This window comes from Oryx dammah, unplaced genomic scaffold (assembly GCF_014754425.2).
Source record: "Oryx dammah isolate SB20612 unplaced genomic scaffold, SCBI_Odam_1.1 HiC_scaffold_10, whole genome shotgun sequence".
In the NCBI taxonomy this organism is placed as follows: domain Eukaryota; kingdom Metazoa; phylum Chordata; class Mammalia; order Artiodactyla; family Bovidae; genus Oryx; species Oryx dammah.
Window position 1 is genome coordinate 53,609,135 of NW_024070194.1, and position 121,896 is coordinate 53,731,030.

The 121,896-nt window shown below is 42.8% G+C and overlaps 3 protein-coding genes and 1 long non-coding RNA gene across 9 annotated transcripts; 2 read left to right on the top strand and 2 right to left on the bottom strand.

Moving 5' to 3' along the window:
* Positions 1-32,740: 32,740 nt before the first annotated feature.
* Positions 32,741-55,873, bottom strand: LOC120869581. The gene is made up of 4 exons (XR_005722559.1): positions 55,862-55,873; positions 46,150-46,155; positions 38,773-38,777; positions 32,741-32,819 (listed from the first exon to the last, which is right to left on the bottom strand). It is a non-coding gene; the product is annotated as an uncharacterized LOC120869581 (long non-coding RNA).
* On the top strand, positions 36,084-93,826 carry NMT2 (N-myristoyltransferase 2). Of its 2 annotated transcripts, XR_005722558.1 has the most exons (13): positions 36,160-36,324; positions 63,428-63,563; positions 68,296-68,440; positions 71,195-71,313; positions 71,410-71,501; positions 71,625-71,741; positions 74,208-74,378; positions 75,931-76,039; positions 83,860-84,030; positions 88,477-88,644; positions 90,652-90,789; positions 91,152-92,320; positions 93,814-93,826. XR_005722558.1 is itself a non-coding variant. In XM_040248980.1 (12 exons), the coding sequence occupies exons 1-12, from the start codon at positions 36,215-36,217 to the stop codon at positions 91,170-91,172; spliced, it is 1,497 nt and encodes a 498-aa protein (XP_040104914.1). In that variant the 5' UTR covers positions 36,084-36,214; the 3' UTR covers positions 91,173-92,611. The 2 variants fall into 2 exon arrangements, 1 of the variants encoding a protein (XP_040104914.1); XM_040248980.1 differs by lacking the exon at positions 93,814-93,826 and having other exon boundaries at positions 36,084-36,324; positions 91,152-92,611.
* Positions 93,827-94,346: 520 nt separating this feature from the next.
* Positions 94,347-100,289, bottom strand: RPP38 (ribonuclease P/MRP subunit p38). Of its 5 annotated transcripts, XM_040248983.1 has the most exons (5): positions 100,040-100,273; positions 99,417-99,560; positions 98,554-98,594; positions 96,944-96,989; positions 94,347-95,297 (listed from the first exon to the last, which is right to left on the bottom strand). In XM_040248983.1, the coding sequence occupies exon 5, from the start codon at positions 95,284-95,286 to the stop codon at positions 94,438-94,440; it is 849 nt and encodes a 282-aa protein (XP_040104917.1). In that variant the 5' UTR covers positions 95,287-95,297; positions 96,944-96,989; positions 98,554-98,594; positions 99,417-99,560; positions 100,040-100,273; the 3' UTR covers positions 94,347-94,437. The 5 variants fall into 5 exon arrangements, with proteins under 5 accessions (XP_040104917.1, XP_040104918.1, XP_040104916.1 ...); XM_040248984.1 differs by lacking the exon at positions 99,417-99,560; XM_040248982.1 differs by lacking the exon at positions 96,944-96,989 and having other exon boundaries at positions 100,040-100,272.
* A 13,648-nt stretch (positions 100,290-113,937) lies between these two features.
* Positions 113,938-120,488, top strand: ACBD7 (acyl-CoA binding domain containing 7). The gene is made up of 4 exons (XM_040248986.1): positions 113,938-114,304; positions 118,713-118,830; positions 118,935-118,997; positions 119,077-120,488. The coding sequence occupies exons 1-4, from the start codon at positions 114,293-114,295 to the stop codon at positions 119,148-119,150; spliced, it is 267 nt and encodes an 88-aa protein (XP_040104920.1). The 5' UTR covers positions 113,938-114,292; the 3' UTR covers positions 119,151-120,488.
* The last annotated feature ends 1,408 nt before the right edge of the window (positions 120,489-121,896 follow it).

Here is a 121,896-nt window from a genome sequence, read left to right on the forward strand (position 1 = left end):
AAGGAGTATACATTTGGTCTTCTTCTAAATACATTCTCTTCTTCTAAAATCCTTGGAAGTTCCTAAGTGATGAGATTAATAAAGATGTCTTATTATTCATAACAAACTCCTTTCAACCACACCTGAGTTTGTGTTAATGAAGTGACTTTTGGGCCACAGCTAAGGATGGGAACTAGTTGCCTGAGGAGCCAACCCTGTGATTGGAGGGTTGGAACTTGCACTCCCAAACCCTTGACCCTGGAAGAGGGGAGCAGTGCTGGAGATTGAATTGATTGCCAACAGCCAATGACTTAATCAATCATGCCTATGTCATAAAATCCCAAAAGGATGGGGTTGAGAGAATTTCCGGGTTGGTGAACACCTGGAGATCTGGGTAGAGTGGTACACCCAGAGGGCCTGGAAATTCCTTACCTCCTTCCCCATCACTTGCCTTGTGCATCTCTTCCGTCTGGCTGTCCCTGAGTTACAACCTTTTATGATAAACCAGTAATCTAGGAAGTAAAATATTTCTCTAAGTTCTGTGATCCACTCTTCTTCTGCTGTTGCTGCTGCTAAGTCACTTCAGTTGTGTGCAACTCTGTGCGACACCATAGACGGCAGCCCTCCAGGCTCCTCTGTCCCTGGGATTCTCCAGGCAAGAATACTGGAGTGGGTTGCCATTTCCCTCTCCAGTGACCCACTCTAGTCAATTCATGGGACCCAAAGACAGGGTAGTGGTGTGATTTATAGCCATTTGATCAGAAGCACAGGAAGCCACCTGGACTGAGACACATGTGAAGTGTGGGATTGAGTCCTTAACCGGGGGAGATCTGATGCTATTTCCAGGTAGGTAGTGTCAGAACTGAGCTAAACTGTAGGACACCCAGCTGATGTTGGAGAGTTGCTTAGTGGTGTTGGAAAATTATACGTGGGAACCAAACCACAAAAGACAAAGTATAAGAATGGTCCCCCAAACTGGATTCACCTCTTGGTAGGTATTGAGCCAAAAGACACAACCAACCCAAAGAGCAGGAGGAGGGATTTATTACTTGCAACAAGTAAGACAATGGGAGTATTGTTTAGTCACTAAGCAAGGTCTGACTCTTTGTGACCTCATGGACTGAAGCCCACCAGGTTCTTCTGTCCATGGGATTTCCCAATCAAGAACACTGGAGTGGGCTGCCATTTCCTTCTCCAGGGAATCTTCCTGACCCAGAGATTGAACCTGTGTCTCCTGCATTAGCAGGCAGATTCTTCACACTGAGCCACCAGGGAAGCCCAAGAGAATGAAATATGCATACATTCAAAAAATAAGTAACAAACTTGTGTAAAAAAAAAAAAAAATTTTAAGTAAGGGGAACACCAGGGATATTTCCTAAAGCTGTGTCTCCCCAAACTGCAAAATGGGGGACATTTTAAGCTAAGGGTGCATGCATCTTCATGAAGGGTCTTAGGCAGAGAAGAATTCAGCTTTGAACTGGGGCAGACATTGAGTCCAGATTCTAGTAGACTGAAGCTGCAAGAGTGAGCAAAGGTCGGCATCATCGATCCTTAGGCTCTGGTTAATCTGGTGGTTGATTGCTCAAGGTGGAGGTTGGGTCCTGCAAAACAGTTCAACAATGTCCTTCAGGCTAGTCTTCACCTTTGAAATAGAACTGGGAGTTTCTACAGCTAATTTATTGTCCCCAGTACAGTTCTTTCCCTGGCCTGATAATAACTGTATGTTCTTACATTCTTTTGTTCCCCTAAAATCATTAACTACTGAGACCTATTCTTCTGCAAGTCAGGCACTGTGGCCAGGTTTAGGTCACAGAATGGCATAAGCCTACAATGGCTTCTCTTATGCCTAGAAAGCCATGCCCAGATCTCTTCCTGCTGGGACCCATTACCCTATCTGCGTACAGTCATAGCCCCATGAAGGGTTTCTTGTGTATAGACTGTTTTCATTATGCGGGATGGTGAAGGACAGGGAAGCCTGGCGTGCTGCAATCCATAGGGTCACAAAGAGTAGACATGACTGAGTGAACAACAACAACAATCTTATTTTATCACAACATCCCTGTCATCTGGCTAAAGCAGCTGGTGTGAATCCACTCTGGCATTCAAAGACACAAAAAGGAAGTGTTTTGCCCCAACAGTGAAGACCCAGGATTTCAGCAGAAACTGAGATGCTTCACCCCTCTGCACCCAGATACTTCACAGAGGTGAATTCCAGGGCTGGTCACAGAACTGACACTGGGTACCAAATGTGTTCAAGCAGGGTTCTAAGCACTGCCTTGTGGATCCCTGAATCCTCCCCAGAACCTGTGAGATCAGCTCTTCTGTCATTTCACAGAGAGGAAACTAGAGAAGCAGAGAAACTTATCTTATGGACCTGTCAACTGGAAAAAAAAATTAATAATACATGACTTCAAAGCTGAGAATTGCATTTTATTTGGCAAACATGCTGAGGACTTAAGCCCCAAGGCAGCCTCTTACATCACTCTGAGAGATCCCTCCAAAGAGGTAAGGAAGGAGTCAAAAGACAACTAGCAGTTTTTGCCAAAAAAAAAAAAAAAAAAAACACAAAAACCAGGTAAACAGACCATCAAAAGATTACTGTTAACTGAAGAAAAACAGACATCTCAAGTTAATGAATTTAGCGCTGGTTTCATTGAAGTCATTCCTTTGATAAGCACCTTAACACAGATGACACCACCCTTATGGCAGAAAGCAAAGAAGAACTAAAGAGCCTCTTGATGAAAGTGAAAGAGGAGAGTGAAAAAGTTAGTGTAAAACTCAACCTTCAAAAAACTAAGATCATGGCATCTGGTCCTATCACTTGATGGCAAATAGATGGGGAAACAGTGAGAGACTTTATTTTCTTGGGTTCCAAAATCACCGCAGATGGTGATTGCAGTCATGAAATTAAAAGACGCCTTCTCCTTGGAAGAAAAGCTATGAGCAACCTAGACAGCATACTAAAAAGAAGAGACATTACTTTGCTAACAAAGCTCTGTCTAGTCAAAGCTATAGTTTTTCCAGTAGTCATGTATGGATGTGAGAGCTGGACTATAAAGAAAGCTGAGTGATGAAGAACTGATGCTTTGAACTGTGGTTTGGAGAAGACTCTTGAGAGTCCCTTGGACTGCAAGGAGATCAACCAGTCAATCCTAAAGGAAATCAGTCCTGAATATTCATTGAAAGGACATGCTGAAGCTGAAACTCCAATACTTTGGCCACCTGATGCAAAGAACTGACTCATTGGAAAAGACCCTGATGCTGGGAAAGATTGAAGGTGGGAGGAGAAGGGGACGACAGAGGATGATGTGGTTGGATGGCATCACTGACTCGATGAACATGAGTCTGAGTAAGCTCCAGGAGTTGGTGATGGACAGGGAAGCCTCGGGTGCTGCAGTCCATGGGGTCGCAAAGAGTCAGACATGACTGAGCGACTGAACTGAACTGAACTCTCTAGGGCCAGCGTCCTGCTTTTCTCAATCCTGAATCCCCTCAGGGTGCACATTTAGGGGTGACTGCAGTGGCTAATGGCTTGAGGGCTGCAACACCCTTTGTTTATTGATATAGCAGGTGATATTTTTTCACCCACAGACCTATGCTCTCTGCCTTTCTGCAATGCTTATGAAGTATTGTTATTATCTCATGGGAACATAAAAATGTTGTTTCCTGGGACTTCCCTGGTGGTCCAGTGATTAAGACTTCACATTCCAGTGCAGGAGGTGCAAGTTTGATCCCTAGTCTGGGAACTAAGATTCCCCCATGCCATGTGGCATGGCCAGAAATTTTAAAAATTAAAATGTTGTTTCCCAGAATGTCAACAATTTGATAAAGATTATAACATAATTACAATTTTTTTTTCAAGAAATATGGTGGTGGTCACTGAAGTCCTAAGGAATCCTATGAGCCTTAGAAAGATAACTTGGTACTTACTCCCCAAGTGGGAAGTTTTGGGGTCCTGTGATATGTCACCCCTGGAGGTCAGACAAGATGGGAAAGTAGGTTAAAATGAGATCAAATGCCCAGAAAAAAAAAAAATCCATGTTTGATATCAGGAGACACACAGAAGGTGTCTCATACTGATGAATATAGAACTACTTGGAAATAGAGAACAACTCAAATCGCATTGGACGATCAATTACATTTTTCCTTCAAAGGGCTGGAGAGACAGATTTTCAGTTTCTTGAGTGAGAGAAAAAGGAGGTAGACCATTTCTCAAGAAGCTTTGCCTTTTTCTAGATTGGAAAGTAAAAGAAAGCTGGAGACAGGCATCTTCAGAGAAGGAGTTTCATGGAGTAAAGGTGATTCCTGGCCAGAGTGCATGTGGTGAGTCTCATATGAAAGAGAGTTGTCTATTAAGTGGTTATCTTATGATATTACAGTTAGCTTATCTCAAGTGGGTACTGGAATGAGACAGTGTATCAACAAATAAATATCCAAATAGGCATTGTGAACTGCAATGCAACTTTAATTTATGTGAGCATCAGCTGTCATTTCATATAAGCTAGAACTACACTTGGGGGTATTCCCTGGTAATCCATTGGTTAAGACTTTACCTTCTAATGCAGGAGGTTTGACCCCTTATTGGGGAGCTAAGATCCTGCATCCCACATGCCTGGTGGCCAAAAAACAAAAATATAAACAATATTGTAACCAATTCAATAAGGACTTTTTAAATGGTCCACATCAAAAAAAAAAAAATCTTTAGAACTACAGTTGGTCCTTCTATTAAGAATGCAACACACTATTTAAACTTAACTTTTTCACTGGGCAAATAGAATAAAATGTAGACTTTCAGAAAAATCTTGTGGTTGGAAAGCTGATATACTTCCAGAGGCACATGTACTGAATTAGAGATATGGGCTCAGTTGAGTTCAGTCACTCAGTCGTGTCTGACTCTTTGTGACCCCATGGACTGCAGCACGCCAGGCTTCCCTGTCCATCACAAACTCCCAGAGCTTACTCAAACTCAGGTACATTGAGTCGGTGATGCCATCCAACCATCTCATCCTCTGACATCCTCTTCTCTTCCTGCCTTCAATTTCTCCCAGCATCAGGGTCTTTTCCAGTGAGTCAGTTCTGCATATCAGATAGCCTAATTATTGGAGCTTCAGTTTCAGCATCAGTTCTTCCAATGAATATTCAGGACTGATTTCATTTAGGATTGACTGGTTGGATCTCCTTGCAGTCCAAGGGACTCTCAAGAGTCTTCTCCAAACCACAATTCAAAAGCATCAATTCTTTATCACTCAGCTTTCTTTATAGTCCAGCTCTCACATCCATACATGACTACTGGAAAAACCATAACTTTGACTAGACAGAGCTTTGTTAGCAAAGTAATGTCTCTTCTTTTTAGTATGCTGTCTAGGTTGGTCATAGCTTTTCTTCCAAGGAGCAAGCATCTTTTAATTTCATGGCTGCAATCACCATCTGCAGTGATTTTGGAGACCAAGAAAACAAAGTTTCTCACTCTTTCCATTGTTTACCCATGTATTTGCCATCACGTGATGGGACCGGATGCCATCACAGCAGTGGCCACAGGACCGGAAAAGGTCAATTTTCTTTCCAATCCCAAAGAAAGGTAATGCCAAAGAATGCTTAAACTATCGCACAATTGCACTCATCTCACACACTAGCACAGTAATGCTCAAAATTCTCCAAGCCAGGCTTCAACAGTACATGAATTGTGAACTTCCAGATGTTCAAGGTGGATTTAGAAAAGGCAGAGGAACCAGGGATCAAATTGCCAACATCTGTTGGATGATCAAAAAAGTAAGAGAGTTCCAGAAAAACATCTACTTCTAATCTACTTCTACTTTATTGACTATGCCATAGCTTTTGACTGTGTGGATCACAACAAACTCTGGAAAATTCTGAAAGAGATGGGAATATCAGACCACCTCACCTGCCTCCTGAGAAATCTGTATGCAGGTCAAGAAGGAAACAGTTAGAACTGGATATGGAACTACAGATTGGTTCCAAATCGGCTAATCAACTAAAATTTAAGTATGCTGAATGTAAAAGAGGCATAGAGGAAATGTAATTTTTTAAGGAACAGAAACCTCATCTTTGATTCACTTTGTATCCTCAGACTTGCACAGTAGTGTGTGTGCGTATAAAGGAGAAGAATATAAGAGCTCAAAAAAACACTGGCCGATAAATTATAAAAACAAAGTTACTGAACCATGTAGTGACTCTTGGTGTTTCCTCTACTTATAAAACAGGTTATTTGGCAGATAAAAAGCTGTTTGCTCAGTTTTCTCAAACATTCTTTTCTTTACACCCTTAGACATAAGACCAAAATGACGTTTCTTCTCATGTATTTGAACAGATGTCTTCTATGCCATTTTCTGGCTGATAATTCCTTCTCTGAAAATGATGCCCAATAGACAAGGTGGAGCCCAACGGCCGAATCTCCATAATGGGAGTAGATTGACTGGTCACATTCACAGTGATTGATCCAGATAGGAGCCAATCAGAGTTCTTCTCTAGCTTTTTTTTTTTTTTAAACCTGAACTGGGAAAGGTAACACTAGTGGTGGAATTGCATATATGAAATTGCAATGTTGCTATAAGTCATATTCCTTCGATTACCTGAGGCACCCCACTAGCTTTCCAATAAAGTTCCCATTTTGCCTAAGGCAGCCAGTCCACAATGAGAGAGAATAATCCTGACTCACACAAGGAAGAGGTGAGTGAGAGGAGATTCCTGGCTGCCAGAGCTCACCAATATCACTGTCCTTCTCATAATGTAATTATTCACCCCCTTCTTTCCATTGGTTAAAATGTTCCAATACCCTTCCTGGAAATTCCCCCTTTGTTGTCAACCAGTTTGAGTTTGTTTGCCACCACTATGTCACAGAGGCCAGAAATAAAGCCTCCTACTAGCCAGATATAGCACTTGGCTAAAACACTACATGGAATTTTTCAGGTCCAACCATAGGCAGTTACAAAGCTTTGCTGTGTAGGGAAGCTGCTCTCCTGCACCAGGGTGTGCACACACACAGAGACACACACAGACACACACACACACACACACACTCCAGGGGGAAGACGGGACACTACAGGGACTGGTGCGTTTTCCCATTTAGCCTCTTGGCTTATCCTAGAGCTATGATTAAAGACTTGATCTGATTCCTTTCAGCATTTTGTGTTAATTGAATACTTCAACACCAGGCAGCTCAGCTCTTGAAACAAACTAGTCAGTGAAAATGGGTTATCGATTTGCGTTACATGATACAAATACATTACATACAATTTAGACACTTGAAGACTTGCTTTGCTTTGGAAATCAGCTGGAATGTACACTTCTAGAAGTTTTTAGCCTTTTATAGAAAGATATGAACATTTTTATCAGAAAGTCCTAGATCACTCATGTCCACCCAACCATTACAACCCTAAGCACCACTGTACTGATCACCAGTAACCATGACAAAACAAAGTCTTGTTTTGCTGCATTTTAGATGCTCTCCATTCTATTAATACAAATGAGAATAAAAGATCATTCCTGACTTCCTCTGCTTCAGAACTATAGTGCTTTCCCATTATAGAAACATAGAAGGCACATAAGAATCATGAATTTTGTGAATGACAATCAAAATCATTTTCTAATTTGGTTCACAGAACATAGTCTCCACCCTTGATATTAAGCAGGGAGTGAGAACAAAGACTCACCAAAGTTAAGATGCAGAAACTGTTTGATTAACAGAATGAGTTTTTAAATTGATTTATTTGTGAAAGTGCTGCACTCAATATGCCAGCAAATATGGAAAACTCAGCAGTGGCCACAGGACTGGAAAAGGTCAGTTTTCATCCCAATCCCAAAGAAAGGCAATGCCAAAGAATGCTCAAACTACCACACAATTGCACTCATCTTACACGCTAGCAAAGTAATGCTCAAAATTCTCCAAGCCAGGCTTCTGCAATACGTGAACTGTGAACTTCTAGATGTTCAAGCTGGTTTTAGAAAAGGCAGAGGAACCAGAGATCAAATTGTCAACATTCGCTGGATCATGGAAAAAGCAAGAGAGTTCCAGAAAAACATCTATTTCTGCTTTATTGACTGTGCCAAAGCCTTTGACTGTGTGGATCACAATAAACTGTGGAAAATTCTTCAAGAGATGGGAATACCAGAGCTCCTGACCTGCCTCTTGAGAAACCTATATGCAGGCCAGGAAGCAACAGTTAGAACTGGACATGGAACAACAGACTGGTTCCAAATAGGAAAAGGAGTACATCAAGGCTGTATATTGTCACCCTGCTTATTTAACTTATATGCAGAGTACATCATGAGAAACGCTGGGCTGGAGGAAGCACAAGCTGGAATCAAGATTGCCGGGAGAAATATCAATAACCTGAGATGTGCAGATGACACCACCCTTATGGCAGAAAGTGAAGAGGAAGTAAAGAGCCTCTTGATGAAAGTGAAAGAGGAGAGTGAAAAGTTGGCCTAAAGCTCAACATTCAGAAAACTAAGATCATGACATCTGGTCCCATCACTTCCTGGCAAATAGATGTGGAAACAATGTCAGACTTTATTTTTTGGGGGGCTCCAAAATCACTGCAGATGGTGATTGCAGCCATGAAATTAAAAGATTTCCTCCTTGAAGGAAAGTTATGACCAACCTAGACAACATATTAAAAAGCAGAGACATTACTTTGCCAACAAAGGTCCGTTTAGTCAAGGCTATGGTTTTTCCTGTGGTCATGTATGGATGTTGAGAGTTGGACTGTGAAGAAAGCTGAGTGCCAAAGAATTGATGCTTTTGAACTGTGGTGTTGGAGAAGACTCTTGAGAGTCCCTTGGACTGCAAGGAGATCCAACCAGTCCATTCTGAAGGAGATCAGCCCTGGGATTTCTTTGGAAGGAATGATGCTAAAGCTGAAACTCCAGTACTTTGGCCACCTCATGCGAAGAGTTGACTCATTGGAAAAGACCCTGATGCTCGGAGGGACTGAGGGCAGGAGGAGGAGGAGACGACAGAGGATGAGATGGCTGGATGGCATCACCGACTAGATAGACGTGAGTCTGAGTGAACTCCGGGAGTTGGTGATGGACAGGGAGGCCTGGCGTGCTGCAGTTCATGGGGTCGCAGAGAGTTGGACATGACGGAGCGACTGAACTGAACTGAAGTGATCTGTCTTTTAAATCTTACGTTTCTGGTTTGTTTGTTTGTTTGAAGTATAATTGATTTATAATCATGTGTGAGTTTCAGGTATACAGCAAAGTATTTCAGATATATATGTGTGTCTGTGTGTTCTTTTTCAAATTCTTTTCCCTTGTAGGTTATTACAAAACATTGAGTATAATACCCTGTGTTATACTGTAGGTCTTTGCTGGTTGTCTATTTTATATATAAGACAATATATCTGTTAATCCCAAACTCCTAATTTTTCCTATTCCCTGTCCCCCTTTGGTAATCTTAAGTTCGTTTTCTACGTCCATGGGTGCATTTCAGTTTTGTATATGAGTTTAATGGTGTCATTTGTGTATATTCCACATGTGATATGGTATGGTATTTGTCTTTCTCTTTCTGACTTAATTCAGTTAGCATGATCATCTCTAGGTCCATCCATGTTGCCGCAAATGCATTATTTCATTCTTTTTGTGGCTGAGTAGTATTCCATTATATATACATACCACATCTTCTTTATCCATCCATCTGTTGATGGACATTTAGGTGGCTTTCATGTCTAGGTTATTGTGAATAGTGCTGCAATAAACACTGGGGTATGTGTATCTTTTTGAATTATAATTTCGTCCAGATATATGCCCAGGAGTAGGATTACATAATAATATGGTAGCTCTATTTTTAGTTTTTAAGGCACCTCCACAGTGTTCTCTATAGTGGCTGCACCAATTTACATTCCCACCAACAGTGTAAGAGGGTATTTTTTCTCTCTTGTGTTTGATTTGTTTTGGATTAATTTTAAAAATCTCCTCTTCTTCCCTTTTTTCTTAACTAAGTTTATTTGTTTCTCTTAAGCTCTACATTCGACCTTGTATACACCTTGGCAGGTGTACCTATGAATTTGCATAGGGACAAATCCACTTGTGGCTGCCTTCATGATGACATGTTGCCTTAACACGCACCCACACTATAAACCCAAAGCACAGTAAGTGAAAAGAAAGAAAGAAGTTGCTCAATTGTGTTCAACTCTTTGCAGCCCCATGGACTCTAGCCTACCAGGCTCCTCCCTCCATGGGATTCTCCAGGCAAGAGTACTGGAGTGAGTTGCAATTTCCTTCTCCAGGGGATCTTCCTGACCCAGGGATTGAACCCAGGTCTCCCACATTCCAGGCAGACACTTTAACCTCTGAGCCACCAGGGAACATCCAGCCAACTCATCTGACCAATCACAATGTCAATCACAGCTGTCAGTTTAGGAACAGGTGCCTTTTCTGCTGAGACAAAGCCCAGATTGACTTAGCTACAATTCACAGATAAAATAGATCAGGGCTAACATGATAAGGAGAGCCCAGGGAGGTCCAAGAAAGAGTGAGATTTATACTCCATTTACAAAGTCGAGGGAGAGAGTTTTTTGGGAAAAGAGAAGTGGAGACAACAAGAACCAAGTGCTTGTCTGTTTACAATCTTATTTATAGAACTCAGTTCTACAGAACTCGGAAATATTTCTCTAAATGTTTATTCTTTGTGCATAAGACTCCAGATAGATATACCTGGAAGATAGAAAGCTGAACTTACTACCACATTAACATCTTGAATTTTTCAGCAGTACCTTAATCATTTGTTTTAATCAAATAAAAAACTTAATCCTGCCATGTGCAATGACATGGATGGACCTGGAGAACATTATGCTAAATAAGCAAGACAGACACAGAAGAGTCCTGCGTGATATCGCTTACATGTGGAGTCTAAAAAAATAAAATCAATCTCATAGAAACAGAAGGTAGAAGAGCAGTTGCCAGGGCTGGAGGTTGGGAAAATTAGAAGAGCTTGGTAAAAGGGTACAAGTTTTCCATTATAAGATGAAAACCTTGGTGACTATGTTGATAATGCTGTGTATAGTAATTAGAATTTGCTGAGAGAGTAAAATGTAAACATTCTCACCAAAAAAAAAAAAAGAGAGAGAGATAAATAGGTGAGGTGATGCATGTGTTAATTAAAAGGTGGGAACCCTTTCACACACAGGAGGTGTCCTTAACTTTACCCTTGGGGACATTAGCTGTCAGACGATAACAGCTCTCATGACTTAGAATCTCTCTGATTTTAGGAATACCGTAAGAACAATGACTTCTTTTTTCATTTGAGAATAACCTTTGGAATAATTATAAAAATGCTATGGTATGACTCAGAGTTTTTTCTGCCTCTGTCTTCTGAAGCCTGTAACACAGATCCTGCCCTAGGAATTCAGGATTTCAGAAACCCTTGGTGGATTAAGTCACCACATTCTCAATGAGATTACTCACCCAATACGATTATCGGCTATCTGCTTGCTTTGATAAAGTCACTCCCGATTGTTTCAATGTATGGATCTACTGACAAAATCCTTTCATGGCCCTTCTGCCATCTGCCTGTTCATACCCTCTGCTTTTGATCGAGACGGAAATACGATGACGGCTCTGTCTGACTCCCTCCTTCCAAATGTCACCAGCCCCAGTACAAAAAGCTTCTGAGTTGTTTAACATTGTTGTGAATAGAAAATTCCCATTCTTGCTTCAGGTTGTAGAACTCCTAACCAGTCCACAGAGCCCCAGGTCATATAGCCCCAGCATTTGCTTCTGTGGAAGATGCTCCAAGCACTTTACTTGTAAAACTGCTGTGGTCCAAGAGGAGCAGATCCTGCCCCTGGCATGCCAGGCTGTCACCCTTGATTCTCCTGATACAGTTTTGCTGAAGAAACATATATTTGAGACACTAACCATGCAAGTAGACAAGATATAAGATTCTGATGTCTGTATATGAAACTCTCCCACCACAAGGATGGTTGACTTTAGGTTAATTCACACAGAAAAACTAAACAGAAAAAGTAGTATAGATTTCATGCTGAATTGAAGCCTCGGAGCCTCAGAAGTCCACACACACACACACACACACATATATATATATATTAGTCACTTATTCATGTCCAACTCTTGTGCGACCCTGTGGACTGTAGCCCACCAAGCTCCTCTGTCCATAGGATTCTCCAGGCAAGAATACTGGAGTGGTTTGCCATTTCCTTCTCCAGGGAATCTTCCCGACCCAAGGATCAAACCCGGGTCTCCCGCATCGCGGGCAGATTCTTTACAGGCTGAGCCACCAGGGATCCTCAGAAGACCCTGGAGATAGTTAATAGATTAAGTGGTACAGCCAGCATGCCTCTCCAAGATTGTAAAGTTGTGAACAGAGTGAGCATCTTTGAAAGATAAATTCTGATCGATGGAGAAAACCATGCCATGGAATAATCGGGAGTGGCTCATCTCTATGTGGAAGCACACAGGAGAGATGCCTCTTGCTAAATAATGTCACAGCTACATGTGGTTCAGAGTTCAGAGACCTTAGAGAGGCCAGGCCAGATTCATCTACAAACTTCAGCCTTTACTCTCTTAAGAATGAGTTAGTCTTACAGAAAACAAAGGGGAAACTGAGGGGGGAGGGATAATTAGGAGTATGGGATTAAGAGACACAGACTGCTATATATAAATTAGACAGGGACTTCCCTGGTGGTGCGGTTTCCCTTGTGGCTCAGACGTTAAAGCATCTGCCTCTAATGCAGGAGACCTGGGTTCGATCCCTGAGTTGGGAAGACCCCCCTGGAGAAGGAAATGGCAACCCACTCCAATATTCTTGCCTGGAGAATCCCATGGACAGAGGAGCCTGGTGGGCTACAGTCCACGGGGTCACAAAGAGTTGGACACAACTGAGCGACTTAACTTTCACTTTCACTGACTTTCCCTGGTGGTCCAGTGGTTGAGACCCCCAGCTTCTACTTCATCAGGCATGGGTTTGGTCCCCAGTGAAGAACCAAGATACTAAATGCTGTGCAGCACAGCCAATAAATAAATAAATAAAAGATAAGCAACTAAGAATTTACTATATGACCCAGGGAACTATACTCAGTATCTTGTAACAGTCTCTAATGGAAAATAATCTGGGGAAAAAAATATGTATATATAAAACAAAATCACTCCAAACACCTGAAACTGACAAAATTTTGTAGATCAACTATTGCTGTTGTTCAGTCACTACATCGTGTCCGACTCTCTGAGGCCCCATGGACTGCAGCATGCCAGGTTTCCCTGTCCTTCACTATCTCCTGGAGTTTGCTGAAACTCATGTCCATTGAGTCACTGATGCCATCCAACCATCTCGTCCTCTGTCGTCCCCCTCTCCTGCCTTCAATCTTTCCCAGCATCAGAGTCTTTTGCAATGAGTCAGCTCTTCTCATCAGGTGGCCAAAGTATTGGAGCTTCAGTTTTAGCATCAGTCCTTCCAATGAGTATTCAGGGTTGATTTCCTTTACGACTGACTGGTTTGACCTCCTTGCTGTCTACTAGACTTCAATTTAAAAAGAAAAAGAATGAGTTAGTCTTGCAAAGAATGCTCTGAATGACTCAGAAAGGGAAAGAGCTTTGCCAGAAGCTGCTTCTGGTGTTGCAGAGTACAGGTGTGCAGACCTCACAAAGAAAATGTCTAGGAACTTTCCCACTCTCTTAGCCCACTTACAAAAGAGTCGTGAGAGTGGGAGCATTTGGAGGCTTTCTTTAAACAAAACAGTGCTGTGAACTCCAGTCCTCTGCCCCTAAACCCAGGGCCAGACGCTGAGGAGGGAGAAGAAACCTCTAAGAGCAAGGAGACTGGAGTGGCAGGAGGAGGGCCACAAACCACAGCCGTCCGGTCTGATCCTGTGTTCTCCATCATGGTGACCCCACCCGGGAAGAAAAGTCCAATGGCAAAACTAGCAGAAGTTTTGACTGTTCACAGGACTGAGTTTTCTGATTAATAAATTGAAACTCATTTTGTCACCTAAAAGTTTGTATGCCTTCCCAAGTGGCTCAATTGGTAAAGAATCTGCCTGCAATGCAGGAAACTCAGGTTCAGTCCCTGGGTTGAGAAGATCCCTGGAGAAGGAAATGGCAGCCCACTCCAGTACTTGCCTGGAGAATTCCATTGACAGAGGAGCAGGGCAGGCTACAGTCCGAAGAGTTCGACTGACTTTCGACTAAATTTCACTTTCACTTTCAGTGGTCTGTAAGACTGGTGTTCATTGAGAGTGACCAGAAGTGTCACCAACCTGACAGTTTCTGCTTTTTATTATTTACTACTAAGCATTTTTAATCATTGATTTTAGATGGTAGCATGTGAGCCTGGCTTGAGGGTAAGAAAGAAAATTTGCCATTTCATTCAAACAACTGGTTAATTTGAAAGCTAGTGCTTAGAAATGGTTGTAGGACTTAAATCAACCAATTCTTCTAAAGTAAAAATTTTTGGCAAAATTAAACTATTTATCCTCCTTTCCCCTTCCCCTTCCATTAACTTTAGAATACAGACACAACTTTTTTTTTTAATCTCCTGCCGCATCCCACCCCTCTAGATTCATACAGAGCCCCTGTTTGAGTTTCCTGAGCCATACAGCAAATTCCCATTAGCTATCTAGTTTACCCACGGTAATGTAAGTTTCCATGTTACTCTTTCCATACATCTCACCCTCTCCTTTTAGAACCAGGTTCTGTTATTTCTGTTTGTGTGCCCTACCAGCCCTGCTATGTGGCCTTGTTAATACACTGGTGTGATTACCAATGGACATTTATAGATACTCAACTCTGATGCTCTGTTATAAAAGTTACTGCTTGAAAAATACCTGCAGATGGACTAGTGGAGGCAAATGGGCCTGGGTCCCTCTTGTTCAGGCTGAAATGCTCCTCTTCCTTCTTCCCAAAGGAGGAGGATCACAATCTGACAGTTTTTAACAGGTGGATGTAGTTGGAAAAGCCAAACTCTCTACGTCAAATCAATAGAAGAAAAGTTTGTAGGAAAGATGAGTAGGGCTCAAGGGAGGCATGATTCCCCTGCTAAACACAGGGACACTGACCCTACCTGCACAGATGCTGGGTTGCAGCGTAGAGGCAGGCGACAGAGGAACCGGCATCCCCATCCTAAATCATTATTTTGAATTTTCCCGGGGCAGAAGCCTGGACAAACACATGACCGTTAAACTAAGGGGGGCTGCTGCTGCTGCTGCTGCTGCATCGCTCAGTCGTGTTCAACTCTGTGCCACCCCATAGACGGCAGCCCATCATGCTCCCCCGTCCCTGGGATTCTCCAGGCAAGAACACTGGAGTGGGGTGCCATTTCCTAGGCCTAGATGAAGCGCAACTAAGAGGCTGAAGGAGTATGCTAGACACGCTCTCTGGCTTCATTACAAGCCCATGAAGTTGATTCTATTCTTTCTATACTTACGTAGAACTTGTTTCTTTAACTCTAACCTCATGTGATATTGGACATTTCCTGTTCATCATTCTTTTTGTTGGATCTGATCCTGATAAAGAGATAGTTCTGTATGACTCACTGTCTTTGACTTCCTACTCCAATTTTTTTTTTAATTTGGTTCACCTAGGTCATAATGCCTCTATCACTATGAATGGGGAAAATGAAAGAACCCAAAGAAAGCTCTCTCATAAGTGAGCCCAAGGAAATTCCCTGGCGGTCCAGTGGTGAAGACATGGACTCTCACTGCTCTGGGCCTGGGTCCCTGGCCAAGCAACTAAGATCCCACAAGCTGAGTGGTGCAGCCAATAAATAAATAAGCACACACACACATACACAATAAAAAATAAAGTGTGCAAGTTAATGGTTTAAAAAAAAACCAAACAGCCCCAGTTGGTCTTATTTCCTTATACCATACATTTGTAACAGCTAAGGGAACAGGCGGAGTGTTTTTACTGATTTTTTTTCCCCAGTAATTTCTCTTTCTTCAGTATCCTAAGCAATTGGTTTTCAAATTATTCTAAAATATAACAGGGTTCTGTGAGCTCAAAAGCCGAGACAGAATCTCCTAATCTTTCCTGATTTATGTATTCCGGACGTCGTGTAATGACTTTTTCTAAAATGATTTCAGTTTAAAAAACAAAAACAAAAAACAGCATTTTAAACTGCTTGTGCTAGGCTGTGGCAAGAAGGACTTGTTCTTAGCTTGCAGTCCTGCTGTTTCATTTTTTAAAAAGTATCAGAAGGAGAGAAGCAGTAGAAGGAGGCAGTAGAGGACGGCAGCGGAAGCCCTAGGGCAGAGAGAGGAGGGCGCTTCTCAGCATGGAGGGTGGGGGGCTCACATCCAGAAAAGAAACAAAGCGGGGACCTGACTCCACTCGGCATCCCCTGGAGCAGCGTGGCATCTCCACGCTGGCTCTCAAGGGGAGGACTAGGGAGGACAGGAGCTTCCAAAATTGAGCCATTTAAGGGATTTAGAAAATTAACCTCACACCTGCCCTCACAGCTGTAATTCAGAGGAATAAGGGGGGAAACGTGCAGAGAGAGAAGCTCACTGCTTCCAGATCTACTCTGATGGTTACATGTCATCCCAGAATGAGGGGCCAAAAGGCCCTTAGAGGCCCCAGTTCAGTCTCCTTATCTGAAGATTTAATAAAGGGTTAGATTGAGGCTGGTTTCACTGACCACAGGTAGATGACCTACAGCTGTGAACAGCAAGAGTGGCTAACCAGCCCAAGTGAAGCCCTTGAAAAATGGATATTCTCCTCTAAAGAGAATCATTTGAGGAACTTCAAAGACAGTACATCAGGAACTTGATAGAACTGGTGAATTTTTCCACATGCTATTTGCCCTACATATGGATCCCCTGACATCATTTATCCAAAGTATTCAACCCTGAAGCTATTTGGAGGAGGGATGGCTGAAAAATATCTATGCATAAATTACATGTTGCTATTTTTAACTTGAATTTGCATTAACTATTCCCTGTTCCTTCTGTATCAGAGATGGTGGGTGACTTCTGCTAAGTAATAATTTCCTCTTGAGTAAGAATCAGATTTTAGTCCCTTTTTATCTTTCCACTTTTTCTAATGACTCCTCTTGCACTTACCGAGGTCCTTAACGGCTGAAATAAGAAGATAAATTCTCTTAAAATAGTGTATGTTGTTTTAGTTCATGCAAGATCATTCAGCATTAATCAGTTACTTCTCAAGTAGTAATCAGCAGGAATCACTAAACAAAGTGCTGGGATACAGAAACAAATGTGAGAGGGGTGCATGTGTCTTTTGGAATGATGGTTTTCTCTGGGTATATGCCAGTAGTGGAACTGCTGAGTCATATGGTAATCTATTTTTAGTTTTTTAAGAACCACCCCCCTACTGTTCTCCATAGTGGATGTATCAATTTACACTCCCAACAAGAGTTTAGGAGAGTTTCCTTTTTCTCCACTCTCTCTCCAACATACATTGTTTGTAGATTTTTTTAGTAAGGGCCATTCAGACCAGGGTGAGTTGATATCTCATTATATGAGACTCTACTGTCTAGCTCAGTGGTGTGCTCAGCTGCTCAGTTCACTTCAGTCGCTCAGTCGTGTCCAACTCTTTGCAAACCCATGAATTGCAGCACGCCAGGCCTCCCTGTCCATCACCAACTCCCGGAGTTCACCCAGACTCACGTCCATCGAGTCAGTGATGCCATCCAGCCATCCCATGTCATGTCCAACTCTTTTCAACCCCATGGACTGCAGCCCAACAGGCTCTCCTGTCCATGGAATTTTCCAGGCAAGAACACTGGAGTGGGTTGCCATTTCCTACTCCAGGAAATCTTCCCAACCCAGGGATCAAACCCACGTTTCCTGCATTCTCAGGCAGATTCTTTACCATTGAAACACCTGGGAAGCCCCAGAGAACTCTACTCAATGCTCTGTAGTGACCTAAATGGGAAAGAAATCCAAGAAGAGATATGTATATACACACATATATAAATGTATACACACACGCACAGATGGGCTTCCCGGTGGCTAGTGGTAAAAAACCTGCCGACCATTGCAGGTTAGAAATAAGAGACACAGTTTCGATCCCTGAGTCGGGAAGATCCTCTGGAGGAGCACACGGCAACCCACTCCAGTATTCTTGCCTGGAGAATCCCATGGATTCTCTTGCCAGAGAAGCCTGATGGGAGGCAATCCATCGGGTCACACAGAGTCGAACATGACTGAAGTCACTTAGCATGCACTTATACGTGTAGCTGATTCGCTTTTCTGTACAGCAGAAACCAACACAACATTGTAAAGCAACTATACACCAATAAAATTTTAGAAAAAAAATGTAACAGGGTTCTGCTTTCAAAGCTCACTCATGTAACCAGTCCTGCATTAAGCTTAACCAATCATTTTTAAAGCTGTTTGTGATGATCTCACCCTGTTAGAACCACGAAAGGTAAAGCAGTGCTCCTGAGTGTTGGGGCTTCTCCTATTATAAATTGTTATAGCCATGCTGATGTTTGGCGTTCAGAAATGCTTTAGGACATGCCATAGAATGTACTGGTCTACACAAGATGTAGAGAAATGGATTGAGGTCTGGTATGGATCAGTATCGTTCTCCCACGTAAAAATAAATGGAGCAAGAAAAGATCGGCCATTCCCATCTGCTATAATAGCTCTAGTGATGAAGGACCAGTGGGATCTCAAGGATCCTGGCTGGGAGAAGAGTTCTGAGAAGGGCTGAGCTCCATGCAGGGGCTGCTGCAGTGACACCTTGCTTATTCAGATGATATGTTTTTTATTCATTTTTACTGTGGAAACATTCAGAAAACAAAGATTATGGCATCTGGTCTCATCACTCCATGGGAAATAGATGGGGAAACAGTAGAAACAGTGTCAGACTTTATTTTGGGGGGCTCCAAAATCACTGCAGATGGTGACTGCAGCCATGAAATTAAAAGACACTTATTCCTTGGAAGAAAAGTTATGACCAACCTAGATAGCATATTCAAAAGCAGAGACATTGCTTTGCCGACGAAGGTCCGTCTAGTCAAGGCTATAGTTTTTCCTGTGGTCATGTATGGATGTGAGAGTTGGACTGTGAAGAAGGCTGGGTGCTGAAGAATTGATGCTTTTGAACTGTGGTGTCGGAGAAGACTCTTGAGATTCCCTTAGACTGCAAGGAGATCCAACCAGTCCATTCTGAAGGAGATCAACCCTGGGATTTCTTTGGAAGGAATGATGCTAAAGCTGAAAGTCCAGTACTTTGGCCACCTCATGCGAAGAGTTGACTCATTGGAAAAGACTCTGATGCTGGGAGGGATTGGGGGCAGGAGGAGAAGGGGACGACCGAGGATGAGATGGCTGGATGGCATCACCGACTCGATGGACGTGAGTCTGAGTGAACTCCAGGAGTTGGTGATGGACAGGGAGGCTTGGCATGCTGTGATTCATGGGGTTGCAAAGAGTTGGACACAACTGAGCGACTGAACTGAACTGAACTGTGGAAAATTTTTAAAGAGACGAGAATACCAGATCACCTGACCTGCCTCTTGAGAAATCTGTATGCAGGTCAGGAAGCAACAGTTAGAACTGGACATGGAACAACAGACTGTTCCAAATAGGAAAAGGAGTATGTCAAGGCTGTATTTTGTCACCCTGCTTATTTAACTTATATGCAGAATACATCATGAGAAATGCTGGGCTGCAGGAAGCACAAGCTGGAATCAAGATTGCCAGGAGAAATATCAATAACCTCAGATATGCAGATGACACCACCCTTATGGCAGAAAGTCAAGAAGAACTAAAGAGCCTCTTGATGAAAGTGAAAGAGGAGAGTGAAAAAGTTGTCTTAAAGCTCAACATTCAGAAAACTAAGATCATGGCATCTGGTCCCATCTCTTCATGGGAAATAGATGGGGAAACAGTGGAAACAGTGGCAGACTTTATTTTTTAGGGCTCTAAAATCACTGCAGAAGGTGACTGCAGCCATGAAATTAAAAAACGCTTACTCCTTGGAAGAAAAGTTATGACCAACCTAGACAGCATATTAAAAAGTAGAGATGTTACTTTGCCAACAAAAGTCCGTCTAGTCAAGGCTATGGTTCCTCCAGTGGTCATGTATGGATGTGAGAGTTGGACTGTGAAGAAGGCTGAGTGCCGAAGAATTGAAGCTTTTGAACTGTGGTGTTGGAGAAGACCCTTGAGAGCCCCTTGGACTGTAAGCAGATCCAACCAGTCCATCCTGAAGGAGATCAGTCTTGGGTGTTCATTGGAAGGACTGATGTTGAAGCTGAAACTCCAATACTTTGGCCACCTCATGTGAAGAACTGACTCATTGGAAAAGACCCTGATGCTGGGAAAGATTGAGGGCAGGAGGAGAAGGGGACGACAGAGGATGAGATGGTTGGATGGCATCACCGACTCAATGGACATGGGTTTGGGTGGACTCTGGGAGTTGGTGATGGACAGGGAGGCCTGGCGTGCTGTGGTTCATGGGGTCACAAAGAGTTGGACATGACTGAGCAACTGAACTCCACTGATTGGAGTATAGTTGATTTACAATATTGTCTTAGTTTCTGTTGTACAGCACAGTGTTATACGTACACATATATCCATTCATTTTTAGATTCTTTTCCCATATAGGCCATTACAGGGTATTGAGTAGAGTTCCTGTACTATACAGTAGGTTCTTATGGGTTATCTATTTTGTATATAGTACTGTATATATGTCTGTTCCAATTTCCCAATTTACCCCTCCCCCTCTTTCCCCCTTGGTAACCATAAGTTTGTTTTCTACATTCAGATGATATCCTTTTTCAAACATAGAAATATGTATTTTTTATGAAATCTTGCTTTCCTTTCATTTTCTTTCTACTAAGAATTGTTTACAATACACTTTGTGAGTTGTTTACAGAATCTCTGATTACTAAGAATATTACACAAGAGATAGTTACATGCACTGCTTCTAGTTAAAAGCAGAATAAATATACCAAGATCAGTGTGTTATGTCATTCTAACAAATAACCAAAATTTAGTCTTGCTTTAAGATAATATTTGATAGTAAAGCATTTCTTTAAATAAGCATATCAAACATTTACTGTGCAAATGTTGTCAAAACTTTAATACACATCAGTGCTTCAATTCAGCTCATTATTTGAAATTTTATATATGTATATATAATTGTATAATATATATATCCAAAGCAAATAGAATTTGCTTCCTGAAAACCATCTATAGCTTTCTATAGCCACTCGGTTTTAAGTACACATTAACAATACCTTCTTTATATTGAAAACAGTGTGCATTATTTGGGAAAGAAAAATCATGCCTTGATTAATGTAATTTTAATATACCAAACTCTGATAAAGCAAATTATACATTTTATTCTCAGTATCTATACTTAATATTCTTTAATACTAAAAAAGATTACATGCCAGACGATATCTTAAGAGCCAACTTGACCCTTCCCAACCTTCCATAGGAACAAAAATGTCACTGGGATTAGAAACCCAGAGGCAGCCAAGGCTTGGCTGGAGAAAGTCATCAACATTACTGCATCTTTCTCCCATCAAATCCTGCATAAGAAAGCAACGTCTAGCCTTTGAGACCATTCTAACTGTAGGGTCAGGGGAAGTTGGGCCAATGAATCCGCCTGCAACATGGGAGACCTGGGTTTTAATCCCTAGGTTGGGAAGATCCCCTGGAGGAGGGAACGGCTACCCACTCCAGTATTCTGACCTGGAGACTCCCATGAACTGTATAGTCCATGGGGTCACAAAAAGTTGGACGTGACTGAGCGACTTTCACTTTCACTGCTATTCATTTGCAATTTTTATCATTTCTTATTGTTCACCTCCTCATAAATAGGCTTTTTGTTTTTCAGAAGACTGGTGTCAAAGAATGCTTCATGGGATTCAGTCACTCAGTGTGTGACAACTGAAATTGAATGACTGTAGATTACTCACATGAACTCCTAGAAGTCACCCCGACCGCATTACAAATTGGAGAAATGCCACCACAGAGGTATGCAGTTGTGCTAAGTGATAGCTCACACTGTCACAGTTATCTCAAAAGAAAGTCAGGTGTGACTTGAGCTATCAGTACAACAGCTAATTTAAAAAATGTTGATGAAAGCAAACCTTTCTTCATCTCTAATTACCCACAGTACAAAGAATTTGTTCTGCTCACAGTCATGAAGAACACTCTACCTAGTTGTTGTTTTTTTTTTTTTTAAAGAGGATTTGAAAATAAGACATAGAAGTTCTAGAACTCAGAGATGCTGGCAGCAAGGCAAACTGCACCCCCACAGTCATGTCCAATACCTGACGCACAGAGCAGAGGACTGGGTGCTCCCCGAGGACCCAGTTCTGCTTCCCAGCCTCAACATGTCAGAAACCAAGGTTGAGAATCCAAAACAGCAGGGGGAATAAATCTATGCTAGACAATCAGGAGGAAAACAGCAGTATCAGGTTCTGAAATCCAGGATAAAAATCAGACACAGGTAAGCTGAGAAGCAGGCTGTTCAGAGTGAAATGAACCCGAGTTAACAGTCCAGATTCAATGTTCAAGTCAGAGCTGGGATCTGGCTAGGAAACATGACGCTCAGGAAGAAGGCAGGAGGTATCTGGGAGGAACATCTTTGCCTACCCTTGGCTACTCTGTATCCTCTCTCTCACTTATCCAAGAGGATGACTCACCAAAAGTTTGAAAGGCAGCTAGAAATTCAGCTTCCCTGAAACCCAAGCATGCTCTTCCTGTCCCCACCTGTGATGAAAGCAGCTACAGGATTAGAAAGTATCAGACTGTTCTTGCTCTGCACAATCAGAGGTTCCAGGCTCCAGCAGAGGAACACACAGAACAGCCAAACAAAAGCCTGTGCTTCACAACAGGCAACTTGACCTTTACTTTCTATTGTGGTGTTTCTGCCCTCCAGAGAGGCCTGGTTCCTGAAGAATCTCCAGGAAGCAAAATGACACCTCTCTTCATTTCTTTCTGCCTTATCCAAAGGGAAAGAAAGAAAGAGGGAGAAGGATAAGGGAAGAGGATGCCAGAGCAGCCATAGGCTGATTTCAGTGAGGAAGAAGAAGGAGTTTCATGTGAAATAATGGGATGTAGAACATTCAATTAAAATTTGATTTTTTTTTGTTTTGTTTTTTAATTTTTATTGGAGTATAGTTGATTTACAGTGTTGTGTTAGTTTCAGATGTTTTTTTGTTTTATTTTTTTAGTTTTTTCTGTGCATAAAACAGTTTCTTCATAGCTGTGCATCAGCTTTCTCTAGTTGCTGCAAGCAGGGACTACTCTTCATATCTGAGCACAGGCTCTAGAGCACACACACACACACACTCTAGAGCACACAGGCTTAGTTGGTCTGGGGCATGTGGGATCTTCCCGGACCAGGGATCAATCCTGTGTTTCCTGCATTAGCAAGCAGATTCTTAACCAATGGGCCACCAGGGAAGTCCTTGTTTTAATTTATATTGGAATATAGTTGATTTACAATGTTGTGTTAGTTTCAGGTGTCAAAACTGACTATTAAAATCAACACTAAGGAGGGATTTAGCTTGATTCTTACAACCTCAATAGTTACTCTTCTATTCCCCAAATATCCTCAAACAAGTTGGGGTAATAGTATGCATTTCCATGTTGAAAGAATGAATAGAAGAATGAACGGACCAATCGAGCCACTAAATATGGAAAGATATGTGACATCTTTCAGAAGGATCATCATAAAGTCATGTGAAAATTTAAAAACTGACTTCTCTTAAGGTTATGCCATGAAATGAGTCACAGACTTGCCATGAAAAGAGCACACAGGAAAGAGTGCTCTTAAATACCCACCTTTGTTAGTGAGAGAGAGGTTCAAGAGAGAGGGGAACCCGGTTCTATTCCTAGGTAGGGAATTTCCATTCCCCTGGAGAAGGGATAGGCTATCCACTCTATTATTCTTGGGCGTCCCTGGTGGCTAAGACGGTAAAGAATCTGCCTGCAATGCGGGAGACCTGGGTTCAATCACTGGGTTGGGAAGATCCCCTGGCGGAGGGCATGGCAACCTAGTCCAGTATTCTTGCCTGGAGAATCCCCATGGACAGAGGAGCCTGGGGGGCTACAGTCCATAGAGTTGCAAAGAGTCAGACACAACTGAAGCAACCAAGCACAGCACACATATATACAGCTGATTAATTTTGTTGTACAGCAGAAACCAACACAACACTGTAAAGCAATTCAACTCCAATAATAAATTTTTTTAAAGATCCATACTTCTTAAAAGCTTCTGGTTACTTGCATTTGTATTGAGAAACTCGAAATGTCCCATAATAATTTTCAAACACAACTGACTCCATGGGTGGACCCATGGAGGGTGCTGGGGAGATGGATATGATGACACTGCAGGTAGCAGAGGATAGGGGTGTGATGCTTGAATTTCTTAACATTTACAGAGCAGGTCATAATATCACACTATTGGAATATTTTCCCAGCAGTAGATATGGATTTTAATAGTTTTGCTAAGGAGATTCTTTTTCAAAAAGTGCAGTATTTGCATTTTCTTCTGAAATATATATATATATATATGAAAATTCTGAAGTCAGGCTTGATCTCAGAAAGATACTTCTGTAAGTTCATTTGTCCCAAATAACAAATAATTTTAGAAAAAAGAAGTACAAGTTAAAGCATAAAGCATGATGGCAGGTGTTATACAATCCATTATCTGGGTTGAAAAAAAAATGTGAAAAGATAGCTGTATAAAGAAATCACTTAAAATTTCATCATGAATATTGGATGCACTTCTAACTTTAAAATTGTGGTGTCTTCTGCACAACTATGTCAACAGTCCATATGACGAAAAAAAACCTTTCCTAAGCTATTCACTATTAATTATCATAGGCATGAAATAATTCCTTTTACTAAAGACAGGATTACATTTTCTAGTAATGTTTATATGGTTGGTGAAAATGTCAGAACTATTTTTCTGAGTGGAAAGTTTACTTTACACCTTAAGATGCCATCCTCTCAGGACTTCCCTGGTGGTCCAGTGCTTGGGACTCCACGCTTCCACTGCAAGAGTGCCAGTTCAATCCCTGGTTGGGGAGCTAAGATCTCACATGGATTGTGGCCAAAAAACCAAAATATAAAAAACAAAAACAGAAGCAATATTGTAACAAATTCAGTGAAGACTTTTGAAATTGTCCACATAAAAAATATATTTTAAAAAACTATAAATGGAGTATAACCTTTAAAAACTGTGAATCAATATATATATTGTGTGTGTATGTATGTGCTAAGTCACTTCAGTCGTATCTGACTCTTTGTGACCCTATGGGCTGTAGCCTGACAGGCTCTCTGTCCATGCGATTCTCCAAGCAAGAATTCTGGGGTGGGTTGCCGTGCCCTCCTCCAGGGGATCTTCCTGACCCAGGGATCTAACCCAAGTGTCTTACATCTCCTGCACTGGCAGGCAGGTTCTTTACCACTACTGCCACCTGGGAAGCCCAATATATTGTATACCTGTAACTTATATTATTGTACAGAAAGTATATGTCAATAGAAAAAAGAAAAAAAGAAAGTACTGGTCTAGTTGGAGGATTTGGCAAGGAAACAGCATGGTCCTGACGTTGGAGAGAAAGGCCTAGGCTGCTCTGAGTCCCCTGGATTCTGTCCTGGGGGTGCCCTGGCCTCTGCGTCCATCAGATCTCAGGGGATTTCCTAGAATCCAGAGCCTGTTGGGAGGCTCTGAGAGGAAGGCCTGCTTTCCTAAGCTCCTAGATGCTTAAGGAGCAAACAACAGGCTCATCTCAGCCTGGGCTGTCTTAGCTCCCCCTCCCTTCTCAGCCAATTTTCCCTAGAAACTAAAAATGAAATTGAGAAGAGGATCATTAAACAGCAGCATTCAGCTGAGACTGGAGCTGAGGCCTCAGGAGAATAACTGGTCCACACCGTGATCTCCACCTCTGGTCATCTCATCCTCTGGGCGTCAGGAGGTGACAGGTGGTAATTGCTGGAGCACACTTCACCATCTTGATATGACTCCGCTTTTCTCATAGCTTCTGTTTTGCTCATTTTGTCTTGTTTCGTTTATCTATGGCTGCACTGGGCCTTCGCTGCTGCAAGAGGGTTTTCCGTAGTTGCGGCAAGCAGAGGCTCCTCTTTGTTGCGGTGTGTGGGCTTCTCACCGCAGTGACTTCTCTTGTGGAGCATGGGCTGTAGGTGCACAGGCTCAGTAGTTGTGGAGTACAGGCTTAGTTGCCCCGAAATCTCCCTGAACCAGGGATCGAACCTGTGGCCCTTGCATCGGCAGGTGAATTCTTAACCACTGGACCACTAGGAAGTTCTCATTTTTGTTTTTACTTCTCCCTCCTCTGTTAAATAACCATTTCCCTACATCTCCAGTTAAAATTCCTAAAAGAGAGAATCCAGCTTGGCCTTCAAATCCTTTGGCAGCGGATGTTTTCAGACAGGGTGATTTGATGGTTCTGCCTGCCCTAGGCAGGCTGCCCTGTCTCCCTGCAGTGACTTGCTGGCAGGGCGCTCCCCCTCGAAGTGGGTGGTGAGAATTCGGGTCTACAGAGGCGAGCCTGGCCTGTCTGTGTTGGTAGAATTCTCTCAGCTCCAAATATGACAATATCCAAATCCCAGAAACCTGAACACTAGGAGGTTATTTTTCTCCCCTAATGAAAGCCTGCAGGTGGTGGTCCTAGAGCTCAAGACTCTGTGACACACTGAGGACCAAGCTCTTATCTTTCCCATCTAACAGGTGGCTGGACAATAGTTGCATCTGCTCACTGAATGCATCACACCATGAACTTCCCCCGATGGCCTCCAGGAATAGTCTTTATGTCTCATCAACACGACGGGGTTGTAGTGCCACCTCTAGTTGAGAGAGAAGCTGCCAAAGTGAGTATCTGGCATTTGCGGTGTCTGTCTACAGGGGCAAGTGGATTCTGATGACAGAGTAGGGTAGCACATTGTGTAGACCGGCGTCTGCTCTAACAAGAAAGCAGGCACTTGCAACACAGCACTGTGAGTGTTGTAAGAATTTGCTAAGATACTATTTTGGATAAGTTACATAACCTCGTTGAGGCTCAGATTCCCAAATGGAAAATGAGAATAATGCCTACATCACAGAGCTGGTGTAGAGTTAATATGAAAGAATATATTAAAAAGTCTCACTCAGCTATAAAAAGGAATGAAATAACGACAGCTGGAGCAACATGGATGGATCTAGAGATTGTCACACTGAGTGAATAAGTCAGAGGAAGACAAATATCATATGCTATCACTTAGATGTGGAATCTAAAAAAGATACAAATGAATTCATTTACAAAACAGAAACAGACTTGCAGACACAAAAAACGGATTTATGGTTACCAAAGGGAAAAGGTAGTGGGGCGGGATAAATTGGGAGGTTCAGTTCAGTTTAGTCGCTCAGTTATGTCCGACTGTTTTTGACCCCATGGACTGCAGCACGCGAGGCTTCCTTGTCCATCACCAACTCCCGGAGCTTGCTCAAACTCATGTCCATCGAGTAGGTGATGCCATCGCCAACCATCTTATTCTCTGTTGTTCCCTTCTCCTCCTGCCTTCATTTAGTACATACGACTATATACAGGGACCTACTGTATAGCACAGGAAACTCTACTCAATACTCTAATAACCTATATGAGAAAAGAATCTGAAAAAGAATAGATGTATGTATACGTATAAGTGAATCACTGCTATAAACCTGAAACTAACACAACTTTGTAAATCAGCTATACATCAAGATAAAATGATTTTTTTAATGTCTCTGCTCTAATACCTGATGTAACGAATACACCTCTGTTTCATCCTTTCTATCACCTACAGAGAAAATATACAATAAATACATGTTGACGAAATAAAACAGTGTTCACCTGGAACACGATCCTCTTGAATTTTGTTGATGTTTTTAAAAAATCAATTTGACATGCAAAATAGTTCAATTTAGTCACTCAGTCACGTCCGACTCTTTGGGACCCTATGGACTGCAACACACCAGGCCTCCTTGTCCATCACCAACTCCTGGAGTTTACTCAGGCTCATGTCCATTGAGTTGGTGATGTCATCCAACCATCTCATCCTCTGTCGTCCCCTTTTCCTCCTGCCCCCAATCCCTCCCAGCATCAGAGTCTTTTCCAATGAGTCAACTTTTCGCATGAGGTGGCCAAAGTACTGGAGTTTCAGCTTTAGCATCATTCCTTCCAAAGAAATCCCAGGGCTGATCTCCTTCAGAATGGACTGGTTGGATCTCCTTGCAGTCCAAGGGGACTCTCAAGAGTCTTCTCCAACACCACAGTTCAAAAGCATCAATTCTTCGGTGCTCAGCTTTCTTTATAGTCCAACTCTCACATCCATACATGACTACTGGAAAAACCATAGCTTTGACTAGACAGGCCTTTGTTGGCAAAATAGAAGTAAATGTAAACAATTCAAAGGCTGGCCTGGTAGGAATTGACTTCAAATGTAATCATACTTCATTCTATTTACAAGAAAGCTCTGTAACTACTCTTAAGCATCTAACATATTTCCTTTAGACCACCTGAGTATCCATCGTCCTTGTCCCTTGGGTGTGGAGGCTCATCAACCATTCCTTCCTGCAACTAGCTTGTTGCTAAAGCAATGTGGGATTTTTGTTGTTGTTGTTGAATTTGTGTGTGTGTTTGGCTGGTTTTCTTCCTCCACTGTAGAGTCTCTGGGACCATCTGGGGTCATTTCTTATCTGAGATAAATCACACTAACTGGCAGTTTTGCCTCCAGACTCTGGTCCTTGCAAGAGGTTCAAACACTGCAGTGACATCCATTTTTCCCACCGCATCTTTGACAACATAATTGGTGGATGCTTCTGAGTGGATTCAACTTATTCACATTTGATTTCAAGACTCTTTATCAAATTATCCTAATTATACCACTTACCAGGTCCATTCGCGAGCTCTTTCCCTGCCAACTATGCAAAAGACATTGGTTTTCTTCTCCCTGCTCCAAGTTGTCATCAAAGGCTCCTGCTCTGTCCACCTAAGATCCAAAAATTCTTATTTTTATGCACAATTCATCTCTAAGCCCACATCCTCCAGGAAACTCATGCCAGCAATGATGTGAAGTCATATGTGTCCAACTAAAGAGGACCATTTGAACATTTGGTCTTTAACAAGGCAGAAAAACCAATGGACAGTGATAAATCATTAGTTTTCTCCACTGGAACTGTAAGTGCTGCCATACTCTGTGGGAGGCCTAGCCTCGTGGTAATGTTATACATATATGTAGTGCTTGAACATCTCTGAAATACTTTCTCTGGCACCACTTTCTACTGTTTCATTTAATGTAATGCCCTCCAGATCCATCTGTTTTGCTGCAAATGGCAAATTTTAGTTCTTTCTATAGCTGAGTAAGACTCCATTGTGTATATATGCCACATCTTCTTCATCCATTCATCTGCTGATGGACTCTTCATTTGCTTCCATATCTTGGCAACTGTAACTAATGCTACTATGAACATTGGGGTGCATGTATCTTTGCAAATTAGTGTTTTTACTGAAGTCCGGTTGATTTATAATATTATGTCAGTTTCAGGTGTACATTCAGGATCCAATGTTTTTATAGATTATACTCCATTTAAAGTTATTACAAAATAATGGCCATATTTCCCTGTGCTGTATAATATGTCCTTTTAGCTTGTTTATTTTAAACACAGTAGTCTGAGTGTCTTAATCCTCTACCCCATCTCACCTTTTCCCCCTTCCTCCTGCCCACTGGTAACCACTAGTTTGCCCTCGATATCTGCGAGTCTGTTTCTGTTCTTTTTGTATAAGTTAGGCTATGAGTTAGGCTGTAACATCAAGCATTGACTTCTCTCAATGATCAAATCAGTTTCCTCTGTTTATGGTCACACAATGTACCACCAATAGGCAAGACTCTGGTGTTAAAGGGGCAAGTTGAGGTCAATGAGGATGAAAGAACATATTAATAGTTGGAGACTCCCCTGGTGGTCCAGCAGCTAAGATCTGAGCTCCCAGTGCGGGGGGTAGGCTGGGTTCCATCCCCGCTCAGGGAACTAGATCCCACATACTGCAACTAAGAGTTCACATGCTGCCAGGTCCCATGCGTCACATCTGAGACTTGGTGCTGCCAAATAAATTCAGAAAAACAATTGGTACCAACTCATTTCAATGCTGAGTAAACAGCTAAAGTGTCCCTCCTGAGTGCATGAGAAGGATAACCTAAGAAATCTCTGTGGGTGAATGGTTGTATTTAAGGAAAAAGGATGACTTTAATCACTTTGTACAAATTTCTGTAAAAGCATTCTCCAATTCAGAATTTTTACAAATTCAACCAGGCTATAACCGTCAACAAACTTTAACAATGAGGTTTTACTGTATGCAAATCTTTCAGATGAGCCTCTTCCCTGGCTATAAACACAAAGAGGGATTTGAATCTAACTATAGTTTCTTCTTCAAAGGATGGAACTGTTTTTGCTAGGAGACACTATTTACAAATAAATAAAATGATACATAGGCGGAGGATTTGGCTCTGTTTTTATTTTTATAAAATCAAATGGGTATGCTTTTTCTTTAGTCACTGCTTTCACCCATGCTTTCAAATCTCCCTTTCCCACCCTTAGTGATATCTTGGGCAGACTCCAGGGTTTTCAGTGACTTCAGGTATTAAAAACTCACTCCAGTCACATGCAGTATGAATCTTTAATCTTTGGTCCAGGGCCAAGTCCACCCCCACCTTTTGATTCTGGTGTTTGCCAGTGGCTCAGAGGATCTCCCCACATGCCCATCTTCTGGCTCCTCTAGAGCCCATGTGGTAGGGAAGAGGGATTAGAGAAAGACAGTGTAACCTGTTCGACTTAATTGGTACAAATATAATCTCCTCTCGGTGATCAACGCCCACTGACATGCTGCAACATCTCTGGCAGGTTCCTCGGCACCCACTCAGGCCCTACCTTGTTCCACAGGGAACAAGCGAGACTCACCCACAGTGAAGTTTCATATGTAGCTGGTCTGCAGTTCTCAGGGTGACATCACCCAGCTGGTTTGAACAAGTAGGAAAGCCTTTCAGCAGAATCATAAGCAGCAGGAGGTGAAAACCACACTCACACTGATCCCAAGAAGTGCTGCTCAAATGCACAATTGCAAAAGGTAAGGCGCAGTCATAGCTTCCTTCACAATTAGAAATGGAGTCACTTTTTAAAATATATATAATTTAATTAATTTATTTATTTAGGGCTGTGCTGGGTCTTTGCTGCTGTGCAGGCTTTCTCTAGTTGCAGAGCGGGAATACTCCTTGTGGTACGTGGAATTCTCATTGTGGTGGCTTCTCTTGTTGCAGAGCACGGGCTCTAGGGCGCTCAGGCTTCAGTAGGTGTGGTGCCTGAACTTAGTCACTCCTCAGCATGTGGGATCTTCCCAGACCAGGGATCAAACCCATGTCTCCCACACTGTCAGGTGGATTTTAGTACTGAGCCACCAGGGAAGCCCAGAAATGGGGTCACTTTAAAAAAAATAAGGTCACGTCAACCTGAGTGTAAAGCAGACCAGCTATTAGGAAGAGTTAACACAATGCCAAAGTGACAGACATTGTTTTTGTGAGCACAGAGTGGAATGTGCAGATCATCAACCTGGCAGGAGTCTTTTTCCGACAGACTTGATATATAGACAGTTATCACGGCTGATGATAAAGAATGTGTCCACCTTTAAGATTTTCTTTCAGTCTTTGCTTTCCTGTAGCTTATCACTTAGTTATTGATGCAGAAAAAAACCACACTCCACAACTTAATGGCTTTAAACAATAGCCATGGATTCTTTCTCACACATCTATGGGTCAGCTAGGCAGTTATGCTGATCTCAGTGGGGCTTGCATATGTGTCCGTGGTCAGTTGGTGGACTGACCGAGAAGGGGAGAGCCCAGGAGGGAAAGCGTTCCACTGGGCAGAGCAGGTCATGCAAACCCTCTCAAGCCTAGATCCCTTTAACATTCCCTTTGGCCAAAATTTATTAGTTCTCTTATTAATAAAGATGATGTATGCCAGACACATGGGGCTTCCCAGGTGGTACTAGTGGTAAAGAACACACCTGCCAATGCAGGAGACGTAAGAGACGCTGGTTCAATCCCTGGGTCAGGAAGATCCCTTGGAGGAGGGCATGGCAACCCACTCCAGTGTTCTTGCTGGGAAATCCCAAAGACAGAGGAACCTGGCAGGCCACAGTCCATGGGGTTGCAAAGTCAGACACGACTGAAGTGACTTAGCATGCATGCATTCTAGATACACACTCTGTATCATCAGAATTTTTTTTTTTTTTTTGCTGGAATGAGATAGAGGAAGCAGAAGGGTATATTCTATGTGCCAAAACTGCCACACCATCACTTCTGCTGCATTTTGTTGGTCATCCTAAAATCAAACAGTGGGAACATTGGTTCCATCTCTTGATGGAAGGAGCTGCAATGACAAGGATGGAGATTTGAATTCATACCTTTGCAGTGAATTTATCAATTTGCCTTCCGGCCAGTTAGTCACATCTTTCTTCTTTTTAAAAAATATTTGTTTGTTTATTTTACTTGGCTTCTTCGGGTCTTAGTGGTAGCACTCAGGATCTTTCACTGTGGTGCACAGACTCTCTAGTTTGTGGCACATGGGCTCAGTAGTTGTGGCACAAAGAGCTTAGTTACTCCACAGCATGTGAGATCTCAGTTCCCTGACCAGGGATCAACCCCCAACAAAACTCCCCAACATCTCATCCAAATTATAGCATCAACCTCAAAGTTCAGGATCTTATGATTTGCAATACAGTGCAATATTATTCATACAGTGGAATATCATTCAGCCTTAGAAAGGAAGAAAATTCTGATCCGTGGTACAACACAGAAGAACCTTGAGGACATTCTGCTAAGGGAAATAAGCTGGTCACAAAAAGACTGCATAATTCCATTTATACAAGGAATCTAGACTGGTCAAATTCATAGGGATAGAAAGTAGTCAGATTCATAGGTGGGTGTCAGGGGCTGGGCAGAGGGGTGAATGGGGAGTTGTTTAATGGTTATAGTTGCAGTTTTGCAAGATGTGAAAGTTCTGGAGATGGGCTTGCACAACAATGTCAATGTACTTAATGCTACTGAATTGTACACTTAGAAACAGTTAAGATGGTAAATTTTATGTTGCATGTATTAGAGCACAGTTTTTTAAAGCAAAAAGTTACAGCAGTTTAAATAAAACAAGACTAATTATACAACTATGATCTTACATCTATAATAAGAGATGAGTCAAGTAGGATAGGAAATTTCCAAGAGCCTCTTTTAACACACTAGTAACCACTGTGCAGTAGTCTCTTCCTCCCCCAAAAATCTTGGATCTGAGGTTCTAAGGATACCATCTGGTTCCAGTCCCCCAAACGCTGGGATTAAAATAGGGAAAAGAAGCCATAATTTTTAGAAATATAGTGAGTTTCTATGCATTGTTGTTGTTCAGTCACTCGGTCGTGTCCGACTCTTTGAGACTCCATGGACAGCAGTGTGCCAGGCATACTGTTAAATCCTATTGTTTCTATGTATAACAATAGCATTTAAGAACGCCAGGGTCATCTGCAAACTCTGTCCTGCTTCAAATGATTAATGATGACACACATTCGTATTATGTAATACCTCCATCCACCACTGATGTTGATGATCACCTATGCCAACTTCTTTCCATTCTGGGGAACATATTCCCTATTTATCATTGCTTTGCAGTGTTCAACTGGTTTTTGATACTCTCATTTTATTTCTCCAGAATTATTTGTTTTCTTACTCTTTTTTGAGAGGTTCTTAGGTGACATTTCTTGAGAATTCAGATAAATATGTGTCTGCTGAGTTTCCTTTGGTCTTTTTTTAATTGGAGTATAACTGTTTCACAATGTTGTGTTAGTTTCTATTGTACAACAAAGTGAATCAGCTATATGTATACGTATATCCCCTCCTTCTTGGACCTCCTCCCACCCCCCACCCCCCCACCATCCTTCTAGGTCATCACAGAGCACCGAGCTGAGCTCCCTATGCTACATCGTACGTTCCCACTATTTTACACATGGTATATATACATCAATCCTAATCTGCCATTTCAACCTCCCCTCTCCATCCCTGTCCACATGTCCATTTTCTACACCTATGTCTCTTTTCCTGCCCTGCAAGTAGGTTCATCTGTGCCATTTTTCTAGATTCCACATATATGCATCAATATACAATATTTTTGCATGACTTACTTCACTCTGTTTGACAGACTCTAGGTCCATCCACATCTCCACAAATGACCCAGTCTTGTTCCTTTTTATGGCTGAGTAATATTCTATTGTGTATATGCACGACATCTTTATCCATTCATCTGTTAATGGACATTTAGGTTGCTTCCATGTCCTGTCTATTGTAAATAGGGCTGCAATGAATATTGGGGTAAATGTGTTTCTTTCCATCATGGTTTTCTCAGGATAAATGCCCCGTAGTGGGATTGCTGGGTCATATGGTAGTTCTATTTTTAGGTTTTTAAGGAACCTCCATACTTTTGTCCATATGGCTGCATCAATTTGCATTCCCATCAACAGTGCAAGAGGGTTCCCTTTTCTCCATACCCTCTCCAGCATTTATTGTTTGTAGAGGTTTTCTTTCTGACTGGTGTGAGGTAGTTTTGATTTGCATTTCTCTTTTCTAGAGAACCCTTCCAGTAGCTTATAGCAACTGATCTGATTTGCTCTTGGTCAGGATTCTGCTAGTTACCCAACCAGGTTACCATTATCCAACCTTCATGTCCAGAGGGAGGAACCAAAGGAAATTCACTGATCTATATTTGCCTAAAGTTTGAAGCCAGAGCTCACATGTGACTTTTGGTTTCAGGAATCATTGCAATTGTGAAAGAAAGCCTGTATTTCCTTCGTGGTTTGGCCCCACTTTCCACTTCTTTCAGAACCTTTGCAGGCTCAACCTCAGGCAGTCATAAAAGTCTGGTGAACTTTGAAATCACTCTACAATTTTTGTTTTTAGGTACTTCTATAATTTTAAGGGCATGGTCTTGCTTGTGGGGAAAAAATAGAAGCCACAAAATGTTCTCAATACCTTTTGCAAAAAAAAAAAAAAGGACCCACACCAAAAATTACAGGTAGCTTTTTAAAGTCTCTTTTCCCTCACTGGGCATTTCTGATAACTATCTTTCCACTGCCTTTGTAAAACCATGGGTCGGCTTCCCATAACCTAGTGGGACCCTGAACTCTGTCCATGAACAGAGAACAAACGGAAGGACCGGGGGGTGTACAGAGCGAAACAGCAAACAAGACTTTGGACTTGATGTGCCTTTTCTTTGGCAATCCATGGAGTGCCTCCTTACCCTCCTGCCTTCACCGGGAGAGACACAGAACCATTTCAGCCTAGAAGGCCACCCATTTCTGGTTGGAGGTTTAGGTCATAACCTTCACTTGAAGATGCCAGAATGGCGCTCCTGACACTCTTCAAGCCCCATTTCCCCCAAGATGGCTGTTGTGGGATAAACGGTCCAGCAAAAAAAGGGGCAGCTCTACACTGTTCTCTGTCGAGCTTTAGGGCCACGAGTCCAGTTGGAATGGACAGGTGGGAAGGCTGGAAGCACTCTGTTTAGACTTTGACTTTATAGTACACTGGACAGAGACATATGAAAGGAAATCTTTACAAAGATTTCAAATCTTTACAAAGATTACAAAGATTTCTTTACAAATCTTTACAAAATGAAATCTTTACAAAGACGTATGAAATGAAATCCGTTTACAAAGGGATGGGGTTTGGGTTCTGGAAATCAGTGGTCTGAGCACGGCCTACCCCTGAATATGAATTTCCTGCAGAGTTGAAAGCTCTTCTTAATATGAACAGATGTAAAATCGCGCTGTCTATTCTCCAAAAACGAAGACTCAGGATTTGGGGTCAGCGGGTTGCGGCGTTCAGAAGACTGAGGCGTGTTCCAGGGTTACGCCCCTGCGCACAGTGCGTGTCGCTGTCCCGCGCGCCCCCAACTCCGGACGGCGGGGGCGCGCACCGCCCCCAAACCAGGCACAGAGGAGCTGGGCGGAGCGAGGCTGGGTGGGGCGGGGCGAGGCGGGATTGGGCGGGGCTGGGCGCGGCGCGGCGGGGCGGGGCGGGGCGAGGCGGGACCGAACGGGGCGAGGCGGGGCGGAACGAAGGTGAGGCGGGGCAGAGTGGGCGGGCGCGCCCGGAGGAGACGGCGAGCTGCGCTAGAGGGAGCTTCTCCCGCTACCGCCTTCGCCGCGCCCGCCCCCCGCGCTCGCGCCCTCCAGCGCCGCCTCCCAGCCCGCGCCGCCGAGATGGCGGAGGACAGCGAGTCCGCGGCCAGCCAACAGAGCCTGGAGCTGGACGACCAGGACACGTGCGGGATCGACGGGGACAATGAGGAAGAGACGGAGCACACCAAAGGGTAGGCGCGCCCGGGCTCCGCGCGGACGTCGGCTCCGGGGCGGCCGGGCCCCCGCGTGGCTTTCGCGCGGCTCCGGGGCGGCTGGAGGTCCGGGGGTGCGGCTCGCGAGGGGAGCTGGGCGGAGGGGGCGAGGCGGCGGGTGGGCGAAGGGGCGCCGTGACCAGCCACGCCGCTGTCACCCGCTGGCCTCGCGCGTCCGAGTCCCAGCCGGCGTGTGACTTGGTGGCACCGAGGGGAACGCGACGCCCTTCCCTTTGTGGCGGCCCGGCCGGTGGGAAGTGGTTCTCCTCTCTCCTCTCCTTGTCATCCTCCTCCGAAGTCCTCCCAGACCCTCCCACCCCTCCCCCAGCCGCCACCACCACCGGGAGAACTAGCCTCCGATGGCGGGGAGCAGTTTGAGATTTGCCCTTAACACTGGTTTCCGCGGCTCTGGCGGGGGAGCTGCGGAAAGTTGTGCTGCCCTGGCTGCCTTGCCCCGCGCGGACCCGTGCAGGGGGCGCCGGGGGTCCCGGCCGGGTTCCTGGGGTCGCGCAGGTCCGCCACCGCCGAGCGAGTCCGCATCTCTGGAGCGGTCCCGACCCAAATTTCAACTCAGTCTTGGGGGGTCGCTCCCGCCGACCCGACCAGATCCTGTTTGCTGTTTGATGTCCAAAGACACGCTTTTTAACACCTGATCAGGTTTCTTCTTCCTTTAACTGGCTCCCATTCTCCCCCGCTGCAGACTTAATTCATTCTCCTTTGGGGGGAAAAGATTGCTTCCGGTGAAGGGGGGTATTGAAGTTCTGTTTTTATAGATAGGGGGGTCATTTTAAATCCCAGCTTGTGTTTACATTAATTACCCTTTTACCCAGTTGGATTCGAACTATGCTCTGGCGCCTAGCACTCATCCCTTTAGAAGTGAGATTTTGCAAACCATGGTGACTGGGGAAGAAGTGGGTCAGCTTAAAAACATGATAGGGAGGCCTTAGTCACAGATGGCTTATTTATTCAGTTCATGGAGAGGATTCTTTAAATGATTGATGATTTAAAGTGTGGAGTATTTACATTCTATTTAACGTCTGCTTGGAGATTTATTTAAGACAGGAACTTTGAGTTTTAAGTGTTATAAAATATTAAAAGAGATCAAGAAAGAGAAAAGCTGACTGAATGTATCTTTTATTGGCATGAATATTTTTCAGTGGCAGCTGCAAGTACAGAATGTTAGAATTCTAGTCTGAATTTTTTTTTTTTAAGAGAGGAAAGGAAATTCTGCAGACATCTGAGCTCCAGTTCTGTTTATGCAGTGATAGAAATTTGTCTATGACAGATAGCTAAATATAGATATGTTATTGAAACAATGGTACTAGTGCCAGAAATGGGCACAGATGCAAATGTGCTGAGTTACGCCCTAAACTTTAGCACCTGTCTTTCTAGCAAGATCCTTGACAGTCTGTCTTCTCCCCTGTATTGTCTGTTTGTTGTTCTTCATCCTTTTGAAGGTTTGATTATGTACTTTTTTGCTTATATAGTCAAGAATGTCACATGGTACAGAAAATTACTCACCTGTGTAGCGGGTGATGGGGAAGCTGCCCCCAGGAACCTTGCAGTTCCCATGTTCACACCGAGAAGCACATCCATGGCTTCTTCCATGGTTTTCAATTTAGTGCTTTGGCACATTAATTATATGTTAGCACAGTTAGTCAAAATTAAAGCTGCTCAATGGACTGAAATATTTTACCCAAGAACAGATAACATGATTTAAGCTTTTAGAAGGAAGAAATTGTTGTAATGGGTTTATTGTAGTCTATTAAAATGTAAGGAGATTAGTAAAAATCCAAGTGGCTGTGCTAGTTGGACCACTTTTTTGGATTTGAATTCAGATGGCATGTGCCAAATATGGGGGAGTAATTGTGTTTTATTTGGCTAGGGTACTGATGGTATAGCTCAGTGGAAACCTAGATTTTTTTTTTTTTCTTAAGTAGCTCAAGTTTATAAATGTTAAAATTTGAAAGACACTTCTTTTCTACACCTGGTCTCTTCATTCTCCACCAGTTGAAATCAGGTGACAAATAATGAGGCTTTGAAGGAATGGATGTTTTAAAGGTGAATGATCACTGTGAGGCCACTAGGTATGGGTCAGTACACAGAGCAGTCATTCACTAAACAGTATACTTGTGGCCTGAAAGAATTAATTTACTCTACTGTTGAGTATAATGTATTTACTTATCGTCTTACACATATTAAAACTAGAGCCTCAGGAGAAACGTGTGCTCAGTCTTGTCCAGCTCTGTGCACCTTAATGGACTGTAGCCCACCAGGCTCCTCTGTCCATGGGATTTTCCAGGCAAGAACACTGGAGTGGGGTGCCATTTCTTCTTTCAGGGGATGTCCCCAAACCAGGGATCGAACCGGTGACTCCTGCATCGCAGGTGGATTCTTTTAAATTAGCATGTAAGTTGGCAGCAGAACCAAATCTCTCTCCTTGCTTTACAAACACTGACTTTGAAAGTGCATATTTCCTGGACAAATTGATGTGTCTTATCCCCTTTTCACTCAGAGAACTTTCCCCTCATTATTCACTGTGGTGAATAGTTACCAAGAATATTTACATAGGGGATAAAATAAGCATATATGACAATGTCTTTGTTGGCAGATAAGTGACTGAACTATCCCCTAGGGTAGATCTGAAATAGTTTTTGTATTTGAGGGTTATTCTCAGACATTTTAAATATATTATTTTTCTTGCAGAAATTAAAGATCTGGCATTTGGGAAAGTTTAAAATTTTGAAATTCTTTTAACAGAGACCCTAACCTCTCTTTTCTTACCTCCAATTTAAGGGGGGAATATTGGAAGCTACTCTGTGTACCGTGTCATTAGTTCTGACTTTGTTGTTGATCTTCTCTTTAGTCAACTGTAGGGTCTGTGGGAAGATGCAGAAAATTACTAGAATTCTCAATATATTTTTCTTATCATGGAAAACTTAAGGGATAATTCAAAACTGCTCTTTCTGAAATGTGATCTGTTATCCTCGGCGCTAGTGGTAAAGAACCGGCTTGCCAATGCAGGAGACAGGAGAGACGCAGGTTTGATCCAGAGTCGGGAAGATCCCCTGAAAGAGGGCATGGCAAGCCACTCTAGTATTCTTGCCTGGAAAATCCCATGTACAGAGGAACCTGGTGGGCTGCAGTCCGTGGAGTAGCAAAGAGTTGGACACAATCAAAGAGACTCAACACACACATACATTAATACTGTAAATCTAAATGGAAAGGTGAGCTAACAGCTTTTGCTCAAGCAACCTCCTGATTTGGAAAATAACATTTAAAATGATCAAAGATTTCCATCTGAAAGGATGCTATCACTCTGGGGCTCAGAACAAACTTCTTGCAGGGCTTGGCCAAACTCAAGAAAGTCTCTAAGTATATTGGACACATGCTGTGCTATCTTCAAATTATTTATTAACCCAAGTGTACATAGTAGATATATACAAGTTGAAGTCAGTTACTGGGTTAACCCAGGGTTTGTAACCAAGTTCAAGAAAGAGATTGGTTGGTTGGTCTACGGTTACTCCCATTGAAAATATATTAATGACTTTTACTTATTGTAAGAGTAGTATGCTTAATGAAAATATAAACAGTAAGATATATGGAGAAAGAAAGCCCCTTAGTCATCTTACTTCTTAGAGATACCACTATTAACCATGTAATTTCTTCTTATATATATTTATATGTATATATACACACACACATATATTTACATAAGTAAGATCATACATTATATAGATGCTTTTGTTATTTTTTATTTTTCACGGACTCAGTCAGTGTTTCTATATTTCTGTGCATGTGTGCACAGTCATGTCTGACTCTTTGGGACCCTGTGTACTGTAACCCACTAGGCTCCTATGTCTATGGGATTCTCTCCAAGCAAGAATACTGGAGTGGGTTGCCATGCCCTCCTCCAGGGGATCTTCCTGACCCAGGGGTTGAATCCGAGTACCCTGTGTCTCCTGTGTTGGCAGGTGGATTCTCTACCACTGAGCCACCTGGGTACCCCTTTGTATATTTATATGTGTATGTAAATGTATGTTTAACATAAATAGGATCATACTTTATATAGACTCATATTATTACCTTGTATTTTGCACTGGCTGTGAGTGTTGTCTGCTAGACTGTTCTGCTATGATGAAAATGTCTGATACAGAGATCACTGGCCACTTGAAATGGGACAGTGTGACTGAGGCACTGAATTTTAAATTTTATTCCATTTTAATTTGAAACTATTAGAATTTAATAGCCACATGTCGGTCCTGGCTATTGTGTTAAACAGCTCAGATCATATCTGCCTTTGAATTTTGTAAGCCTTCTTGGTATTCAGAATACTTCCTCATTCTTTTCTTGTGTTTTACAGAATATGTCAAGTTTCCATACATCCTTTATTTTTTTCTCCTCTAATGATTGAGGAGCTCTATATCCTATTTTCCTTCTTCTGGTAATTACTATTAAATTTCTAACAAGGATGCTTTTTTCCTGTATTTCTCTATCAGTGTAAAAACTTAACCAATGTTTAAAATATTCTACCACCAAACAAGACGAACTATATAGGATATTTGGATTTCTCCTTCCTTTACATATCCTAGGTTTTGTTGAAATAATCTGGGATTTTAATTCCATCTGGCTTCTTTTCTTTTTGCCCTTGTATTATAGTAAAGCTTTTTTCTTAACTATTGTGTTATATTCACATCCATAGTTTAAAAAATGTCTTAAACCATCTTGACAGCTTTACTGTTTTTATTGCTAACCACTATTTCTTATAAACTGCACCCTCTCCTTTCTTATTTGAGTATTTTCTCATTTAATTTTTTTATTAGAGTGTGTGGATGATATATTTTCTAACCTCCTATATGTCTGAAGATGCTTTTTTGGCATGAGCCAGAGTCTGGATGCAAGCATAATTCTGTGATGATCGTTTTCCTTCAAGCTCCGTAAACATTATTTTATTATCTTTTTATATCTTTCAGCATTTAGTGGAACAGATGTTTCTCTGCCTGTCTGCTTCTCTTTCTTTTATAGGCAACCATATTCATTTTCTTTGTTTTGCCTTGTTTTCAGTCTAGAAGCTGCTGGGATTTTTGTCCTCATTTTTCTAAAAACCAAGGGTTTCCGTATCATTTTACCTTCCAGGATCACTCTTTTCTTTACTATCTAACAAAATGGCTCAAGCTCATACATATTCCTGGGGGTCTTGTGGCTGCTGAGGTTCTCATGGTCCTCCAGCACATCCTTGTGGCCCTTGTCTCCCCCATCACTAGCTCTGAATGCTTTGGTTCCTGTAGCATTTCTCCCTAGACTTTTTTTTTTTTTCACATAATGAGAACCAAAGATGGTATTTAATTGGAATGAAAAGAGAAAACAGATTATAAATTTAAAAATCTGAGAAATACTACAAGTATAATTATATCCAGAGAAACATCATATTTTGAATTATAACTGTCTGATACATCTTTATAATACAATTTTATTTACATTTTGGCTGATTAGTTTCTGATTGCTTTTTCATGTGAGATGATTTTGTAATATTTTCTTTGGAGGGGTTATGCAGATAATCCAATGTTTCTTTTAACATGGTTGATTAAAATTTGTTTGACAGTTTGATAGTTGGAATTCTTAAGTATTGTTGTTTAGTCACTATGTTGTGTCTGACTCTTTGTGACCCCATGGGCTGTAGCCCTCCAGTCTCCTCTGTCCATGGAATTCTCAGGCAAGAATACTAGAGTGGGTTGTCATTTCCTTCTCCACTCCCTAGACCTTTGACCCTGAGTGGAATATATTAATTCTCTTTCCTCCCACCTCCCCCACCAAGAACCACTAAATAGCATTAGATAAAGGTTTTGTGACTCTAGAGGGTAGAGTTTGACTATTTGTTGTTCAGTTGCTTAGTCGTGTCAGACTCTGCGACCCCATGGACTGCATCACCTCAGGTTTCCCTGACCTTCACCGTCTCCTGGAGCTTGCTCAAACTCACGTCCATTGAATCGGTGATGCCATCCAACCGTCTCGTCCTCTGTTGTCCCCTTCTTCTGCCTTCAGTCTTTCCCAGCATCAGGGTCTTTGCAGTGAATCAGGTTTGACTATACCCTAAGGCAGAAAACAAGTTCAAATTCAGTGTCAGTCATCATTGCTCACCTAAGGGATTCAGTGGCATCCTTTCCACCCCACCTCCAGTAGGTCGCCGCCTCCTGCAGCGCGCCTCTGAGAGGGGTCTCTGAATCCGCCCACTTCCGCCTCTTCTCCAAGTTCAAAGTCCAGCTCCATCACCCTTTCTTTCATGACACTTTCCCCAGTCATTGTAACTGAGGGCGACAACGCCTGGCGAAGGCCCTGTGGCCCTTACCCAGTGCATCCTTCACCCAGTGCCTCTGCACCCGTCACACCCCCACCCATCTTCTCAGGTAGACCCTTGTTTTACCGGAAGGAAGCTCTGGCTCACAGGTAAGTGACTTGCCACAGGGCCACATGGTGCAGCGTAGGCAGGAGAGCAGACCTTCCCCATTGAGGGAACTACAACTTCCCCATTGAGGGAACTTTCCCATTGAGGGAAGCTACAGCTCTCCTGGGAGAGAGACGTAAGTCCTGTGCTGCTGTTATTTCGGGACTTGCCCCGCACAGCTCGACCTGCACTATAACGAATAGGACTTCTGTATGTCACCCTTGACTTTGCAGGGATCTTTGTCTTTTATAATTAGTAGTATGAGCGTATGGTACAAACTTCAAAAAGCACAAGAAGGGTATCCTGTGAGGAGGAATTCTCATTCTGCCAGCCTTGAGTTTCCCTCCCCGTGAACATCTCCTGACGCCAGTTCTTGACATGTCCTCCTGGTGGCATCCTACACGTGTACAAGGCTGCAGGGTGTGTGCATGTGTGCACAGGCGTGCTTATGTGGAACAGGCATTCACCACCAGTGGCAGCATGCCCCTTCATTCCTGCACCTTGAATTGTCACTTAACAGTGTATCTTGGAAATCCATATACATATTTTTGTGAAAGTGAAAGCTGCTCAGTTGTGTCTGACTCTTTGCGACCTCATGGACTGTACAGTCCTTGGAATTCTGCATGTCAGAATACTGGAGTGGGTAGCCTTTCCCTTCTCCAGGGGATCTTCCCGATCCAGGAATCAAGGCGGGGTCTCCTGCATTGCAGGCAGATGGATTCTTTACCAACTATCAGGGAAGGCTATTATATATAAAAACCCATAGACCAATCTCATTTTTTATTTGGCTGCACTGATCTTAGCTCCCCAACAGAGGATTAAACCTGGGCCTTTGACAGTGAAATCATCGACTCCTAACCAACCACTTAACTGCGAGGGAATTCCCTCAACCTCATTTTTCCAAAAATATTTTATTTATTTAGTTAGTTATTTTTATTTTTGGCTGGGCTAGATCTTTGTGGCAGAATTGGCTTTTCTCTAGTTTTGGGTGAACGGGGGCTACTCTCTAGTTGCGATGCACTGGCTTCTCATTTCAGTGGCTTGCTTCTCTTTCTGTAGGGCACAGGCTCTAGGGTGAATGGGCTCAGTAGCTGCGGCTTTTGGGCTCTAGAGCACAGGCTCAATAGTTGTGGCACACGGGCTTAACTGCTGCAAGGCATGTGGGATCTTCCAGGATCAGGGATCAAACCTATGTCTCCTGCTTTGGCAGGTGGATTCTTCACCACTGAGCCCACCAGAGAAACCCTGAACCTAATTTTTTGAAAGACTTGTACCATCATTGCATGGATGTCCCATTACTCATTTAATCTGTCCCCTGTTCTTAGATCATGAGGCTGTTTTCAGTCATTTGTGCTAATGAAACAACGCTGAAACAAGTATCCTTGGATGTATAGCACTTCTTCAAAATATTTCTTCATGAATAATTTAAAAGCTGTTCCCAATAACAAGTTTTAGGCAGGCGGTATGGTGTGTGGAAATGAGTATTAAACCAGGAATCAAAAAACTCCCCTTTAGTCAGATGTCGAAATAGAGGTCAATGAATCTCTCTGGGTATAAGTGTCTTGACTGGGAAATTGAAGAATTTGGCTCTCAAATTCGTAGGATTTAACAAGTATGCACTTTGTCCTGAGCCCTGTCCCATCCCTCAGGTTTAAGAACCAGAGACCTTGTGCCTCGGGTACTGTGAGGCCCCCAGAGCTCCTTGGATTAACCTTCTGGTTTTCACAGCCCAAAGGTCGGGGGCCATATAAACAGTGGCAAAAGAGAGAGGCCTGTCCTGCCTGACTCCTGACTTGTCCCCACCTTTAAGCTGTCATCCTAGGCATTGCCAGCTATTCCTTCTCTTTCAGACACGCTTTCTGAGCTCTGGTGTTTCTGTGCTTTTTTACATTTTTATTTTTTAATTTTGTTTTTAAAACATTTATTGAAGTATAGTTGGTTTACAATGTTGTGTTCATTCCTGCTCTATGACAGTTCTACATGTGTATTTTTTTCATATGCTTTTCCATTCTGGTTTGTCATACAGGGCATTGAATATAGTTCCCTGTGCTATATGGTAGGATGTTGCTTTTTTATCCATCCTCTGTGTACTAGTCTGCATCTGCTTTTGCTTTTTTTAAAAAAATGTCCTTGTCTCTTTCCTCTACCATCCCAAAGTTGGACCATGACCTCTGGCTCCCTTTTGGATCTGGGAGGTCCTGTCCTTTATGTTTGAGAACTCAAAGTTCATTTTTGTGATTCCCGGGGAAGAAGGCCACCTGCACAACCTCCACTCGGCCTCTGAACCTTGACTGCCCCCTGAAATCATGTTTTCTCTGCATCTCGTTTCTGGCCTTTGCACTTGGTCTCATATCACAGACTCATCACTCAGCTCTTCTACTCGAGGTCAAGCAAGAACAGAAACTCTGTTCCAGTGTTTCTACCTACCCCTTCGGAGGCATCAGTCCTTGGAATCCCTGTAGCCTAGATGAGATCTGGCTATTACCTTCCTGCTGTTGGAGCCTCCTTGCCCCTCCTCACATATTTAACTGCCTGAGATGATGATTTTCCTTCCCCGCTAGGCACATCTTGTCCCTCGCTTCTGCATCAGATTTTTCTGGGAGTGTGGCGGGGCAGGGAGAGCCTAATGTTTTTGTTACACACTGTAACCATAAGGATTTCATCAAAACACAGAACATTCCTATAATGAGAGAATTGGTTAGGTCCATGAGCATCATTGGAATTATTCAAAAGAGGAAGTATTATTAAAAATGAAAATTGGATCTAGCAAGAGAATTCAGAAATAGGAATATCATTTGAAAAGCACATCAAATTGTGAACTTTGTTGGCACATTAATCTTATTAAATTTAACAGTGGTAATGAAATATTGAAATGAATCACAGCCAGAAAAAAAATTTTTTGTGACTTGTTAATCATCTTCCTTTACTCTGAAAGATCCGGAAATGAGAAGAGTCATAGAAGTGGGAGCTACTGTGTAACTGTGTATGGGCTGATCTTCTGTCATAAAAACATTTGTGAGCATGAATGAGAAAGGCTGCAGGAAATAGGGTAGTTCTGAGCCACCAGGGAAGTCATCTTGAAGACTATGCTCTACCAACACCCTCGATCCTTTTTGAAAAACTTGATTTTTCTACTTGTTTTGTTCACCATTTCATCTTGGAACAGTGTTAAGTGCAATGCAAGCAAATACGCTTTTAAGAAATTTGTTTGTGAAATAACTGAACAGTTTATATTTAGTTTTTAGTTATGTGTAATGATCTTAAAGATATACAGTTTTTAGGAGCATTTAAAATATTTCTTCCTTCATTCTGATCTTGGATAATCTGCAAAGACAAGTCTTACTTCACAGACTAAACTTCACACTGGACTGTTTGTGGCCAGTGCGTATTGATGAAATTTTATGATGAGTTAGCAGCAGACTCAAGTTCAATCCCTGGGTAGGGAAGTTCCCCTGGAGAAGGAAATGGCAACCCACGCCAGTATTCTTGCCTGTGAAATCCCCATGGACAGAAGAGCCTGGCAGGCTACATTCCATGGGGTCGCAAAGAGTCGGACACGACTGAGCATGTTTTCACAGCCTTATTAGAATTGGATTTTTGTTTGCTTGTCTGTTTAATGATTTATTTTTTTATTGAAGGACAATTGCTTTACAGAATTTTGTTGTTTTCTGTCAAACCTCAACATGAAAGAATTGGATTTTTATGGGAAGCAAGCCTCAAACGTGTTGGATAATAATGAAATAATCATGAAAAAAGAAGGCTACTGAGATAGAACCTGTTTTCCCACATTTAGATTATGTTGAAAGCTGAAAGAACTAGACACTTGGGAACAACCCAATATCTAAAAGAGGGAATTGGTTAACTAACTGTAGACTAGAAACTAGCAAAGGGAATCGTCCAGGGTCCCACTCTGGCCGGGCCAGGATTGCCCAGGGCTTATTGGTGAGCCACTGCCGGAGACAGCCACCCTCCACTGCTGCCATGGAAACACTGGGGTTGTTGGCTGGTCCTGCTGCGGCCTCTGCCCCATGCTCCAGCTTCAGTAGCTACCGCTGCCTGTCTCCTTGGCTGACCTTTATGATGATAGAGGTCATTGTCAGTTTCTGCTCCTCACTGGTCACAAAATGCTAGGGTAGCTTTGATCTTGGAGCTCTTCAAGGTCTTCTCTGTGACTTTCTGCTTTGACCAGAGATGATGTGGTTCTAAGGAACCTCGGGGCAGGAAGTTGCTGAGCTAGGATGAAGCTCCCTAATTGATGAGGTGGCTGAAATCCTGTTGAAGGTCATGCTGTGAGGAAGCCAGGTGCTGAGAGCGGCAAGGTTGGCTTCTTGCTCTGGACTGTGCATCACACTTGGGGAGGAAGCAGATGAAGAAGTCGTGACTGGAATCGCACAGATTGGCCGCTGAGAAAACAGCCTCACTCAGAACTTCCTTGTCAGTCCCGTGATTAAGGCTCTGCTCCCAATGCAGGGGCATGGGTTCGATTTCTGATTGGAGAATATCCCGAATAATGAATGGTGTGGGCAAAAACAAACAAACAAAAAACCAGACTCACTCATGGCGCTTCTATTAAGAGAACCTGAACTGTCAATAAAACCAGTTCTCGAGTGGGGCAGCCACATGATCAGCCTGTATCAGATGGGTGCCCTGATGGAGTATGGGAACAGCCTATGGCCAGTACTCTGGAGAGTTTGAGTTGACCTCAGCCCAACTCCCCTGCAGCTGGGGCTGTGAGTTTTCTTCCATCAACTGGGCACTGTGATGCTCCTTGGGTTACCCCTACATTTTTCTTAAACTGTGCCAAAATCAACTCATATAAAATTTTCCTGGGTAGTGCATTTCCCTCTCAGTAAAGTGACTTGAGATCCCAAAGAGAATACACAAACACACCTATACACAAACATACAGATCTGTTGCTGCTGCTGCTGCTGCTGAGTCGCTTCAGTCGTGTCCGACTCTGTGCGACCCCATAGACGGCAGCCCACCAGGCTCCCCCGTCCCTGGGATTCTCCAGGCAAGAACACTGAAGTGGGTTGCCATTTCCCTCTCCAATGCATGAAAGTTAGTATTCAATAAAAGACTACCCGTTTAATTTTTTTTTAATGTTCACAAAAGAAGAAGTCATTTCCCAAAGAAGACCATGAGATTGCCAATAAATATCTAAACAGAAACTCAGCAGTGCATAAATAGGAGGTGATATAGCATAGTAATTAACTGGATCCTGGAGCCTGAGTGACGGATTTGAGTCCTTGGCTCTGCTGCTATTTAGCTGTGATGTTCAGCAAGGTACTTAACTTGTACATATTGTGGTTTCCTCTTCTGTAAATTGGGAGCAACTATAGTCAGAGGACTTAACCTCACATAGTTGTGATAGTTTACATGGTAGATATGTAAGGTGCTTGCCCCGTGAGTGCACTAAAGTGTTAACTGTTATGCCGACAACCATAATGGTGATGAGAACGGTAGTAGGATGGTGGTGATTGTGATGTTGATTGTAGTGATGGTGGTTATGGTGATGTTGCTGGTGGCGATGATGGTAGTGCTTATGGTGACATTGGTGGTAATGATAATGGTGATGATGATGTTGATTGTGGTTATGGTGATGGTGGTGGTGGTGATGATGGTGATATTGCTGGTGGTGATAATGATGGTGGTTATGGTGATGTTGCTGGTGGTGATGATGGTGGTGGATATGGTGATGGTGGTAATGATGATAATGTTGATCGTGGTGATAGGGTTGATGGTGATGTTGCTGGGGTGGTGGTGATGGTGGTGGTGGTGAGGATGATGCTGATGATAGTGGTTATGGTGATGGTGGTGGTAATGATGATAATGGTGGTGGTGATGTTGCTGGTGGTGGTGATGATGATGGTGGCGGTGATGAGGATAATCGTGATGATGATGTTGATGATAGTTATGGTGGGGGTGCCAGCTTATTGCCAAAATGCTTGTACCAGCATTATATATGTGTTCCCTTTCCTCACATTTTTCCGGTATTATTAGACTTGAAAATGTTTGGCAAATCAAGGAGAAAAAGTAGAATCTGAGGTGGTTTCATTTTCAGCTTCCTTATTGCTGGTGAGGTTGAGCATCTTTTCATAAATTTATTGACTATTAGGATTTCCTCTTTTGCAAATGATTTATTCATATCCTCAGCCCATTCTTCTCTTGGTCTTTTATCTTCCTAATGATTTTTACATTGATTGCTCATTCATCCAGCAAATATTTATTTTATACCTCAGACACTGTTAAGGTGCTAAGAATACAATGGAAGAGGTTGTCTTATAGATTTTAGGTTCTAGTCAGAAGAAGACAAATAAATATTCTTAGCTCTCAAGAAGTTATGTGAAGAAAAATAAAGCAGGATAATCATAATAATAGCTATCATGGACTGAGTGATTTCTCTGTGTCAACTACTAACATATTAACTCATTTTATCCTCACAATTTTGGGAACACCATCTTTTGAAAACGTCGTCTTTTGCAGGCAAGGAAACCGAAGGACAGAGAGGTTAAGTAATATATTCCAAGTCACACAGCTGGGAAGTAGTGGAGGCAGGTTTCAAAATCAGGTGGTCCGACTCTAGCTAAGGCCTGCAGTCCTAACCAGGAGAGTTTGTTGCCTGTCTATACTATGCTGGAGATAGAATGTAAACAGGAAAAGAGCTTTCTATTACTACTTTATCATGTGTTTTATAAATACCTCACATCCTTCCTCACCTCCTCTGTAGTTTTAAAATTTTGTTTATAATCATTTTGCCACAAAATATTTAACTTAGATGTAGTCAACTTTTATCTTATAGTGTGTACTTTTGGGTCCTTATTTAAGAAATTATTTCTTTCACTGATATGAATTTACTGTCATTCTTTTTAATTGGATTTTTAAAAAAATTTTTATTTGGAGGTGTTCTGGTCAGGCCAGATGACTCGTGGGATCTTAGATCTTAGTTCTCCCACCAGGGATTGAACCTTGGAGGTGCGGAACCTTAACCACTGGACCACCAGGAAAGTCCCTATTGTCATTCTTTTGCTTATTCATTCTACAGATATTTACTTGAGCATCTATCATATGCCAGATGCTATTCTAGGTATGGATAGATGTTGGCAAAGCCAACACAAATCATTTCACTACTGATTTATGATGTAATCATCATATATCAAGTTCTTGTATGTAATGAGTATTACTGGCCTGCCTACTCCACTTCTTTGATCTATTTATTCTTGAGCTTTGTTGTATCTTAATAATGTTTTAGTTGTCAAGGCATTGTGGTTGTTATAGACAGTTTAGAAAATGCATGAAAATACAGAAATGATTAAAATCACTTATAATCTTACCATTTTCTATGCAGGAAATTGAAAATCAAAGGGGGACTTTTTGTAAAATAATTATAATATCAAGCTATTAATGGTCATTATGGGGAGGGGGTAAGTGATCTCTCTGGTGGAATCCTCTGAAATCTAAAATTGTTTCTTGGGACTTCCCTGGTGGTTCAGTGTTAAGACTCCACCTTCCAATGCAGGGGGCTCAAGTTCCATGTGGCACAGCCAAGAAAATTTTTTAAAATTTAAGAATTGTTTATCTTTGGCATTCTGTACCATATATCAAGCTCTTAAAATTGACCTGTTAGTTATGACAGGCTATTCAGAAAACTAAGATCATGGCATCTGGTCCCATCACTTCATGGGAAATAGATGGGGAAACAGTGGCTGACTTTATTTTTCTGGGCTCCAAAATCACTGCAGATGGTGATTGCAGCCACGAAATTAAAAGACGCTTACTCCTTGGAAAGAAAGTTATGACTAACCTAGACAGCATATTAAAAAGCAGAGATGTTACTTTGCCAACAAAGGTCCATCTAGTCAAGGCTATGGTTTTTCCAGTAGTCATGTATGGATGTGTGAGTTGGGCTATAAAGAAAGCTGAGTGCCGAAGAATTGATGCTTCTGAACTGTGGTGTTGGAGAAGACTCTTGAGAGTCCTTTGGACTGCAAGGAGATCTAACCAGTCCATTCTAAAGGAGATCAGTCCTGGGTGTTCATTGGAAGGACTGATGTTGAAGCTGAAGCTCCAATACTTTGGCCACTTGATGTGAAGAGCTGACTCGTTGGAAAAGACCCTGATGCTGGGAAAGATTGAGGGCAGGAGGAGAAGGGGACGACAGAAGTTGAGATGGTTGGATGGCATCACTGACTCAATGGACATGGGTTTGGGTAGACTCCAGCAGTTGGTGATGGACAGGGAGGCCTGGCGTGCTGTGGTTCATGGGGTCACAAAGAGTCAGACACGACTGAGTGACTGAACTGAAACTGCTATAATGACTAAACCCTACAGTGTAACTGTTCAACATGATAAAATTTTTTCCTTATTGATGGGACAGCCCTGGACAGGTATCCAGATGGATGATAAGGGGACTTCCCTTCATCTTGTCAATCAGGGTTTGGCCCCCTTCCATCACATGACTTTGCCATCCTCTACTGTCTCATCTGACACCTGCCTCCAACCAGCCCAGGGGAGGGAGAGCATCAAGGAGCACCCCCAGGCTCCTCTCTAGGCCAGCAGAAAGTGGGGCTCATGTCTATTCTCATGCCAGTGACTGGTACCCAGTCGCATGACTGTACCTGACCTGCCAGCAACAGGGAAGCATAGTCTGGCTGTGAGCTCCCAGACCAAGCGGGAATGGGTCTTTGTGAGCAGCTGACAGTCTCTCTCTCTCTCTGTCACTTGTTTCTCCTGGAGCAACTGTAAAACGTTTACAGTTTCCTATAAAATGTGTTCCTTTGCTCATTCTATTAAGTCCTAGTCTGCAGAATCTCTGACTACATCAAAGAGATTTGCAGGATGTGCTTATTAAATGTTTGACATTTCCATGGCTGAGAAATAGTCCATTGGTTTACCCTTGGGGTTTGAAACGTGCCAAAGATTCTCTTTAGGCAGAAATGCAACTATCTGGCCTTCCTGGGGTAGCAAAACGGGGAGGTTTTTCCTTATGGATTTTTCATATGAATTGTGGGGGAGGTGGAAAATGGAACTTCTCTTCTTAAAAATCCAAGAGATCTTTGTAAAAGGGCTGCATGATTTCTGTGGCTAAAGGTATGGGATTCAGTAATCAACTTCAGGCAGCGACTCTGAACCCTTTTCTCCATCGGCTTTCCCAGAAGAATCTTCTCAGGCAGGGATTTTCCTCTTATCCTGAGGGGTTCTCAGTATCTCCATCCCCATGGAAGAAATTTCATCTGCCACATTTTCAGCAGCTTTGTTGAGATACTATCCATGTACCTGTGATTCACTCATTTAAAGTGTACAGTCCCATGGCTTTCATTGTATTCACAGAGTTGTATAGCTGTGACCAAAATCAGTTTTAGAATGTTTTCATCAAACCAGACTGAAACCGTGAATCCCTTAGCTGTCACCCCCTGACACCCCCTGTCCTCCCAGCCACTCACAACCACTGATCCATTTTCTTTCTCTTTAGAATTGCCTTTTCTGGCCATTTCATATAAATGGGATTATACAGTGTGTGGCCCTTTGTGACTCTTTGATTTGGTATAGTGTTTTCACAGTTTATCCATATTGTTGCATGAATTAATACTTCATTTTTTAATTGCTGAATAATATTCCATTGTATGGATATACCACATTTTCTTTATTTACCAGGTGATGGGTATTTGGGTGGTTTCTTCTACTTTTGGGGTATTATGAAAAATGCTGCTATGGATATTTGTGTACAAGTGTCTGTGGGCACAGATATTTTCATTTCTCTTAGTCATCTACCTAGGAGTCGAATTGCTGAGAGATGTGGTAAATCTGTAGCATTTTGAGGAACTGCCAGACTGTTTCCCAGAGTGCCTATGCCATTTTACATTCCCACCAGCAGTGTATGAGGGTTCCAGTTTTTCCACGTCCTCGGCAACACTTGTCATTATCTTTTTTGGTTCCAGTTGTCCTAGGGAAGGTAAACTTTTCAGCTCTGATTCCCAAATTCTAGTCTCTTTAACGCTAGACCCCTGCCACCCTTCCCCTGCATGCAGTGCAGCGCGGCGCACATAGTAGACAGCTCGGTGAATACAGGGTAATGGGCTGCGATCGGCTTCACCAGGCAGATAGGGAGAACTGTAACTTTCAGAGATCTTCTTCCTCCTGGCAGTGTGTGATTGGAACTGTCCCCAAAACCGGAATTATTCACGCATCCAGTAAAGAAGTACTTGTTATAAAAATCTACTAGTATTGGGCAGTAAAGCATTGGCGACCTCAGGGGCACAAATAGGAACAGCTGTGCCCTTCACATCCTGACACAAATGCACACATAAATCACACAACCACTGTGCAGCCAGTTTACCACTGAACAAGGCACCGGCCATGGGAGCCCTGAGGCAGGAAAGCCCGAATCAGAGAATGCACAGAACCTGCTACCCACGGCACGTTTCTAGCTCCGGCGTCTGGCTGCGATGTGCATTTAAACCCGATCGCTAGTCGGATATTTCTGGAAGTCCTTAACTACTAGATGATTTTTTTTTTCCCTACTAGATGATTTTAAACATAAACATCACAACGGTGCAGATTTGATTCTACCGATGAAAACAAACTGCTCATTTTGGGGATGGGAACGCATTACTATTTTTAGACCAACAGGGTGTCATTTGGCGGGGTCTTCATGTATTGCAGAAAACGAGCACTTCTTTCTATTCCAGGATTAGGGAGAACAGGGAAACACACATCTATAGCTCATCCACTTACCCTTTTCTAAAAAAAAAAATAATAATTGTTAGTGTCTTTTATATATTTTATTTTTTGACAGAACCATGTGGCATGTGGGATCTTAGTTTCCTGACCAGGGATCGAACCTAAGCCCCTTGCAGTGGAAGCACAGAGTCTTAGCCACTGGACCACTGAGGAAATCCCTCATGTGCTTGTCTTTTAAACACTTTTTCTCACTGTTGAATATGCCTTTCATGCTTTGACTCTGGAGAGAAGTGAATTAGTCACTATAACTCAAGAAGTTTGTGGTTTTAATACATAAATAACCACCAGAAAGAAGAGTTCCTCTGTGACCTAGATATGGGGTGATGAGACTGCCACCTGGGGTCCTCTTAGTGGTAAAGACCAAGCCCACAGCTCTGTTGGGTTAAATCAGCACAACTTGTTCTCCCTGGCACTATATGCGGCGGGTGGGGGTCTCTATCCTCAGGGGACCTCTAGCCTCGGCTGTCGGAGGCCCATCGCCTTTCAGTGCAGCATCTCGCCGCGGCTGCCAGGCTGGCTGGGAGGGGAAGTCAGCAAAGAGAAGGCACAGCACCTCACATGCTCCCCCCCTGGGAGCTCCACCTGTTCCATCTCCTCGTCTTCCATTGGCTCAGCAAACAGCCTGCTTGAGCCCACCTTTCTCACTTCAGGTGGGGGAGTGTATGGGTCATCCCCTGGAACATCCACAGGACGGGGGTCAGAAGTACTGGTGAGTACCAGTAGCGTTTATCTGAGTAGGAAAAACCCAGTTCTCCTCCTGTGTTCTCCTGACTCTGACCACTGTCTCCCCCAGCTCTTCTGACACCAAGCACGTCTGCAGTGCCAGCAGGGATCCTGCGTTGACTCTGACATAGTCCACCTGGAAACAGCGTTAGATCCCACAGGTGGAGGGCCCGGTCCCACCAGACTGCACCCTCCCTCCTGGGGACACAGTCCTGAGTCCAGGCTGTCCCCTGTGCCTCTGACCAACCAGCTACAAACTTGAAGTTCTTCCCAAGAACCCCTCCTTATAGTGGTTAATTTGAATTCACAGTCCTTAAGAAAACACTTTTTAGGGAATTTCTTGGTGGTCCAGTGGTTAGCACTCCATGCTTTCAATGCTGAGGGCCTGGGTTCAGTCCCTGGTTGGGGAAGTAAGATTCCGCATACCACACAGCTTGGCCAAAAAAAGGAAAAGAAAACACTTTTTACTGCTTACCAGTTGATTTTAAAAGGATGTGATAAAGGATACATGCAGATGAACACCCAGGTGGAAGGGGTGTGGGGGGCAAGGGCTGAGGGCTGAGACATGGAGCTCCCAAACCCTCTCCAGGGTCCACGCTCCCAGCCTCTCCCCAGGTTCACCAGCCGGGAAGGTTGCTGCTCCTGAAGGCTTATGACTAAGAATTAACTCTCTTTCCTGCCCCCTCACATCTCTGGAGAACTGCAGATGGGGGAAGAAAATCTCAAGCTTCTGATCTTTATGACCATCCAGGAGCCCACCCAGAGGCACCTCATGAGAACAGAAGACACTGCTACCACCACCTGGGAAATTCCAGCAGTCTAGGAGCTCTGTGCCAGGGACTGCGGTCTTATATTGTCTCTATTATTTCACATGTATTTTTAAAGAGAGAGATGAGAGACTTTCTGTTCTAAGGGAGCCTACACTCTAGTGGGAAAAGCAGGTAAGAACAACCAGGTTTTGTGTGCTAGACGGGAGGATATTGTGTGAGTAGCTCAGAAGGTAAAGAATTTGCCCGCTATACAAGAGACCTAGGTTCAGTCCCTGAGTCAGGAAGATGCCCTGGAGAAGGGCATGGCAACCCACTCCAGTATTCCTGCCTGGAGAGTCCCACGGACAGAGCAGCCTGGCGGGCTCCAGTCCACGGGGTCGCAAAGTTGAACCCAGCTGAGCGACTAACACTTCCACTACAGAGGGCAGGAGGAGCATTGAGTTAGGCGCACCTACTTCAGGTTAGAAAGGAACGAAAAGGATTCTTGAAAGAGGTGATTCTTGGCTTAACTCTTTGCTTTTTTTTTTTTAATTGAAGTATAGTTGATTGTTGTGTTAAGTGGTTCAGTTACACATACATATATTTTTATGTATTCTTTTCCATGATGGTTTGTTATAGGATATTGCATATAGTTTGTTTACCCATTCTGTATATAAAAGCTTACATCTGTTAATCCCAGCTTCCTGTTCCTCCTCTCCTTCAACCCCCTCGCCTTTGGCAACCGCCAGTCTGTTCTCTATGTTCATGAGTCCGTTTCTGTTTTGTAGATAGGTTCATTAGTGTCATATTTTAGGTTCTAAATATAAGTGGTATCTTAGGTATTTTTCTTTATCTTTCTGACTTATTTCACTTAGTATGATAATCTTTAAATCCATCCATGTTGCTGGAAATGGCATTATTTTATTCTTTTTATGGCTGAGTAGTATTCCATTCTATACATTCTTTATTCATCTGTTAGGGGCTTGCCAGGTGGCTCAGTGGTAAAAAGAATCCACCTAGCAGTCCAGGAGTTACAGGAGAAATGGGTTCAGTCCCTGAGTCAGGAGGATCCCCTGGAGGAGGAAATGGAAACCTACTTTAGTATTCTTGCCTGGAGAATACCATAGACAGAGGAGTCTGGTGACTAATTCCTCAACCAGAGATTGAACCCACGATCCCTACATTTGAAGTGTGAGTCTTAACCACTAGACCACCTGGTAAGTCCCCTGAGGCCACATCTTAATATGTAAAGCTTTCATCTCCTGGGCTAAAGAGACTCTTGATGAAAGTAAAAGAGGAGAGTGAAAAAGTTGACTTTAAACTCAACATTCAGAAAACTAAGATCATGGCATCCGATCCCATCACTTCATGGCAAATAGATGGGGAAACAGTGGAAACAGTGACAGACTTTATTTTGGGGGGCTCCAAAATCACAGCAGATGGTGACTGTGGCCATGAAATTAAAAGACACTTGCTCCTTGGAAGAAACGTTATGACCAAGCTAGATAGCATATTAAAAGGCAGAGACATTACTTTACCAACAAAGGTCCGTCTAGTCAAAGCTAGTTTTTCCAGTAGTCACGTATGGATGTGAGAGTTGAACCATAAGGAACGCTGAGTGCCGAAAAATGCTTTAGAACTGTGGTGTTGGAGAAGACTCTTGAGAGTCCCTTGGACTGCAAGGAGATCCACCAAGTCAGTCCTAAAGGAAATCAGTCCTGAATGTGATGGTTGGATGGCATCACCAACTCAATGTACATGAGTTTGAGTAAGCTTCAGGAGTTGGTGATGGATAGGGAAGCCTTGCATGCTGCAGTCCATGGGGCCACAAAGAGTCGGACACGACTGAGCAACTGAACTGAACTGAACTTCACCTTCTGGAGATGTTGGGGATGCTGAACAGTTTAATTCATAGTCTGGCAAGTACTGCCTCAATGCTCAGTCGTGTCCAACTCTGTGACCCCACAAAGTGTAGCCTGCCAAGCTACATGGCAGGCTATGTAGTCATGGGATTCTCCAGACAAGAATACTGGAGTGGGTTGCCATTTCCTCCTCCAGGGAATCTTCCCAATCCCGGGACTGAATCCACATTTCTGTGCCTCTTGCACTAGGAGGCAGATTCTTTACCACTGAGCCACTCTGGGAAACCCAAATACTGCCTGGGTTTTTGTATTCTCTAAAGTGTAAGTCGCTCAGTTGTGTCTGACTCTTTGCAACCCCATGGACTATACAGTCCATGGAATTCTCTAACTTCCATTCAAATGCTGAGAATCTCATTCTTGAGTTAATCTCTCTGTGTTCTCATTTTCTTATAGACAGCTGGGAAAAGCCAGCATGCTTTCAGCCTTCTGCCCAGAAAGGGAATGGCAGCCCACTCCAGTACTCTTGCCTGGAAAATCCCATGGATGGAGGAGACTGGAAGGCTGCAGTCCATGGGATCGCTGAGGGTCAGACACGACTGAGCGACTTCACTTTCACTTTTCACTTTCATGCATTGGAGAAGGAAATGGCAACCCACTCCAGTGTTCTTGCCTGGAGAATCCCAGGGACGGGGGAGCCTGGTGGGTTGCCTTCCATGGGACAGGGTCGTGTCCAACTCTGTCAGACTGAGTCGGACACGATGTAGCAGCATGCTCATTAGGTCCATTTTCTATTTTCTAGCTTCGCTCCTGGTTAAATAAAAAAACATTTAAATCTACAGTGAGACTTTTTTTCTACCTATCAGATTGTCAGAGATGAAAAATATGGTTATATTTCAGTGCTAGCAGAGATGTAGGCAAACTGATGTTCTTGTTTACTGTTCTGTCCTTTGTTCCTTTGTGTGTGTGCACGTGTGCTAAGTCGCTTCAGTTGTGTCCAGCTCTTTGCAATCCTATGGACTGTAGCTTGTCAGGCTCCTCTGTCCATGGGATTCTCCAGGCAAGAATACTGCAGTGGGTTGCCATGCCCTTCTCTAGGGGATCTTCCCAATCCAGGGATTGAACCCAGGTCTCCCACATTGCAGGCGGATTCTTTTCCCTCTGAGCCACCCAGGAAGCCCAAGAATACTGGAGTGGGTAGCCTATCCCTTCTCCAGCAGATCTGCCCAACCCAGGAATTGAACCAGGGTCTCCTGCATTGCAGGTGGGTTTTTTACCAGCTAAGCTACTAGGGAAGCCTCCTATAGGTAAGGTAATTTTTCCTCTCTGGCTCTGTTCATCTTTGATTTTCTGTAGTTTAAAAATGATTTGCCAAGATACTGTTCGGGTGGCATTTATCCTGCTTGGTATTCTCTGAGCTGCTTGGATCTGCGGGTTAGCTCCTGCTATTGATTTGGGGAAATGCTCAGTCATTATTGTTTCAAATATTTCTTCTGTTTCTCTCTCCTCCTTCTGGTGCTCCCATCAGAGGTATGTTACACTCTGTGGTTTCCTCACAGTCCTCGGATACTCTATTCTTCTTTTTTCCATCTTCTCTTTGCTTTTCAAGTTTGGGGGGTGGTGGTGGGGTGGGTTCTGAGGTTTTCACTGCTATGTCCTCAGGCTCAGAGATTCTTTCCTCAGCCACATCCGGTCTGCCAATAAGTACATCAAAAGACATTCTTCATTTCTGTCAGTGTTTTGATTCTTCTCGGTTCTGTCGGGATTTCCACCTCTCTGCTCATATCACCCATCTGTTCTCGTGTGCTTTCTGTTTTGTCCATTTGCACCCTTAACATATTAATCATAGTTGTTTCCAATCCCAGGTCTGATCATCCCACCATCCCTGCCTTGATGCTTGCTGTATCTTTTCCAACTGTGTATTTGGAATGCCTTGTCATTTTTTCATCTTTATGGCCAGCCATGATGTACTAGGTAAAAGGAACTGCTATAAATAGGCCTGTGGTCATGCCGTGGTGAGGTGTGGGGGGACGGGAAGCATTCTACGGTCCTATGACCAGGTCTCAGTCTTCTGGTGAGCCTGTGCCTCTAGACTGTGACCTCACAGACATGGGATAGGATGGCTTACAGGGGCTGGAGTTGGGTATTTCCCTTCCTCAGATCAGTTAGGCTCTGATCATAACCCTGCTGGTTAGGTTCTGATTGCCTAGTTTCTGCTGAGAACAGGCCTTGTTAAGAAGCACAGAAAGTCTGGCGTATTTCTAAAATGATTCCTCTGCCAGAAGTACGAGGGGATTCTTCTCCAGTATCTACCATGGGAACCTGATTGGGCTCCAGGGGTAAAACTCACGAAAGTATGGGAGACCCCTGTGACTGGGCTGGTAGTCTCAGGCTTGTCCACACACGGCCTCCAGGACTATGTGAATTACAGTCCCGGGGTTCCTCCCTGAGCACTGGCTCCCATGGAGGTTGCCACTTGTGAGTCTCTGCTCCCGGAAACTGTTGCTCCAATCTTGGGGGCAGCAGTTTGTCCTGTGTCCCTCCCTCCCTTAGGGATCTCAGAGGAATTGTTGGTTTTTCAGTCTGCTGGGGTGGAGTGGCGAAGAAGGCAATGGCACCCCACTCCACTGTTCTTGCCTGGAGAATCCCAGGGACGGCAGGGGAGCCTGGTGGGCTGCTGTCTATGGGGTTGCACAGAATCGGACACGACTGAAGCGACTTAGCAACAGCAGCAGCAGCAGCAGGGTGGAGTGATGACTTCCAAGCTGCTTACATGCAGAACCAGAAACTGACTTACTGTCGGTGGGGTGGAAACTGGTAACTGCTTTACTAAATACCATATTTAGTAAAAATAAAAATTGTGCCCTTTGACCTAGCATTTCCACCTATGGACAAACTAGCATGAATGGACAAAGACGTAAGTACCAGAAGATTTTTTTGCAGCAGCATATTTAATATAGGAATGTTGCATAAAATATGCTATACTTACACAAGGGAATGCTACCCAGTTGCTAAAAAGAAATGAAGTAGCTCAATATATCCTGACATGGAAAGAAAGAAATCCAAGACACATTTGTTCAGTGGAAGGAGAAAAAAAGCCAGATTTCAAAATAGTGTGTTTAAGATTCAATTTTTGTTTAAAATTTACTCATAGTAAAAACAGAGGCATGCTTAGAGACGAAAGACTATTTTTAAAAAATTTATGCCAGAAAAACTATTGGTTTCCTTTGAGGGACCCTTTTATAATGCTGTTGATGTATATATAAGGCTGTTGCTTAATGATGTTTGTCTTATAATGAACATGAACTTCATAATTAGTTAAAAATTCAAGTAAGAAAATAGGAACAGATAGAGCTAGTTAAGAACAATGGAAGAGACGTCCCTAGTGGTCCAGCAGTTAGGACTCCACACTCCCGATGCAGAGGGCCTGGGTTCAATCCTTGGTAAGGTAACTAGAACCCACATGCCACAACTAAGACCCGGCACAGCCAAATTTAGAGTAAATGAATACGTAAATTTCAAAAAAAGAGTGATAGAACAGAACTGGTATTTCAGTCATTTTTCCTTGCATCAGGTGATAATGCAATAATAATCTCTGACTCTAAATTTGAATTTATCTCTGGGGATACTGTGGGAGAGTAGGCTCAAAGAAATGGGAATTTGAAATCTCCTTGTGTCTCTTTTGGTCATTCAGAAGATGACAGCTCTAAGATGACAAGGGTTCCAAACAGAAATATTTTACCAGTGATTGTTTTTTGTTTTTTTCATGTAGAGTTTTTAATTGTTAATTCATCTAATAAAAATCTTTATCAGGAGACATTTCCCCCTCTGCAGAGAAGCACTTTCTTTGTTTCTGTTATGTCAAGATTAGTGGTTTGTGTACCCAAGAGACATTTATAATGACATATTTTACAACATGCATCTCTCCCTGACTAAAGAGTACATTAGCGGATTAGATACCTGTGAAAGCTATTTGCCTTCCATGATAAAATAGCATTTATTTCTGTGATTTTCCTGCTCAAATGACATCTAAGCACCCTGCAGGGTCACTGAGTGTAGACTAATAATCTTCTGAGTTCCTGCACCCAGTTCCAGTGGGGAGGGAGGAACTTCCCACATAACACAAGGTGCTTCTCAGACTCCAGCTGGGTATCCCACAATTCAACTCAGTTCTGACACTGTCTTCTCAAAGACAGCATCAGATTCCACAGGTTACGGGCTCAGAACTCCCTCCTTTTGGGTTTTTATGCAGCCTCTCTTAGTTCAGTTAAGTCGCTCAGTTGTGTCCAACTCTTTGCGACCCAATAGATGGCAGCACGCCAGGCCTCCCTGTCCATCACCGACTCCCAGAGCTTGCTCAACTCATGTCCATCGAGTCAGTGATGCCATCCAGCCCTCCTCATCCTCTGTCATCCCCTTCTCCTCCTGCTTTCAATCAGTCAGTTCTTTGCATCAGGTGGCCAACGTATTGGAATTTCAGCTTCAGCATTAGCTCTTCCAGTGAATATTCAGGACTGATTTCCTTTAGGATGGACTGGTTTGATCTCCTTGCAGTTCAAGGGACTCTCAAGAGTCTTTAACACCACAGTTCAAAAGCTTCAGTTCTTCAGCACTCAGCTTTTTTTATAGTCCAACTTTCACATCCATACATGACTACTGTAAAAAACAGTAGTTTTGACTAGACGGACCTTTGTTGGCAAAGTAATATCTGCTTTTTAGTATGCTGTCTAGGTTGGTCATAGCTTTTCTTCCAATTTCGTTGCTGCAGTCACCATCTGCAGTGATTTTGGAGCCCCCCAAAATAAAGTCTGACACTGTTACCACTGTTTCCCCATCTATTTGCCATGAAGTGATGGGATGAGATGCCATGATCTTAGTTTTTTGAATGTTGAGTTTTAAGTCAACTTTTTTACTGCCCTCTTTCACTTTCATCAAGAGGCTCTTTAGTTCTTCTCTGCTTTCTGCCATAAGGGTGGTATCATCTGTGTATCTAAGGTTATTGACATTTCTCCCGGCAATCTTGATTCCAGCTTGTGCTTCATCCAGCCCAGCATTTCACATGGTATATTCTGCATATAAGTAAAATAAGCAGAGTGACAATATACACCCTTGATGTACTCCTTTCCCTATTTGGAACCAGTCTGTTGTTCCGTGTCCAGTTCTAACTGTTGCTTCTTGACCTGCATACGGATTTCTCAAGAGGCAGGTAAGGTGGTCTGGTATTTCAATCTCTTGAAGAATTTTCCAGAGTTTGTTGTGATCTACACAAAGGCTCTGGTTTACTCAATAAAGCAGAAGTAGATGTTTTTCTGTAACTCTCTTGCTTTTTCAATGATCCAGCGGATGTTGGCAAATTGATCTCTGGTTCCTCTGCTTTTTCTAAATCCAGCTTGAACATCTGGAAGTTCACAGTTCATGTACTGTTGAACCCTGACTTGTAGGATTTTGAGCATTTCTTTGCTAGCATGTGAGATGAGTGCAACTGTGCAGTAGTTTGAACATTCTTTGGCATTGCCTTTCTTTGGGATTGGAATGAAAACTGACCTTTTCCAGTCCTGTGGCCACTGCTGAGTTTTCCAGATTTGCTGGCATATTGAGTGCTGCACTTTAACATAGATGCAGTTGATTACATCATCAGCCGTTTGTGTTTGGTTAGACTCCAGCCCTGCTTGCCTCCCTGAGGTCAGGGAGTGGGATTGACAGTTCCAACCTTCTAATCAGAGTTGCTCCCCTGGTAACCAGCCCATCCTTCAGTTCAGTCGCTCGGTCATGTCTGACTCTGCGACCCCATGAATCGCAGCACACCAGGCCTCCCTGTCCATCACCAACTCCCGGAATTCACTCAAACTAATGTCCTTCGAGTCGGTGATGCCATCCAGCCATCTCATCCTGTCGTCCCCTTCTCCTCCTGCCCCCAATCCCTCCCAGCATCGGGGTCTTTCCCAGTGAGTCAGCTCTTTGCATGAGGTGGCCAGCGTATTGGAGTTTCAGCTTTAGCATCAGTCCTTGCAGTGAATACCCAGGACTGATATCCTTTAGAATGGACTGGTTGGATCTCCTTGCAGTCCAAGGGACTCTCAAGAGTCTTCTCCAACACCACAGTTCAGAAGCATCAATTCTTTGGCGCTCAGCTTTCTTCACAGTCCAACTCTCACATCCATACGTAACCACAGGAAAAACCATAGCCTTGACTAGATGGACCTTTGTTGGCAAAGTAATGTCTCTGCTTTTGAATATGCTATCTAGGTTGGTCATAACTTTCCTTCCAAAGAGCATCCTTAGGTGCTTCCAAAAGTCTCCTCCTTACTGTGACCTAAGGGGCACCTTTAAGTATCTCATCTCTTAAGAAGTTCGAAGCATTTATGGAACTGTGATCCAGGAACCATGGATCAAAAGCAAATGCATATTTGGTCATCTGAATATATATGTATTTCACTTCAATCATAATACTGCACATCCTAAGGTAGTATAACATATGTTTTTCCTAAGTGATTAATTTCATGCAATTCAGATTTTACATAGTGACCTACCTGTTGTTGTTTTTACAAACCCCGTGAATTTTCTAACAGAAGTCCTGGAGGGGATTTGGGTGCCAAAAAGAAAAAGAAGAAACAGAAGAGAAAAAAGGAGAAACCAAATTCTGGAGGCACCAAGTCAGACTCGGCATCCGATTCCCAGGAGATTAAGATTCAGCCGCCTTCAAAAGTGAGAACTGTGTTTTATTTTAATCTCTGTGGTGTTGTATGCCTGTGAAAGTGGGTCTGGGCAGCTTAGGTGAGCACCCTTTTGGGGCAGAGGTGTAGTTAGGGTGTTGCCATCACTGTGTACTGCATGGCAGGGGTCTCTGTGGGATATTTACAGCTTTCCCAGAACTCACGTTGGTACCTAGATAACTAAGCAGTCCATGCTGGGCTTCTTTGTGTGTGTGTGTGTGTGTGTGTGTGTGTGCGGTCTGCCTACATCTTGCCCCTTTCTCAGCAAGCTAGTATGTAGCTTGTAATCATAGAAGGAAGTCTCAGTGTGACTTCCTAACTCCTGTTAGGTTTTTAAGTTACACTTAATGTTTGATTCCTTTTTGTTCAGAAGATATTCACATTTTTTATTTTCCTGGGTGTCTGTCTAATTACTTGAATACAGCACCATCAGGCAGCAGATTTCAGCGGGAGCCACCACGGGTAAGTTTCATGTTGACTTTGCCTTGGACCAGTCTGCAGCGGCCAATCCTAATTCCATTGCCAGAGGGTGGAAATAACCAAACCAGAAGTGGTCTAGCTGGGCCCTGTGTCCTATATCCCTCTGGAGGTGCTGATGCCAGATGCCCCTTCCCTGGGGTCACCCCAATCACCCTGGCTATGAATAGAGACCTCGTGTGCTAGGCCCAGGAAAGACAGAACTCTTGATGCCAGACACAGCAAAAAGAGGGTAGAGTTGGGCATGTAACAGAACAGGTTATCTGATTGTTGTAGCTCCAGGTGAGCTGGGGAACGCATGGTATCCTGGCAGGAGCTCGGTCCTGGCCCTGTTGGCCATTGAGCCAGGTGCCTCTGCCAGGCGCTGCCCCTCCCAAAGCTACCCAACTCACAGGCTCTCATGAAGTCATAATCAGACCATCTTTATTATGTGGTGTTTATACTGTATACATGGCAGTCATTATGGTTACACAAGTTTTGTGGGGTCTAAATTTCTTTCTTGCACAAAGTTTACATCATATAACAGTGGGTGAGTCTGGCAGGTGGTTTTGTTGTTGTTATCAGTTTTAAACATAAGGACCAGGAATCACCAAGAAGGAAAATTACTTGCCCCAATTTTTCCCTGACTGCTTTTGTGGGGTGAGAAGTACAGTCTCCATCGATAGATTTTCAGTCTGATTCTCAGATAATAAATAGTCTATCCACAGTTATAAGTTCTAAGGTAACTCGTATAAGCTGGCAAGATATCTTTTTTATTTCTCAAGGTTGCTTCATCAGATAAATGTAGTGTCACTTACATGCATTCATGACTATCTCCTTATTCCTTCTGTCCTCACCACCAGCTGCTGCCAGTCCCCATACACCTGGTGATTTTGGGTCCTTCCCCTACCTCTGGTCACTTAGAAGAAGCTACATAATGGGAATTGGGGATTAGCAGATGCAAACTCTTACATATAGGATGGATAAACAACAAGGGGTTTCCCTGATAGCTCAGTTGGTAAAGCATCCGCCTGCAATGCAGGAAACCCCAGTTTGATTCCTGGGTCGGGAAGATCCGCTTGAGAAGGGATAGGCTACCCACTCCAGAATTCCTGGGCTTCCCTTGTGGCTCAGCTGGTAAAGAATCTGCCTGCAATGCCGGAGACCTAGGTTTAATCCCTGGGCTAGGAAGATCCCCTGGAGGAGGGAAAGGCTACCCACTCCATTCTGGCCTGGAGAATTCCATGGATGGTATAATAGTCCATGGGGTTGCAAAGAGCCAGACATGACTGATCAACTTTCACTTTCTTTCACAAACAACAAAGCCCTACTGTATAGCACAGGAAACTATATTCAACATTCTATGACAAACCATAATGGAAAAGACTATGAAAAAGAATACATCTGTGTATAACCGAGTCACTTTGGGGCACAGCATTGTAAATCAACTCTACTTCAAAAAAAATTTTTTAATTAAAAATAAAATGAGTGGATGAATAGAATTTTAAGGAAAAGGAACCAGGCAAGGCAGGAGGAACTGCTAGCATGTTGTGGTAGAGAAACTCTTTCTTTTTTAGTGAAGGCAAAATTGTTTTAATGTGGGCTTTTCACTACATCTTAAAAACTGAGGCTCCTTTCCCCTAAACTGATGCCAGCTCAACATAAAACCATCAATTACAGTGACTTTTAGAGATTCTTTAGTTTCAAGAATATTGTGGTTTATGCTCAAGAACCAAAATAAAGTGATATTTGGGTTCTTATATACTCCATGGTGATTAAAGACTTGGACATTTTTTCCACAGTATTAAATTGGAAACTAGTGGGTAAGGAGTACAGTTGGTGTTTAGTATTTCCCAAGGAGCAGATAAGGAGAAAGAGAGGCATGTCTGACTCTTACATCGGAAATACAGTAGTGGGAGATTAATGTGGGATCCTTACCCAGTCTCACCTTTCTAAACACTCCACCTGGTGCTGTTCTGGAAGGTGATTGGGTAGGTTTAAGAGTTTACCATAGCCGAGTTGACTGCTCTGTCGCCGTGGATTTGAAAGTTGCGCTTACTTGAATCTACTTTAAGAGCATCATCTGTAAAAACATTGAATCACTGTGTTGTATACCTGAAGCTAATATAACATCGTAAATCAACTAGACGCATTTAAAAGAGAGCATTGAATAGTGAGCATTGGGATATAGCTACTTCTTGAATGGTGATTTTATATAAAGACTGCTGGTCAGCCTGCTTTAGGCAGAAGCCACTCTGAGGGTTTCTTTATGGAGAAGGGCTACCATCATTGGCTTCCTTGAAACAAAGATGCTGATGCATGTTTGTTATGAAAGAGTTAGAGTTTGGTATATTCATGTTAGAGGATTTAACTCAAATAGCAGGAAAGAATTACTATCGCAAATTCAGTACAGACTCTAGATACATTTTTGTAAGACTAGGTTCTACTTGGCCTATTGTAACATAAATGGATGCATGTTCAAGCGTAATTAACTTAAATGTACTGTCCTCTTACTTTCTGTATAAGTTGTAAGTCTCTTCATTGTGTTGTTGGGGGCTCAGGTAGATGTAAATTCATTTGGCTAGAAATCTGTTACTTTTGTGTTGGAGGCTCAACGGAGACCCAAAAAGAGACATCTAAAACTACAATAAGTCAACAACAATATAACTTGGTTAAATTAGTATGTGTAATTGATGTATGAACCTGATGATTTAGACCTCAATCAAAATATAAGGTAAACAGCTTACAAAATTTGTGGTAGGCCTGGGTGATGCTGTTAGACGTCCAAGTGGAGATATCAAGACTTTAACCTACTTCTAGTTAGATTCCACATTTTGTTTCTTGGAATCATTTTAGGAGCAAGAATCTTAAGGGAACCTAGTGAGTCAGACTACCACAGGATTATCTGTATTAGATATTTCGTACTGGGCTTCCCTGGTGGCTCAGATGGTAAAGAATATGCCTGGAATGCAGGAGACTCGGGTTTGATCCCTGGGTCAGGAAGATCCCCTGAAGAAGAGAATGGCTACCCACTCCAGTATTCTTGCCTGGAGAATTCTATGGATAGAGGAGGCTGGTGGGCTACAATCCACGGGATCACAAAGAGTTGGACACAACTGAGCGACTAAGACTTTCACACTGAGTCAAACAAGTCAGCTTCCCAGGTAAAAAGGATTTGCTCCAGCTCACCGACTTCAGATTCAGAATTGAACTAAGTCCAGACCTGCTGTTAATAAACCACTGAGGGTCAGTGGTACCTTTGCTTGATGCTTGTGATGTTGACAAAACCTGAAAGCTCTGAGACTCTTTCTAACCACTTCTGAACCCACAGCGAAGAGCGTTCTTTGTATGGCATCAAAATTCTAAAACTCATCAGTAATTTTGCATGTTGAGAAAACCTCACCAATTTCCATATTCAGTCTTATGTCCCATCTCATTTCACGTATAGTCTTATTTTCTAAGAAGTATTACACCATTTGAGGGATTTTCCAGAAAAAAAAAAAGAGCTATGGAATATTCAGAAATGACAGAAATATTGGTTTTAAGGAAGGAACTTTAGTATTTAAAGGCATTATCAATTTTATAGACTGAGGATACGCTTTACTCAAAAGGAAGGTTATTTGCCACACTTGGGTTGGGGTGAACAGGCTATGGTTGCAAAAGGTTCTGAATTTGTGGAGGAAACTGCACATCCTCATTGAAGGATTTGTTTCTGGTGGAGCATCAGAATTAGTGGGGTGTGGTCCAGGAGAAGGCATCCCTTGAGAGTCCTTTCTTGATGAACTCCCTCCTGCCTTGTCCACCTCGTTTCCATTCTAGAAGTTATTTCTTTTGTCCCTGCATTGCTCCTGCCAAGCATTAACTCCAGCAGTGAAGCCAAAACCAGGGGCTGACTGGCTGCTGGTTGATGCTCACGTTTGCATTGCATGGCAGCCCTTTCTGCTGCTCCACTCACATGAGTAATTAACCATGAGGACCATTTGCAGATGTTTGGGAAACTGAAGCAAACATTGGCTTGATTTACTAGAGATTTTCCAGACTGTCAGAGCCCCATTAAAACTATAGGACTGTTGTTGTCTTTATCCTGTACCTTTGCTTATATTTTAATGTGTTAGCATACTTGAGCCCAGGGTCCACGCTAGAGGAGGATCGTGCGTTTTTCCAATGAACGCTGTAGCCTCCGAGGCAGGCGTGTGTGTACCTGTCCTAGGTTTGGGAGCAGCGGCAGCTTCCTCATACTCTGTGTCTGTGTGTCTTTGCTGTTGTAGAATTCCACCATCCCAATGCAGAAGCTGCAGGATATCCAGAGGGCAATGGAGCTGTTATCTGCATGCCAGGGCCCTGCCAGAAACATTGATGAGGCTGCCAAACACAGATACCAGTTTTGGGACACACAGCCGGTACCCAAACTAAGTAAGCTTTTCTGCCTTTTCCCTCTGCAAACAAAGCTGGGTTAACAACAAACAAAAAAACACAAAAAGAGACTTGATTTCACTTACATGATTTGTTTCAGACCACAGATTCTGAGTCATATTTTTCCTATTAAAATAAATACTGAGTGATGACATTGGCTTTTAGTAACAATTTTAATATAACTCCTGTGCCTACAAAAAATCTAGTGTCCCCACACTTCAAATATTAGTGTATGAAGTGTATATATATATATATATATATATATATATATATATACACACACAGAAAAGAGGAGTCTCCCCCACCGCCAGTGTTTTGGTTCCAATCTTCATGGAGTGGTTTTTCCTTCTACATAAATTTTTAGCAGTCTCACACCTCACTTATCCCAGAAGACACAAGAAATTTGCCTGTTAAATCTTACTGAAATAGAAGATTTTGCTCTGTTTAACAGTAGGGTTCTGAATGTTCACCCATGGTGTTAATGTGGCCAGTGTGATAACACTCCAGTCTGAGTGAATCGGGGCGCCTTGTGAAGGCCTCCATAAGGGCTCTGGGTCACGTCAGAACTTCACGACTAGTCCTCTTCCCGCAGTGCCAGCCTGCTCCATCATATCTCACTTTACCACTTAAATTTCTGTAAACATAATTCCATTGTTACCCTTTCACATTATGCAAAAAAAAAAAAAAAAAAAAAGGCCAAAAAGTTCATTCAGCTTTTTCCATACCACCTTGTGGAAAGACCGGAATGAACTTTTGGCCAATCCAACGGATGCTCTAAGTGCCATGAAAATGTTTGTCAGTGTGTTACAAGCTCAGCCTGTGGCTTGGACTCATGTTTATATAAAGATAAATCATTGTATCATTTCTATATATTTCTTCAATGATAGTTCCAGATTCAAATTTTAATATTTAATGTATAATATATAATATTTAATATAAGGGGTTCATTGCCATCACAAAGTCTTAATAGCCAAGTTATGTACAGATAGCCAGTTTCATCAATTACAAAGCAGGAAACAGTTGTCCTCTGTGCCTTCAAATCATGGATTTCAAACTTTTTAAAAGGGACTGTTCCTTTTCCACCCACGCCCACCCCACGCAGCTTCAAAAGCAGGAGCTTCAGAGCATGAACAGAAGCAGAAAGCAATGATCCTCCCTTGATTTTAAGTCTCTAGAAAATTATTTGGTGAGGAAAGAAGACCCTCTAGAATGAATTTACTGAATTTTAAATGACATTGCATTGAGTGACCATTGGCTAAAGGGAATGAAGGTTTATTGATCTGAATGTATTGGGTTTGGCTATATGCTGCTGGTGGCTTTTGGGTCATGGCTCAGGGGAGAAGAAAATCTCTTTAGCTGGCACCCACCCCAGTGCACTACCCCTCTGCTTACCTCATTTTAGCCCCTCCCCTAAATCCTTGTCTGGTTCTCGGGTTCCTAGAACATTCTCTATGCCCCTCAATTAAGGCAGAGCCAGGTTAATGGCCGAAAAGGGAACCTAAGGTTGGGGAGAACGTTTGAAAGTCAGGGAGACTCTCTCATCGTCTCTCTCTAGAGCCCTATTCCAGTTCAGTCAAACACACCCCACTGTTTGGAGCTGCCTGAATGGGGTGAGCCCCTAGTGTTGTGTACATCAGCCAAGCCCTAAGAGCAACTCCCCAGGGACCCCAAGGGAGCAGCTGGGCGCCGCACCACTGGGGCTGACCTGAGGGAGCCTGAGGCACTCGTGGGGTGAGCTGGTAGAGTAGAGATGAGATGAATATGCAAAGTCAGGGATTAGGGGGAGAGAAGGGAAACCCTTTAGGGTGGGTGCAAACTCTGTGACTTTCCCCGGTAAAAAGGTCTGTGATGGTAGGAACTGTACCTGAAGGTCACTTATTCAGCAGATGTTTGTTGAGTGTCTGTAGTAAATGCCAGGCGCTGGGATGCAAACACAAGAGACAGTAGAGGGAAAGCAGGGTAAACGGTGAGCAGGTAGGGAGGACGTATCCACGTAGGAAGAGCTTTCGTTGAGGGGGATGCTGTGAGGAAGTGGTGTGTAACTTTACATCTGAAGAAGCGGGAGCAGCTGGCCTCGTGAAAGGCAGGGGACAGCCTTCTGAGCAGAGGCCCAGCCCGAGGGAGGTCAGTGGGGCAGATGTGCTGAGGGTGGCCAGACAGGCAGCAGGCCACGGCCAAGGGGCTGGATTTTATCCCAGCCACACTGGGAGGTTCCAGAGGAGGGACTGGAAAAGGGCACCTTTGTGGAAACTGCTAGAGACATTGATAGCTTGAACTGTGCTGCCAGCAGCCCGGACAGAAGTAGACAGTCCTGAACTGAATTTTGGATTTGCTGGGAGGGCTCAGAGGTCACTGCAGCCCTTGCCCCCTGTTTGTTGAAGAACAGAGTTAAAAAGAAAACATCTCTAAGACTGTCATAGCAAACCTACATTGCCGGCAGTTGTGCTGTATGATCAGTCTCGAGTCGGAGGCTTCAGACTGAGGAATCACTATTGCTTTCTTGTGTCCAATTTGCCATCGGATGACAAGTAATTTCTCCGGTGATTGTTCAGATAGCAGTTACTCTCCACCTCCACATAACTACCTTACTTCCCTCTAGAGGTAGCTGAAACAGTACAGTATTTTTAAAGATTATGTGAAACTCAGTAGCCACAAAGCATGCTTTTGTTTCCCGTACCTGACCGTTTGGGGTCGTCGGAACACTTTGTAATTGACTCATCTCTCTCTTTTTTTCCTCCTTCTCCCTGGATCTAGATGAAGTAATAACGTCCCATGGTGCAATTGAAGCTGATAAAGAAAATGTGCGTCAGGAACCGTACTCCCTGCCGCAGGGTTTTATGTGGGACACTTTAGACTTGGGTAACGCCGAAGTGGTAAGTGGAACCTTAGACCTCGGGCCCCGCGCTGGCTTGGGCTGCTGCCGCATCGGGCCCTAGCATCACAGGCAGGACACATGTTTGGTCTCATAGCTCCGGGAGCTGTACACCTTGCTGAATGAGAACTATGTCGAGGACGATGACAACATGTTCCGGTTTGACTACTCACCCGAGTTCCTGCTGTGGTGAGTCTCGCGGCTGCCGGCGCCTGGTGGGGATGCGACTGCAGTGGGGTTGGGCCCTCTCTCTCTGTCCCTGTTTTCTTGGACACTCAGCTCACTCGTTTTCCTCGCCTGTGTTGACTTCAGGGCTCTGCGTCCCCCAGGCTGGCTCCTTCAGTGGCACTGTGGCGTCAGGGTGTCTTCAAACAAAAAACTGGTGGGGTTCATCAGTGCCATCCCTGCAAACATTCGGATCTATGACAGGTAGGTGGTGAAGCTTGTCCCGTGTTGGTTTTGATGTATTGCTTCTCCAAGAATTGTGGTTAGAATAGGCTTTCCCCCCCACAATGTCTAACCTATTTATTTATTAGAATATAATTGCTTTACAGTGCTGTGTTAGTTTCTGCTGTACAACAACGTGAATGAGCCATCAGTTCAGTTCAGTTCAGTCGCTCAGTTGTGTCCAGCTCTTTGCGACCCCATGAATTGCAGCACACCAGGCCTCCCTGTCCATCACCAACTCCCGGAGTTCACTCAGACTCACGTCCATCGAGTCGGTGATACCATCCAGCCATCTCGTCCTCTGTTGTCCCCTTCTCCTCCTGCCCCCAATCCCTCCCAGCATCAGAGTCTTTTCCAGTGAGTCAACTCTTTGCATGAGGTGGCCAAAGTACTGGAATTTCAGCTTTAGCATCATTCCTTCCAAAGAAATCCCTTTGGAAGGATTGATCTCCTTCAGAATGGAATGGTTGGATCTCCTTGCAGTCCAAGGGACTCTCAAGAGTCTTCTCCAACACCACAGTTCAAAAGCATCAATTCTTGGGTGCTCAGCCGTCTTCACATCCATACATGACCACTGGAAAAAGCATAGCCTTGACTAGACGGACCTTAGTCGGCAAAGTAATGTCTCTGCTTTTGAATATGCTGTCTAGGTTGGTCATAACTTTTCTTCCAAGGAGTAAGTGTCTTTTAATTTCATGGCTGCAGTCACCATCTGCAGTGATTTTGGAGCCCAAAAAAGTAAAGTCTGACGCTGTTTCCACTGTTTCCCCATCTATTTCCCATGAAGTGATGGGACCAGATGCCATGATCTTCATTTTCTGAATGTTGAGCTTTAAGCCATCTTTTTCGCTCTCCTCTTTCACTTTCATCAAGAGGCTTTTTAGTTCCTCTTCACTTTCTGCCATAAGGGTGGTGTCATCTACATATCTGAGGTTATTGATATTTCTCCTGGCAATCTTGATTCCAGCTTGTGTTCCTTCCAGTCCAGCGTTTCTCATGATGTACTCTGCATATAAGTTAAATAAGCAGGGTGACAATATACAGCCTTGACACACTCCTTTTCCTATATGAATGAGCCATAGGTATACATATATCCCTTCCCTCTTGAGCCTCCCTCCCCCTCCCCCACCCCACCTCTGTAGGTCATCACAGAGCACCGAGCTGAACTCCTTGTGCTATGCAGTAGGTTCCCACTAGCTATCTGTTTCACACATGGTGGTATATATATGTCAGTCCTCAACTCCCAATTCATCCCACCCGCTCTTTCCCCCACTGGGTCCACACATCCATTCCCTACATCTGTGCCTCTATTCCTGCCCTGCAAATACATTCATCTGTACCATTTTTCTAGATTCCATATATAGCGTTAGTATACAGTATTTGTTTTTCTCTTTCTGACTCACTTCACTCCTTATGACAGCCTCTAGTTTCATCCACATCTCTACAAATGGCTTTTTTAAATGTCTGAGTACATGTTGTTGATGATAGGGGAGGTTGTGCATGTGAGGAGGGCAGAGGTACATGGGAACTCTGTACTTGCTGCTCAGTTTTGCTGTGAACCTAAAACTGCTCTAAAAAATAAAGGTTGTGAATTCATTTTAAATGGTTGTGTACAATAACCAAAAAAAGACAGTTGTATTTTTCTCCGTCCATGTACCTAGTAGAAAAAAACAAAGATATAAATAGGTACTTCAGATTTGTTTCTGGGGAGGAAATTACTTGAAGGATTTTTTTTAGAAGGCTTTTTATCCATAGGATATGTATGTTCCATTTTCACCCTGGGTCTCTAGGGTAGAGAGTCAAAGATAGAGCTATGAAATGCAAAGATTTAGTGCATAGGTTTCTTCACATTTCAGTATGCTGGGTGATCTTATTTACTGCTGAAATGCATTTGATCTCAAGGAATATTTTGTGCCAAATGAAATGCCTGTATATCTGGAACCAGAGCAGCGGACTTTGAAACTCTAGAAGACTTATTGTCACTTAGAAAAGCACCAGCTCTGGCCTTGTCAAGATGCTTCCCAGGGATCCCAGAGATTGCATTATACTCCAAAGCAGTGTCTTATTAGATTCTGCATCTGGGTGACCCAGTTTCTGCCATAATTGTATATGTTACAGGAAAAACAGATATAGAAGCTTTGAGGCATAGCTGATCCAGTTTCTAAACTGAAAACTTTAGAACAGACCCAAGTTCTCAGATCTATTTAGAACAAGAAGGTTTACATCTCCACAACCTAAAGTTTATGATCATTTTGGTGCGGGCATGTGGGGAATAGTGTGTCAACCTGAATTTGTGACATATCTAAATGGTATAATATTTTCCTTAAATATTATGTTAAGGGAGGCCTCTCAGTTTCATATTCTTTGAAATGTTATAGGTGTTATCTTGTTTTTTTAAAATGTTCTTCTCTAACACTGGCTCTAATTTTCAACACCTTTCTTTCTTAGTGTGAAGAAGATGGTCGAAATCAACTTTCTTTGTGTTCATAAGAAGTTGAGATCAAAACGGGTAGCCCCAGTGTTGATTCGAGAAATAACCAGAAGAGTGAACCTGGAAGGGATTTTCCAGGCCGTTTATACCGCTGGAGTGGTTCTTCCAAAGCCAGTGGCCACGTGCAGGTATTATCATCACACGTTTATCTTGCACATCACCTTTGCCTAATGCTTCAAGCCTCCTTGCCATGTTTCTACAAGTATTATTCTCCACCCTTGTAACCTGGAAGGATTTTGGCTGACCCATGATGATGATGTTGGTTGGTAGCAGAGATGGAGATACAGCCAAGAACCATTAGCCCAGTATTCTAGCAGTAAAACCCACAGCCACATGTATATGAATGATGCTGTGTGTCCATTTCTGTGTCTCTTCATTTGAAAGGCTAGTTGCTGCCTTGGGAAACCCAGGGCATCAGTTATCAGGAGATGTCCCTGTAGTACCATTTTCTTTCCTTCTTGAACACTCAGTGTTGTACCAGTGCTGTCAGGAACCACTCTAAAAGCTTGATAAGCATCTAGCCAGAAAGCCTGAACATACTTGTCTGCTATGAGTGAAAAGAAGGCTAAAGCTCTGTTCTTATTACTTTATTATTTCATCTGCTCTTTTCAAGCTTTCAAAAGTTAATCCAGTAAGAAAATCATGTATCAGATTTTCACTTGACTAACCTGTTCCTAGAGCATCAGAAACAGTCTGTGTCCCTCTACTATTTAAAAAAAATTTTTTGTATCTTTTGGCTGCACTGCACAGTATACAGGATCTTAGTTCCCCAGCCAGGGTTGAAACCTCAGCCCCTACATTTGCAGTGCAGAGTCTTAACCACTGGATTGACAGGGAAGTCCTTCCCTCTCCTCTATTTTCGCATGTGTGTATGTATGCCTGCTCAGTCGTGTCCAACCCATCGCTACCCTATGGACTGCAGCCCGCCAGGCTCCTCAGTCCATGGGATTATCCAGACTGGAGTAGGTTGCCATTTCCTCCTCCAGGGGATCTTCCCAACTCAGGGACTGAACCCACGTCTCCTGAGTCTCCTGCATTGGCCGGCAGATTCTTTACCACTGAGCCACCTGGGAAGCCATTACTATTTTTATTGACTCAAATAAGAGGAAACTTCAGGAAAAAAACTTCAGAGTATAAAAGACAAACCTGTAAAATGCCTCTCTCCTATTAAATTATTCATAAATAAACAGAATAAATAAGACTTCACAGGTTATAATCTGTAATCATTTATTCCAGTACCTAAGCCAGAATCATTTGAGAAATTCAAACTCATTTCTCAAAAAGTTGTTTTCTTCCATGTGTATTATATAAATATGAAGGTTACTAACTTCAGGGAGTATATTCATGTTTTTAAAGTTTTTGGTTTGCCTTCTTAGAATCTGTGATGGTCATTCAGTACTTACAAACTGGACATTGTCAATATTTCTTCTGCAATTTTAAGATTTTTCTATATTAAAAGAGACAGAAGGTTACCAGTGTCAAAGGAGCATAACTGGAACATCATTTCGAGGTAAAACATGGCAGATAAAATAATTACATAGGCAGAGGACCAGGACCCAGCGCTGCACCAGGCCTTACATGATGTTTGTTCAATACTTCTGTGACAGCCGAGCCGGGACAAAGAGTAAAACTTGGAGAGTTAGAAATCAATCGGACCTTAAAGCCTGTATTGTATTTCAGATACTGGCATCGATCACTAAACCCCAGAAAACTGGTAGAAGTGAAATTTTCTCACTTGAGTAGAAATATGACTTTGCAGAGAACGATGAAGCTGTACAGACTTCCAGATGTAAGTAAGAATGGCTTGCTGTTTTTTGAAGCTGTTAACAACTGAAACTTTTAACATAGAAAAGAATTATTTGCAGGAAGCTAAAAACTGGTTCATGTGTCAGGATGTGAATATGTAGCTAAAAAGACTTCAGAGAACTTCAGGGCCAGGAGGAGAGTTCACCAGGTGTGTGTGGTTTGTTTTTGTTTTTAAGACTTTTAAAAGGTCTTCAGTTTGGGGTTGGATGGGGTTGAACTCCAGACTTGTAGGTTTTTAAATTTTGAGCACTTATATTCTATTTAGGAAGAGGGAAGAAAAGTTCCAGCTTCTGATGGTTTCTTAGCACATGGAATTAAGGAATAAGGTTTAAAAGAGAAACCTGGGGAGAGGAAATAATGTCTTATTGAATTAGCATCATTTTAAACTAGAAACTTCCCAGTGTGAAAAGTTGTCCCTTAATAAGGGAAATTTTAAATATGCTTACCAGTCTTGGCTTTTATTTGGGGCTCAGATGGTAAATGAGTTCTCCATCTCTCCATAAGAAACTACCACAAAGGTAGAAGCTGAAACCAACACATGTGCTATCTCTTGGGTTCTGTGGGTCAGGAATCAAGGCACAGCTTAGCTGAGGTCTTTGCTTCAGGCTTTCTTGTGAAGCTGTCATCAAGGCGTCAGCCAGGGTCGGAGTCTCGTCTGAACACTTGACTAGGGATGGATCTGCTTTCAAGCTCACGTGGCTGTTGCCAGCCTTAAGTTCCTGGTGGTCAGCTGGACTGGGGTCCTCCATTCCCTTGCTGGCTGTCGGCTTGAGGCTGCCTCAGCTCCTCATCGGTGGGGGTTCTCTGAAGGGCAGATCACAACACACGGGGAGAGTCTACAGAGAGCATCTGCTAGCAAGATGGAAGTTAGAATCCTGTGTAATCAATTCACAAAGTGAAATCACTGCTGCCATATGTCATTGGTCCCACCCACACTCAAGATAAGTGGATGGTGTGGGCGTGAACTCCAGTGAGGGTGGGCGGGCATCACTGGGGCCATCTTGGAGTCTGTCCACACAGATGGGATCTGTAGTGTGAAGTTTTGATTTCATCAGAGCTGTTCTTTCTTTGGGGTTGTAATAAGTACTTTAACTCAGCTGAGGGATTCACATAGAGTGTAGCCAGTTTCCTCCAAACAAGGCAGGGAAGGACTTCCTCTATGGAGGGCATGGCCGACTCCAGCTCCTCTTGTCTTGGGCCAGTTGTGTGTTTACCAGAAACACGTGATCAGTGGCTGCACGGATTCAGGTCTTTCTTTCATCGACAGAATCAACGCATTTCTGACTTAGGCGGACTTTCATAAGGAGAGACGTGGAGATGAAGGAAACCAGGTGTTCCGGGGCTTCCCACCTGGCAGAGGGACCAGAAGGCACGGTCTCCTTTCTGTCTAAGCTGCAGTTGCAAACAGTGGGGCTTGAACTCGTGAACTCACTGCCTGTCTGTAAGGCCAAGGACTGAGAGGGAACATAGTTCAGCACAGAGGGAAATAAAAAGTGCAGGTGACATAACGAGGGAGGGTCCCTGTGTCCTGGGAAAGGAGGACCAGGGCCCCTCAAGCTGGGGTGACAGACATGAAGCTAAGTATATGGAGACTCTGGAAAATGCCCTGAGGGGTCACACCATCGTTATGACCATCACAATTTACTGATCAACTAGAAGTAACTTCTGCTAATGGCCAAGTTCCAGAGACACTGAGAAGGGTGGGCTCACATAGGGGCACAAATGGCTGTGAGAAAAAGGGGCCCTGGAGGAGCATAACACACGGATGAGACAAGACACAATTGATGCTCAGCGTCCTCCTGGCCAAGTGTCAAATGCTTTCCTATCTGTGAGTTAAAATAAGAACATGAAGCAAGCCTCCTTTACCCAGTAGGGGCAAATGCTGTTCTACCTTGGTCTCCCCTGATTTCAGTTTCTCAAACCTAACTCTGTTCAGCTTGTGTGTAAGAAAAGCACCTCCTTGTCTGTATAGTCACCTGAAGTGGAATGAAGCATAAGGAAATTGAGTAGCTGTCATTGGTTTATCCAGGATGATTAGAGTTAGAGGTGCGGAAAGTTATTTTTGACTTGACTTTGTCCATCAGCCTCCATATTCTTGTACAAGCATCCATCAACTTACAGGTAACCAAGTTTTGAAAAGTTGGTGATAAATTGCTGGTCAGACATTGGTGGTGAAAGCAGAGTCTGGCATCTCGGTTGCAGTTAACTCGGTTACAGAAGAGCATACCTTTTCGAGCCATGGTGCTGTGGTGACTGCCTTTTTTCTTCCATGATAAGTCAAAGCTGATAAAGTGCTGTCACGTATATTAGCATATTCTCCCAACCACCTTCTGTTTCGGTATTCTTACCCCATTGTACAGACGCAAAGACTGAGGCTTGTGAAGGTTCTCTAAACAACTCTTGTTGGCTTGTTCCAGCCTCCTTTACTTTTTAAGTCATAGGGAAGGAAAGAAAACTAAAGAGTAAATTAATTAAAAAAAAGAGAGAGAGAGAGGGTAGAAGAGATGCAAGTAGAGACATTGAAAAATTGGAAGGTGCCACCAGCAGCAGCCTTGGTGTTGCGCTCCTGGCTTAGAAGCTGGATGAGGCAGCAAAAGCCAGACCACCTCCTTCTCTCCCAGGGCCAGACAGTCACATCGTTTGAGAACATTTTTGTATTATGAAGTGTAGAGAAGGGCCTTACTGAACACGGGTTTTTTGTTCAGCCTCATTTTCTGATTTGTTGTTTCAGCTCACTGTGCCAGCTTTATGTGTTGATCATAGACTGTACAAGTTAACATTGATTGTGGCCGACGTTATGTCAAACAGTTAACATCTGTAACCTCATTTATTATTCACAATGATCAGAGCAGGCAAGTCATTGTCTCCTGTCACAGAAGAGAATGTTGAGACACAGATTGATTTGCTCAGTCTTCCAATCAGGACAGAACTATCCCCACCAGCCCATGCCATTAGCTACCATTACCAACGAGACTAAGACTTCCCCAAGAGGAACAGCTTCCTGCCCTTTCAATGTTGGTTTTTTTTTTTTTTTTTAACTGTTTTTATTTTTTGGCTACAAGGCATGTGGGATTTTAGCTCCCAGACCAGGGATGAAACCTGCACCCCCTAGGGGCATTGGAAGCTCAGAGTCTTAACCACTGGACCGCCAGGGAAGTCCCAAGGTAAAGAAATTTGAAGTAGATAAAAAGCAGGAGTCAGGTTACTCTCCCAACATCTTTACGTTGTGTTGCAAGAAGTGTATGCCTATGAAGCCATGCTAAAACAGATATTCTTGGTTTAGTAACTGTAGGGTTTTTTGGTTTTTTGGTTTTTTGTTGTTTTAGAGTGTAATGTCTTACTGATCCTTCTTAAATCAAAAAAGTATCCATAATCAAGGCTTACATCTCTGCTCTGGCATCTTGGCTCCAAATCATTCACAACACATAGCTTGATGGAGGACAACACTGCCTCTGTTTTTTAATAGGGCTCTGAGCTTGATTTCCTTATATACTTACAAGCAAATTTGATACACATTTCAGTGTATGGAGAGTCCGATGAGTAATACATATTAGTTCAACCATGGGAAAGTAGCTCTGATTTAGAAATAGAGTTTGCTTATGAAATTTAAGATTTTCTCAGTTAAGTCACCGGAAATTTTTTTTTGTTTTTTATTGAAATCTCAGAAAACATTGCCATCTGACTCTTTCAGATTATGCCAAAGCTTAAATTTCTACCTAAGCATGACATTTCCCTCCACCTCTTCCTGAAAACAACAGCTATTATATAAAATAGAATTTTTTTTTTGCCACACTATGCAGTTTGCAGGATCTCAGTTCCGTGATAGGGATTAAACACAGGCCACGGCAGTGAAAGCCCAGAATCCTAACCACTAGGCCACCAGGGAACCCCCTAGAATATAATTTTATATATTAACATTTACGTCATGCTTCAGTAGATTTCCTGGAGAGGATATGACTTTAAGATGTTAGAAAGAAACAAGCTTAGGTTCTGAGATACATAAGCCATTGTCGATCAGGAAAAGCATATATTCTTCCCGTTTCTAGGACCTTTTATGTTCCATAATTGGATGTAGTTTGATGTTTCCTTCTGCTTTAACTTAGCTCCTGTAAAAACTTGTTTGAAGTGCTTGAAAATTGCCGTTTATATACTTTCTCACTGCCCATTTGCCAAAATACACTGTTTCACTGAGTCCTCCTTATCTACATTTTATTACCCATTTTCCTAACCTTCAGAAACCTGAGTAGCAGTTCTCAAAGTGTGGTCCAGGGGCCCCAGGAAGTTCCCAGAACACTTTGGGGGGACCTGTGAAGTCAGTTTTTTAGAATAACACAAAAATAATTTGCATCTTTCATTATCTTACAAGTGCACTGTGCAATCTTCCAGAGGTTAAATGGAATGTGAGCTTATATATTCTTTTGCTTTAAAATTTCTAATTTAATTTCTAATACAATAAATATAGATCAACATAACCCATGTAAACAAAGCTCTTTGGGAGTATTAAATAATTTTTAAGACCATAACAAAGTTCTAGACCAAAATCTTTGAGAACTGCAGCTTTAAAGATGTCTACCAGAAAAAAAAAGATTTTTATTTTAGTGATTTCACAATATGAGTGTTCAATGAATAAGAATTGTGCTGCAAAAGTGTATTTTGCTCCAAAAAGGAATTGGCAAGCTTTATTCCTCATTTCTGAATGTTCTCTATGAACAGAGAGGATGTATCCTGTTACTATCATGAGATAATCTCATTGTTTGAGGCTCATTTTATTTCATTTCATTTATTTTGAGCTGTGGCATGCAGGATCTTAGTTCCCCAACCGGGGATCAAACCTGTGCCCCCTGCAGTAGCAGCACAGAGTCTTAACCACTGGACCACAAGGGAAGTCGTGATATCATTGATTGTTATTGAATCAGTAACAAATGCAAAAACAGTCTAATGTTGAGAAAGGCTATTTAAAATCTATCAAGGTCATCGTCATAGCAGAAAATAACCTTTTCAAATGACTGCAGTATACCTGCGGTATGGTTTTGGTCTTCCTACCTGCATTTCAAAATGTATATTTATCTCATTTAACACCATTTAGCGGAGAAGGCAATGGCGACCCACTCCAGTATTCTTGCCTGGAAAATCCCATGGGTGAAGGAGCCCGATAGGCTGCAGACCATGGGGTCGCTAAGAGTCGAACACGACTAAGCAACTTCACTTTCACTCTTCACTTATATGCATTGGAGAAGGACATGGCAACCCACTCCAGTGTTCTTGCCTGGAGAATCCCAGGGACGGGGGAGCCTGGTGGGCTGCCGTCTATGGGGTCGCACAGGGTCGGACACGACTGAAGTGACTTAGCAGCAGCAGCAGCAACACCATTTAGCAGTCACATAGGTTTCCCTCTTCCCACAAATTGCAGCGTAGAAATGCTCTAAATAACTAAAATTGGCTTACAAAAACAAAAGGAAAATATTGGTTTCATGCCTGGCTTGCACTTGAATGCCAGGCCATAGAAATGCCATCTCTTCAGAGCTGACAGTGACTTTTTGCCGTGTCTGCAGCCTTCACCTCACCCTACTGGGTAAATGATTGTGCTAAAAACCTAAGAATTCATGCATTCATTCATTCATTCAACACCTATTCAGGCCATTATTAACCAAGGGTTAAGCCTTGGATGGAAGCTGGGACCTGGAGATTTCAGGTCCTTTGGCTTTGTTGTTGTTTAGTTGCTAAGTCATGTCCAAATCTTTTGTGACCCCAGGGACTGTACCCAGCCAGGCTCCTCTGTCCATAGGATTTCCCAGGCAAGAATACTGGAATGGGTTGCCATTTCCTTCTCCAGGGGATCTTCCCAACCCAGGGATCAAATACATGTCTCCTGCATTGACAGGTGGATTCTTTACCACTGAGCCACCTGGGAAGCCCCTCTTTGGCTTTGAGATCCACAGAAATGCTGGAAGTCTGAGTTTTCTATTAAATGTCAAGGACTTAAATTCTCTTAATTTAGAGTATTAAACTATTTTAGTTTCATTATGGTGTCTTTATAGATTCTGTAAATCATAACTGAGTAGCACATAGTAAACACTCAGCTAAAGACTGTTGGGTCTGTAAATACAAAGAACACCTCTCCCGTCTCTTCCCAACACGAATCAGTAATTGACCAGCCTTCCTTGTCACAGAACCTTAGTAACCTCAACACGACTACTGATGTCCATCAGAGCCAGCATTCAAGATGAAAACCCATTTTCCCCTTTGGTCTTCTCTAACCACCACTCTGGGGGCATGCAGGAATTGTGATGATCTAATCTTAGAGGTAGTTTTTAATTTAAAAGTGCTCAGAAATAATTTAGGGCAGATTTGGTAGAATAGAAGTATTTATATACAAGTTATTTGTCACTTAAGAATTTATCCAGTATTTCTTCAAGGAAAAAAAAGTATCAAGTTAACTAAAAGAAATGAAGTTGTTCTTGTAGTTCAGTTCAGTCGCTGAGTCGTGTCTGACTCTCTGTGACCCCATGGACTGCAGCATGCCAGGCTTACCTGTCCATTGCCAGCTCCCGGAGCTTTCTCAGACTCATTTGTAAGTATTAGAGTTTTGTCTTTGTACAGACAAGGAATGTAGTGAGCTTTCTCACTTCTAGTGTCAAGTGTCCTGGTATCTGGACACTTCTTATAGTTGATGTCTTAAGCTCTTTTAAGGATAAGCACTTGAACAAATAAATCCAGATGGGGCCTTGTCCAACCTTTGAGGGTCTGTCATTCCTATTTGTTGTTTTTGTTGAGTCACTCAGTTGTGTCTGACTCTGCAACCCCATGGACTGCAGGACGTCGCCAGGCTTCCCTATCCTTCACAATCTCTCAGAGTTTGTTCAAACTCATGTCCATTGAGTCGATGATGCTCTCCAACCCTGTGGCCTTATGTAAAAACTGTGACTTATGAGAAGAAGGATTCAGATGCCTATTATGATCACCTCTTAATTGACCAGTATTGGTCAATTAATGACCAGCAAGACCAAGGCCAGTACTTGGCAACTAGCCATTCATTCTTGGTAACTAAAATGCCTGCCTTCCCATATTGACTGTTATGATTGACTTTTCTTTCATTTTTGTTGCTCATGAGAACAAAATAGCTACATCTTATTCATGGGCTATTGGACAAAATGAGTTTCTCAGCCATTCTCAACTGTGTTTTCAAAATGTCAAACATGGCAGTCTTACAGCATGATACTCCAGAACACATGCTGGGATTGTTTTGCCCTGTTATGTAGGCCAGCAGTCCCCAACCTTTTGTTCCTAGGGACTAGTTTCAAGGAAGATAATTTTTCCACAGACAGGGGTAGGGGGCGGGTGGTTTCAGGATGATTCGAGTACATTATATTTATTGTGCAGTTTATTTCTATTACTATTATATCAGCTCTACCTCAAATCATCAGGCATTAGATCTCAGAGGTTGGGGATCCCTGGTGTAGGTTGTTAAATTTCTTGGCATGGGTATATAGGTGAATTTGTAGTGTTCCCATTGGTTTTGTTTGAGTCATAGGCAATACTAACCAAAGACCTGGTACACAAAGATAGGATAGAACACATTGTCTAGCTTATGTGCTTAACTAGTACATCTCAAGCTTTATGTGTATACACATCACCAGGGGATTTTGTGAAATTGCTCATTCTGACTTGGTAACTCTGGGGCAGGCATTTCTAACAAGCTCCCAGGAGATGCTGATAATGTTGGTCTGGGGACCACACTGGCTCCAGGTTTTGTTTAGTCCTCTTATTTAAACCTCCCCATTGGTTTTGTGTTCACTCGAACAGGTTACAAAAACTTCAGGCTTGAGGCCAATGGAACCAAGAGATATCAAAGCTGTTCAAGAACTCACCAACACATACCTGCAGCAGTTTCATCTAGCCCCGGTGATGGATGAAGAGGAAGTAGCCCACTGGTTCCTCCCTCAGGAGCACATCATTGACACTTTTGTAGTGGAGGTAAAGATAAGGTGATAAGATAGTACAGAAAAGTATGAAAATACTATGCGACTGAGTCCATTTTCCAGAAAGACCCTAGAGTACCCATCTCCTTCCTCTGTGTCCATGACTCACTGCTTCTATACCAAGCTTCTGTTCACTCTGTTAGAACAAGCTGTGCTTACAGTTTCCCTTCCTGGCACAAGAACACACTTACTACTTAATAATGGGAAATCAGGATATTGCTCTGGTGTTGCCTGTGTGATTAATTGCTTCCCTCGGTTTTGAAAAGGACAGTTTGGATGACCTCATCAGAGATGAATGGTGTCTCAAAGTTTAATACTGTTTTGCTTTTGCAAAACTGGTTGGAATTGAACTGCCTTTGTTCAAGATGGCATAATTCAATCACTTCATTCAACCTTGTCTTCTTGATTTGTAAAAGGTTTTTTATAGGCTGAATACTAATACTTTGTACTGTGGTCCTTTTCTGCATTCTCCATTCTGTTCCGTTGATCTCTGTGGCTATTCCTCTACTGATAACACACTGTCTTAATTAATCTGTAGCTCTGTAGTAAGCCTTGATATCAGGTAGAGTGATTCCTCCCATTTCATTGTTTTAGCTAATGCAGTTCCTTTGCCTTTGCATATAAATTTTAGAATAAGCTTGTCTTAATTTACAAAAGACCTTGCTGGGATTGTGATAATAATTACATGATATTCAGCAGGATTGCATTAATTTAGGGAGAATTAACATGTCTTCCAATCCATGAATATGGTATATCTCCATTTATTTAGGTCTTTTAAATTTTATTTTATCAGCAGTCTTTAATTTTCAGCATCCAGATCCTATACATTTTTTAAAGTTTCGTTTTCCACATATTCCTTGTTAGTATGTAGAAATGTGATTGATTTTTCTGTGATGCTCCTGTATCCTGCAACCTTGCTGAAATCACATATTAGTTCCAGGAGTTTATTTGGAGATTTCTTGGGATTTTTACATGGATAATTGTGTCATTTACAAATAGAATCAGTTTTGCTTCTTCTCTTCCCATCTGTATGCCTTTTCTTTCTCTTGCCTTACTGCAGGGGCTAGATCTTCGTACTTCAGGTTGGCATCCTTGCCTTGTTCCTGATACTAGGGGAAGAGCATTTGGTCTTCCCCATGACTCTTACACCATTATGTTAGCAGTTGGTTTTTCATGGATGCTCCTTATCAATTTGAGAAAATTTCCAGCTTGCTGAGAGTTCTCATCATAAATGGATGTTGGATTTTGTCCAGTGCTTTTTCTGCTTCAGTTGGTATAAACATACGGTTTTTCTTCTTTAGCCTGTTGATATGGTATATTTATTTACTTATTTTCAAATGTTTGACCACTTCACATACCTAGGAAAATTATTCTCTTGGTTATGGTGTATAATTCTTTTTGTCCATTATTGGATTTGGAGTGCCAATATTTCACTGAGTATTTCCTGAGTTCATGAGAGAGACTGATGTGCAGTTTCTTTTTTTTACTGTCTCTGTTTTGTTTCTGTATCAGGAAACCACTGACCTTATAAGAGGAGTTGGGAAGTGTGACCTCCTCTTCTATTTTCTAGAAGAAATTGTATAGAATTTGTGTTAGTTCCTTAAATGTTTGCTAGAATTCTCCAGTTGAACCCATCTAACCTTAGAAAATTCTTTCTCATTGTCTATTAATACAGTCAGACCTCATCTGATCACTCTTTATTATACCAGTCAGATAGTGCATTTTTAACAAATTAACAGTTTATAGTAACCTTGTTGGTGCCATTTTTCCAACAGCATTTGCTCACTTTGTCTCTCAGTGTCACATTTTGGTAATTCTTGCAATATTTCAAACTTTTTCATTATGATCATATGTGTTATGGTGATTTTTGATGTTACTGCTTCAAAGTTCTAAATGATGATTAGCATTTTATAGTGATAAGTATTTTAAAATTAAGGTATGTATATTGTTTTCTAGACTTAATGCTATTGCACACTAATAGACTGTAGTATAGTGCAAACAAAATTTGCATATAAACTGGGAAAACAAACTTATGTGACTCACTCTATTGCGATATTTGCTTTATTGAGGGGGTCTGGAACCGAACACGCAATATTTCCAAGGTGTGCCTGTATATCATGTTTGCATGATATATCTGTTTCAGTCCTTTTACTTCCAACCCATCTATGTCATTGATTTTGAAGTGATACTTGGGCCATGTTTCCTTATGTACTCTGCAGAATTTCTCCTGATTGGTATATTTTGACTAACCTGATGATAATTGATATATTAGAGCTTAAGTCTTCCATGTTATAAAATATATTTTCTGTTTGTTTCTTCTGGCTCTTGCCCCTCTCTTTTTCCTTGCCTTCCTATCCTTGACCATTTTTGGGTGTGTCTTGATTTATTTATAGTGCATCTGAGTATATTTGTATAGGTCTTATCTGAGTATGGGGCTTCCCAGGTGGTGCAGTGGTAAAAAATCCGCCTGCCGATGCAGGAGACACAAGAGATGCGGGTTAGGTCCCTGTATTGGGGCAGGAAATGGCAACCCACTCCAGTACTCTTGCCTGGAAAATTCCATGGACAGAGGAGCCTGGTAGGCTACGGTCCATGGGGTCCCAAAGAGTTGGACACGACTGAGCAACTTCACTCTAGTATTCCTGCCTGGAAAATTCCACAGAGGAGCCTGGTGGGCTACATCCATGGGGTCACAAAGAGTGCTTGTACTTGAATACAAGCAAGCAAGCGTTTGAGCATTATAGTATATAGATATAAATTATCAGTTCTCTGGTATCCACGTTGTACCACTTCAAGTGATTTTACTTCCATTTAGGTCTCTTTACTGTCTCAAAGTTTAAATATCACCATCTTGAGCATCTTGAGATTTCCTTTCTATTTGAAAGATGTTCTTTAGCCAGTGTTAAAGGTATGTCTGCTGGCAACGAATTCTTCTAGTTTTCATTTGTCTGAGAATGTCTTATGTGCCCTTCTTTCCTCAAAGAAGCTTTACCAGATACAGAATTCACAATTGATGGTTATTTTCATTCAGCTCTTGAGCCACTTGCTTCTGGCCTCTGTGGTTTCAGAGGAGCAGCCCATTGTCATTTGAATTAGTATTTCCTTGTAGGTAGTGAGTTGTTTTTCTGTGGCTGCTTTTACCATCTCTGTCTTTACCTTTGGGAACTTTTATGATGATGTGCGTTTCTTTCTATTATCCTCTTAAGAGTTCACTTGGCTTCTTGAGTCTCTTCTTCAATCTCTGCCGCCCCTGGGAAGCTTTCGGTCATTGTCTCTCTCAGCTCACTTTCTCTTTTCCCTCTGGGTCTCCAGTGATATGAACGGTGAATCTTTTCCTCACAGACCCCTGAGGCTTAATTTTTTTTCAGTCTGTATTCTCTCTCTTATTTCAGATTGGGTAAATTCTACTGGATTCTTTAAGTTCAGTGATTCTATCATGTCATCTCCACTCTGCTACTGAGCTCATTCAGTGATTTTTTTTTTTTCCTCTTAATGTCTGCTATGGTATTTAAAAATCCTTAACAAAGCAGAAAATCTAGGCCTTTAAGTCATCTCTAATACTTGAGCTGCTAATATAGCACAGTAAAGAATCAGTTTAGCTTAACATCTTTAATTTTTAATGTCTGAAAAAAAGGATTAATGAATCAGAAGCACTGAAAAAGTGAATAAATCCATCCCTCTGGAAATTTCTGCTAAAACAAATACTAGCAATGACATATGTGGTCTAGCCTCTGCACCTGTATAATTCAGATACAGCTTGAATTCTTCACAGACTTGCATAGTTACCACATATATACCTAGTCACCACAGCTAACTGAAACAACCCAAACAGTATTGACTAATTTCTTGTATTTCTTGTACCAGTGATGGTGAAACAAACACCATCTTTTTTGCATCCCTTTTGATATTTGATACTTCAGATTTTCTCAGTCATTCACGTACGTATACTTTGGCACAGAACCAATGCCTTTTACAAGTGTCTAAAAAAAACAACTCCCAAACTCTATCCCACTTCACTTTAAGCTGATAAAATTCCTGCCTTGTGCCAAGAAGATGTTAGATATTACACAGAATCCTTTAGTTGGAAAAGGTAGCATCCTGATGCTTAATGATCTTATTCCTGCAAAAACAGTGAATTGACTTTTATCACTGTCCCTATAAGTCTGTAGTCACTAGTCAACCAGAGAGAAGCATTGCTTCTTAAGAACTTGCTGCCAGGCACCAGTGAGCACTTAGGCTGAGGCACAGCACCACGCTCCTCCCTGGCCACTACCCGGCACACGGTGGGGCTCCCCGTCAGACCTGGAGGATGGAGCAGGAGCAGTTGCTCTCCATTCTGATGGAAAGCTATGGTGCAAGTCAGAGATTACGAAGTGAGCTTAAGTGCCTGGATGACACTTGTTCGAGGAGATGTTTATCTGACGTTACCTTTGTTCTTTAGAACTCCAGTGGTAAACTAACTGACTTCCTGAGCTTCTACACACTCCCCTCCACAGTCATGCACCACCCGGCTCACAAGAGCCTCAAAGCCGCCTACTCCTTCTACAACATCCACACAGAAACGCCCCTGCTGGACCTCATGAGTGACGCCCTCATCATCGCCAAGATGGTAGGTGACTCCTGGCTGTCCCGTGTGTGCGTCGCCAGATGTGTATGTCAAATTATATAAGTATCTTGTATTTTCTTCCACACAGGGGAATTCATTTGAGATATTTTACTGTTGACCATCAGTCAAAAGAAGAATTTTGATAAGAGGTTTTTTAAAAAACTTTAGTGACTGTTTTCATCATCAACTCTGTTGTAACTTAACCAAAAAGACATTTTGTACAAATCACAAACTTTTAACCCTTATATGAAAGTACATGGGACTTCCCTGGTGGTCCAGTGGTTAAGACTTCGCCTTCTAGAGCAGAGGATGCAGGTTTGATCCCTGGTCAGGGAGCTAAGATCCCCCATGCCTTTATGGCCAAAAACCCAAAACATAAAACAGAAGCAATATTTTAACAAATTCAATAAAGACTTTTAAAAGGTGGTCCATATAAATCTCTAAAAAAAATTAAAAACATAAAACTCATAAGGAATTTAAGAAAATTATATGATCCCGTTATACAGGCATATACCTTGGAGATATTGTGGGTTCAGTTCCAGACGGTTCCAGATCACTGCAATAAAGCAAGTATTGTGATAAAGTGGGCCACATGAATTTTTGGTGTCCTAGTGTATATTAAAAAAAATTCAAAAGTTATCTTCATGCGATAGTGTGGTCTGTTAAGTGTGCGGTAGTAACTAAATAACATAGAGATCTTAATTTTAAATATTTTATTCCTGAAAAAAACATGCTATCCATCATCTGAGCCTTCAGTGAGTTATGTTCGTAACATCATAGATCACAGATCACTGTAACAACTATAATAATAATGAGTCTGAAGTATTACAAGAATTACGAGAATGGAACAGAGACATGAAGTAAGCAGATGCAGTTGGAAAAATGACCCTGATCGACTTGCTCAATGCAGGGTGGCCACAGACCATCAATTTGTAAAAAACACAGAATCTGTGACACGCAATAAAATGAGACCTGCAGTGAATAACTGGCAACAGCAAGTTTTTTTATTCAACTAAATAATCTGAATTTTGAAATTAAGTTTAATTAATAAAATTATTAAGAGGATTTAAAACAAAAAGAATTAAATTCAAAATGTGCCTTAATGGATTTGCATTATTTTTTACTTCCTCAGTATAGTAGTTAGGATGATTGTTAAATTCTCGCTACAAATAAAACATTTTCTTTTAAAAGGTAACAGAAATCAGCTGAAGTAAATGTTTTGATATAAGTACTGAATGAGAAAATATTGCCTATGGGAAATCGGGAGCTACACATCAAAAGTGTTTTCCTTGTATTCTTTTAGTGTTTGATCATTGGAAACATTTTTTTTTTAATCTATTAAAAGCGGACCCCAAAATCAGCATTTGCCTTTGATTCTTTGATCTTGTAGCTCATTTTCAACTACCTCCCCACAAAAGGCCAGTAATAAATTATTTAAAGTAAAACCCCTGAGAAATAGAAATGTAGGTACTTCATCCGCACCACATTTTGCATATTATTAACTAGTATTTTTTAATTCTGTTTTTACTATTAAAATGTTACTAAATTTATTTCCCAGTATTAGCCCAAGGCAAATACACAATTTCAAGTCTTTACAGGTTTGGTTTCTTGGCTGTAGGTTCAGGTAAGTCAGAACTTAGAAAGGCCAGTTATTAACAGTTTCTGGTGAGGGGGCCATATGGACAACTCTTTCCTTCAAAAATTGGGGCAAAATATTTCTTGAAACCTTAATATTTTTTGTCACTGTTAGCCATCAGACTGTATTTTTTTGATTCAGCATTTCTGGATAATTTTGTTGATTCTATCATATTCACTACTTGCTAGTTTAATAGGATAGTTGTGAGCTGAATTATTAATGCATAGTATATATTGCAGACATTAAACCTCATTATAAATGCATATTCAATTCAAGCTACTAGTAGAATGAAATGTTATACTGAAATACATCATACACAAAATACTCTAAACCTTAAATGCTTTAACATTAAAAATTTTTTTTTACATTGACAGAAAGGATTTGATGTATTCAATGCACTAGATTTGATGGAAAATAAAACATTCTTGGAAAAACTCAAGTTTGGCATAGGCGATGGCAATTTACAGTATTACCTGTACAACTGGAGGTGTCCAGGGACAGAGTCTGAAAAGGTGAGCAAAGTTGATGAATCTTTGTAAACTTGATAAACTTAACCTACAAAACCCCATACTTGCTTCTTGTCAGAGTGTTGAGAGGTTTTTAGTTTTTTTGTTTTTAGTAGCTTTTTAAAAATATATATCTATGGGACTTCCCTAGCAGTCCAGTGAGTGGTTAAGGCTCCACACTTCCATAGCAAAAGGCAGAGGTTCAATCCTTGGTCGGGGAACTAAGATCCCACATGCCACATTACCAAAAAAAAAAAAAAAAATTAATAATAAAAAATTAAAGAAAAAAATATACATCTGTCATACTACGTTGATTTAATTTTTCTTTCTCACTTGTGTTTACTATTCCATCTCTTCCCTCCCTTTAGGTTGGACTCGTATTACAGTAGATGGATATTTCTATTGATATTTCTAGAACTCTGACATCATCATTCGTTAATACCCTAAAGATTCCTGGAACTGCCATTCCAAAGAAGAATAAAAGCACAACTTAAGTGACATCGAAGTGTCAGTAACAGAAGAGATGGAAAAGCATCCATTTGTGACCATACATGTAGAACACATTTCTAGCTGACGTTAACATCCATCCTTTTTTTCCACTGTTGACCCGTTTGTAGGAGGGATGCAAAGAGGGTACAGAGCACATTCCTCTGGTTCTCAACCTTCTGGCTGTCTCCTGATGAAGAGGAAGAGGTCTCTTTCTCTCTAGAAAAGGGACCACTTTTCTATGAACTGAACAGAAGTCACAGAATTGTGTAAGAAGATCTTTGCCACTGTGTGGAGATAAACTGCAGCATTTCTATTTATGAAGTGATGGTCTGCGGATCCACGGAGCAGAATGAGGGAGCCACTCGGAAAGTGTTTACTTACATCACCATACACGATCTCATCAGAACCAGCACTTTTGAAACTCAGTGACACACAGTGGGTGTTAAAGTGAAGAGCAAGATAAAAATGTCCTGGGACTCTTATTTCTCAAGAAGCAAAGTTACCAAATCAGTAAACACACAAATTGTACTTTGATTTCTAGCAGGACGATGGATTGGTTCCAAAGCAAGGTTTGGGGCAGACATGAAGTGTGCTCTCTGAAGAGTGTCCCCCCACCCCGCCAAACTAGACTTCTGCTCCTGCACAGATTCTAGTTTAGCAACAGCCAGGATATGTGAGGAAAAGGAAATCAAAGCCCACAAGTCAGAAGACATGCCCAGAGGAGTTCGTTAGTGCCATCAGGACACTGAGAGTTTGAATGTTTTTTATTACTTATGCAGAATTGCACATATTCCTCTACGCTGACTCTTAACTTACCATGAAAGCTGTCCTGCCCTGGGGAGATGTCTTATTTGTAAATAAGTCTCATAGTTTTGTTACTGATGGTGTTTTTATCTAGGATTTGAAAAACTTCTCAGTGTGCACAAATACGTATATATATTGCCAACAGTCCAAGGGGAAAAGATGGTGGATGAGGCCACCTCAACTGGCCTTGACTCAAATACCACAAAGTAGATACTTCCTGCCTTTACGTACCAGTGCCTCGGCCGTTCGGTCCATAAACATCCAGTTCCCTTAGACAACAGGATGGCCTTCCTTCATGTTATACGTGGTCAAAGGAAACAGTCATACCTTATACCAGGCAGGAGCTGGCAACCTGTGGCCCGTGAACTAAACGCAGCCCATCGCCGCCTTCTGTACAGCCCAGTAGCTAAGAGTGATGTTTATATTTTTTTGAATGGTTGAGGAGAAAAAAAAAAAAGACAAAAGAATACCATTTTGTGACACAAAAATTACGGGAAATTGAGATGTCAGCATCCATAAATAAAGTGTTATGGGAACATGGCCCTGGTCATTCATTCGTGTTGCCTGTGTGTGGCTGCCTTACTCTACAAAATAGAGTTAGGAACTGTTCTGACAGAGACTGTGAATCCAAGGCCTAACACATTTACAGCCTGGCCCTTTTCAGAAACAAATTCTGTCGCCCCAGATTTCCCCTGAGGAGCTGAGAGCAAATTTCTGAAGCTTCTGGTCATCCGGAAGGCCAGCTCACAGCTGTGATGCTCTGGGACCTCCACTAGGGGGTGCGCATGGGCCCCGTAAGTCCTCCCTAATTGAGGACAAGTGCTGTTTTCCTTCTTGAAGGCACAAGGTTAGACTTCTCATATATGATGACTCAAAGCCAACTGCACTACCATTTTTTTCCTAACAGGAGCAGGATGGCTTCAGAAGCCAAAGTGAACCAATTCACTGAAACACCAGAATTAAGTAAATGAGATTTTTAACTTAATCTGCAAAAGAGGTTCCAGTTGAGAATCACGTTCCAGTTGAGAATCACGTCCCACTCGTTTTTATGGCAGTCTTACACGAAGGTTTTCAAAAAATCGCTTGATTGCCACTCAGAAATTTTGTACAGGCTCACTTCATCATGGAACTGTGGCAGTTACTCTATTCACTTACATAGTTGTTGTTGTTATAGGCTTCATATTCTTTTACTCGTTTTAAATTCAGTAGTTAATAAATGATTACCACATCCATCTCTTTATAATGTAAACATGTTACCAATGAGCATTTTAAAATAGAAAATCAGTAAAACAGCTCGTTTATAAAATAGCTGTTATTATAGAACCAAATTTCAATTTAATATATAGTCATAGATTCAAAAAACCACACTATCCCGTGTCCTTTGTCAGCAATGGGAATGCTCTAGTCCATGACATATCCTTGCCCCCCCCCACCTTTTTGGTCAAGATGACATTCAGTCGATTTAAGAAATAGGTAGCATAATCCACAGATCAGAATTTAGGCTAAAAATAAACTTTAACCCAATTCCTTCCCCGTAAATTACAGAAAATACCTTTTCCAAACAACAACACTATAAATAGCGATGCTTTCACTCAGAGCATCAATTATACTCCACATACTAACACAAATGACCCTGTCACGACAGACCCACATCAGAGCATACAGGCTCCTCTGCTTTTCTATTCTCTTCCTGCCTCATTTCACCTATTTCCATCATACTTTTTATACATGTTAAAGTTCCAAGGGGAGAAAATAATAATAAAATTCCAAGGAAGCAAGTTAACCAAATAAAGTGGTGAATTCTAGTCAAAATAGCCTACCTGGCATTTTCTATGTTTAGCCTTTCTCCCAAGCCCATACCTACCTACAAAGAAAGGCAAACTGACAGTAAAAATTAATAACATATCACTTCTGAGAACAGTGCATTGCATGGCATTTAGTATCTTTCCCGTACACGGATGGTGCATCTGCAGTCTAGCCTCATCTCCCCCCCCCCCAACTGGAACCGTGTTTGTGTGGCAGGTTTTCCAAGTTTGGATGGAAGGATGTTCAGTGTTGCAGGATACAGATGTTCTTGCTCACAAGCGCTGTACCAGCCTTTTAAAAAGTAAATTGACACCAGCCTGGACCTTCGTTTCAATAAACCTTCATTTTGATATTCACACTTCTAAATAGTCTCTGCAGTTGGTGTTTCTAAGCTGCAGCTATCTATTCTACAGTCACAGAAAATCTTACACACGTGAAAGGAATGACACTAAACAGTCCCAAGAATATACGTAAAAGTCATTTTATTCATTTTAAGGCTTCTTAACGAGGTGGTGTTTACAACTGAACTGTATCAAGTGACAGGTTTACACAAGATTACTTTGAAGCCGTTCTTTTACTTTTGGGTGGCTTCCTTATCTTATTGGGGTTTGGAATCAGTTTCTTTATTTTCAGAGGTTGTAACACTACAGCCTGCTGACCCTCAGCAAGCTTTCTCTTGGCTTTAGAGAGGTCTTCAAAGGAAGTGTCCAGAATCTCTTCATCTTGGCTTTCCAAAGATTCTGTCTGCAGGTTCTCCCCGGGGTCTGCGGGCGCATCGTGGAGCCATGCCACATTCAGACGGGGGACTCTGGGGAGGATGGCCCTCAGTTCCTCCCCAAAGGCAGTAGTGTTCCTCTTGAACCCCAAGGCCAGGACACATTTTAAGCCCAGGACAGGTGCGAGCCTCTCGCTGAGCCGGGGAACCTGGCAGGCGGGGACACCTCTGCTGACGCTCAGCTGCACCAGGTGTGAGGTCATGATGGCTGGCTTGGCAGACTTACACGCCAAGGCCAAGAGCAGCTCGTTCCTCTCTAGTGCTCTGGTGACCTCGTTGATGCCGATAGCAAGCTGCTTCCTGACGTCAGCCGGGGTCCACCCTGACACCTGGGCATCACCTTCGGGCTTTTCTTTCTTCAGATCCTCACCAGTGTCCACGTCTATGCTGCTCTTGTCTCCACTTTGTTTTTTCAAAGGGGGCTGCTTTTTCTTTCTCTTCCTATCCTCAATCTTCTGAAGCCCGAGAGACTGAATTCTGTCCTCCAGGGTCTGCAGTATGAAGTGCATGTCCTCCCTGTCCAGGGCGCCCCAGCAGATGCTGTACGGGTTGTTCAGTGACGTCTTCACAGGTGGAGGTCTCGTTTTCCGCACGGAGCCCCTCCCTGGTGCTTGTGGGGCTGCAGCCATACTGAAAAATCCTTCACAGGGGAGCAAAACGGCAAAGGAAAATTCATGTTAACTAGACATGCACATCTTAAGGATATTTTGGCTGTACTCTTTCTGATTTTTGAAAGGCCAGAGCAAGCCTACTTACATAGGACATGTATATACTTACATATATATACTGATGTAAATAATTATATATATATATATGTGACCATACACCTAATCTCTCTTTTAAGTCTTTTTTTTCCCCCATTTTTTTCTATGACTTAGTCTTCATTCATATACAGGCAGTTTATGAATGTTTTGCCTTACTGCAATCACAGTGAAATTCTATGTTTCCTTTATTGAAAATGTTCCAATTTTGCTACTTGTCGTAATTATGTATCTTCTTCAGGACCTCTGTTATTAGTCTGATAGATTTCTGACCATTTTCTAGATTGCTTTCCACTTAGGCTTCTATTTATCCATTCAGCAAATACTGAGCACCTCTACCCAGAGTCATGGGCACTGGGGTTCAGCCTTGAACAAGTTCCCATGACCATCTCTGTGAGTCCCCAAATCCCTCTGCCCTCAGCACAGAATCTCCGAGGGCCCTGGAAGCCTCTGCCATTAACCAGGTGTGATTTGTAAGGAACTGGGACCATCATATATGCCCATGACTGAAAATCTGAATGATTCATTCTGTGCCCTTTTGTAAGTCCTCCTCCCCTCCCTGGACCCTAAGTTCTTTGTCTGTCCTTCATAAAACACAGACACACAGATTCCCCCTTCCTCTGGTAAGTGGAAGCAGGCTGTTCCTCTGGCTGACAGTGTGATGAAAACAACGGGAATTTTGTAATGAAATTTAAAGATACTAATCTGTTAAGGCAAAAGAGAGGGATGATTGCTGGCAAAATGTTATAGATGACTGTTCTCAGGAGCATGTCCTGATAATCCCATCCGGAGGCAACTGCATCTTCCTCTCTTCTATATTCTTCCTCACTTCCTGGGCTCACCTGGGAACCATAGGGACCCATGTTGCAAAACTGAAAGAAGGTAAATGAGCCAGCTTTGGAGAAGTCTGGAGTTTGGGACTGTCCCTGTTTTCAGGTAACCAGATTTTCTCATTCCAGATTTCTCCTCATGTGAGGTCATTCATCCCACAGATGCTCCCCACCCCCAAGTGGCCCAGGCAGGATTAAGGATGAATTCCCCTCCAATAAACACCTTAAGAGCCCGGCTGCCAATGCTGAGTAGGAAGTCAGAACAAGTAAGGCACTTTCTCCAAGAAATATTTGATTCTCACAAAATTCCATGAGTGGAGGAGGAAACAGACTCAGGTTAAATACCCTGCCAGAGTCACAGCTGGTTTCCCAAATCCAAATTTTATGCTCTTTCAATCCTGGCTGCATCTCAAAAATAAGCTGTGACTTTTTAAAGTATATAGATGGTTGGTCCTTACCCTAGGTCTACTGAATCAAAATCCCTGAGAATACGGCAGGGCTCCTTTACTTGTCAAGAGGTTGCCCAGGTGACTCTGCTGTGGAACTGGGATTGGGAACCATTGCTGCAGGATGGGTGCCTTTCCTCACTTGACGTCCCTGAGACAGGGTCTCCTGACCTCTACTGGCCTCTGAAGTTCCTCCTATGCCACCTTACAGAAAACCAAAATTCAGCCCCCTGGAGTGAAAGGTCCTACCTTGTTCCTGTCAGTACAGGAACCGTGAACTTCCAAGATGTTCAAGCTAGGTTTAGAAAGGCAAAGGAACCAGAGATCAAATTGCCAACATCCATTGGATCATCAAAAAAGCAAGAGAGTTCCAGGAAAATATCTACTTCTGCTTTATTGACTATGCCAAAGCTTTTGACTGTGTGGATCACAACAAACTCTGGAAAATTCAAGAGATGGGAATACCAGACCACCTGACCTGCCTCTTGAGAAATCTGTATGCAGGTCAAGAAGCAACAGTTAAAACTGGACATGGAACAACAGATTGGTTCCAAATAGGCAAAGGAGTACATCAAGGCTGTATATTGTCACCCTGCTTATTTAACTTCTATGCAGAGTACATCATGAGAAATGCTGGGCTGGATAAAGCACAAGCTGGAATCAAGACTGTTGGGAAAAATATCAATAACCTCAGATATACAGATGACACCACCCTTATGGCAGAAAGCGAAGAAGAACTAAAGAGCCTCAATGAAAGTGAGTGTGATAAAATTGGCTTAGAACTCAACATTCAAAAAACTAAGATCATGGCATCCAGTCCCATCACTTCATGGCAAATAGATGGGGAAACAGCGGAAACAGTGTCAGACTTTATTTTGGGGGGCTCCAAAATCACTGCAGATGGTGACTGCAGCCATGAAATTAAAAGGCGCTTGCTCCTTGGAAGAAACGCTATGACCAACCTAGACAGCATATTAAAAAGAAGAGACATTACTTTGCCAACAAAGGCCTGTCTGGTCAACACTACGGTTTTTCCAATAGTTATGTATGGATGTGAGAGCTGGACTATAAAGAAAGCTGAGCACTGAAGAATTGATGTTTTTGAACTGTGGTGTTGGAGAAGACTTGAGAGTCCCTTGAACTGCAAGGAGATCCAAGAGTCCATCCTAAAGGAAATCAGTCCTGAATATTCATTGGAAGGACTGATGCTGAAGCTGAAACTCCAATACTTTGGCCACCTGATGTGAAGAACTGACTCATTGGAAAAGACCCTGATGTGGGGAAAGACTGAAGGCAGGAGGAGAAGGGGACGACAATGGATGAGATGGTTGGATGGCATCAGTGACTCGATGGACATGAGTTTGAGTAAACTCCAAGAGTTGGTGATGGACAGGGAGGCCTGGCGAGCTGCTGTCCATGGGGTCGCAGAGTCGGACATGACTGAGCGACTGAAATGAACTGAACTGAACTGTTCCTGTCAGTGGCGCCTACTGCTGGAGACTCGGTTTCTGTCTCCTAAACTTCCTTCCAGAGCAGGTCTGCGCATGCCAGTCATCGGAGTCGGCTCCTCCCCTCCAGCTCTGCAAAGGAGATTGCTCATCCAAATCCAGTGACGTGACTGGCACCAGGTTGAAGGTGGTCAGGAAGAGGGAATTAGGTGACCATGGAGCACATACGGTGATCTAACAGAGCTTTTGCTGCACACAAGCTACAGTTCCAGTGGTCATCCCCAGCGGTCCAGTGATTAAGACTTTGTGCTTTCACTGCAAGGGGCAAAGCTTTGATACCTGGCTGGGGAACTAAGATCCCACAAGCTGCATGACCAAAATCTCCCCAAACAACAGGAAGTTGGTACTTACAGTTAGAAGTTCTGGGCATTAGCTCCTCCTGTCTTCAGAATCTAGAGGGGGAGACCAGAGCCAGATAAGTAGAATCTCATGGGATATAATCCAGAACTAAAGTGGGAAGAAGTAACAGTGTTGGAGGAGGAGAAAGTTAGGAAGGGCCTGCTGAGATGCCTCTGGAAGCTTCTACTGCCCCAAAGATCAAGTGGAAACTTATTACGGTGACATCCAAGGGTCCCCATCTCCCCATCAGCCTTTCTCCTTATGCCCCACCACTGAACCACTTACTATTTACCGAGGCCACCAGTCTGGCCTTCCATGGCCTTATACCCATTCCCTCTGCCTGGAAAATGAGTTCCACCCTCAGCACCCCCACCACCTGTCTTACTTGAACAAGTGTTTGTGGATTATACACAATGCACCAAGACAGAAAGATTATGAATCAAAAACAGCTACTGAACTCACTGGGCTTAATGTCTATGAGACAGACTCATCAGCAAAGCATGTGATGCACTTCAAGGTCAGGGCCCTGAGGCCTGACAAAGTTGAGGGAGTCAAGAAGGGCCTCGAGCAGGTGACCATATATTTATTTATTTGGCTGCACTGGGTCTTAGTTGCAGCATATAGGATCTAGTTCTCTGAGCAGGATTCCAACAGGGGTCTCATGCGTTGGGAGAACAGGAGTGTCAGCCACTGAACACCTTGGAAGTGACCTTTTAACCCACATCTAAAGAATCCCCACCAAAAGGAGTCCCTATTCGGGAAGGGCATCCCAGGGACCTGCATTAAAGGAAATAATGTCAGTGTCGCTGGGGCATGGATGTTAGAGAGAGTAGAGAAATACTGGACCAGATGGTGAAGACTGCTGCGATCCTTACAGTGGGAGCGGCTGTCACTTTCAAAGCAGAGGAATGGCACAGCTAGAAAGACGTCGTACAAAGATCTTGGCAGACTCGAGCCAGGAGGAATCTTTACCAAGACTGGAAGCAGCAAAGAGGACTCGGAATAAAGATGACAGTGACCTTCACTAGAGTTGCCGTTGGACGGAAACACACGCTAGTTGAAACAGGAGGTACAATCCGCCCGATTTAGTGATCAGCTGGGAGTGAAACAGACGACTCAGGGAGGACTCTCGGTTTCCGGATCTGGTAACCCATCCCCGAGGTCATCTCTCTCTGGTCTACCGTCTATCTAGTGCCGACCTACTATTCAGCACACACGACTGGAGTTATTTTCTTGTCGGCCTCCACTTCTAGGCTGCGGAGAGCAGAAGGGCCGGGTGGGGCTTTGTCTGATTGTCTCTCGTATCCCAAAGACGCTCAACTCCAAACAGAGCAGAGCCTGAGCCCGGGCCGGGACGCAGGAAAACACGCCAGTACGGGGAAGCCCTAGGGATGAGGAGCCCAGTAAACTTCGCGCGCGCCTGGCCGAGTCGCCGGCTCGATCCCAACCAGAGCGACCCCTCTGGATCTCAGATCCCAGCGTAGAGCCCTCCACTCACGTTTGCCTCCGCGCCGGCTCCACGTGGCCGCGCTGCGCGTGCGCAGAGCCCGCTCCTTGCCCGGCCTCTGCCTTCCAGTGCGGTGGGGCGGAGGATAGAACCGCTCAGAGAACACTTTTCAACCTTCTGCATCCGACCACTCCCAAACCGGAAAGTCGGCCCTGGGCTTCGCGACAGGGTTCAGGAGTTTAGGGGCTGGGCGGAGGCGTTTGGAAAGGCCCTCCACTGGCAGTGCGCAGGCGCAAGGTGTGTCTCGCGAGATCTCCAGTTGCCTGGTAACGGGCAGCCAGTTGTCTGCAGTCTGTCCGGAGGACCAGTGTACCGGTTAGACTCCAAAGGCTAGTTCTCTCTCCAGTTGCCGCTCCTTTCTAACCCAATTTCTGCCTTTCAGCGCCTGGTAGTCTGAGACCCTCTTGCTTTTCTGTTTTCGGCTTGCCAAAGAGACGCTAAACCAGTGCCCCCTTCGAGTCTCTGCCGAATCCCCGGCAATGTGGAAATAAAGAAATAAATGGGAGACGGGAAGGTGGTGAAGAAACCATACACTTGAGCCTCCGGAAAGAGGCGAATAAAGGCTATCTTGAATTCTGTGAGAGCAGTTCAGAGAATTCCAAACACTGTGACTACTCCAGCCAATGGAGGCTTGAATGGTTACGAATGGAGTTGCTGGGAAGTCATAGACAATTGTAAGACAGCTGAAGAACATTTTCAAGATCAGTGATCTGAATCTGTTGATTTACTCTTGTCAAGACCGAGACCATAGTTTGCTTCTGACCTAATAAGCCTCCTCCCTCCTCACACCCTTTCTTTTCCCTTTCCAGTCGAACTTAGCACTTTTATTCCTCTTCTATATATCTTCCTCTTTTTCTCAATCGCTTCACCGCTCGTTTTGTTTCGCATCTTTGGTCTGCATAGCTTCAGTTTTCATAGTACCCGACTGGCCGTAAGGTAAACAAAACAAGGAGCTGTGCGTGTGGTCAGAGTATTGCAGGTTACCCGGGGTAAAGTACAGTGTGACTTTTTTTTTTAATCAACTAGAAAAATTTTAAAAAAAAAGGAGTTTGAGTGTAATAAGCTTTTGTTTTGTAAAATGAATAATAACAGATCATCACGATGAACTGTAAACATGCAGTTGTAAAGCAATCTCAGATCACAATTTTGAGCAGCAACCTCTCATTGCCCAACAGAATCCCTCTATTCTTGAAATGTCACTGAATGTCCTGATTCAGCTCTAACCTGTTTCTATCATGCCTGTCGCCTTATTCACTAGAAACAAGATGGGCGTTTGGGGCACTGGAAGACAAGAAGTTCATGTCTCATGATTTTTTAATATAATACTTAAAATCTTCGGTGGCAGCTAGACTTTCTACTACCATTGGTAAAAGCTGTGACACTAGACCCTAAGGCAGGTCACGTGAAACAAGATCTGTTTGTAGGCTCAGTACTGTGTTAGGTTATAACCTTCATAAATCATTCAACCCTTGAAAAACATTAATAAACTTTTCTTCTTCTTTGGCTGAGCTACACAGCATGAGAGATCTTGGTTCCCTTGCCAGGGACTGAACTTGCATCCCCTGCGTTAGAAGCTGGGGTCTTAACCACTGGATCACCAGGGAAGTCCTCCAAATTGCTAGTTTTGAATATAACTTAACCCTGGCTTTTGATTTGGTAAATTGCTGATTATGGCTGTCTTTGTTAAATTTAAATTGAATTAGTTTAACTTGCAACGCAGTGATTTTTTTCTGGCTTCTTATGTGGTCAGTGTAATCAGTTATATTTAATGGTGGCAAGCTGAGATTAAAATGTTAAATGTAAGAGCCAATCACAACGTTAATTTTTTTTTTTAAGTAATGAAAACAGTACTTTACTGTAAAATTGCAGGTTAATGACTTAGTCCTACAGAGTGGCTCTCAAACCTTCAATGAACTCACACTGATTTAAAAAGTATAAAGTATCATTTCAAAGATTAAATAATGATGAGGGTAAATCACATGTTAAGTAGTGCCACTAAATAGAAGTTTCAAAACTCTCAGTAGAAATTTTTGGATAAAAAGATGAGAAATTATTCAACCAAAGTGGAAGGTAATTATAATTTTAAAAGAATGAAGTATTATGAGTCTTTTTTTTAAAAAAGTATTCCAGTAAATATTTTAAAATCTAAAAAAAATAATAAAGTCTCAGATCTAGCTTTTAAGCTGTACGACAGAAACACGTCAGATTGAAATGCTAAAGTAATGGGAAGGAAATATGTGTAAGTTTTTGTCCCCCTAAGGTTTCAGATTTATAGCTTGAGTACCATTTCAGTTTATATTTACTCTATGAAGATTTGCAGCCACTATATTCATGACTCTGGATCAAGACCAGCTAAGGTCAAGATCTTAATCTCATCATCACATGACTCTAAAGCAAACTAATTAAACCTGTCTATGAAGTGATAAAAATAGTACCTGTTGTGAGGATTAGAAGAAATAATCTACTTAAAATGCTTAGCACAGTGCCTGATACATACAGAATGCTTCATAAATAGAACCCATGGACCCAGTAGCAGCCTGAATTCAGAGATAATAGGTTAATAAAAATTAAGCCTCTATGATTTTAGTGCCTTGTTCTGTTTGAAGACTAAGCAATAAAATTTCCACAAGAATGTTGCTAAAATGACTGCATTTCAAAGGTGATTTCTCTATTTGTATCATACAAACACTGCAACAAAAAAGATTTTTTAAAAAATTTTCCCATGACCCAATTACCTCAAAACTCATTTCCTTTCAGTGTTTCCTTCTAATTTGTTTCACATGTAAGGGTGCACTTACATTGTTAAAATAATATAAATTTCGTGTTGATTTTCTTTTCATATAACATTTTTCTCTATATTTCCCAAACATAGTTTTCAAGTTATCACTTTAACATGTATTTAGTATCTTATACCAATCAGTTTACTTTTTAATAATAGCCGTTACTCTGTTATGTTACCCTGTGAACTCAATTTTGTCTTTGAATAACAAAGTGTTCTTCTTATATTCATTCTAGAATTGGACTACAGTAGGTTTATATGCTTGCCATGAGGTAAGAGTTATTTAAAAGACCTGGCGATAAGTTTTATCATTAACCACAATTTTTTGTTGAAAGAAAGTTACCAGCCGGAAAGTTTGTCAATAAAAGAATGTAGAATTGAGCAGCAGACTCTTCTTTCCCTCTGTGGCATCCTCATCTCTGCTCTGTGTGTGTGTGCATTCGAGTTCTCCAGAGAAGCGGAACCAGTGGAGATACAGATGTGAGCTACGGAGCCTGAGAAGGCCCACGGTCTGCTGTCTGCAAGCTGGAAACCCGGAAAGCTAGTGATGTCATTTCAGTCTAAATGGCCTGATAATCATGGGAGCTGACAGTTTAAAAATCTCATTCCAAGGACAGGAGAAGGTGAGATGGGATGTCCCAGCTCAATCTGGGAGGCAAGAAACAAGGGGGGCAATTCCTCCTTCCTCTGACTTTTGTTTTATTCAGGCCCTTCCTAAACAGAGCAGCTTGGCAGGCTGCAGTCCATGGGGTCACAAGAGAGCCAGACACAACTGAGCACGCAGATGCAGTTCGTGGATTGGATGGTGCTCACCTTCCCTGGGGAGGGGGGATCTATTGGGTTGGCCAAAAACTTCATTCAAGTTTTTCCCCATAAGTTGTTATGGAAAAACCCAAAGAAACTTTTTGGCCAACCCAATATTTTACTGAGTCCACTGATTCAACTGCTAATCTTTTCCAGAAATATCTCCACAGTTCTTGCTGTTCAGTTGCTAAGTTGTGTCCAGCTCTTTGTGACTCTATGGACTGCAGGTTTCCCTGTTCTTCACTATCTCCTGGAGCTTGCTCAAATTCATGTCCATTAAGTCAGTGAGGCTATCTAACCATCTCATCCTCTGCCCCCTTCTTCTCCTTTTGCCTTCAATCTTTCCCAGCATCAGGATCTTTTCCAATAAGTCAACTTTAATACTTTGGCTACCTGATTTGAAGAACCCCCACAGATATACCCAGAAATAATGAAATAATGTTTAATCAGGCCAGTCAAGTTGACACATAAAATTAACCATCATGGTGTGATGGTTACTGTATCATACATAATAATTGTTATATAAACAATAATGTTATTTTAAAATCAGTAACTAGAATAACTTTTGTGATGAGCTACAAACTCAATGACCTTTTCAGTATGCAGTTAACAAAGCCTCCTACTGAACGTGGTTAGTTTGTGGTTTTTATCTGTCTTCAAAGTCTGGATCTTTTCCAAGACTGGCTCATTGGCTTACACAGCATCTCCTCAAAATCCCAAGGACTTTCTGTCCTTCCCCTTTGCCATCCTCTGACTCTTGGCATTGGCCCTCAAGCTTGTCCTCTTAAGCTCACAGTTTAGTGGTCACAGCTCTCATCATCACAATCCACACAAACATGTGGCAGGAAGCAGAAGTTTCCCTCGTGCATTTCTTTCTATCAGAAAGAAACATCTTCCAAAGGAGCCCTAACACTTCCTTCTGTGGCTCACTGTCAGTATCAGTCACATGCCCACACCGAAACCAGTCCCTGGCGGGGGTGAGTGCGTCAAACGAGACTTGCTGAGACCAGTTATGAGCCTTCTCTTGGAGATGGAGCAAAATATGGCTCCATAACTACATGAAAGTAGGATTATTGACAAAAATGAAGGGGGAAATGGCTGCTAGGTGGGGAACCAATACATTAATATCTCTAGTAGGGAGACATTTTGTTTAGTGGAGTTCAGTTGCAAAATACGTTAATTGGACACTAATACATAAAACACATGCAATATAACAACCAAATGATCAGGGTGGAAACAAAATGATGAGCTGCTATAATTTAATTCAGCCCTGTCTATGAATTATCATTGAAACCAAGCCTAAAAATGACACAAGTTTAAAGAGGAATATTAAACTCATGAGAGGTTGTTGGCACTGGTACCTTGAGAAGATAAAAGCCCTGAGCTAGCCATTGCATCTTGTTAAACTGGGTAAAAGCTGGAAGGTATTCATGAACCTTTACTTCGAAAACTCTTTTAAAATAACAGTCATATCCAACTCTTTGGGACTCCATGGACTGTACAGCCTACCAGGCTCTTCTGTCCACGGAATTTTCCAAGCAAGAATACTGGAGTGGGTAGCCATTCCCTTCTCCAGGAGATCTTCCCAACCCAGAGATCGAACCCATGTCTCCTGCATTGCAGGCAGATTCTTTACCATCTGAGCCACCAGGGAAGCCCAAAATAATAATGTTAAACCAAACAAAAGTAAAAGTGTCTCCTGTCAGACACAGTCTTTTTCTGAAGCTAGTTACAGTGAAATCATCCTGGTTAGTTTTTTGCAATGAGTTTTCAAACATATTAATTTTAAAATAATGTGAAATGTGATCTTCCTGGCTATGCCTACTTAGTTGTTTGCTTTGGGAAATGGTATTAGTTGTCTGTGGTTTCAGGGAAGTTATATTTATTAAGATGTTTGTTGTAGAAAATTATTTATCTTAAGTTGTGACATAGTCATCTGTACCTAACCTGTGACATAGTTATCTGACATAATCACCAATTCAGTGTTAGGACATCACTGATTTTATAACTTTATTAGTTTAGAAGTAATTTAACCTCATTGCTTAGTCATAAGGTACTAAGAATCCTGTTTTTATTTTCTTCCCATGGACCTGTTTATAATGAATTTGGTAGCACTAATAGACTTATTTAAAATAAATAACACAAGTATGAGTCTTTTCACTTCCTTCCTTGTGAATATTCATAATCAACAGCTGTTTAGGCCAATCAGACCTTGAGCAAATACAGCCAGTCACACAAAACCAGATATCAGAAATGGAGAACCATTTCTAACCATCATAATTGTTAATGTCACATTTAAAACCACTTAGATTTATGGAAAAAGCTAATATTTCTGATTAGTGACTAGTAAAATAATAAGGTGAATCTCATCATAGAAAATGTAGCAAACTAGGAAAAAAATAAAATGGGTAGAAAATTTTAATCTATGTGTAAAAGAAAATCTTTGAAAAATGCAGTTTGCTTCATATATAACTTTGTGTGTGTGTGTAGCCAATATGAGCTCTTCTAAGCCAAGCATTATTACAACTTTTTAAGTTAGAGATGAAAAAGCCACTGAAAATGAAAAGCCTACAGGATTTAGTTTCTAATAAGGTAATGTTTATAACTATAACTCTTGGGGGATCTTCAATAATTTATTTAAAAGAGTAAAGTGATCTGCTGCTGCTGCTGCTAACTCGCTTCAGTCACGTCCGACTCTGTGCGACCCCATAGACAGCAGCCCACCAGGCTCCCCCATCCCTAGGATTCTCCAGGCAAGAACAATGGAGTGGGTTGCCATTTCCTTCTCCAGTGCATGAAAGTGAAAAGTGAAAGGGAAGTCGCTAAGTCGTGTCCAACTCTTCGTGACCCCATGGACTGCAGCCTGCCAGGCTCCTCCGTTCGTGGGATTTTCCAGATCTAGAGTCCCCAAAATGAGAAAATGGGCCCATTTCTTGGTACAGTCTTACAAGGGACCATCATTATAAAATTTCAATCCTCTAACTCCGTGGCTGGGCTGCTTTTCAGTTCTTCTAGCTCAAGAAACTGGTTTTCAGTGACCAGAACTCTGACCAATGTTTCTTGTAGACACAGGGTTTTTGGCTGTTACTAATTTTTACTTCCCCATTTTTTCTTGGTTCTTTTTTCCTTCATTTTTTAAAAACTCTTTTCTTCATTTTCATCTTTATTTTTTTTCTTTTTCTCACTTTTTTCCTTTTTAAAACTTTGTTTTCTCTTATGTAGATTTGTCAGTATTTGGTTTTGTTTATTGGCATGTCTGGCATTATGTTTTGGTTCCATTAAAAAGATCAGTTCATCAGAGGGCATTGGGAAATGATTTTCTTTGAGGTGATTTGGGTCAAGTTTCTGACCAGCTTTCTTCAATTTTAAGTTGACCTTGAGAAACCTTGACTCCCAGGTCAGCAGTAAGTCCAACACACACCTGGCCTCTCAGACATTTCTGTTGAGGATGACCACCATATTGACAATCACCGACAGTCAAGACCATTGCCACGGGCAATATGACCCAGCTAAAGCTGGCTCAGTACATCCTGACTTAGGAAAGAGGCAGTCATGCAGATCATTGACAAGACTTAGCCAAACTCCTCCGGACTCCAGAGACAGTCCCTTGAGTAAGAACCATGAAAGACTTGAGTCCTCCCCAAACAGTTATTTGTAGTGATCCATTCTGCCTTCTTTGAGGAATTACTCAATGGAAGAGACATATTTGAGGACCTAGTGGCTCATGGAAATCCGTAAGAAAAAAAGGTTCTGGCAAATTCCATCAGTGACATACTGTCACCAGAAGTGCATTGCTCATTGAGTTAAAGGCAGAGCACCTGCTTTTGGATGCTGATATGAAAAAAACTTTGAAGACTATGGCTTTGGTGTTACATTCACCTTTGGCAACAAGCTAGATATCTTCATTGGCCGTCCCCCTTTAGGCTGCCCTGGAAATCTTCCAAGTCCAAATAAGATAGACCCACAGTAGACGTGTGGAATCTGAGGATCATCCTATATACACTGGTCTGCAAACCCCTTACCTTTTGATGGACCCCCGTCTTCAAGAAGCTGCAGGAGTTGGTACTTAATGAAATAGACCATATGCCCTTTCACATGTCCAGGAAATGTGAAAAACTGCTCAAGAAATTTCTCATTCTCAATCCCAGCAAAAAAAGCACTTTAGAGCTCATCAGGAAAGGTCCATGGATAAACACAGGTCATGAAGATGAACCAAACCTTACATGGAGCCACTCCATGTACAGTGGACGGTGTACAGTGTGACAAAAGGGAAGAAGTCCAAGGCCCACTGATGGCTGGAAGCACAACCAAGTGATGGCCATCTATCTGCTTCTGAGGTACTAGAGAGCCGAGCAGAGGGCCACGTCATTGCCCGGAAACCCCAGACTTTGGTAAATCTAATCAACAGCAGCCCACCAAGGAACCACCCGAAGTTTCTGCTAACACACAACAGTGAGGTGTCGGCAAGCTGGCAGCCCCTTCCACTAATTCCTATTCTAAGAATACTCAGAGGGGCAACACAGAATATAAGCCACCTGAAGAGGACCAAGTGTAGGGCAGAAGGGTAGCGGCAAAGCCAAAGAGGGGAAGAGACCACCTAGCCTCCAGCACAAATCAATGCAGGAATTGTCTGCTTTGGGAGTGAGCAAGCCCGGGCCAGGCCTCCATGCAAAAGGGCAAAGGCAGCCTAACCCTGCCAAGGTCAAGGGCTCTAAGGTGTCTGCATCCTTCCAACACCTCAGTCTCCCTGACAAAGCCATGCCTGCATAGAGATCCACGCATTACGGCTCACCAAGGCCTCAGGGCCATGCCCCATAGGGAAGCTGGGATGTGTCCCCAGCCCAGACTCCCAAGGGTGTCCTTTTCTTCCACCCACAGATCAGCAGTAGTGGCAGAGCCACAGAAGGAACCAGCGTCCTCCAGGGTGTGTCCAAAGGAAGCTCCATCCATCGGGGAAACCTCTGAAGGATAAGCCACCCCAGCCTTTCTTCCGAAGGACCAGCAAGGGCTTCTTCACCAGGTTCAAGTTCAAGTTCATACTGAAACTTCTGTGTTTTGGCTTTGTCAAAAGAAATCTTGACAGTATGAGGCGGGGAGACACGTCCCCCGCATGGAGTGGGAGCACAGGCAGTGACAAAGAAAAACCGTGGGAAGGCCAGGTCGTGCTCACGACACTTGAAGACAGTGAACCTCATGGAGCCCAGCGAGAAGGTGCAGGTCTTCAACAGGTGCTGGAAGCAAAGGGCGGTCAGTGCGAACTGAGCAGGAGGCCTGCGCTGCTGTGAATGCCTGGCACCGGGGCCAAGAGGACAGGGGTCCAAACGATCATGGCCGCCTCTCAACGTAGCTCCTTTTCCGTGGAGAGCTGAGCTTCTGGGGATTTGGAAAGCATTGTCTCCACTCCTCCTCGCTAAAAAAAATCATTGCATCTTCTACCTTCAAAAAGTGGCCAGGAACCTCTACGGAGACAAAAGGTGGGGCAGTCCTTGCCCCCGCACCTGACTGCATCGGGCCGCCTGGCCGCGCATCGGCGCCTGCTCTGCTTTCGTGCTTGTGAGGGAGGGGAGCCAGGGTTGCGAGAGGGCGGTTTGGTAAAGTATCAGAACCCCTAACGGGTGCTTCCGGGGAAAATCTCTTGGGCGAGTTTTGCTGAGCAGGCCTGACTAGTATTACAGTGACCATTGTGCCGAAAAGAGTTTGGAGTTGATCGTAAGAGAGCTGGGATGAAACTGAAATGTGCGCGCAGCAGGCACTCAGATGCTGTTTGGGTTATAGGACCCTCATTCTGGCTGTAGGTTAGAGAGTCGAAGGATAAGCGGCCAAGTTCTCTTTGTGTTTTGAAAGTGGCCTCTTACCGCAAGGACAGTGAGGGAGACAGCAAGAACAAGGTCAGCACAAATCATTGATGGCTGGACAGCCTCTCGTTTGTCATTTTTTTCCCCGTTCTACTTGATTTCTTCCAGAATACAAAAACGAGAGGATGCTTCCCCAGCTTGTTGTATGTGCCATAATTTCCATGCAATGACAAGAGAAATTCAAGAATCTTCTATGGAACTCAACTCATGGATATTAAGAGTTCTATATTATTATATAGAAGAGCAAGGTGCCAAGGACAGGCCTTCCTGAAGAACAAAATTAGGAGGCTTTAATAATTAAGACAATGTGATGTAGGTGGGGGGATAAACAAATGCAGAGCCCAAGAATCTTAATATGTTAACTCTCATGATTTCTCTTAAGTGAAAGTGAAGTTGCTCAGTCGTGTCCAACTCTTCAGGACACCATGGACTATATCCTCTGTCCATGGAATTTTCCAGGCAAGAGTACTGGAGTGGGTTGCCATTTCCTTCTCCAGGGGATCTTCCCGACACAGGGATTGAACCTAGGTCTCCTGCACTGCAGGCAGATGCTTTACCCTCTGAGCCACCAGGGAAGCCCATGATTTCTCTTAAACCCACTCTAATCAGGCTTGTTCCCCCAGCCCCCACACCCATGACTGCTTTAAAACTTCCCTTCAAGTCATCAGTCAGTGATCTGGACAATGACCTAAATCTAATTGCTAATTCTCAGTCTTCATCTAACCTAACATAGTTTGGACATGAACTTGGGCAAACTCTAGGCGATGGTGAGGGACTGGGAAGCCTGGCATGCTGCAGTCCATGCTATTGCAAAGAGTTGGACTTGACTTAGCGACTGAACAACAACAACGAAACATACTTTCTCACTCATGATGCTTTCTCAACACTGCATTCTCTTGGTTTTTCTCTCACCTCAGTGATCACTTCTCTGTCTCCTTCGTGCTCTTCTCCCCAAATATTTAGTGTTGAAATTTCCCATGGCTCACTCTTCAGTTCTGTTTCCATCTCTCCTCCATACACATTGAGTTTCTAGGGCCATCCTATCTCAAGTTTCAGAAGTTGAACCTTTGAGTCCCAGATCTATATACCCAGCCCAGTCGAGACTTGAATATCTAACTGCCCATTTCACATTTCCACTTGGATGTCTGATATCTCAAACGCAGCATGTCCACAGTGGAACTTCTGATGTTTGTTGCTGTTGTTCGGCTGCTGAGTCATGTCTGACTGTTTGCAACCCCATGGACTGCAGCACACCAGGCCTCCCTGTCCCTCACTATCTCCCAGAGTTTGCCCAAGTTCATGTCTGCTGAACCGGTGATGCTATCCAACCATCTCATCCTCTTTTCCTTTTGCCTTCAATCTTTCCGAGCATCAGGGTCTTTTCCAATGAGTCAGCTCTTTGCATCAGGTGGGGAAAGTATTGGAGCTTCAGCTTTAGCAACAGTCCTTTCAATGAATATTCAGGGTTGATTTCCTTTGGGATTTGACTGGTTTGATCTTGCTGTCCAAGGGACTCTCTGATCTTTGCCACCCCATCAGGCCAACTCCACCTATAGTCCTTCCAGTTACTCAAGGCAAACATCTCAGAGCTGTCCTGACTCCTCTCTTTCTTTCATACCAATATAGAATCTATCAGGGACTCCTGTTGACTTTACCTTCAAAATAAATGCAGAATCTGAACATCTCACTGCCTCCACTGCTGCCACTTGAGTTGGAGACACCCATTAAGTTCTCCCCTGGATTTATTATTACAATAAGACTCTTGCTTCCAATGTTGTTTTTTGTAGTCATAGTAACAGAAGAGATTCTTTAAAAAACAATAAATAAATATAGTCAGATCACGTCAGTCCTCACTCAGAACCCTTCAGTGGTTCTGTTTGACTCCCCCTTGAATCCAAATGCCTTCAGGCAAGGTGTTGTGTGATTAGGTCTCCATCTCCTATCCTCTGACCTCTTCTCTTGCTACTCTGCTCCAGCCCCATTGGCATATCACACCTGCCAGGAAGCTCGTTTCTGAGTGCCTTTGTACCGGATGCTGTTTTTGCAAGGGAATCTCTTCCCCAGGGATCTTCCAGGCCACTCCCTCACCTCCTTCAACTTTTACTCAAATGTCATCTTCCCAAGAGACCCATCCTGATGACCATGTTTATAATGGCAAGTCACCTCCTCACTCCACATGCACAAGATTCTCCATCTCTTCGCTCTGCTCTTTTTGAAAACTGCACCTATCACTGGCGGTCTAGTGGTTGGGACTTCACATCCCAGTGCAGGCGGCACAGTTTCGATCCTTGGTCAGAGAGCTAAGATCCCACATGCCTCATGGCCAAAACCCCAGAAAATCATAAGATGGAAGCAATATTGTAACAAATTCAATAAAGATTTTTTAAATATTTATTTTTATTTTGGGCTGTGCTGGGTCTTCGCTGCTGCATGAGAGCTTTAGTTGTGGTGAGCAGGGGCTACTCTTGGTTGCAGTGCACAGGCTTCTCATTGCAGTGGCTTCTCTTGTTTCATTGCACCGGACAGAGGCACTTGGATTTCAGTAGTTGCAACTCACGGGTTCTAAAGTGCAGGCTCACTAGTGGTGGTGCATGGGCTTAATTACTCCTCTGCATGTGGGATCTAGTTCCTGGACTAGGGCATACCTGTGTCCCCTGCATTGGCAGGCAGATTCTTAACCACTGGACCACTAAGGAAGCCCAATAAAGACTTTAAAAATGGTCCAAGTCAAAAAAATCTTTGCAAAAGAAAATAGCACCTATCACCTAACATCTTTCAATAGATTGTATAATTTGCTTTTTTTATATGTTTATTATCTGTCATCCCCTACCAAAATGTAACACAAGGATAGGGATTCTTGTTTGTTTTGCTGACTGATGTTTCTCAAAAACCTAGAAGGGTGCCTGGCTCATGGTGGCACTCAATATGTGTTTGATTAGATAAATGAAAGCATGAGAGAATAAGGAGGATAGGATGGAATGGAACCAGGAGAATCACAGAGGTAAAGGGGAATGTTCTATTTCTTAAATTGGTGGTATGTTCATAAATGCATACTTTATTTAAAAAATACATATGTATGTATGCATACTGGTTTATAATCAATATTTAATAATAATAAAAATAAAAATCTTTATTGTCCAGCTTGACTGACTCCCTAAGGGTTCCACAAAACTGGGTTTTCATTGTACCTGGTATATTATGATCACTGAACAGAGGACATTGATGTTTCTGTTGTTTCTTTTTGCTACTTGAGATAGGCCAGTCATGGCTCTGGCAATCAGTAGGAGGATAGCAACTCAAGAGAAGACCATGTTTTGAAAAGAGTGCTTAAAATAACATTCTAGACTTAGAGAATAAAATGGAGCACAGTGTATCTTCCCTCTCTTTTCCTCCTGATTTTTTATAATGACTATATCAAAATGTCTCAGCTGCAGATACACACCAATGCCAGAGCTCACTGCAGTATTTCCCAGCTCACACACACTGATAAAGAGGGCTTTCCCCAGCAGCCAGAGCACTTGCTCTTCTTCAGCTGCTATTTTCATTGTGACTTTTAGCGTGCTTCTCATCGTTGGGAAATTTTGAAAAAAGTTCTGCCCGGTACAGACAAAAGAATTTCTTTTTCTTTTTTTTGGCCACACCACATGGCTTGTGGAATCTTAGTTCCCCCACCAGGGATCCAATCCGGCCCTCAGCAGTGAAAGCGCAGAGCCCTAACTATTGGACCACCAGGGAATTCTCCTTTCTGTATATTGTTCTAAAATTTGCTTTTTGTCCTTTATTTGGAAACTCATTGAGTTCACCATGAAAATAGTTTTGAGGAGAAAATAAAAAACCAAGGGATTTACATGAAGATGTAGCAAATAATTTTTAAGTGTAATCTTATGCAAAAACAAGGTAAAATGTTTCTTATGCAAAAACAAGACAAACCGTTTTAGGGCCTTGAACTCCTGTATCTTGTTACATTGTTAGACATTTCACATCAATAGCTTTCTTAAAACTGAGTTTGCCCTTTCTTCCAATCACTTTGCTCCACGAAGACTTCTATGTAATGAACTCCTCAGATGACCAGAAAATGCAGTTCGAGTTCTTTGAAAATTTAATCAGACGTGAATTACAACCCCGTTCTGTGTTTGCAGATTTGAGTGGCACTGGGTTTGTTCCCCTGGAGAACGGGGTCATGTTGAAGAGTCCTGTGCTTTTTTTTTTTTTTACCCTAATTGAAATCCAGTTGGGATAGTTGCAGAGCGTGTTCCGAATATCAGTGGCTCTCCTTTTATAACGAGGAGAAAAGAGGCAAACTACCTCTTTTCATTCCTGATGGGCTGTGCCTAAAGACGGGTCGGGAGACAGAGACATCAGATAAATGCTGTCTGCCATCTAAGTTCTTAGAATCATGCGGAGGACAGAGGTATATATCAAAAGGAATCCCAAGTGAGGTCAGTGCCCTGGAGAGACCTCTCTGGACTTCCTGCAAACAACTAGAGAATGAATACAGCGAGTCAGGGGCAGAGAGGAGCTCATTTGTATTCTCTTCCCTTCGCCTTGCCAGTTGCAACCTCTGGCAGCGCACAACTCTCTGTAGGGCTTGGGCTGGGAGAAGAGCGCGGCTCAGCGGGCCCGGAGGGTGTCACTCACCGCCCAGCCTCGCCCTCGCGGGCCAGCGACCAATGGGCTTAGGCCGGGCCCGGGAGCGCGACCAACGGGAGCCGGCGGGCGGAGGCGCGCTGCCCTTTAAGGAGCCGCTGGGCGCGGGATCCCGGGAACCCGGCGCTTGGAGACAGGCATCGTCCAGATATAGCCGCCATGTCCCTGCAGGTGAGCTGGTGTGCTACCGCTGCTAGGGGCGGGGAGGAGCGTCCGTCCCGGAGAAAAGCGCTCGAGTGGGGCGTGGGGCCGGCGTGACGCCCCGCCGGGGGCGCGGCGCATCTCTGACCCGCCGCTTCGGGCCGCTGCTGCCAGTCGCCTTTGTCCCCGGTGGCTGTCCGCGGGGACCCCCGAGACACGCCCACCCCATCCCCAGCGCCCCCTTATTGCGCGGAGTCCGCACCGGTGCACTCGTGTTGACGGCGTGCCGGGCTCCCTATAGCAACTCTTGTGAACCCCGGGGACTGGTTAGACGCAAACCCGGCACCGGCCGGGGGAGGGCGGGCGCTGGGTTGCTCCCAGCGGACCCGGTGGGCCCTGCCCAGCGCTCTCTTCCCATCCTGGAGAGGGAGGTGTGAGCGGCTGCGGCCTCCCCTTGCTCCCTGCAACCTCTTGGGGGCTCTGCCAGGCAAGTGCAGAGATCTGGAAAATCACAATCTTAAAATACTGTTCTTATGATCTTTGGAGGAAAAAAAATTAAAAGTATATTCAGGGTGGAAATTTGGGGAAAAGGGAACAAATATGAAGTAAATAAGAAAAAAGGGGGAAGTGTTAGTTTCTCAGTCCTGTCCGACTCTTTATGACCCATGGACCCGCCAGGCTCCTCTGTCCATGGAATTCTCAAGGCAAGAATACTGGGGTAGGTAGCTATTCTTTTCTCAAGGGGATCTTCCCAGCCCAGATACGAAACCAGGCGGATTCTTCACCAGGGAAGCCCATAATATAAAGTAAAACATCAGACATTCCTTCACCCAAGTGATAACCACAGTAGCACTAAGTTACTTTCTCAAGTGTTCGAGAAACATCTCTGTGATATGTGAATATGTTTATACACGCACTTTGCTTTTTATATAATTTTGCTCTCTCTTTTTTTTTGTACTATGAGCTTTTTGTCACCACTAAATATTTAAAATGTTTAACTGTCTGCATTGGGTACATGGCAGGGTGTACCCCATGTGACAGCGGTGACACCAGGATCACTGCTACACCAAGGGCGGGGTCGGGGAGCCTTTGTGAAAACATGAACGGGAGAGGGTGTGAGGAGAGGTTTTAAGGGAGTTGTTTTGAAGACCCTTCAGGCACTGGCTCGGGGGAAATCCAGCCGGTCAGCTTTCAGCCAGGGTGCTGAGGACCCGACTCCAGCAGAGTGAGCTTAGCGGAGGTTGAAATTCCTCACCCAGAGCTGCTAGCAGCATAGCAACATTATCCAACTTTCCCTTTGGCCCAGAGTGCTTGGAATTAAGTGTAAATGACTGTACCTTTAAATCCCTGTTTCTGGGATTTCCCTGGTGGTCCAGTGGTTAAGACTCTGTGCTTCCACTGCAGGGGGTGTAGGTTCCATCCTTGGTCAGGGAACTAAGAAGCTGCATGTGGTGAGGTGTGGCCAAAGGTTAAAAGAAAAATAAAAATCTGTTTCTCACCTATGATAATTTCAGACTCTCCTAATATCTACTCACTTTTCATTCATGTATTCAACAAGGAGGTACAGGGCTCAGATGGGCTCCTACCACCTGCCAGCACTCTGTAAGGCAAGGCTCTTGCTACTGAGATGAACATTTGTGCCTATCCTCTGTTCTGAATACTTGGGGGGAACAAATATATTCCCACCAGCCCTTGTGCTGAGCCCTAATAGATACTGTTGGGGCTGCCTGGACCCCTCCTTCCCTGTCTCTGTCCATCCCCTAGGCACTGACCCCTCCCCAGGCTCGGGGAGCATCATCTCCTCGGAGAAGGTGCTTCCACCCTCGACTGCTCCCTTCTCCCAGGGCACCCACCGCTCCTCTGCGTGAGCAAGTATCACATAATCACTGTCACCCACTCATCTCCCACAGGACGCTGAGCTTTGTGAAAGCTGGTTGCCCTGTTCATCCCTGTCTGCTCTCCCGAGGCCTGGCCCCTCAGAGGTGTTCAATACATATTAAATCAATAGTGTGATACAAGTGGTGAGCTCTGGGCCGGCAGAGTCAACAGAATGAAGTCAAGAATATTTACGGTCTTATTCTTGTTTCATCCTCACGCTTCCCGGCTGAGGTTGCTGCCTTTTTTTTTTTGAGCTGAAGCCAAATCTCTCCATTGCTCACACAGAGTCCCAGGGCAGTGTGTCTCCAAGCTAGAATTAAAATCCAGGATCCTGATGCAAGCCCAATGTTTTTCCCCACCACAGCTCATCATGGTCAGGCTGGGAGAAGGCGCATCGAAACTGCCACGTAAAACACGTGTATATCACGTTGGGGTGCCAGGGAAGGGCATGCTGGAAAGACTGGCCCTGGGCCCTGCTCTGGAATGGGTTTTTCTTCTCTGCCTGGGGAGAGAGTAGAGAGGGGACCCCTGAAATTGCCTGGGAAATGGTCAAGGGCTCCACTTTTGACTCGATGGACGTGAGTCTGAGTGAACTCCGGGAGTTGGTGATGGACAGGGAGGCCTGGCGTGCTGCGGTTCATGGGGTCGCAAAGAGTCGGACACGACTGAGCAACTGAACTGAACTGAACAAGGCTTTCGTGAGCTTGTCAGATGGTTCCATACCCCTCAAAACATGAAGCACAGTCTTCCAAAAATGCCTTCCTGGAAGGCAGGGACTTAGCATGGTTTCTGAAAAGCCTTAGAATTCGTATCAAGGCTTAGTTTGCCAAAAGGACTTGAGTTGCTGTCATTGGAAGATGGCACGGGACTTCACAGCAAATAGAACACCCGAGATGCCTGCCGCCCCTGAAGGGAAGGATCCTTATACCTCCTGGACAGTCTCTTCCTGTCCTGCCCTTAGGAAGCTGAGGGCCGTGATGTAGCATTTTAAATTTGTCCTTATTATAGACACAATATGTGCATGTTATGGAAATCTGGAGAGTATAGATGGTATTTTTTAAAAAACAGGAAACTTACCAATAGAGGCCATTAGTATTGACACATTTTAGTATATTTAGATGTCTCTTTAAGATACTGATTTCATTTCCTTTGGATAAGTACTCCAAAGTGGGTTGTGAGATCATATAGTAGTTCTTTTTAAAATGTTTTTGAGGAAGCTTCACACTGTTTTCCACAGTGGCTGCACCAATTTACCTGCCCACCAATGGTGTATAGGGTACCCTTTTCGCCACATCCTCATCAACACTGGTTATTTCTTGCCTTTTTGATCATAGCCATTCTTACAGATATGAGGCTATATGTCATTGTTGTTTTGATTTTCATTTTCCTGATGCTTAATGATGTGGAGCATCATTTCAGGTCCTTATATATCTTCTCTGGAAAAATCTCCTGACGCTTTTAAAATCAGATTGTTTTGTTTTGCTTTTGTTGTTGTTGTTGCTGTTTAGTCATATGAGTTCTGTATATATTTGGAAATTAGCCCCTTATCAGATATACAGTTTGCAAATATTTTGTCCCGTTCAGTAGGCTGCCTTTTCGTTTTATTGATGGTTTCCTTTGCTGTGCAGGAGCTTTTTTGTTTGCTGTAGTCTCTTGTATTTCTTTTCATTTTAACTAGTTTTGCTTTCGGTGTCACATTCAAAAATCATTGCTAAGAATGATGTCAAGGAACATTCTATGTCATTTTTTAGTTGTTTACAATTTTGAATCTCATGTTCAAGTCTAATTCATTTTGAGTCGATTTTTGTATGTGGTGTAAGATGGAGTCCAGTCTGATTTTCTTGCATGTGTATTCAGTTTTCCCAGAATTGTTGACTGAAGACACTGTCCTTTCTGCAGTGTATATTCTTGGCTCCTTTGTCATAAACGAATAGACCATATATGCATGGGTTTATTTCTGGGCTCTTGACTCTGTTCCATGGATCTTTGTGTCTATTTTTATGTCAGTACCATACAGTACCATGCTATATATTTTGCTTACTATATAGCTTGTAGTACTATTTTAAATCAGGAATTGTGATGCCTCCAGCTTTGTTTTTCCTTCTCAAGATTGCTTTAGCTTTTATGGTTCTATACACATTTTAGGATTGCTTTTTCTCTTTCTGTGAAAAATGCCATGGGAATTTTGATAATGAATTGCATTGAATTTGTTGATGACTTTGGGTAAGATGAACATTTTACTAACTGTTAATTTTTTTCTATCCATGAACAGGGAATATCTTTCCATTTATTTATGTATTCTTCAGTTTTTAAACATTTAGATAAACATTTTAAATATTAAGAATTTTATTTTGTTCTCTGTATCAAATACATAGGTGCATTGTCCATGTAACAGGTAAAGACCAGAAGAAGTATCCACAAATTAAAATAAGGATAATTCTGGTGGAACCAGAGCAGTAATAGTTCATTTCTGATTGAAAGCTTCCTGTCCTCTTTAAGTTCCCCTGAAGCAGATAAACCTGCCAAAAGTTAGCAAATGCACTGTGTCTTTTTGTTTTAGGCTGATTTTGACAAGGCGGCCAAAGACGTGAGGAAGCTGAAAACCAGGCCAGATGATGAGGAATTAAAAGCGCTCTATGGACTCTACAAACAGTCTGTAATTGGAGACATAGATATTGGTATTGTGCTGTCATATTAAAAAATAACAGTACACTTTGTTGAACAGTGTAGAAGCATAAAATAACAAGTAATCCTGTGAATATATCTGTCCCTCTTTTGGCAGAGTGTCCAGCACTGTTAGATCTAAAAGGAAAGGCTAAGTGGGAAGCCTGGAACCTTCAAAAAGGTAGTTTTTAACGGTTACACGAACCTTCTTAATTTCCACATACATCAGTTGGTGAGTCAACCTGTTTGTATCTTTCTAGGATTATCAAAGGAAGATGCCATGAGTGCCTATATTTCTAAAGCAAAAGAGCTAATAGAAAAATACGGAATCTAGAATTCAGCCTGTGAGAGAATTTTCCTTTTGAAGCCTTCATAATGGTATCGTGACCTAATACTTAGGGGAGAAATGCACTGTAACTCTTGATGGATCATCAGTATTTTTGCTAGTAACATGAGTTGTCATTCTGAATTAGAGGTGTGCTAAAACTACATGTTTAACAAAATTTTACTTGCGAAAACCAGGCAATTTTTAAGAGTTCTTTTTAAAGTGTTGCTCTGGTAGTGTGTACATAAAGACATTAATCATTGCTTGTTCTTTTGACTCCTCTGTTTTTTCCTGCAGTGAACTGGTCTTACTGGTATAATCAGCACAGTTTATTAAGAACAAATCACAAGGGTCTTTGTTTCACTGTGTAGCTTTGGGGTTCACAGCAACGCAGAGCCTCGGCAATACAGACACACCTGCTCCAGGCTCCCTTCAGTGACTGATTTATACGTAACCTGAGGCAAGTTACTGAAGCTTTGCCAAAGCTCATTTCTAGGGTAAGGGGAAAATGTCGATCTCAGAGGGTAAGAATTGAATGAGGTACCTGTAATTATCCTACCTTCATTTTAAAGTGTGTACTATATAAAAGCTGATAGCAAGCAACAAAAAACTTATGAGTCTATCTCAAGCTCTTCAAAGAAAGAAGAAAAGCTATCATGGGCTATCAACTATTCAAGTTTCTATGCTTAAGACAAAAACATCAGGCTGAAATGCAATAGCTGGTGATGACAGACTGTACAGTATGCCTCTGAAGTCCAGCTTTATCAGAGTGAAAATGCAGAATCCGGAGTGTCTGTTGGACCAGTTTGCAGTCTCACTTGGCTATCCACAGGCTCTCTGAAAGAAGGTGGTTTCATTTTCAGAGTCCTAACATCCGTTTGAGATTCCACAGGCTAGAAATATTCCCAGACAGGGTGCCTGTCCCCTGCTGAAGGGTGTAGGTTTGGTGTTGTGTGAGAGATTGATTTCATGTGACTTAAGAAAAAAATTTTTGGATTGACTAGATGAATTTTCAGGGAATTATGTTGGGTGAAAAAAAAGCCAGTCCCAAAAGGTTGTATATTGTATGATCCTGTTTATGTAACATTCTTGAATTGGCAAAATTACAAACCTTGAGGACTGAACAAGGATTGCCAAGGAGGAAGGGAATGGGGGAGGATGTTAAAAGGCCAGCAGGAAGGATCCATTGGTGATGAGATATTCTGTATCAATGTCATCCCCTGGTTGGGCGGTGACCCTAGAGTTTCGCACTATGTTGCTATCTGGGGAAACTGGGGAGCTCTGTGTTGTTTCTTAGAACCCCATGTGAATCTACAGTTCTCTCAAAATAAAAAGTTTAATGAAAAACAAATCTAGCTTGATTTCTAATCTGGAAAAGTTTGGAAAGTAAAGGTGATTCTCCTCTCTACTAAGTGTTAACCTAAAGACAGAAGTCTTCCACGATGAAGTCAACACCCTCTTCCAGCGGAGGGCTCGGAAACTCTTCGAGCTGTTCCTGCGTGGACCTCACCTCCACCCCAAAAGCCCGGAGTTTGCTGCATCATGAGATTCCTATTTGTGGACTGTAGTAACCACAGGTTGTTCAAATGAATAATCACAAATCTAGATCCCTTTAGCACCAGTCCTTCCAGAATGGAGCCCTGTATCCTACCAAAGAGTAAAGCACAGTTCAGTGCGTACTAAACAGGGAACATAGTTTCTTGAGGTTACCTTTAGCTCAAATGTATTACATGAATTCTAACTCAAAACCCTTCTCCCTGCCACAGTGAATTTTGTATTATTTTCACTTTGTTAAAAAGAAACAAAGGGGACTTCCCTGGTGGTCCAGTAGCTAAGACTCAGAGGGGACATGCAGGGGCCCGAGTTTGATCCCCTGGTCAGGGAATTAGATCCCACATGCTGCAACTAAGACCCACTGCAGCCAAGGAAATAAATAAATATTAAAAAGAATGATACATTCTAAAAAATCCCTTGTGTATTTCCCTTAATCTTACTAAGATTCTCCATATACTATTTTTAAACCAACAAAAACACAACCCCATATTATGTGATCCCAAACACATCTGTGCTTTAGAAGGTGACATTTTAGTGTGTCAAGCTGTGTCAAGCATTTGAAGCCATAAGGAAGAGACACTGGTTGCATGAAGCAGGAGCTTTATTGTGAAGAACCGAGGGAGATAACAAATCAAGGTGCCAATTGAACAGCTAGGATTCCAAGAGACACACACAGTTTGGGACTTGGCAGAGATGGCAGGACCCACGTAGCCCTGGGGATGTGGTGCCTCTCCATCCCGGGCAGTAGGCATCTGTGAATCCTACCAGTGGTGTTCTGCCGTTGCTCTGACGCAAGTCATTCTCCTATTTAATTTTTTCCCTTTTCTTTCCTGTCTCTTTCCAACTGGTGTGCTTTCTTTCTCTGTCTGGTTCAGATGATCACACACGAAGCTGAGGCAGCCTGTTGGGTCTGGCATTTGTGCGTGACCCTCTGTACACCAAGGGCTAGACCCCAAACAGTCGCCCTGAGTCCCAGTTGGTCCTTGCATAAAGAGCAGCAGGAACACACAGAGACAAGAGGCAATCCAGGTTGGAGGAACGCCTTAGAAGAGAACCTAAGAAGGCTACGGGCATTCCAGGGACTTGGCAGGAACAGGCAGCAATAATTATTCAGGGCTGTCTTATTTTAACAGTAGGCTACCTTTCCTCATTGAATGGGGCAACCCTATATTTCAAAAGGTGAGATCGGGCTTTGGGCCAC

Coding starts and splice junctions, on each gene's coding strand:
- NMT2 (XM_040248980.1), top strand. CDS start 36,215: ATGGCGGAGGACAGCGAGTCCGCGGCCAGCCAACAGAGCCTGGAGCTG. Junction 71,314..71,409: donor ACTTGGGTAACGCCGAAGTG/GTAAGTGGAACC, acceptor TTGGTCTCATAG/CTCCGGGAGCTGTACACCTT. Junction 90,790..91,151: donor CAGGGACAGAGTCTGAAAAG/GTGAGCAAAGTT, acceptor CCCTCCCTTTAG/GTTGGACTCGTATTACAGTA.
- RPP38 (XM_040248981.1), bottom strand. CDS start 95,286: ATGGCTGCAGCCCCACAAGCACCAGGGAGGGGCTCCGTGCGGAAAACG.
- ACBD7 (XM_040248986.1), top strand. Junction 118,831..118,934: donor AATTGGAGACATAGATATTG/GTATTGTGCTGT, acceptor CTCTTTTGGCAG/AGTGTCCAGCACTGTTAGAT. Junction 118,998..119,076: donor AGCCTGGAACCTTCAAAAAG/GTAGTTTTTAAC, acceptor GTATCTTTCTAG/GATTATCAAAGGAAGATGCC.